Source organism: Bactrocera tryoni, chromosome 4 (genome assembly GCF_016617805.1).
Source record: "Bactrocera tryoni isolate S06 chromosome 4, CSIRO_BtryS06_freeze2, whole genome shotgun sequence".
NCBI lineage: Eukaryota > Metazoa > Arthropoda > Insecta > Diptera > Tephritidae > Bactrocera > Bactrocera tryoni.
In genome coordinates, this window is record NC_052502.1 from 15,057,734 (window position 1) to 15,177,397 (window position 119,664).

At 35.6% G+C, this 119,664-nt stretch overlaps 16 protein-coding genes and 1 pseudogene across 24 annotated transcripts in view; 9 read left to right on the forward strand and 8 right to left on the reverse strand.

Annotated features, from left to right (window-relative positions):
- LOC120774125 overlaps positions 1 to 2,378 on the forward strand; it is a 231,230-nt gene extending 228,852 nt beyond the window's left edge. Inside the window, exon 29 of the mRNA XM_040103496.1 lies at positions 1,179 to 2,378. Within this exon, the coding sequence (XP_039959430.1) occupies positions 1,179 to 1,452 (274 nt within the window). The 3' untranslated portion in view covers positions 1,453 to 2,378. The remainder of the gene's footprint in view (positions 1 to 1,178) is intronic.
- A 13,661-nt stretch (positions 2,379 to 16,039) lies between these two features.
- Positions 16,040 to 26,363, reverse strand: LOC120774253 (cytokine receptor-like). Its single transcript, XM_040103718.1, has 12 exons — positions 25,949 to 26,363; positions 24,518 to 24,600; positions 24,300 to 24,448; positions 24,123 to 24,234; positions 23,892 to 24,022; positions 22,629 to 22,803; positions 22,081 to 22,546; positions 21,710 to 22,013; positions 19,553 to 20,003; positions 19,381 to 19,492; positions 19,099 to 19,313; positions 16,040 to 19,036 (listed from the first exon to the last, which is right to left on the reverse strand). Exons 1-12 carry the CDS (start codon positions 25,951 to 25,953, stop codon positions 17,928 to 17,930), a joined length of 3,312 nt encoding a protein of 1,103 aa, XP_039959652.1. The 5' UTR covers positions 25,954 to 26,363; the 3' UTR covers positions 16,040 to 17,927.
- Positions 26,364 to 31,318: 4,955 nt separating this feature from the next.
- Positions 31,319 to 31,671, forward strand: LOC120773650 (organic cation/carnitine transporter 7-like). Its single transcript, XM_040102663.1, has one exon. It carries the CDS (start codon positions 31,369 to 31,371, stop codon positions 31,669 to 31,671), a length of 303 nt encoding a protein of 100 aa, XP_039958597.1. The 5' UTR covers positions 31,319 to 31,368.
- Positions 31,672 to 32,396: 725 nt separating this feature from the next.
- LOC120775018 lies at positions 32,397 to 34,278 on the forward strand (annotated as a pseudogene).
- Positions 34,279 to 39,305: 5,027 nt separating this feature from the next.
- LOC120776022 (synaptic vesicle glycoprotein 2B-like) lies at positions 39,306 to 46,604 on the forward strand. Its single transcript, XM_040106469.1, has 7 exons — positions 39,306 to 39,522; positions 42,031 to 42,355; positions 42,985 to 43,357; positions 43,417 to 43,737; positions 43,809 to 43,947; positions 44,005 to 44,161; positions 46,314 to 46,604. The coding sequence occupies exons 1-7, from the start codon at positions 39,465 to 39,467 to the stop codon at positions 46,519 to 46,521; spliced, it is 1,581 nt and encodes a 526-aa protein (XP_039962403.1). The 5' UTR covers positions 39,306 to 39,464; the 3' UTR covers positions 46,522 to 46,604.
- Positions 46,605 to 47,560: 956 nt separating this feature from the next.
- LOC120776080 (peptidyl-prolyl cis-trans isomerase-like) lies at positions 47,561 to 53,818 on the reverse strand. Of its 3 annotated transcripts, none has more exons than XM_040106549.1 (2): positions 53,384 to 53,818; positions 47,561 to 48,245 (listed from the first exon to the last, which is right to left on the reverse strand). In XM_040106549.1, exons 1-2 carry the CDS (start codon positions 53,648 to 53,650, stop codon positions 47,817 to 47,819), a joined length of 696 nt encoding a protein of 231 aa, XP_039962483.1. In that variant the 5' UTR covers positions 53,651 to 53,818; the 3' UTR covers positions 47,561 to 47,816. The 3 variants fall into 3 exon arrangements, with proteins under 3 accessions (XP_039962483.1, XP_039962485.1, XP_039962484.1); XM_040106551.1 differs by lacking the exon at positions 47,561 to 48,245 and adding an exon at positions 49,274 to 49,933 and having other exon boundaries at positions 53,384 to 53,766; XM_040106550.1 differs by lacking the exon at positions 47,561 to 48,245 and adding an exon at positions 50,252 to 50,756 and having other exon boundaries at positions 53,384 to 53,817.
- Positions 48,490 to 49,168, reverse strand: LOC120776081 (peptidyl-prolyl cis-trans isomerase A-like). Its single transcript, XM_040106552.1, has one exon. The coding sequence runs from the start codon at positions 48,932 to 48,934 to the stop codon at positions 48,617 to 48,619; it is 318 nt and encodes a 105-aa protein (XP_039962486.1). The 5' UTR covers positions 48,935 to 49,168; the 3' UTR covers positions 48,490 to 48,616.
- A 361-nt stretch (positions 53,819 to 54,179) lies between the features above and the next one.
- Positions 54,180 to 56,347, forward strand: LOC120775872. 2 transcript variants are annotated; one of them, XM_040106243.1, is made up of 5 exons: positions 54,180 to 54,387; positions 54,508 to 54,631; positions 55,145 to 55,352; positions 55,425 to 55,671; positions 55,771 to 56,347. In XM_040106243.1, the coding sequence occupies exons 2-5, from the start codon at positions 54,509 to 54,511 to the stop codon at positions 55,856 to 55,858; spliced, it is 666 nt and encodes a 221-aa protein (XP_039962177.1). In that variant the 5' UTR covers positions 54,180 to 54,387; position 54,508; the 3' UTR covers positions 55,859 to 56,347. The 2 variants fall into 2 exon arrangements, with proteins under 2 accessions (XP_039962177.1, XP_039962178.1); XM_040106244.1 differs by having other exon boundaries at positions 55,425 to 55,689; positions 55,771 to 55,858.
- A 736-nt stretch (positions 56,348 to 57,083) lies between these two features.
- LOC120773859 (cell division cycle and apoptosis regulator protein 1-like) lies at positions 57,084 to 65,570 on the reverse strand. 3 transcript variants are annotated; one of them, XR_005705194.1, is made up of 14 exons: positions 65,056 to 65,569; positions 64,747 to 64,987; positions 64,317 to 64,660; positions 63,744 to 64,247; positions 61,049 to 61,499; positions 60,168 to 60,270; positions 59,788 to 60,095; positions 59,114 to 59,302; positions 58,402 to 58,955; positions 58,157 to 58,338; positions 57,858 to 58,093; positions 57,699 to 57,796; positions 57,278 to 57,634; positions 57,084 to 57,233 (listed from the first exon to the last, which is right to left on the reverse strand). XR_005705194.1 is itself a non-coding variant. In XM_040103009.1 (13 exons), exons 1-13 carry the CDS (start codon positions 65,481 to 65,483, stop codon positions 57,349 to 57,351), a joined length of 3,924 nt encoding a protein of 1,307 aa, XP_039958943.1. In that variant the 5' UTR covers positions 65,484 to 65,569; the 3' UTR covers positions 57,084 to 57,348. The 3 variants fall into 3 exon arrangements, 2 of the variants coding, with proteins under 2 accessions (XP_039958943.1, XP_039958944.1); XM_040103009.1 differs by having other exon boundaries at positions 57,084 to 57,634; XM_040103010.1 differs by lacking the exon at positions 57,084 to 57,233 and having other exon boundaries at positions 57,349 to 57,634; positions 64,317 to 64,657; positions 65,056 to 65,570.
- Positions 65,571 to 66,069: 499 nt separating this feature from the next.
- Positions 66,070 to 67,189, forward strand: LOC120773465 (stomatin-like). Its single transcript, XM_040102369.1, has 5 exons — positions 66,070 to 66,149; positions 66,209 to 66,359; positions 66,430 to 66,795; positions 66,858 to 67,023; positions 67,079 to 67,189. Exons 1-5 carry the CDS (start codon positions 66,092 to 66,094, stop codon positions 67,166 to 67,168), a joined length of 831 nt encoding a protein of 276 aa, XP_039958303.1. The 5' UTR covers positions 66,070 to 66,091; the 3' UTR covers positions 67,169 to 67,189.
- Positions 67,190 to 67,216: 27 nt separating this feature from the next.
- Positions 67,217 to 70,794, forward strand: LOC120773464 (band 7 protein AGAP004871-like). 2 transcript variants are annotated; one of them, XM_040102368.1, is made up of 6 exons: positions 67,217 to 67,291; positions 69,393 to 69,543; positions 69,607 to 69,972; positions 70,031 to 70,196; positions 70,262 to 70,430; positions 70,606 to 70,794. In XM_040102368.1, the coding sequence occupies exons 1-6, from the start codon at positions 67,276 to 67,278 to the stop codon at positions 70,689 to 70,691; spliced, it is 954 nt and encodes a 317-aa protein (XP_039958302.1). In that variant the 5' UTR covers positions 67,217 to 67,275; the 3' UTR covers positions 70,692 to 70,794. The 2 variants fall into 2 exon arrangements, with proteins under 2 accessions (XP_039958302.1, XP_039958300.1); XM_040102366.1 differs by lacking the exon at positions 67,217 to 67,291 and adding an exon at positions 69,249 to 69,338.
- A 2,286-nt stretch (positions 70,795 to 73,080) lies between these two features.
- On the reverse strand, positions 73,081 to 74,894 carry LOC120773461 (aminoacylase-1-like). The gene is made up of 6 exons (XM_040102361.1): positions 74,647 to 74,894; positions 74,221 to 74,565; positions 73,931 to 74,077; positions 73,584 to 73,867; positions 73,389 to 73,522; positions 73,081 to 73,325 (listed from the first exon to the last, which is right to left on the reverse strand). Exons 1-6 carry the CDS (start codon positions 74,741 to 74,743, stop codon positions 73,121 to 73,123), a joined length of 1,212 nt encoding a protein of 403 aa, XP_039958295.1. The 5' UTR covers positions 74,744 to 74,894; the 3' UTR covers positions 73,081 to 73,120.
- Positions 74,895 to 80,114: 5,220 nt separating this feature from the next.
- On the reverse strand, positions 80,115 to 84,085 carry LOC120773462 (aminoacylase-1-like). 2 transcript variants are annotated; one of them, XM_040102363.1, is made up of 7 exons: positions 83,928 to 84,085; positions 83,636 to 83,758; positions 81,316 to 81,660; positions 81,109 to 81,255; positions 80,763 to 81,046; positions 80,538 to 80,671; positions 80,115 to 80,450 (listed from the first exon to the last, which is right to left on the reverse strand). In XM_040102363.1, the coding sequence occupies exons 2-7, from the start codon at positions 83,718 to 83,720 to the stop codon at positions 80,237 to 80,239; spliced, it is 1,209 nt and encodes a 402-aa protein (XP_039958297.1). In that variant the 5' UTR covers positions 83,721 to 83,758; positions 83,928 to 84,085; the 3' UTR covers positions 80,115 to 80,236. The 2 variants fall into 2 exon arrangements, with proteins under 2 accessions (XP_039958297.1, XP_039958296.1); XM_040102362.1 differs by having other exon boundaries at positions 83,636 to 84,084.
- A 3,381-nt stretch (positions 84,086 to 87,466) lies between these two features.
- Positions 87,467 to 94,975, reverse strand: LOC120773463 (aminoacylase-1-like). 2 transcript variants are annotated; one of them, XM_040102365.1, is made up of 7 exons: positions 94,805 to 94,975; positions 91,968 to 92,066; positions 90,728 to 91,072; positions 90,395 to 90,541; positions 90,042 to 90,325; positions 87,852 to 87,985; positions 87,467 to 87,769 (listed from the first exon to the last, which is right to left on the reverse strand). In XM_040102365.1, exons 2-7 carry the CDS (start codon positions 92,050 to 92,052, stop codon positions 87,565 to 87,567), a joined length of 1,200 nt encoding a protein of 399 aa, XP_039958299.1. In that variant the 5' UTR covers positions 92,053 to 92,066; positions 94,805 to 94,975; the 3' UTR covers positions 87,467 to 87,564. The 2 variants fall into 2 exon arrangements, with proteins under 2 accessions (XP_039958299.1, XP_039958298.1); XM_040102364.1 differs by having other exon boundaries at positions 91,968 to 92,103.
- Positions 94,976 to 101,024: 6,049 nt separating this feature from the next.
- Positions 101,025 to 104,578, forward strand: LOC120775660 (aminoacylase-1B). Its single transcript, XM_040105928.1, has 6 exons — positions 101,025 to 101,175; positions 101,239 to 101,583; positions 103,545 to 103,691; positions 103,763 to 104,046; positions 104,117 to 104,250; positions 104,315 to 104,578. The coding sequence occupies exons 1-6, from the start codon at positions 101,082 to 101,084 to the stop codon at positions 104,517 to 104,519; spliced, it is 1,209 nt and encodes a 402-aa protein (XP_039961862.1). The 5' UTR covers positions 101,025 to 101,081; the 3' UTR covers positions 104,520 to 104,578.
- A 1,007-nt stretch (positions 104,579 to 105,585) lies between these two features.
- On the forward strand, positions 105,586 to 108,215 carry LOC120775356 (DDB1- and CUL4-associated factor 7). The gene is made up of 6 exons (XM_040105514.1): positions 105,586 to 106,034; positions 106,536 to 106,728; positions 106,789 to 106,874; positions 106,941 to 107,314; positions 107,380 to 107,561; positions 107,644 to 108,215. The coding sequence occupies exons 2-6, from the start codon at positions 106,538 to 106,540 to the stop codon at positions 107,840 to 107,842; spliced, it is 1,032 nt and encodes a 343-aa protein (XP_039961448.1). The 5' UTR covers positions 105,586 to 106,034; positions 106,536 to 106,537; the 3' UTR covers positions 107,843 to 108,215.
- A 4,616-nt stretch (positions 108,216 to 112,831) lies between these two features.
- On the reverse strand, positions 112,832 to 116,498 carry LOC120774502 (protein tilB). Its single transcript, XM_040104181.1, has 5 exons — positions 116,424 to 116,498; positions 115,514 to 116,360; positions 115,242 to 115,450; positions 114,757 to 114,796; positions 112,832 to 112,975 (listed from the first exon to the last, which is right to left on the reverse strand). The coding sequence occupies exons 1-5, from the start codon at positions 116,431 to 116,433 to the stop codon at positions 112,894 to 112,896; spliced, it is 1,188 nt and encodes a 395-aa protein (XP_039960115.1). The 5' UTR covers positions 116,434 to 116,498; the 3' UTR covers positions 112,832 to 112,893.
- Positions 116,499 to 119,664: the final 3,166 nt, after the last annotated feature.

Consider the following 119,664-nt stretch of genomic DNA (forward strand, 5'->3'; position numbering starts at 1 on the left):
ACTTTGACTTCATAGAGAATCACTTCGATCATGGAGTGGCCAAACCGAACTCTGACGGCTCCTGCTCTGCCCACATACCGGCAAGGGAGTTGTGGGTGGGAAGAAGCCATTGGAAGAGAGCCGCAGTGAGCTTCTTTACGTATGGATCAAAGCTTTGGAGGTGAAGGTTGGTGGAGCGGTTTACTGTCAGAAGCTCTCTATCAACTCCAGTTTCAGACTTCTTGACTATTGCAATATTTTCCAAACCGAGGTTGTTCCGGAATACAGCCTCTTTCAGAGAAATGACCATCCACTCAGATAGCAGAAAGGTGATATTAGCCTTGAACTCATTAATAACGCTGGGCTTCGCGGAAGCTTGGCCGGCACTGTGGCACCATCGGTACATGCGCCGTCGCAAAAGCCTTTTGTCCCAACATCGATCACAAGAGATCTAGTGATCTCTTTGCCCTCGGTAAGGCTAGCCTCTCTCTATTTGTGGGGCTTTTTAGAGGCCATTGCCTCATTGGTGTCCATGCCATAAGATTGACAATCTTACCAGACGCCATCTGCAGATGCTGTATGGAAGAAGATGAAGTCGACAGAACTTAATACTTCCTTTTTGACTGTCTCGTGTTTGTGAGGACGAGACTTGGGACAGACATCCCACCGAACTGCCGGGAGTGGAAATTAAACGGGGTACTAAGCGTTTTGCTAATTTGTAAGTTCGAACACAGGAGTTCTTCTCTCACAAAAATCCAAGGGCCTTGCTCCAACGTTTACAGAATGCTGTGCAGGAGGAAAAGGTACTCCAATTCTCCTTTCTCTGATGAAAAACGCTAAATTAATATGATCAAGAGGAAGAAGAGATAGTAAAACGTAGGTGGTGGCTATTAGTTGGTACCCTAACTGCAACATGGAGATTATGTTCAGTTTCCTCAAATCTTACTGGATCATAAGATAGTATTCTCTCAGTATTCGGCAGTAATACATTAATCCGGATCTATAAAGAATTTGTTAAAGATGCCTTAAAATAAAATTAAAAATAAACATTTTTAGTGTCAGCTGATTATCGATGTCATGGAATAACTTCCATATATATATTTATATTTCTATGTCACACTAAACTCTTTCCACAATTTGTGCTCGAAAGAGATCTCTAAAATCGTTCACTAAACTCTTATTCAATTCCTTTAATACAGATTTCTGCGTCGCTTGAAAAAGTCTATAAAAACACGTGAGCGTCTAGCCTCACCATCGGATAGTTGTCCCGAAGAGAATACCGACGATATGGACTCGCCACAGGCCACATCGCCGCTGCTACAACCGGCATCGCCCAGCAAAACGCGCATAGCGTTGTGTCGGCAAAAGCGCTTGCCTAGCGGTACTTATGGCATCACAGCGGCTGCACTCAACTCCAGCAACTGGAAGGGCATGGATCGCAGTCTCATCGGCGATGATCTAAATAGTGATTAGAGCCAAGCCGCCGTAATGAAGGCGGGCACGAGTTGGTTGTGTTTGTCTCGCACACCTCTAAGGGGCGAAGCGTAAGGCTGAAATTTACGAATATTACGTAATATTTAAATGTGTATACACAGTGTTTACAACCAATATGCATTAATAGCGTCAAGTGTAGTTGTATAGGTTGTAGCTTATAAAGAATTTAGTAATACGGAATATAATAGTGCTTAGTTAAGTAAGTGTAGGTGTTTAAGTTAGTTAAATATGGAATTGATTTTTTGTGAATGTAAAGCAGTGGTAAGCACACAGTTAGATATATGTATATGTAGTATATATACATATAGGATATCTACACATGCATACATGTTTAAGTAGCAAATATGCATAAGTAATTGTGCCCCGTACTCAGCGCCACACACACATACACATGCGTACAGCTGCAGCTGTGAATTTGAGTATATGAAGTATATATTTGCTATACTCGTACTCAAATGCTGTATAGTGCGCCCTTACCGATAATAGTCACGCCTAAATCCACTTGTATGTATGTACAGTTGTATCCGAAGCAATAGCATTGCAAAAGCATTCTAAATTCCACTTGCGCCACACGAAGTTCTTCAAAGCAAAAATTAAAGTGGATATTGCATTGTATCGAGCACACGATGCATACATATGTACATTTAGTATTTATATATATATATAGTTAGTATACTCGAGTATAAGTATATAATGTAGAATAATTACTTAACTTAAACATTAAATTAGATATAATAGGTGAAATGTGCTCAACAATTTGCGCTGTGTTAATTTTGTTTGATGATAAACTAACACAAAAACAACAAATTAGATAAAAAAAAAACAAAACAACACAAAACTGTTATGCCTTGTATGGGCATAGAAAAAATTAGTCAAATAAATGGATTCGTTAATTATTGAACGAACAGAGCTGGGTGTTTAAAGACAAATTATTTGAACAGTTTAAGTTATTTAAAGACTTTCTCTTTTTTTTAATTTTTTCTAAATTTTTATTAATTTTTTCAAATTTTTTTAAAACTTTTTTTCTAAATTTTTATTAATTTTTTTCCACTCTTTTATTATTTTTTTTTTAATTTTTAATAATTTTTTTTTCCTAATTTTTTTTTTTTTTTAATTTTTTTTTAAATTTTTATTAATTTTTATTCTATTCTTTTATTAATAATATATAAATATATATAATTTTTATTAATAATATAATAATAATCAATTTTTCGGAATCGATCCTCAGTAGTCGAAGTCGATTAAGAATCGATTCTTGACATTCGAAAAATCGATTATTTTACGAGAAAACTCGATTCTCGAGTAGAATCCGAATCGAGTTTACCATCCCAATGTGCCATCGCGTGCACATATAATAACCTCCGCAGCATAACCACCACAAAAAAATGATTTTTTTTCCATGTAATTTATATGGAAAACAGAAAATTTGAAATAGGCACCTCTTAATATTAATATTAATAGCTCATCTTTTGAGTGACTTTCTTTCACATTTTCGAAAGTTTTTAGCCTGTTTTTCAGTTGAAAAAAAGGTTGCCTCAGAATGACACACCCTATTGTATACCCATTGAGTCATAAATTGGATTCATCGTTGAACAAAATTTTGGCTCAAAAACATCGGATCGTATTGGCTCTTTTCAAGAGCTCATAGAGCAAACGATCGAGCGACTTTAGTTCTTACATAAACTGTATTTTGTAGGCTTTAAATTTAAAATCTTTATATAAATAACGCCAAGTCGTTCTATACGTAAGTCCAAGTTGCTGATAACGGCGCCGAATCGACACTTCACAGTCTTCGTGTACACTCTTAGCTACAGCTGCTATATTTTCTTAACTTCCATGATATAATGACAAAACATACCGAACAAAAATAACATGACAGCTTGTCATGACTCACGCGTGATCTGTCAAAAACAGGCTATTGAAAGAAGTACCTCTACTTGGATCATGTATTTCGGCCATCTACAGTTCAAAAATTCAAGTAAATCGCCTAAATTGATTCGGATTAACAAAAACATACATTCTTCCGCATTTATTTACTATCACATTTAAGATTGGTTCCTTAACCCATATAAGCATGCCAACTAGCTTAGTCCAAATTTCCATACCGTCGTTGTAAGCATCTGTTGGGATGGCCTTCAGTGCCTTCGAATTTTGATATTTCGTTTTCGGCTCATTTCTAGAGACATTCCGACAATGTAGGACAGTTTCAACATCATATTCATAAACTCACGGCTCATCTATAATTATACATTTGATGAATGTAGAGTCCCCAGCTATGTTGTCAGACATCTCTTTTTCAACCTCTACACGACGTCGTTTTTGCTAATAATCCAGTTTTATTTGTTTTGTGTAGAGAGATGGAAAGATTTCGGGAGTCCGTTCGAATGATTTTGGTAGATATTTTGAGTATGAAACGCGTCATTGTTCGACTCGTCTCAATAAAGCTCACTTTTTTTCAAAAGAGTAGAGTAAACAGGTCTCTTTGGATACGCTTGATCGTACGAATTCCGATCTTACATTTGTGGAGAGCATTATAACTTGCGATGAGACATGTATTTATAGGTTTGGCATGCAAATGAATCAACAATCATCGGAATGAAACCCATTTTCAGTCAGTCGAAGAGGTAAATAAAATTCGCAGAAGAAGCTGAAAAGTGTTTCGAGGACTGGAAAAATCGTTGGCATAAGTGTATTTTATCTTGTGGGGATTAATTTGTAGGCGACAAAATAAATATTGATGAAAAATTAAATGCTTTTAAATACGTTTTATTTACAATTTACGGGTACTTTTTTCGAGAATTTCAGCATTTCTCCGTATTGTTCGTTGGAATACTCTTTTACTAGCTATTCAGCCTTAGTTTCTTATTTAAATTTCATTCTGTGATTTAGGGAACACTTTCCATAGATGAAATATATACAAGTAAATGTTCAAGATTTTTAACAAATTTCTTGATACGACGATATCATATACTAAAAACTATATCTTCAAATTATAAGCCGTTAGCTCTCTTCCATTGCTTCAAATTATCAATACTTACTTATTTGATTTAATATTTTCAAAATTGATAGAAATAAATCCAAACTTTTTATCAATTTCACAACGATCTGTTTTTAAGTCTAAAGCTAAGGGTATAGTGCTGTAACTGTGTCACAATGATTTGTGCTGCTCTGATAACGGCAACTGAAAAAAACATAAAGAAGGCTTTATTCGTTTATTATTTTTCCCACAAAGCTATACTTCAGCTAAATAATAATTTAGTTCTTGGAATCATGAAATGAAATCTATAGACGAGTTCTGACTTTTATTTTTATTTATACACAAATTCGCAAAAATTACTCCAAAACCCAAAGCAATATAATAAATAAGGAAGCATGCATATGCAATATAAATGAATTAAATAATAAATATATGCATAAATTAGGTATAATATAGGTCAGTTAATAATAAAGGTCGAAGAGTTTTAGTGAATACTAAAAACATAATAAATAATGAAAAACTCTAAAGAAATCTAAGTAAATTTTGAGAATAAACCGACAGATAAGCATTAGAAAAGTTGCTTATGCAAAACTGTAGTAATGCTAAATGGGTTAGGCATATTGTACATATATAAATAGAGTATACTAAAGCCTAGCACAAAGTTAAAAACAGTTTGACATTCACCTAGTTACATAATAGCTATTGTAGATATGGTAAATTACACGTAATTTGCAATGAAAAACTAGTGTAATGTAGGTTATAAAGCACTTTGCAATTATACAGGGTATATACACCCATGTAAAATTATAAGGCCCATCGAAGAAAATGCAATGACGGCGCGAATGCTACTAAGTATATTGATTTCGTTGACTTTGAAGTTATAGAACTGAGTTTTGTTGTAATAAAATAGTGCAGCTTACAAACTTACCGCCATAACGAAGCAGATTTACTATAATTACAAAATTAAGCGTTTTAGTAGCAAAAAATTCAAAAATATAATTGCTGCGTTGACTCTATATTTCCAAAGTTAATGAAATATTACAAAATAATAATTGAAATCGCAAATTACTTAAATATTTACAAATTTTTTTGAAATTTATTTATTAAAACTATTTGCCAAATTGAATTTTTAAAATAAAATTTAAGAATAATAACAAAAATATTCAGTAAATTATTTTTTCTTTGAAAGAGAAAGAATTTTTAAAATAAAATGTTTGCATAATGCCTGAAATACTCAGAAAAAAAAATTTATTTATTGATTTCTGTTAAAAAATTAATTTTATTCACAGTTTCAACATTTTTAAATTGTGCTTTAAACGCATAACAACTGCGTCAAAAAGTTATTATTTTATAATTTTTTATTGAAAAAATATTTAAACTCTGTTTTTTAAATACATATAGTATACATGCAAAAAAAATTTAATTCACCTAAATACAACAACATTTCATTAATTTCATTCACCACAGCAAGTTAGTGGTCGACTAGGCGTATACGTAACGTTATGAGAGAAGAGAATTACACATATGAAATAGTATGGTCAACTAGGCGCATGCGTAACATTAAGACAAGAAGAAAATTATGTGAAATAGTCTGGTAGTCGACTAGGCGTATACGTAACATGAAGGCACGAAGAAAATTATATGAAATGGTATGGTCGACTAGGCGTATACGTAGTATTAAGGCAAGAAGAAAATTATGTGAGATAGTTTGGTAGTCGACTAGGCGTATACGTAACATTAAAGTAAGAAGAAAATTATATGAAAGAGTCTGGTAGTCGACTAGGCGTATACGTAACATTAAGGCAAGAGAAAGTTATATGAAATATGTAGTCTGGTAGTCGACTAGGCGCATGCGTAACATTAAGACAAGAAGAAAATTATGTGAAATAGTCTGGTAGTCGACTAGGCGTATACGTAATATTAAGGCAAGAAAAAATTAAACGAAATAGTCTGGTAGTCGACTAGGCGTATGCGTAACATTAAGGCAAACAAAAAAATTATATGAAATACTACATATGAACATATGGATACATGTGTACCATACAAATATATTATATAAGCAAAAGTTTCTTATTTCGCGCTCAGATTTTAAAGTTAAGCAAATTTTTGATGATGGCTTATTGTATTGAGACTGATTTTGTAATAAAAATAAATAAATTTAAACATAATGAAATACATAATTAAGCAAATGTACAATTGGATAACTCTAACGGAAAAGTAAACCACAAACAAACAGTGTTATGATAAAACAATTGCAATACAAATCTTTAAAATAATTACTGAATTAATTAATTAAAATTAAATGTGAATAGTTGTGAAATTATTGCAATATTAGTTTTGGTTAACTAATTAAAAACAAAAAAAGAAAAATATTTGCGGTTAGTTGCAACAATTTATGAACTTTAAATTGAAATATTTAAATATAAATGTATATGTATAGTTAAACATCGTTAAGATACTAACTTTATTTGTTGTTATTTGCACAGAAAAAATAAAAATATTGCAATAAAAAGAAGCTGCAATTTCGGCTGGCAATCACATATTTCAAAAAAAGATAAAAATTGTTGTATATTTACAACAGATACTGCACACTACCTAATACTAGCTAGACAATTAACTAATATAAACATATACACATACATATGTTCGCATAAAAACATGCACGCATATACAAATATATATAAATTATTCATATACAATATGTATAGATGTTCCAAAAAGCTATTATTTCTTTAGAAGCTGCATATAAGAAATCAACATTTCGAAAACTATATTTTACAGAATTCCGCTAACCACATACGAGGGCTGTGCGATATGTACTTAGACTACAAAAGTACAAATTTTTTAAAAATGTTAATTTATTCATATCGTCTCCTTTTAGCTCGGCACATTCGACCCAGCTGAAAAATACGTTTTCTGGCGGTCTGCAAAGTAAGCCTTCGTGGCGGCGATTAAAATGTTTATTTGACAACTGACTCTTTTCGCTCGAAACCAAATGTGAAATTAGGTTTGACAAACAGTTCCTAACCTAAGCTGACCATTTTGGCGCTGATGATGTAGAAGGTGTAAGCCGTAGACTTGTCATGATAGAGGAGCTTTTTGCGTTTCTAGAGAAGTCAATGTGGCGCGCAACTTGTGAATTCCCGAAAACGTTGAACATCACTTATACGGGTGATAGAACAGTCTTCGCTTTCTGCGGACATGTTCGTCGAAATCCATTATTTCGACTGTACGTCGGTTTATTGAATATCAATAGATCCATGTTTTTTCGACAAATTTCTCATATGCAATAATTCACGTAGAGAATACCAAATATTTGAAGTAGAGTATGACGCACTTGATCGTTTTAAATAACTACTGTCTATCTTGCACCTTCCCAATTATGTTACCGGACATTCCAGGTGCATGCCCTTAAATCGTGATACTCAATGCGTTTGCTGGGGTCGTAATCAAAAGGGTAGTCTCTCTTCCGAAGCTGTTTTCTTCTTTTCATTGGTAGTCATTGGTAGTGTTTTTCACGTGGCGGAACCCAAACAGAGCGAACAATCCTGGAGAGAGATGTTCCGTATTCTCACTTTAGGTCACCTTTAAACGGATGTTCTTGGGCTACGAAGAGGATACTTGTTCTAAGACGAAGTCGTGAGCTGCAAAGATCAGTGTTCAACTAATCCGGAATTCTTCAGACCAATTTTTGATAGATGTCATAGAAGAAAAAGAGTTATCATGTTCAGCATCAACGCGTTTTTTGATCTCGCTGCACGATTTCCCTTTCAAAAACGAAGAATCACTGACAGATATTGCTCTTTTACAATTTTTCTAACATTCGCGAAAGCCACCGAAATCACACGCGATTAAAAATTAACGAAGACTTTTTATTAGGCTGAAGTTTTGTTTCCTTAAGGAGATTATTATTCAATAATCCGATAGCTATCAGCTATGGATGCTAAGTACTTATCGGGCAGCCCTCGTATATATTTGGAGTTTTGTTTTTATGTCTTTCCTATACATTGATTCATATGTTTTTCAATTAGGTAAGATTTTCTGGCATTATTTCTCACCTTTCTCATATACGAAAGGTTTAATCCAAAAGATCTCATTCAAACTTCGCCTTAATTACGAGTATAAGCTATTTAAAATTTCTGGAAGGCAGAATGAAGTAAATTCTCATCCCATAACTACAATACCCCTAAAACTACAATCGTAATTACACAAGAACTCATATAGCACCAGATATTTCAAAATGCTGAATAAAATTTGAAAAATCCCTTGATTTAAGCTGAGCTCATTTTCATTTTCGTCTAATTTCTTTTGTTTCGAAAAGTTTTTAAAAATAGACAACATTGTTGTTGTTGCTGTATAGATAAGTGCAAGGCAATTTTTTATCCGCTTTTGTGCAAAAACGCATTACACACACACACAAATTGCATGAACAAACGGTACTATATAAATGTGCGTGCGTATTATAACTATTAGATAAAAATTCTGTGATAAAAGTTTCAAAATACGATCCTTGCAGAAAATTAAACGGGTATTAAAAACAAACAAAACCAACAACAACACTTTACACCACATAAAATATGCTTCTACATAAGACATACTAAATTAGCAAGTCTAACAGAATCCTATAGTAAATGTGAATGTAACGTAAATTACAAGAATAACAAAAAAAGACAAACAACTTATAGAAACAGATCAAAACTGAAATGTCGTCGAAGTCGAAGTCTGATGCGCAGACTTTACACAGTTGCAAGAGAAAGAAATGGGACACAGCGTAAACAAATATTTACAGGAAATACTATAGATTTATAAAATATCATCTTGTATACATAAGAACCCTTGGAAAAAACTGGTAGATTCGATTTTCATAAGCTTCCCCTTGAACAATTTTTTACCAATATTAACAACTAGCGGTTAATAATCAGTTGATGCTAAATCCGCACCATAAGATGGATGCATAAGAACCTCCCGATCATGCCCCTGGAGCTTCTGGTAAATCACTATGTTGTTGTTTCTGAAGAAATTTCGGCGAACTCCTCGTGAGTCAGTATTTATGTGCTTTGAATTTTCTTGATGAACTACAATTTCACTGCTTTTGACCAAAGTTGACCGCTTCTGAGCGATTGTTTCCTTCAGACAGTTCAGTCGTTGACAATACAGGTCCAAATTAAGTGTTTGGCAGTAAGAAAGTAGTTCAAAGTAGATGATTCCCTGCCAATCTCAACGAACACATAGCAAAATCTTCCTGACCTTCTATCTTGGGCTTGATGTTGTCGCTGTCCGTTTTCGCTAGACGTTGGTGGTCCACTTTTCATCACCAGTAAAAATCCGTTTCACAAATGGATCGATTTTATTGCGGTTCAGCAGCGATTGCAGATTGAATCTCAGTACGTTAGGATTTTTTGCGTTAACCCGTGCGGCATCCACACATCGAGATCCGTTTTGTATCAATCATTGTTTAAATAGTTTCATACGGTTTTCCGTGTAATGTTTAGCTCCTTGGGAATCGCAACAGTTCTTACATGCCGTAGGGACTTGACAATTTCAGGAACGGAGCTTTATTTTATTCCGCTCAAAGATTTTCAACCCGGCACCATTTCGGGTAATGTTTAGCTCCTAGGGTCTCGAAACAGTACTTATGTACATGCCGTACGGACTCTACAATTTCCATCCGTTCCCATGACAGTCGGTTCTAAGTAACCGGAACGGAGCTGAGTTTTAGTCCAACCAAAGATTGTCAACCCGGCACCATTCCTCGAAATTACTTCAGGAACATTTGCTGCCGCTATAATAACATTTTTTATCGATAGTTTCGACTATGCTCCTTTCAGAGCATAATGCATCTCCGACATCAAATTACCGAAACGGGAAACCGAAATTGCGTTTGATTTGTTAACACAGTACCAGGTGTTTCTAGTCTTTTCATGGTCTTTCATATCTTTCGTCGCGTTCGCCTCCATCGTTGAAAAACTATAGAATATTGCATATTTTATATGATGTCCATCTTTGCCGTGAGCTCACACATTACGGAGTCAAGCAATCAAAAAGTTATCTGAAAAGCGTTTTCAGTACAAAATCTTAGCTTTCTAACGCTATATAGCGCAATCCGATGAGACTTATATATCATAAGTTACAGATTACTTAAGCCACTACTAAAATAATGGACTTTATATTAGATATTCCATTTGTTTCCACCTTTCTCTGCTGATCATCTGATCATCTTCCACCGTTTCGTTTTATAATGAACCCAGATGTCGAATTATAGTACTACTAGTTATGGCAGAAGTTATATTATTAGTATTTTTCCATAGAAATATTTAATTTTAGATTTGCTATATTTCTACAATGTGAAAGCCATAATTATATTTTCCTATATGAAAACGTATGCTGTGTCCCATTACATTTGCGAGCGACTGTAGGTCTGAAGACAGAGATCACTACATACTACTTCATACTACTAATACTTACCTGTAAACATGCATAAGAACATATGAGTGTTTGAAATAAGTTCACTGCAAATTCGAAAGTGGTATCTTAAATGGCAAAACTAACTAAACTAAAACGTATTCAATAAGACAAATGATATATTTACACACATAAAATATATATGGTATAGAGCTAAAAAAAGTACCCGTTATACTTGATATGACAAATGAAAGCGAAACTAAAGTGAAAAATATAGAGCAATATTTATTTTCAAAACCAAAAACCAAAAGAAGTGAGAATACTCACGCCAACCGTTCGTGTCTAACTGTTAATTCGAAAATATTATATATGGTATATGTATATTTGCGGTAGAGAACCTAACAAGAACAAATCGCACAGCCCATAAAACCCCAAAACATACACCACTCACCCAATAATAAGAGTCTAGTCGTAACTGCAGAGCGTTCATAGCGTAAAAGAGAGCAGAAATATTGAAGTAGACTTTAAGCGGCGAACGAATTGTATTAAAGCCTCTTTTTACTTTTAGGCATTACACACATCCACATACATACTTACATATATTATATGTTATACTTGTATTGTATGTACAAGCACAGTGTTGGCTAGAGAATATGCAATAAAAGTTAGTAAAAAAAACAACAAAAATGTAGGTAATTAATAATGCAGTTATTGCAATTCAAATTTAACTTAAGCTAAAAGTGAACAAATAGTTATATAAATATATATAAATACATACATGCAAATATGTAATAGAAAAATTAATAAAAAAAGTATAAAATAATATAAATAAATATATTTAGGCATATTTTTTCTAATGCACCTTCAACTCTCACGCCCTCACACTCACACCCACACCGAATAGTTCACTTGTCTATTGCAAAGCCACAAATATGTATTGTAAAAAATAAAAATAAAAATAAAAATAATTTAAAAATAATTTAAAAAGAAACTATCGCATGAAATATGTCACGTGATCCACGAACCCCGAATTGTCCGAAAAATAAATGCAATTGTAAGAATACTCGTATGAATAAACCAAATTACGTTGAAAATAAAAAATTATGTTGATAATGACTGCTCTGCTGTCTATATTATTCAATTATGGGATTTGAGTAAGTAACGGGCTTAAGTTTTAGGTTGCCAGCGGGTGCTTAGAAATATAAGCAATTAGAGATCAATCAGAAAATGGCTTAAAGCCAGGCCTTTTTATATCAATCAAGCCACTTTTTGATACCCTCTTCTGAAGTAAACCAACCATAGTGCAGTTCTGCATCGAGCGGTACAACTGGTAGTCAGAGGCGAAATCCGAGCTAAATGGTGGATGGTGCAAAAATTTTACAAATAGTTTTTAACTGGCCTCACAATATAAGACCTTACGTGGACAAGATGTTTCTAGGCGCAAATTCCCGACATTTTAGTCCCCTCGAATCCCACCAAATACAGAGCATTAACGACATGAATGCTACTTACTACTATCTACTTTGCTGCAGGTTTCACATACAATTTTTTTACGTTTAGAGTTGTCTTAAAGGATACGTTTTTCATCACCAATCTCAATTCCATGCAAAATGAGCATCTTTTTGTGGCGTTCAAGCAGCATTTCTGCCATACCAAATCGTCATACAACGTCTTTTGGCTTCTATTCATATGGCACCCTGGTGTTACTTGCTTTTGAAATGGCTGCTTGAGTGGCTTCCGGGCACTCCTCAACAAGTTAAAATTCCAGTTTCTCAGCTTAAAAATTGTTTGGCCACCCAAGACGTTCTTCATTTTTCAATCCAAAATCAGCACTTTTAAATCGTGCAAACCAGTTAAAAACCTTGACAAGCTGGCCGACAGGGGTAAAGCTCGAAAATTCTGCAAACAGAAGCGGCGACTAACAGAAGGTTTCAAGACACCGAAGCATATTTTTGTAAAACCCCTAGAGTTGACTGATTGCCAGAGCATACTAATATTATTGAGGAAACACTTATTCAACCAGCTGAATGACAGTGAAAGCATAACACCAAGAGATTCCCCAATCAATGACGGTGGAGCAGACCTTCCATTTCCCGACCATGACGAAGTTCGTAAAGCAATTACCCGTCCGAAAATCAACAAAACGGCGGAGGTCGATGGATTGCCGAACGAGCTATTTAAATACGTTGGCGAGAACTGATAAGAAGTATGCATCAGCTCCTTTGTAGAATATGATCGGACGATTGGAATTTTAGTGTGCTGTCCCCAATTCACAAATGAGTAGACCCCACCATCTGCGCCAACTGGCTTTAAATCAGCTAACCAGATATTCACCACCTGCCGAATCATGGAAAAGACTATGAAAAAAGGATCAAGACACACACCACCTCATCGTCGATTTATTAAGAACAACGTCAGGCTCGCAACCTACGCAGAATAACTCTTGTCAGCAGGTGCTACTTCGGACTGAGTAGGCAATTGAGAAGTAAAGTCCTCTCTCGACGAACAAAGACCAACCTTTACAAGTCACTCATCATCCCCGCCCTGCTATATGGTGCAGAGGCATGGACGATGACAACATCTGATGAGTCGACGTTACGAGCTTTCGAGAGAAAGGTTCTGTGGGAGATTTATGGTCCTTTACGTTTTGACAACGGCGAAAATCGCATTCGATGGAACGATGTGCTGTATGAAATATACGATGACATCGACATAGTTCAGCGAATTAAGAGACAGCGGCTGCGCTAGGTCATGTCGTCCGTACGAATGAACACTCTAGCTCTGAAAGTATTCGACGCAGTATCCACCGGGGGAAGCAGGGGAAGATATCCACTCCGTTGGAGAGATCAGGTGGAGAGAATCTAAAAATCAAATTTTTTATCAAATTTCTATGAGAAACGACTGGTGCGCTATTGTAAACTCAGATATAACCGCGTAAGGGGTGTCTACGCCATTAAAAAAGAAGAGGCTTGAACAGTAATGATCCGATTTTGACAATTTTTAGACTTGAGATGGCAAATCTTAACGACGCTATTTTTACAAAGTTGTAACCCGATAAATTCTTTACTGCTTGATTTTTACTCTTTTACTGAAAAGTGAAAGAATCTGATGGAATGTAAATTTGTGTTATATAGGAAGTGGGTGTGGTTGTAGTCCGATTTCGCCCATTTTCACGGAATGTTAGTATCCGGAGATATGTGGTTTCACCTAAACACCAGCTTTCAGTAGTTTAAAATAAATGGTAGAAAGTAGACATGACTATCATTCGATTTCCATGTCTCGGACTTTCGTAAAAGCTGTTAAAAAAAAGATTTGAAAAGTTTGGGGGCCTTTTGAAGATTTCCAAACCACAGATGCCCCTCCTTAATGAGATGTGTTTTGCCAAATAACAACTCACACGACGTAATCGGAACGGGAATTTAACGTAAGAAACTCGACAGAATTCTTCAAATTTATTTCTGGAATATTTTCTGTCGGTACAACAACAATAACAGCAATATAATAACGGTCTGTCTTGCATAAATTTGCAGCATATAACGCATGAGTAAACATTAAAAGCAACAACACGGGTTTCACTTAACAGAAGAGCAAAAAAAAATAATTTGTTAAACAGTTAATTAATTTTATTTCGAAAACAAATATAATAAAAATATACACAATTTTCTAATTCTTCTCTCTACTTGCTTCACACTAAATAATTTTTTATGCAAGCATAAAGGTATGTCAATATATTATTGTATTTTTTATTTATAATAGTACATTGACATTAAACTATATTAAAATTTTATTTTAATGCCAAATTTTTGAGTAACAAAATTCACCACTCTAATTGTTTTTTATGTATATATTAAAATAAAAAAAAATTTTAAATATTAAAAAAAAAAACAAGTTGCCTTAAAATATTTTTAAATATTTTCTATCTTAAATTAATTTTAAATTAAAGTTTTAAGCAAAAATAAATGTTTATTGTTTTAATAATAATATTTTTAATTTAAATATTTTATTTTTTTTGTAATTACAATAAATTTAATTTAGATAAAAGGAAAAGCTGTTAACTAATAATTTTATGCTTTTAATCCATAAATTTCATTTTCAAGCAAAAATATACATATATGTAATTTTTAATGTTTTATTATTTTGAAAAATATTAACAGTAAGTTCTGCTAAAATATTTTTTTAATTTAATATAACTTTTGCGTATTTTTAATTACAAATAACTCAATGTGTTAAAAAAAGAAAATCCGTTAATTATTTTATTTATTTTTTTTAATCCATATAATTAGTTTTTAAGCTAAGAATAAATAATTTTTAAAATTAATATTGTATATAGTAGTTATTAATTGATAAAGAATTCATTTTTTTATTCAAAAATTTAATTTTTACTCAAATAAAAATTAATTTTAAAATTAAAAATTAATTAATTATAAATAAAAAATTTTAAAAATTAAAATTAATTAATTAAAATTAAAATTTAAAAATTAAAAATTAAAATTAATAAAAAAATTAAAAATTAATTAATTTTTATTTAATTTAAAAAATTTATTTTTAAGAAATTTTTTTTATTCAAATACTTGTTCACCAAAATTCATAAAAATTAAAATGCGATTTCCGCTTTATAAATATATTCTCATTTTTGAAGCTTGTCAAGTTAAATAGTAATCTTGAGCAATACCTCTCGAATATCCTTTGTAGCTAAAATGAATTTATCTTCACCTTAGGCACCTCACGTTAACCAAAGCGTTTTGAAATACAAAGAAGTATTATTCCCCAGAATTTTTAGTTCCAAAAATATTTTTTTGTTCCCTAAAATGCAAAACAACGTATGAACAAAAATAATCAGAAGACGCTTCTCGGATTTAATAACCAAAACTCAAATTTTGTTTCAATATGGGTCTTTGACAACCAATATATAACCTTTTCATAACCAAAACTCAAATTTTGTTTTAATATGGGTCTATGATAACCAATTTATAACCATTTCATAACCAAAACTTAAATTTTGTTTCAATATGGGTCTTTGACAACCAATATATAACCTTTTCATAACCAAAACCCAAATTTTGTTTTAATATGGGTCTATGATAACCAATTTATAACCATTTTATAACCAAAACTCAAATTTTGTTTCAATATGGGTCTATGATAACCAATTTATAACTATTTTATAACCAAAACTCAAATATTTATGCAAAGTGTTGTTACGCTATTTTGCATTTTAGGTGAATTTGCCTTACGAGGCATCTCGACAGGATAAAATTTATGTTAGCAAGCGTACTGCGTGCATTAGCTGCAGGAAAATATTAAATTATCGTTTTGTTTGTTGTTTTTATAAATATATTTTAATTCTTGCAATACATTTTCTTTTAATTAAGCTAAAAATGCTGTTGAGGCTTACAAATCTAAAGATTTCTAATACAAATATTGCGTAAAAGGCCACTTTAACTTATATAATTAGCAATAAAATTATGTTTTTTCGTTGACTTTCACGTCAAGCAGAAGCTTTATATATACATATAATATATATATTTACATGCATCGAAAACTTAGAAATAATATTTATAACTTAAAAATAATATTTATACTTATATACAGCGTATTTCACTTAAACTACATAAAGCTAAATTAATGAACTAAACAATTAATAATTTGCTTAATAAAGGCACTTGACAGACTTTGTGTTTATAATACATAAATATATTTAATAATTTATATATCTCATTTATATTTTTAGCTGCACTTCGTTTTCGAACAGTGAGTTTGGCTTGTAATGCATGCACGCTAAGCGAGGTAAATATCTATTGTATATATAATGCATATGTATATCTTGCGTGTGCTTTATTTTTCAAATTGAAAGCTTTTCGCAGACGCCCGCTGAAGTTTCAGTTTTTGCTTTAAAAAGAATTTTACAACTTCCAAGAAGTTTTTTGTTTTGAATTTAATTGCCTAAATCCTCTTTCTTTTCTCAGGATTACAACATGGTATTTTTTGTTGTTTTGCATTAGGCAAGCAAACCTACAACCTTGATATTCTGAAACAAATTTTTTTGCACTACAAAACAGATTTTAATATATTTTTTTTTTCATTAAACAAATATTTTAAAAGTTATACGCAGTTCAAGTTATGCATCAAAGGTACTGGATTCATACGGTACACCATGGCGTATGAGCAACACAGCATGTATGTATTAATCACCCACAAATACTCAGTAGATTTAATGTATAACTTCGACTGCGTATAACTTTTAAAAGAATGTGCCTATGGAAAAAATGATTAAGACATTTTTTGTAGAGCATGAAATTTTGTTTTAGAAAATCACTTTCTAAAAGTTGTAGACTTGCTTGCTTAATACAATATACTATAAAATTCCATATCATATGGATATTGCATGGAAAAAGAAAAGTGATTTCGGTTAAAATTGAGAGTAAAAAAACTTATTTTCATTCAATAACTCTTTTTGGGACAAAAAGAGAAACTTTAGCGCGCGTCTGCAAAAAAAAAAATCAACTAAAAAAGTTTTTAAATTTTTTAATCAAATTGAGGTTATGAAATTCCATACGACTTTCTGCTATTTGCTATTCTTCGTTGTCTAATTACAAGCGCCAATTCACTGTTATTTAAAGCTATAATAAATATTTACTAATACCGTTGTGATGTAGTAAAATGTGATTTGTGACCAACACTTGCTTTTTTGTTGTTGTTTTGTTGTTTTTGGTGTGTTTTATACTTTCGTTAGAGTTTTATAAACAAATATTACATAACAATTAGAATATTGAATGCTGTGAAGGCAATTAAAAATGTTAACCACTCAGTTGCATAACAATTTAACCTCACTTCTTTACTTTGTTGTTAGAAAGGGACACCAGACACCATTGTGCTATAATTTATAAATAATAGACACATCTGACTTTTTTATTGCTTTCACTTGTGCTATGCGGAGGACACACGACAAAAGTCTGCGCACAGCGCACATGCGCGAACACGCTCGGCGCTGCGCAGCAGCAGAAGTCACTTGCTATTTCTTTTTGGTACGCCATTACAGTGTAGATTTAACACTTTTCTCTGATCGCTAGTTCGTCTACCTCATGGCGGTTATATAATTTGCGCTGGTTATATTCGCATTATTGAAGGACTGCCGATTATTTGGATGTACGTAACCATCGCCTGCTGCCAAAGCGATCATGAACGGCTTTTCGCTGGCATCCGTTGGCAAGGCATTCGGTAGCACATAACCATTATCCAACATATTACCGCCATTCGCGTGTTTCAGTTGCGTCGGCGCAGTGTTTAGCGGCGTGGTCATTGCCATGTAGCCCGTTTCTGGCACGGGCGTCAGCAATGCCGTGTTGGATAATGTCAAAGGATCTTGTATACAATAATCGTCGGTCGCATGGCTGTTGCCATAATCGCTCGTGTTGCTATCACAATAACTACTTTTTGTTGTAGCCGAAGAGCGTGTGCCATTGTAAGAGTAGTTGGAATCATTTGAAATGCTTGTTGTTAGTAGACTACCATTTTCGCTATTATAATAATTTTGTTTGGCAGAAGAGCTCATAAACTTTTCATGTTCACGCAGTTTGTCGCCGGAGCTATTGACCAAATCTTCCAAGTTTTGTGGTATCTTGCAGCTAATAGCAGCCATCGCATGACATCTTCTATAGATGAGCAGACCACACATGAATATGAATGAAGCGCCTATTATTATGCAAAATATAATAATCCATAATTTGCTATCAGCTTTGGCAGGTGGACTGCAAATGTTTTGGAAGCCGTAAGCTGCATCCGATCTATATTCGATGTATTTACTATTTGTGGTCGCCGGTGAGAGTGGCGCCGCCTCAGCGCAACCCAACTTATTATTGTAGGACGATACATATTGGTCATATTCGGTATAGTGTTTGGCGTGCTGCACGAGTTTTGTATCGGTCTCATTTGCATAGGCGATATTAACGCTCCGTACCCTAATTGTATACTCGTAATCCTCATTATCGCAAATAATATCGGGCATAGTGCATTGCCTGCCAGTTGTTATGCGCGAAATATAACGACCTTCGAGCACTTGCCTCAATTTGACTTCAACAATCACTTCGTAGTAGTCCACACGCCCCGACGGAACTTCGGGCTCATGCCATAGTATCGCATTCTTGTTTGTTTCGTTGACTCGGACTTGTGTGGGGCTGGTGGGCACTGCAAATGTGTAAAATTTATTAGTAAAATACAAAAAATAAGCTTGCTAATGAAAAACTTACCGCCCACGTGTGTTTTTACAACCACACAATTGCTGGGCAGCGATTCAGCAACGGTGAATGCTTTTATGCAAATTGTATAATTAGTGAAACTGCTTAGGTTTTGCAGCGTGTAAGTTAAATTCTCAATGCCGTAACGTTCACCACGCCTACTTGCAACGAAGCAATGCGGACCAATCAAGTTTTTGCAGTGCACAGTCTGGTTTTCCCGATTATAGCTGAAATGTTAAAGAAACATTAATTTTTGATTTTGTTTTATACAGTTAAATAACGGCGCACACTTACGTCACAATGTAGTAGCGTATTTTGCCGTTGGCCTCTTGCGGCGACTGCCATGACAACGCCACCGACTGGCTTGTTATGTTCTCATAGGTAAGGCTTCTTGGTGGCGTGGGCGCTGTAAACCCAAAAAACGGTTAATCTTACTCAATTTTAAGAATTTAAAATCTATACATACCGCCTTCTTGTGTTTGTATGACCAGCTTATTGCTTTTTGGCCCCTCCTTTAAGTCGGAATAAATATACATCTCCATTTGATAGTGGGAGTTTGGTATTAGGTTCGTAATCTCATATTTGTTTTCTCTTTTGTCAACATTAATGCGTTCGGATTTACCCCAGCACTTTGGTTTCTTCGCGGATTTCGTTTGGCAATAGTTAATTGTATAGCCCTTGATAAGCGAGGCGCATGTGTGCTCCAAATTCCAGCGTACGTTTATCGAGTAGGCATTTGCTTTAATTTCCGGTTCTAATTTCTCGAGGTCATTTAATACGTCCGCCGTGCACTTTGCCCAATGCATGCCCGTGTAATAATCGCGATAATTGCCAGCGACTGCTAAGATCAACGATTCACTGTGTTCTATTGTGAAATTGTTCACGTTCTTATCTAGCTGCGTAAATCCGATTATGTTCTGCAAATATAAAGGGAGTGCTTGGGTTATTTATCATTTATGTATATCATCAATAAACAATTATCAATAAAGCATCGCAATGTTATTCTCGGATTTGGTGTATATAATTTCGATTTTTGTATTTTCTTTTGCATTTACTGAGAAATTTGGATAGCAAATTATGGCTATTATTTTTTTTCGAGGAAAATGTTTTCTCGTTATATAGAAACATTGTGCAAATGTTCCATGACACCCTGCAAAAATGCTCAATTTTTTAAAAGATAAAAGAACAAAAGAAATTACACCCTATTATAAATCAGCTGATGCATTGTTTTCGTTTTCATAATTAGTACATTCAATACAATAAACTTGTCAAACTATATTTTACAAAAATAATGAAAATAAGCTTATCATTTAACACAATTATTTACCCCTGAGTCTGAATCCTTTCAGCCTGGGTAAGGATTTTCTTTCAACAACTAACATCCTCATTTCCTTCTCTGAACATGATGAGGATGAATCGATTAACTCATTTGCAATTTCCAATATTGGTTTTAATAAAACCGACCGAATCATGTCACTTTGTTCAAAAATTTTATTAAAATACTTTGCAACTTTAAGAAACCGTAAATAAAAATTCACGGGGCAACTCTCACTCTTACGTTTAAAGAGGAAAGAAAATGTTGCACCATTGCCTGGTTAGAAGGCAACTCTTTGAGAAAAGAACAATCGAGCCTGAAAACATGTTGAGGAAAGAACAGCCCGAGCATAGAGCAGCATTAATGGAAGAATTTTTGTGATAAAAGGAAAACACTTTTAGATTTCTTTTCCCATAAGAATTCGACATAAGGTGAAAAAATAAATATTTTAAATAAAAAATACAGTATGTTTGGGAAGATAAGGTAATAATTTTTTGCAAAAATAAAATTTTTTTAATTGTTATTTTAAATTTTAACCTAATTTTTAAGGTTATGTGAGAAAGATGTCAAAACAAAAGTGTTTTAATGCCTACAACATTCCTATAAGACTCGTAGTGATAAATCGAGATAAATCATTTTAGCACTTCAAAATTCAATCATCCCCTCGACACTTTCTTTCTCCACTATCATATCGTTCGGAAATTATTTATCCTTTCATTTGTGTTATTTTTACTATCTTTTCCAATGGATTTCAACATACTATTTAGGTTTTTTTCACTTTTTTCCCATTTTCAAAGGCTTTTGCATTGGACTAACAGATGTTATACTATAAAACCATATGTTTATGTTTATATACGAAAATTGTGCCTTATTATAGCCAAAGAATGTGAACTGGCACGCCTTTGAATGGCATTTTAGAGGTACATGACCACACAGTCACAACAATACCATAATATCTGTCTGATAAAAATGAATTAATAATAAAAATGCTTCGGATTTTTCAACCCCATCTACACCATCTGAGTATACCTGATCGCAAGGGAATCCGTTTTATACACTAACAAAAACTGTTGACCACAGCAGCAATCCCATAAACACTTTGTTAAATATAAACTCAAATTTATCAATTTGAATACTCAAAACCACTTCCAGTATACAACCAAATCAAATAAATTTCAAGCAATATAACGACTCCAAAATTTCAATAAAGCAAAAATACAAAAGTGTATTAAAGAAAGAATTGAACGCACAAAACCTAACCTACTCATACTTTCATAATATCTGTTAATTTCATAAATTTATACATACATGACACTCATTGGAAGCGACGCTCTTAGGTTGACACCAAAAAACCGTATAATTCTCTAAACCCTCCGCATCTTCCGGCGCATTCCACAGCAACGTATAAGTTCGATCCAAAGAGTGATACACATTTCTTATACCAAACGGTGTACGCTTGTCGTAGTTTTTCGGTAACGCAGGCACATATATGCGACTACTACGCAAGGACACGCCCATTTCATTGCTGCTCCAAATGCTGAAATCATAACTGTGTGCGCTGTTCCAGGGGAAGGCTACAGTGGGCACAGCCATATGCAGCGCTGCTTGATTTCTAAACAAAATAGTAAAGAGAAGTTAGTAAATGCATAAAGAGTTGTCTGTAGTGACAGCACACTTACACTGGGAGGCCATCCTGCTGCGTAAGCTTCACAATATAATGGAAATTCGTACCATTTCTATGATACACCGCTGTGGGATACCAAAACAAACGCAAATGCGTAGCGTTCAAGTAGAAACTGCTCACATCCACTTGGGGTGGCACTTCAGGCGCAAGCGGCAGCGTGCGAAAAACAATGCTATATGCATCGCTCCAAGTTGCCGCTGGCATTCGCATCTTTATGCGCAAACTTATATTGTATTCATAGTATGGGTAGGGCAGATCGTCGATGGACAAATCGAACATTTCACGCTTGTTACATTTCTTGCACGTGAAGTTTCTGGTGCTTTCATAGTGCGGCGATTGTAAATGCACCTCCATTTGCAGACGATTCAGCTTGTACGAGGAATAACGCTCCATTTCCCACTTTAGCACACAAGCGTTGGTTGAGATGTCCTCAATGTGGAAGTTGCTAATAGCGGGTTTAACTGCAATTAAAAGTGCGAATAATTAAATGTTTTTGAAATAAATAATAATAATATTGTTTTTTAAGATAATTTTTGCACTCACCAATTTCTTTGTGATTGATGGTGAAATTCTGTGTAAGCGCGCCCAATGTGTTGTTGCTTGTCAAGCGAAAATTGTAAAACTCAAAGTTGGGCTTATAGCTGCCATCCTCCAAGGTAAAGTTACAAGTGGCTTTGTCGCCTTCTTTTACCAACTTTACACAGTTCAGTATGTAATTCTGTGAATATATCGTGCGATTATCAGCCGTTCTTGCCTTTTATAATTTTTTTTTTTGATTTTGTGTTTTTTTGTTATTGTTTACGTTTCGATTGTGCCATATTAGTAAAGTTATATTGTATAGACAAGACACACAAGTGCATGCAAATTTTAGTTGGTGTGTTTGGGTGTGTGTGTGTGATAACGAGTAGTAGTTGCAGTAGTAGTGTTAAACGTGCCGATCATTCAATGTTAGTAATAAAATATACGTAATTAAATAGCATGCAAACCCAAAATGAAATAAAAAGTCGTAATTATTCACACAAAAAAAAAATAATAAAAATAATTAGTGTAATAGGAAATCAATAAATAATTATATAAATAATATGACTATGAATGCTTATATGTACATCATTGTACGAATTCAATATGGGGATACAATTAAACAAATCTGGCTTTTCACGTGCTTAACGTTAATTTCCGCCAAATTGAATTTCAAATAGAAAAATGTAACGTTACTTTCCGCCAAATTGAATTTCAAATAGAAAAATATTTCGTTTGTTATGCTAAAGTAGTGACAAACCTTTGTTCCAAACGTGCTATTATTGTTTATAAATTACTAACTTCTTCCACAAAGCCATTAAAGTGTTCTATAGAAATTTAATGTTAGTTCTAAAAATTTTTGTATTAGTAAGTTAAAATATATTCTTTTTTATTAGAAGCAGCAGTTAATATTAAGAAATGCAGTAAATTTTACATATACAATAGAATATAACGGATGTTGCTGTCCTACATAGCAAATTTAATTTTTACTTATAAGTTGGTAATTAATTATTAAATAAAATGTATACTCCAGATACAAACGAATAATAAATAATTAATTTCTAAGCAAAATAATATAGGTAATCAGAAAAGGTGTTAGAATGTTTGTATGCATAACAATTAGTGCAATAATCACATGCAGGACCTTTGATCAGCACAATTAATAAGACTATTACTATATTACATATACATAGTATATACATATATAAGCACAAATATCAATAAATATTATTAGGCATTTTATAAAACAATACCATATTAAAAATAAATTGTATTTTAAAAACTTACCGCATTTTGCGTTATATATTTCAAGTTATATGTGGTTGGGACCATATTTTCTGGTATTGTAAACGAGCACGTCATGTAGGTGAAGTCAAATGCCTGGCAGTTGAAATCTTTAACCTCTGTGGGCTTGGTACCTACGAAATTAAATTACATTTATGCGTTTAGAATTTTAATTTAATATCATTTTACTCAATATAAAAAGTATAAACGCATTTTTGTTACAAATTAGCTTACCGACAATGACGTCTGTGCTTGCAATTGCATATTGACCACTTTTACACGTGTAAGTCGTAAACTGCTCGCTGGCATTGCGCAGCATGTAAACAATCGTTGTGGCGTTAATGATCTATGGCGGATAAGATTAGTAAATAAATTACAAATGCCTTGCATGCTAAATTTAGTTTTATTTACCCTTATATTAGTGAGCGCAGCTTCTTGTTCTGGTTCATCGGACGTGAAATATAATGATGAACTATTTTCGCCGTCAAACATTTTCAAATTCATGCGACAAGTGATGTTGGCATTGTCACCGATTTCGATTATAATCCGAGGACTCGTTTCTGAAAAGGTAGGCCATACGATGATAAAAAATGTAAAAATATGTACTTTTATTAATTAACAGTACATACCACCTGGCGATTGCGCAAAAATGTTGGAGATTGTACATAGTGTACATATGCAATAAAGAATAGCGAGTAGAAGACATCTGAAACTATAACGAAAGAATTTTAGATATTATGTTTATTCTATTTGCTTTGCAGTAAAAAATAGATAATTATGAATATACATTATTTTAAAGCTGTAATGTTTCCACATTATTAAAAAAAAAAAGTCTAAGCCTTTATAAACTCAGTTTTTATATTTTTTATATCTTTATACATATATAAAAAGTACGTGTCACGTTGTTTGTCTGCGACTCCTTTTTGGACTCCTAAACTAGTGAACCGATTTTAGTAAAAATTTGTCCAGTTCGAACAATTTAGAGGACAGGATAGTTAAAACAAAGCTCTCTTAAAATAACGTCCTATTACGCGGACCAGAACCAGACATTGAGAAAGTTTATTATATGAATAATAGTATAAATTGTATACCACAGCAACGCGTGGACGGATACCCTATTAGATTTGTATAACATGATATGGAAAAAAAAAAAAAACAAAAAATAAAATAATAATAAAAAATAAATGTTTTTGGTAACCATAATAGAAGATAAAGCTGAAGAAATAAATATGCAAATATTTGTAGCGACAATCAGGAAAACAGGTAAGTTGCTAAAGCTTCAATAAAAAACGCTGTTATCAAAAAGTCCATATAATTTGTTTACTTTGTTTATCATATTTATCACAATTTGTACGCCATTAACATTCCCAAAGACAACAAAAATATTTGCTTACTTACATACAATTAATTTGCAAATATTTGTTCAACAAAGTCAAGAGCATGCAAATTAATTCACAAAATTCTAGAAGACAGTTCATGGACAAAAGCTTTTGCGTTTATTGAAAACAAAAAAATCTTTAAATCATATATTGTATGTTGCAAATTTCTCAGAAAATGTGCCATAATCTTAAGTGATATTCCACCACTTTAAACTTTTTAAAATATATTTCTTTCTATTTAATATGCATAAAAATAAACAATTCCCCGAACTCAAAGTCATTAAGCTCATACCTAATAATTCATCGAATTATACATATTTGTTATTGTTTTCGCTTTATCTTTTTTCTTGTGTTGCGATCTACATATTTCATTTGAAATCATAATAAAAATTTCAATTTTGGTATTGAAAAACAAGTTTACCACTGTTGCACATTATTTCATAGGAACGCTATCATAATATAGCTCTGATGCCATTAACATATGCACAAACATATTTGCGCATATCTACTTGTCGCTTCTGTTTTTGTTCCTTACTATTTACATTGGTATACCATTCATTTACACACATCTATACATATGCGTTTTATATTTGCTACCTACACTTTATCTAAATATACTTATGAAGGTATATGCATATATTTTACGGCGCCCCTCTAAATTACCAATCACACCGTACTCACCTCATAGCTTGATAGCTAGTATTTCCTGTGTTATTCTTCGAATTTTGGAATTGATAAAGCGATACTAAAGCCAGATAATTCAATGAATGAATTTGTTGAGAACACGGGCGTTTGAAATCTGAAATTTAAGGATTTGACACGCACAAGAATATCGCCTCCATTACGGCGCAACACCACTAAATTTTTTTATCGCTTTTTCTCACGCCTATAACTCAATACCACTTAATTGTTGTGTTTGAAAGGCAATCATATTATAAATCCGCTTCTTTTGTTTAAATAAAATAATTATTTAACACTAAGGCACAGTACAATATTAATTTATTTAAGTTATGAATTGTGTCCCACCGAACAAAACAACTCCGAAAACACCTATCGATGGTGTGTGAATACTTTCGATTGTTTCATGGTTTTATTTTGTGCTTGCGCGGTTTACGACCTTTTTATGTGTTTGCTGATATAACACGATACATACCAAATGACAATCGATACCGAGTTGTCTTTTGAATAATCGCTAGATATTCTACTGTGAATGGCTGTGTTTATCCGAAGCGCAGACACTTGTGTCAGAAGTCAAAACTACATTTTATGTACAAGTATTGATGAAGTTAAATATATATGTATAGCCTAATTAATATAGGAAATCGGTTTCTGTGTTGTAAATAGAAAAATAATTTAGAAACATATATATAGTGAGTTTTTTAACATAATTGTTTGCTTTATTGTGAATGCTTTAACGTATGAACGCAGAGAACGTATACGATTTTGTATATACGTTCTCTGTTTCTGCTTCTGAACTGTGAATGTTCTGCATATAAATTATCATAGACAAGAACCAATAAATGCTACAAGCATATTTTTTTTGTCGGCAGACAAAATTTAAAATTATAAATTCTAAAGCTTGAGAACTGAATTGAAAGTTTCATATTAACGAAAGGTAGTTAAATTAACAATTTGGACTCAGTATAAGATTTTAAGTATTTCACCCGAAAATCTGCAATTGAAATCAGAAGATTCGTATGAGGCGGAAATGAAACACATCAACCGCAGATACAGTAACTGCATATTAAGCAACCCTGAGGAATTAGAACAATTTTTCTCTTTTAAATGAGATAAATGTTGTTGCTGTAGAAGCAGAAAACGTTCGTGAAGTAGTTTTGAGGCATGGTACCGAGTTGACAGTCCTTGGCAGGTTAAAAATTCGAATCCGTTCCTGTTACTTAGACCCGACCGTCGTAGAAACGGAAAATGAGATTATTAGTAAACGACGCCTGGAGTCCACCTAAAATTAACATCAAATGTACAAATGAGCAAAGATTTTTTTGTTTGAAAAAGGGACCAGATTTTGCAGGAGAGGAGAAGTAAGTAAAAATTGTTTCTTGGAGTGTATGTTATGGCGGGGCTTTAAATCCAATGTTCTTTGCACATTCCTAAGCAGCAAATCAATGCATATTTTGCTCATACAAATGTGTGTGCGTTCAAATACTTTTTACTTGCTCAAAATTGATGTGTGTGCTTCCTGTTTTGAAACACATGCACAAGTTGCGCCTTAAAATTTTTGTTATAAAAACGTGTGTGTTTCAAAAATGTTTGGTTTCGTAATGTATAACTGTTTATCTACCAATTAATTTGAGTATATAATTAGATTTCTTGATGGACCTTGGACCCCCCATAAAACGCGATTTCACAAAAAAATATTGTGCATTATAACTCTAAAGCAAATTGAGCTAGAAAACTAAGTAAAAGAAAATATATGGTTTTAATCTGTTTGAGAACGAAGCGAGACCCCGCCTCTAATACACTTAATATACGAATCTCATAAACTACTTGAGTGATACACTATACATATATAACTACACTTAGTAAATATTGCGCTGCGTCGCTTCAGATAAGTTGTGACATATAAAGCTCAGTGAAAGTGCTAAATCATCATGAACCAAATATAACGATTTCCAGGCATCTTTTAAACTTTAACGAATCAAGCATGTCAAATATTGTTTAAAATTCCTCGAAAATAGATAAATTTTGTTTAATTAATTTATAGAAAATATAAAAAGCTTCATACTTTCACTATTCCTAAACCGATTCATGTTATTTATTCTGTAAATATGTATTTGCATATTTAATCTGGCGATCATCTCAGCTAAAAGTACAATTAAATGAAAGCATAATCGTGCCAAATGGTATCTTATCTCGAAGGTAGCCGGATCACTTGGCTCTACCCATCTCTAACCACTTAATGTTTACATTTTTTGATATGAGACGTGTATACATATTTAATTAATTTAGTAAACAATATCAGTCTATTTGATTTTCCACGCCTCAGTTCCTATGTCGCATCGTGATTTTGAAACAGGTTAGCAACAAAGTTAAAGTTTATTATAGATAAACATTACATTGGTTAATAAAATTTACACGTCACATTCTCTTTTTTATATCTTCGATAACTCTGTTTTCTTTCCTTTCTGCCTAACATAATTTCGGACCACTTGTTGCAGCCAAGATCTGCGCAAACTACGGCGGTATAAGCCTCCTCATCATCGCATTTAAAGTTCTATCGAGCGCATTGTGTGAAAGATTAAAGCCCACCGTCAACAAACTGATTGGACCTTATCAGTGTATCTTTAGACCTGGATAATCAGCAACCGAGCAGATATTCACCATGCGCCAAATTTTGGAAAAAACCCGTGAAAGGAGAATCGACACACACCACCTCTTCGTCGATTTCAAAGCTGCTTTCGACAGCACGAAAAGGAGCTGCCTCTATGTCGCGATGTCTGAATTTGGTATCCCCGCAAAACTAATATGGCTGTGTAAACTGACGTTGAGAAACACCAAAAGCTTCGTCAGGATCGGGAAGGACCTCTCCGAGCCGTGCGATACCAGACGAGATTTCAGACAAGGCGACTCCAACCGACTGGCTTCGCTTGAAATCGACAATTGGCGCCACGTAGCGAAAAGAAGAACCGACTGGCGCGATGTTGTTAACTCGGCTATAATCGCGTAAGCGGTGGCCAGCAAAGAAGAAGAACGGAGAAATTTTTTATTTGTGTGTACCCCAAATATAAAACGTCAGACAATACAGTCGTCGTAATGTTATAACATAACTGTACCACTTTTCTGGAATACTTTCATATAAATAGTACTACAACTTTTTTGATTTTTTATGCTGAAGGTTTGAATATCTACAACAGTAAACTTTTAATTGCTCACGTCCGTATATATGTACCGTTAATTGTATATCAGTTGTAATTACTTATTTGTCTGCTTAAGTGAGTATTTAGAAAAATTTTCCTTAAAGTAATCAGCCAAATTTTAAGCACACAATAAGATGCCCACCCACATACAAGCGAAAACATGTTAATAGTTGTTTACCTAAATGCTATCTCGGCTTCTGGCGTCATATCTCTGACCCCTTATTTTTAGATATTTAAATAAAACCGTAAGGCATTTGCTAACAGTTAACGATGGGGTTGAATAACTTAACGCAGATGACAAATTAAATCTGTGGTGGTAAGTTTTTTCCGGTTTTTTCTTAAACGCGCAGCGCTAAAAGTGACTTGAGCAACAAAATGGCGAGAGAGAATAAAGAGGATACTGTGGTTATTGATGAGGCGCTAGAAAGAACGGGTGAGGATCTATCTTTAAATAGTAAATTGGAAATTCATAAGTGTTGGAAAGTATTCAATCAACAGTGAAATACATTTTTCAATTTTGTTCGGTTTTTAAAGAAATAAAGAAAATTGTTCGGCAGAAGAGTTATAAAACGAGGTAGGATCTTTACTGCCTTAACACATTCATTACATTTAACCAGGATTTTTTTACAGAAAACGCAGTGAACCTAACTGTTATACCAACAAGAGCGATAATATTGCAATTTTAACGATCGGTCTTACGCGGTTTATGTCAGGAATCCATGCAGATAATAATTACGAGGAGTCTCGTCAAGTGAAAGAACAAAAAAACAAAATATTTAATCAACAAAATTGGCATTCCCATCAATCTAAAATTATGCAATTTGCAGTTTCTTCTGCGAGACTTCCGAAATTTGCAAATTTGTTGCTGTTAAAAGTTATCTATTATGCGATATTATTGTCTATATAAAAAGGTTATGTGAATATTTCGCTGAAAAAATACAAAGTGAACATAACCTAACTTCAAAATATAAAAAACATAGTACTTACACCTTCGCCAGATGCTTGCGACAACTGCTCCACCTATTTGTGAGCTGATAATTTCTGTTATGCGATCAGTTAAAGCACCTACAGTTTTTTAAGCCTGTAGAAATGTGCTCGGAACCTCTCGCAGTTATAAACTATTTTTCATTTTCAGTTTAGACAGACACGGAACTTGAGTTCGTATTCTAAAGGGTGATTCCTACTTTTTTAAAGAAAAAAACAGAAACTTCTAATTTAATGGGAAATGTTTATTATCATTCGAAAAAAAAAATCCTTGGCATTTATTTTTAGAAGATCATCTATATCAAATGTTGGTTGCGGCTACATTTCACATGGACCATGCGTTGAGTCCAATTTTCGGTGACTCGTTCCATCATTTCGATTGATAATTGACGAATGACACGCGTGATGTTTTGCTCCATGACCTGAATCGAAGCGGGATTGTTCGCATATACTCATAGTAAAAAGTCTAACGCTGTGATATCACACGATCTTGGCTGAGCAATCGACCGGCACAAAACGTGAAATTACTTGCTCACCGAAGTGTTCTCTTCAAAACTCCATTGATTGATCCGATCACGAGATTCAATTTCAGGCTACAATACCTCACCGGCATCATTTTTGAAGAAATATGAACCGATGATTCCGCCGACCCACAAACCACACCAAACCGTTGTTTCCTCGGGATGAAATGGCAGCTCTTGAATCTCTTCAATTTGCTCATGGTCTCAAATGCGCCAGACCGTAGTGATGTAGCTTGGGAAGATCGACTTCAGTTCTTGCACAAGCTATACGCTTTTAATTTAAGATCTCGACGTAAAATGCGCCAAGTCGTTCCATACGTCAGTCCGAGTTGCTGCGAACGCCGCTAAATTGACTATCCATGGTCTTCGTGTACACTCTCAGCTACGGCTGCTATATTTTCTTGACTGCGTGCTGGACGTGGTCCATTCGGTCAAATATTTAATGTTTCATAAACGTTGTTCAGACATAAGGGTTTCCATAATAAAATGCCAAACAATACTGAACGAAAATAACATGACAGCTTGACACGACTCTTGAGTAATTTGTCTAAAAAGTTATTGAAGAAATGACCTCTACTTGGATCACCCGTTATTATGTTTCTAAACCGATTTTATTATTCAAAAATTTATTCACTTTTTGTTGTATTTTTAATATATGGTATGCATATATTTTTTAACTTTTCATCTTCCCACAGGTTATGGCAAATTTAACATATTCGTAATGCTCTTTTCTGGCGTCGTGCTAAACAATGTGGTGCTCGAATCGGTGGGCGTTAGCTTTGCACTGCCCGTCTTAGAGTGTGATCTGAATCTATCGCATCGAGAGCAGGGCATATTAGGCGCAGTAGCCTTCGCCGGTATCATTACGAGTTCACACTTTTGGGGGTTTCTAGCCGATACCACTGGTCGCAAGCGGATAATGCAACCGGAATTACTTGTGAACTTTTTTATAACGGCACTCTCAAGTTTGTCGCCAAATTTTATAACCTTTGCTGTGCTGCGATTTTTAAATGCCATACTGTGAGTATTGAAAATAAATATATATTTTTAATGAGTGTATCTGAAATCACAGCTTATCAAGGTTAGGTTGAAGAGGTGGTAGAATTGTTCGACCTTTGCCAGATTACTCGTTGTTGTTGTAGCGAAGAAAACATTTTCGAAGAAATTTCGAGGAATGATGCCGAGTTGAGAGTCCTTGGGCGTAAAAAACCCGCGTCCGTTGCGGTTACTTAGACCCGATAAATTACTCGTCGTTGTGTGATATAGACGATTTTATTCCAAAAATTATCTGTAAAGTTGTTGAAAACATCTCTGAAGTAGATTGGAGTGATTCTACCGAGTTGAGAGTTCTTTGTCATATAAAAATCCGGATCCGTTCTGGTAAAGTAGTCTCCGACACTAACATCATTTTATCTGATAAAGTTCAGTCATACACTAATTCAATTATTCCATAATTGTTCTAAGCGAATTCTAATGGATATACTTTTATATTCTCACATTATTGTCCATACTGCCACAGCTGGGACATGTTTCCTTTTTCATTTGAAAGTAATAATTTTAATTTTTCTGATTCATTCGATGTTTTACGTCCAAGTTTTCGCTACGACGAAAAATCTTTTAGAATCCGAAAAACAAGTAATAAACAATTGTTCAAACAAATATGTTTCTACCATTCTGTCAACAGACTCTCCGCCGGTTCTGCAACGATTTTCGCTTACCTCGGAGAGTTTCATTGCCAAAAATATCGCAATCGCGCAATGTTAGGCAGTGCTTTGGTAAGTGCAGTCGTCACAATATTCTTCCCCGTCATCGCTTGGCTATTCATCAATCAAAACTGGGAATTCCACGTGCCCTTCATTAACATAGTTTTCAAACCATGGCGTTCTTACTTCTTGGCCTGCGGTGTGCCCGGATTTATTTGTGGTTTGTCAATGTTTTTCTTGCCGGAGAGCCAGGTCTGAAGAAGCTATAGAAGTTTTGAAGCGTATGCATAGGATAAATCTTAAGAGCAAGGACCGTGACAACACATACAAGGTATGCGCTTAAAAAAGATTCCCTTAGGATTTTTTTTAATTTCTGCTAATATTTGCAGGTTACCACCTTACTACCGGACGCCGACACGCCAATGGCAAAAGTGAAGGGTTTAGAAAAGGACAAATCTCTACTGACATCCATACTGAAGTCCATGTGGCAACAGACCGCACCACTTTTCATGCGCGAGCACTTGAGGAAAACTCTTCTGTGTAGCCTAATATTATATATATTATTCTTTAGCGCGCACGGCGTCTACATGTGGTTCCCGTATATTCTAAATAACACCATGCAATATACGGAAAAGTTTACCGAGCCGTTGCGCATTTGTGACATTATCAAATTCGTACGTTCGGGAAATCTTACGGGTGTGGAAGCAGTTGTAAGTACCTCTATTGGACCTCGGTTCAGGGTTGAGTTAATAATTTTGTTGTGATATTTTTACATGGACAGCATGGACAGACTGAAGAGTGCGCAACGCATTTGGAATTATCAACATACATACATACCATAATCGTGGAATTTATATATGTATCACTGCTACTGATCGTTATGTTTCTCATTAATCGAGTTGGACGAAAGCCAATGCTTTGTAAGTACTCAAATTGTGACTTCAGCGTAAATTTCATCTAAACCTTACTTTATTTTTTGTAGTTATAATCCTTTTTGTTTGTGGAACTTGTGGCATTCTGGCCTTTACCATAAAAATACCGTTGCTGGCCATTTATCTCTTCGTCATTCAGCTTTCCTGCAGTATTGGTACAACGGTGCTCAATGCCATTTCCGTCGAAATATTCCCTACAAATTTAAGGTAAATAATGGAATGTGTCTCAAATCACAATTAGTTAATGAGTTGATTAATAATTTCGGCGCGTATTTCGTGGTATTGTCTGTTTACGTAACACGAATCCTAATTTTGGGAAAATTTAATAAAACATTTTATGGGAGGAGGAGTTGGACTTTTTTATGAAACGATCAAAATATTTTTTTAAAAAGTGAAAGTATTATATGCATCCGAATATCTTCAAAGCAGACGTCTTTTCAACTACCGCGAAGCCTATCAGATCGTAACCAAGTGCACCTTATCTGAGTGCCAGGTCACAGGGGTATCGCTGGGAATAAACTGACTGACGAGCTTGTTTACTCTGCAGCTTCCTCTAGATTGGTAGAACTGAAAGTATTGGTAACAACTCCAAGGCATGCGCCAGGCCAAGTTACTAATGGGTGGTTACAACCTCTACTTCTTCTTTACCGGCATAGACACCGCTAACCTTAGTATTATGTATAGAATAAGTGATCAAAATTCGTCTCACCTAATAATATACACATATTGTCTCACCTTATAATGTAAATATATTTGAAAATGTTTATATTAAATTCTATATCTTTTAGGGGTATGGCCGTTTGCATATCTCTGATGATCGGACGTATTGGCAGCGTCTCGGGATCCAATATTTTGGGTTTACTCATTGAAACACATTGCGAGCTGGCGCTTTATAGCCCAGCCGTGGCGCTAATCATTGCCAGCGCTTTAGGATTCCTTTTGCCGAACTCCAACAACCCTGTTGCTAAGCCAAAAGATTTGGAAAATAGTTCATAACTTATAGTTTGGAATTAATTAATTTAAGCAACAGTGAAAATAATTTGATAAAACATTTACTGTATAGATATACATACATATGTATTTAAATAATCATAAATAATAAATATTTTATATTTTTCTTAGTCCAGATTTTTGTTGTGACAGGTTTTTTAAGGATGTATGTGTAGCATTGTGATTGGCAATTTCGGTATTAATGGGGTATGTACGAATAGGGGAAGGAGGGGAATCCTCCAGAGGAGGAATATGCAAAAATAATGTTGCTAACACTTTTGTATATTTTTTAAAATATTCACATGTAAAAATTCAAAAATTTGTATTAATAACACATACTTGTAGTATTTCACAATGTTTCACTAAATTTTTTCACATTTTTTACTTTGTATGTTTAAATATACCCTCTAAACATTGAAATAAGTTCATATTTCACTTTTATTTTGTTATATTTTAGCTATATTTATCATTTAAAAATCACTTAGCACACTCATCGTTGAAAAGGTTAGATTGTTTACAAACTGAACGATCGAAATCAAGTTCTTGTATGGAAAACTTTCACATTTGACAATGTATCTTCACGAAATTTGGTATGAGTTATTGTTCATAGAAATAATGTAATATCGGAAGAAATTGTTCAGATCGGCTCACTATAGCATATAGCTGCCATACAAACCGAACGATCGGATTCAAGGGCTTGTATGGAAAACTTTTGCATTTGACGTAGTATCTTCACGAAATTTGACATGGATTACTGCTTAAGATAATAATATAATCTCGGAAAAAATTGTTCAGATCGCATTATTATACTATGTTATAATGCACCTGTGAAGGGTATATTAGCTTCGGTGCAGCCGAAGTTAACGTTTTTTCTTGTTTTGCTATAATTTCAATCTAGCCGTTCCAGTCATTCCAATTGCAAAACGTCAAAACCTACCCAATCCAATCAGCTGTCAAAGTTCGGTTGGTGAGCGGATCTCACATTTCCACTGACAGGAGAGTTGGGCATCTCTTTATCTCTGATAAAAAGTAATTTTTATAATATAAATATATATTTTTTAATCAGGAGGACTTCCTCTATCCAACGGTACCTTCAGATCGCGACGCCAAAAAAATCAGAATTGCACCGAATCACGCAATAGAATGTAACATAAGTGCAACAAGATTTAAATATAGCTTAAAACCGGTTTATATCTGATAGCAGAATCAAAAAATTTTGGACATATGTTCATTCTTTTGTATGTACATGTACGTATTTATATAATAGGGGGATTCTCTTGCTCTTGCAAAACCCTTGCACGGTGCACGAATTGCAGAATTTTCCTCTTGGTGCAACGGCACAACAACAAACACACGCAGAAAATCATTTGCAATGGCTGTAAAATATGTCAGACCAAAACCCATGTTTATCTTCGTGCAATGACACGTAAGAAAATAATTGCAACCCTGTCATTTTACTTAAATACATATTTTGACGTTAAATTGTTGAGGAAGGTAAATTTTAAATAGATTTTATAATTTCTATTTAAATTATAAAGATTTGTTACAGTTTTTTTGTTAAGAATGAATGCAGAAGGTGCGCCAATTCACAATAGTCATTTACAATAAATAGAGCGAATCAGCCGTTCATATATCACTAGATTCTGCAATGGGCGCTCTCGTGCCCTTGTATATTTCGGTATAGGATTTTTGCAATCTGCAAACTTGCAAGAGCAAGAGAATCCCCCTAATATGTATGTATGTAATTTGAAGTAGCGGATCGTTATCAATGAAATGCTCAATTTCGAATTTTTTGATCATACGTTATTTTGTATTTTAAGTGACGATATGTAACTACACTTAGTAAATATTGCTCAGCATCGCTTCAGATAAGTTGTGAAATATATGTAAAACTCGGTGAAAGTGCTAAAGCCTGTGTAAAGATTTTCAGGCATCTTTCAAATTTTAACGAATCGAATCTGTCAAAAATCGTGTTAAAATCCTCGAAAATCGATAGCTTTTGTTTAATTAATTTGCAAAAAATATAAAAAGTTTTATACTTTCACTATTCCTAAGCCCATTCATGTTATTATTTTGTAAATAAGTATTTGCATATTTAATCTGGCGATCATCTAAGCTAAAAATACACTTAAATTAAAGCAAACGATTTTTCCTAATCGTGCCAAATGGTATCTTATCTCGAAGGTAGCCGGATCACTTGGCTCTACCGATCTCTAACCACTTAATGTTTACACTTTTTGATATGAGACATGTATTTGTACATATTTAATTAATTTAGCAAACTTTATTTGATTTGACCACGCCTCAGTTCCTATGTCGCTTCGTGATTTTGATACAGTGTAGCAGCAAAGCTAATTTTATATGTAATGAAGGAAACGTCGAAGACCCCCATAAAAATGTTTATTTTTTTATAACTCTGTTTTCTTCCTCAGGGTTGTGCGCTGGGCTTGGGACCCATCACGTAAAACATACTACCAATGAAAGCAAAAAGCAGCCTTGGATGAGAGACCTCCCTTTTGATGACGACCACCGCAAACGTGTTAAGAAATACGGTCCCTTAATTGGGAAAATGCTGCTGCCCAGCTGGTTGATGTTCTCTTCAGAGAAAAGACCATCCAAGAATTGTGATGGACGGGACAAGAACTGAGATGAATAGGTTCGTGTAGTATTTAATACAGTGGCTATATAAAGGAGCGTAAATTCGGTGTGGGATTCGTGGTGTGAGAGAGACTCCATCGGCCAGTACTGGAATTCACCCCGGTGGATGAACGTCTGGCCACAATCCGCATCAAAGCGAAATCCTTCCAACATATCGCTGATTTAAACCCACGCCCGACAGAAAAGAGGGACCATGTGACTAAAGATGTCTTCTATAGGCTTGGAGCGCAGCTAGAAGAGCTGATCCCGCCACGATGTTAAAATCGTGGTTGGCGACTTTAATTTCAGGGTGGGCAAAGAAGGTATGTTTGTTCAGCCCCAATGATGAAAAATCCCCAAATGGGTTGAGGCTGATCGACTTCCCCGGGGCCGGAACCTTTAGTTTATCTTTAGTACTAGATTTCAACATAATTCATCACCCTACCTGGCTGTCTCTGGATCGGAAAGCCACCACCAAGATCGAGCATGTTGCGATAGACGAAAGACACGTATTCAGTATTTTAGACGTGCGTACGCTCCGAAGTCCAAATATCGACTCGGACCACTATCTTGTTTCAGGCAAAATCTGCGCCAACTACCTTATGGCCTGGAAAATCAACTACTGACCAGATGTTTGCCATGCACCAATCTTGGAAAAGACCCGGGGAAAATAGGATCGACACACACCACCTCTTCACCGATTTCAAAGCAACTTTTGACAGCACGAAAATGATATATATATGCCTTTATGCCACTATGTCTAAATTTGGTATCCCCGCAAAAACAGTCGTCGCACTCGCGTGGCTCCCACGTCAGTGTCGACAGTCATAACTTCGAAGTCGCAGATAATTAAGTTTCAGCTCTGATAGGATTCAACGCAGTACCCGCCGAGGAAAGCAGAGAAAGAGAAAGACCTCCACTCCGTGGACCAGACCACGTGGAGAAGGACCTAGATACACTTGGAATCTCCAACAGCGAAAAGGAAGAACGACTGACGCGCTGTTGTAAACTCGGCTATAAGCGCGTAAGCGGTGTCAACGCCAATAAAGAGGAAGCTTTCTTTTTTTGGTGAAAACTAGTGGTTTAATCTTTAAAGCTGTTCTGCTACTACGCAAATCCAAGGAATATTCCGGAATACAAACAGGAAGATGATATCCGTCAACTACCTAGTAATGGTAGAAGTGCAATAAATAATAGTAACTACTGTTTAAAGCATTTAAGGTAATCTTCATCAAATTTTGATATCTACACAAACAATTCCAAAGTGGGACTTTCACATCTAAACAACCAGAGGAATTTTGCAAAAGAACAGCTATTTTTGAACAAATCCATTCTAATCCCGCGCCGCGTTTACTTCCATTCAAATGTTTCTCTTTATACCTTTATTTATAAGATATACGACTTGTCTCAGAAGCTGCAAAGAATTTAAATATACATATTTGCTACATTCACTTCGTGTGTGTGTGGCATTTTCGGCAATCCAAGCAAATATTTTGTTTGAATTTATACCAAAGCGATGGAGTGATGACTGGTTCACGCTAGAGCAGTAACGTAGACTCCCATCACAATAAACTATTTAGCGCCTAACTTAGCTGAGATCGCATCGCACTTAAGCTAATACCTAGTATGCTACTAAGTAAACTGCTCCCTGCCCCTTCAAAGGAACAAACAACAAACAGCAGCGTTGTGAAAAGCATGGAGCTGGAAAAACCAGCAGTTATACAACTCTCTTTTCCTTTGTTTACTCGAGCGATTTGGCGAGACTGCAAAGGTCTCTGGCACTATTTGAATAACGGTATAGCATGCAAAATATTTAATTGAAATACATATATGAGTGCATATTTGCAAGAAGATTTACACCGGATGTCAGATTTGGATATATTTTTACACATATTCATATTTGCATATATCAATGCCGTCATTAGAAGTATATTTCATTAGTCTAACGGCAAAATTTATTATTTGTGTGTACCGCAAATATATAACGTCAGACGACTGTATTGCTGTACTGTTTTGGCATAACTGTACCGCTTTTCTGGAATACTTTCATATGAATAGTATTACAACTGTTTTGATTTTTTATGCCGAAGCTTTGCCTATCTGCGACAGTAGACCACATTTATTTGCCCACGTCTCTATATATGTACCCTTAAATGTATATCATTTGTAATTATATTTATTTGTCTGCTTAAGTAGAGTATTTAGAAAACTTTTCCTTTAAGTAATCAGTCAAATTTTAAGCACACAATAAGATGCACACACACATACAAACGAAAACATGTTAGCAGTTATTTACCAAACGCTATCTCAGCTTCTGCTGTCTATCTCTCTAACATCTTACTTTTAGATATTTAAATGAAACCGTAAGGGGTTCTCTCATGGCATTTGCTAGCGGTTAACGATGGGGTTGAATAACTGAACGCAGATGACAAACTAAATCTGTGGCGGTCCTCGAGTGAATTCGTAGTGCAAAAATCTAGCAAGTAGGCAAAGTGTAGAATTTCCGGTTTTTGTTTCCTTAAACGCGCAGCTCTGAAAGTGACTCGAGCAGCAAAATGGCGAGAGAAAATAAAGAGGATGCTGTGGTTATTGATGAGGCGCTAGAAAGAACGGGTGAGAATCTATCTTTAAATAGTAAATGGGAAATTCATAAGTGTCGGAAAGTATTCAATCAACAGTGAAAAACATTTTTCAATTCTACGGTAGAGTTATAAAACGACATTGGATCCTTACTGCCTTGGCACATTCATCAGATTTAGTATTGCTTTCCATATAAAATGTTAACTAACCGGGATATTTTTTTCTCTAAAACGGTAACATTGCACTTTTTAACGATCTCTACACGGTTTATGTCAGGAATCCATACAGATAATAATGTGAAGGTGTTTCATCAAGTGAAAGAACAAACAAAAAGATGTTTAAGTGACTTCTAAATAATCCAGAATTAGTGTTTTGCAAAATTTGTTACTGTTAAAAGTTATCTATTATGCAATACTAGTGTTACTTTTACGCATACTTACAATGTGTATTCCAAAGTAAACAGGACTTTTTGAATCTAGCGCCCACTGGCGGCGCCATCTAAACTGGTGCGTTAAAATCTATCTTTATCGACTGTCCAGTGAAAGTTTCATGACATTTCGTCGATTGGAAGTGAAGTTATTGCGTTTTAAGTGTCTGTATGTTGGTGTTATCAGTGCGAAAATGAGCTTCGAACAAAGAGCCAACATTAAATTTTCTTTTTAAAATTGGTAAAACTTTTACCGAAACGTTTCAATTGCTGAAACAAGTTTATGGCGCTGATTGCCTATCCCGTAGCAGAGTGCACGAGTGGTTTCAACGTTTTCAAAGTGGTCGTGAGAACTTAAGTGACGATTAACATGTGGGCCAATGAAAATCCGTAATCACCGGAAATTCCATCGAAACTGTGTGTGAATTCATCAAAAATCAGCCGAAATCATCATTGAAATTAATGGAAATGGAATTGAACATCTCCATGACATCGATTTATTGCATTTCGACCGAACATTTGGGCTTGCGAAAGGTGTGTACACGGTTTGTTCCGCACAAATTGACTGACGACCAAAAATTGCTCAGAATCGAACATTCGAAGGGCGATTATTTGACCAAAAATCACATTTTAACCATTAACCACTCCCCGTATTCACCTGATATGGCATCGTGCGACTTCTTCCTTTTGGGAAAAATGCATTTGTCCATGAAAGCGTTATGCAGACGTAGAAGCCATTCAAAAGGCTTGCACCGGCATACTGGCGGCCATACCGGCCAACGGGCTAAAACACTCGTTCGACATGCTTTTGGACCGTGCAAAAAGCTGTATTGAATTAGCAGAAGGAGACTATTTTGAATAAAATAAATTGATTTTGCCGAAAAACCCATTTCTTCTGTTTTTTTTTAAAGTCCTGTTTACTTTGGAACGCAATGTATATGTATATAAAAAAGGTTATGTGAATATTTCGTTCGAAATAATACAAAGTGAACAAAACAAAAACTTCAATGTCCAATATGTCAGCATATGTATGTAAATAGCACAATCTGAAAAGAATTTTCAAAAAGGCACAAAAATTTATAAATATATAATAAATTTATAAAAATTATTAAAAATAGGATAAGAAGATAAAGTGAGCAATCATTAGTATGTATTTTGTACCATATTCACCTTTTTTAATAACCCCTTCACATCTTTGCTGCATGCTGCCCACCAGTTTTTGACATGTGGACCAAGCCTGCTCAATTCCTAACCATAACTCATCACAATTTTGCTTTTTTGCTTGCTATTTTGGTCTTGACAGCATTCCATAAATTTTCTATTGGAGTCAGATCCGGGCTTTGCGCAGGACAATCCAATATTCTAATTTTTTCATTGTCGGGCCAATGCATTACCACCTTTGCTGTGTGCTTCGGATCATTGTCTTGCATAAATGTCCAGTTTATGGGCATGGATGCAAATACAAATGGATCTATTTTATTTTTCAGTATATTCAAATACTGAAACCGGTCCATTTTACCATTTATTCGAAGGATTGTCATGCCATGAAAATTCGCCCCAGACCACGCTACTTCCAGCGCCGAGCTTAATGTTTTTTTCTTTAGTGTATCTAAGGTTAAGGACTTGATCTTGTGGACGACGTACAAATGTTGTTCCATGTGGACCCATCCTATTTATCTTGGTTTCGTCGCTCCAAAGCACGTTCCTCCAAAATTGAGCCAGTAAAATTTTGATGTGGCGTTCTAACAGGAGTGGTTTCTTCCTGCTAATTTGTTCAAAAAGTCGTCTTCCTACAGGCTTTTTGAACACGTCCACACCATATTCGTCAATAACTTTGATCTACTTAAAGTTATGCGTTCAGTTAAAGCATCTACAGTTTTTAAGCCTACTATCGAGGAAATATGCTCTGAGGCTTGACGTTACCTATCACAGTCAGAAACAATTTTTTCTTTTATGTTAGACAGACACTGAGCTTGAATCCGCATTTAAGGCCGATTTTTATGCTAATTTGTGTTAAAAGTGAAGCTTTTGTATTTAAACATTTCATTAAATTTTTGTTGTTTTTAATATTTGGCATGTTTGCATATATTTTTTAACTTTTCATCTTCCCACAGGTTATGGCAAATTTAACATACTCGTAATTTTATTTTCCGGCTTCGTGCTCAACAATGTCGTGCTCGAATCGGTGGGCGTTAGCTTTGCACTGCCCGTCTTAGAGTGTGACCTGAATCTATCGCACCGGGAGCAGGGCATATTAGGCGCTGTAGCCTTCGCCGGTGTCATTACGAGTTCACACTTTTGGGGATTTCTAGCCGATACCACAGGTCGCAAGCGGATAATGCAACCGGCATTGCTCATGGGCTTTTTTATTACGGCACTCTCAAGTTTGTCGCCAAATTTCATAACCTTCGCTGTGCTGCGATTTTTAAATGGCATACTGTGAGTATTGAAAACAAATATGTATATATTTTTTAATGAGTCTAACAGAAATCATAGCTTATCAAGGTTAGGTTGAAGAAGCTGAAATAGCTGCGGAATCCATAGATCATATTTAGCCAAAAAAAAATTGTGGTAGGATTGTTCGGCCTTAGCGAGATTACGCAACTTTTTGGGTGCTATAGATGGCCCAAATGATCTCCAAAAAATGCCTTAAGCAACTTCGGAATCCATAGCTCTTATATAACCTCCATTAAAATTGTGGTAGGTAACCAGATTACTCGTTTTTTGTGTGCTATAGATGACTTGACTCCAAAAATTATGTTGTTGAAAACATCTCTGAAGTAGATTGGAAAGATGATACCGAGTCGAAAGTCCTCCCTCGGTTAAAAATCCAGATCCGTTTCAGTTGCGTAGACCCCGACTCTGACATCATTTTATTGATGTAGTTTAGTCCTACATTAATTCAATCTTTCCATAACTGTTCTAATCGGATTCTAATGGATATATATATGACTCTAGTAAAAATGACATTCTCACATTATTGTATATACTACCAAAACTAGGACCTTAGGCTATAGGGATGTAGCAAATTTTTTTAACAAAAAATATTTCTACCTTTCTGTCAACAGACTTTCCGCCGGTTCCGCGACGATTTTCGCTTACCTCGGAGAGTTTCATTGCCAAAAATATCGCAGTGGCGCAATGTTAGGCAGTGCTTTGGTAAGTGCAGTCGTCTCAATATTCTTCCCCGTCATCGCCTGGCTATTCATCAATCAAAACTGGGAATTCCACGTGCCCTTCATTAACATAGTTTTCAAACCATGGCGTTCTTACTTCTTGGCCTGCGGTGTGCCCGGATTTATTTGTGGTTTGTCAATGTTTTTCCTGCCAGAGAGTCCGAAGTATCTGCTAACTGCCGGCAGGCCTGAAGAAGCTATAGAAGTCTTGAAGCGTATGCATAAGATAAATCTTAAGAGCAAGGACCGTGACAACACATACAAGGTATGCGCTTAAAAAAGATTCCCTTAGGATTTTTTTTTAATTTCTGCTAATATTTGCAGGTTACCACCTTACTACCGGACGCCGACACGCCAATGGCAAAAGCGAAGGGTTTAGAAAAGGACAAATCTCTACTGACATCCATACTGAAGTCCATGTGGCAACAGACCGCACCACTTTTCATGCGCGAGCACTTGAGGAAAACTCTTCTGTGTAGCCTAATATTATATATATTATTCTTTAGCGCGCACGGCGTCTACATGTGGTTCCCGTATATTCTAAATAACACCATGCAATATACGGAAAAGTTTACCGAGCCTTTGCGCATTTGTGACATTATCAAATTCGTACGTTCGGGAAATCTTACTGGTGTGGAAGCAGTTGTAAGTACCTCTATTGGACCTCGGTTCAGGGTTGAGTTAATAATTTTGTTGTGATATTTTTACATGGACAGCATGGACAGACTGAAGAGTGTGCAATGCATTTGGAATTATCAACATACATGCATACCATATTCCTGGAAATTATATATGTATCGCTGCTACTGACCATTATGTTTGTCATTAATCGAGTTGGACGAAAGCCAATGCTTTGTAAGTACTCAAATTGTGGCTTCAGCGAAATTTCATATAATACTTCATTTTTTGTAGTTATAATCCTTTTTGTTTGTGGAACTTGTGGCATTCTGGCCTTTACCATAAAAATACCGTTGCTGGCCATTTATCTCTTCGTCATTCAGCTTTCCTGCGGTCTTGGTACAACGGTGCTCAATGCCATTTCTGTCGAAATATTCCCTACAAATTTAAGGTAAGTAATGGAATGTGTCTCAAATCACAATTAGTTAATGAGTTGAGTAATAATTTCGGCGTGTATTTCGTGGTATTCGTCTGTTTACGTAACAGGAATCCTAAATTTTGAGAAAATTTAATAAAATATGTTAAGGGGGAAAAGAGTAGAGATAATTCGTGTAAAACAAAGCCAATTTTTGTGAAATAGTTACAATATTTTTTTTTAATGAAGTTACTACAAGGTGCGCTCCAACGTAAAAACAAAACAAATGTTTTTTTTCGGCAAAATCAATTTATTTTATTCAAAGTAGTCTCCTTCTGCTTCAATATAGCTTTTTGCACGGTCCAAAAGCATGTCGAACGAGTGTTTTAGCTCGTTGGCCGGTATGGCCGCCAGTATGCCGGTGCAAGCCTTTTGAATGGCCTCTACGTCTGCATAACGCTTTCCTTTCATGGGCAAATGCATTTTTCCCAAAAGGAAGAAGTCGCACGGTGCCATATCAGGTGAATACGGGGAGTGGTTAATGGTTAAAATGTGATTTTTGGTCAAATAATCGGTCACAAGCGTCGATTGATGAGAGCAATTTTTGGTCGTCAATTTGTGTGGAACAAACCGTGCACACACCTTTCGTAAGCCCAAATGTTCGGTCGAAATGTGATAAATCGATGTTTTGGAGATGTTCAATTCCATTTCCATTAATTTCAATGATGATTTCGGCTGATTTTTGATGAATTCACACGCAGTTTCGATGGAATTTCCGGTGATTACGGATTTTGATTGGCCCACATGTTAATAGTCATTTATGTCCTCACGACCACTTTGAAAACGTTGAAACCACTCGTGCACTCTGCTACGGGATAGGCAATCATCGCCATAAACTTGTTTCATCAATTGAAACGTTTCGGTAAAAGTTTTACCAGTTTTAAAAGAAAATTTAATGTTGGCTTTTTGTTCGAAGCTCATTTTCGCACCGATAACACAAACATACTGACACTTAAAACGCAATAACTTCACTTCCAATCGACGAAATGTCATGAAACTCTCACTGGACAATCGATGATAGTTGATTATAACGCACCAGTTGATGTATAGATGGGGCAATCAGGGCGGGCTAGATTCAAAAAGTCCTGTTTACTTTGGAACGCACCTTGTATATGCTTTCGAGCATATTCAAGCAGAGCTCTTTGCTATAAGTCGGTGTATAGAGATAAACCTTCAATGCAACTATCGCAACGAAAGTATTGCGATACTCAGCGATAGCTAAGCGGCTTTTAAAACGATATATTCCTCTTCTTTATTGACGTAGACATCACTTACGCGGTTATAACAGAGTTTACAACAGCGGTACTGCATCGAATACTTTCAAAGTTGGAGTGTTTTCGTCCATTCGGACAACATGATCTAGCCAGCGCAGTACCTTTCTCTTGAAAACTCGTAAAGTCCACTCATCGTCCATGCTAGGACGGGAATAATGAGTGACTTATAGAGTTTGGTTTCTGTTCGTCAAGAGAGCATTTTACTTCTCAATTGCTTACTCAGTCCGAAGTAACACCTGTTGGCAAGAGTTATTCTGCTTTGGATTTCGAGGCTGACGTTGTTGTTAGTAATAATACTGGTGCCAATATAGACGAAATTATCTCCAACTTCGAAGTTATGACTGTCAACAGTGATGTGGGAGCCTATTCGCGATTGCAACGACTGCTTGTTTGATGACAGGAGATATTTCGTCTTGCCCTCGTTCACCACTAAGACTTGTTTGCTTCGCTTCCCTATCCATTCTGGAGAAAGCAGAACCTCACCACGTTTAAAAATGTAATCAAGCTCTCGAAAAACAGATTCCGGCAAATTTTCGCATTTTACACTGGCCATTGTAAGCTCAAGGAGCATTTATTCAAAATGGGCCTAGCATCTTGTGCAAACTGTCCGTTCTACAAAATGGAGCCGGAAACTCCCGATCAGCTAATGATAAGATGCACAGCAGTCTGTAGACGCAGGATTAAGGCTCTTGGATCCTTGTATCCAAATAGGGAAATACAGTTTTTAAGCCAAAGAGTGTACGAACTCAAAAAAATGAATTTTACAAATTTTTAAAACGTATCCTTGGCTCATCTAATAATATAAATATAGCATATTTAAAAATATTTATATTAAATTCTATGATTTCTTTTAGGGGTATGGCCGTTTGCATATCTCTGATGATCGGACGTATTGGCAGCGTGTCGGGATCCAATATTTTGGGTTTACTCATTGAAACACATTGCGAGCTGGCGCTTTATAGCCCAGCGGTGGCACTAATCATTGCCGGCGCTTTAGGGTTCCTTTTGCCAAGTTCCAACAATACCGTTGCTAAACCGAAGGATCTGGAAAATTCTTCATAACATACCTGTTAAATCAAACTGAAAGTTGATTTTTTAACATATAGTAAAATGCAAATGTTGTTTGAAATAAATTAATTTAAGTAGAAGTGAAAATAATTTGATACAACATTTACTGTGTAGATATATTTAAATAATCACAAATAATAAATATTTTATATTTTTCTTAGTCCAAATTTTTGTTGTAACTGTTATTTTAACTATGTATGTGTAGTACTGAGGTTAAATTATGCCATCCAATCCATGCGTTACACCTAACCAAGTAGGAATTTGGATGTAGCGCTACGGATCCGGAATTAGAACGACAGAGATAGCGCTGTTTTTCAGTAATGCTACGGGGTGGACAAAATTTATACCCTGAACTGGATATATTGAGTTTGCCACGACATTTGTAACAGCCAGAAGGACACATCGGAGACTCTATAAAGTATAAAGTAAGTCCAAGTGTCTGTATATACACGATCTGGCCTATAGTTTTTGAGCTATCGATCTGAAATTTTACACACATCTTTCTCTCCCCAAGAATCTGATCATTTGAGGAAACCGCCGATATGGGATCACTATAGCATATAGCTGTTCTGCAAACTGACCGGTCAAAATAAAGTTTTTTATTTGACAAGATAAAATTACGAAAATTTGTACAGATTTCTGATCACGACAACGCTATAAAATGATTTTCAGATTAGTTCACTATAGCATATCTCCATATAAACTGATCCATCAAAATTGAGATAAAGATATTTTCTTCTATTTTATGTTATAAGAAATGCACCTGTGAAGGGTATAAAAGCTTCGATGGAATCGAAACTTATAAAATCGCTTGTAATTCGGTATGAAGGAATGATCGATTTTCTTATTATATATTAAATAAATTACAAACTTATATGCCTGATGATATAGATTTTTATTGACCAAATATATGTTTATCGAAAAAAATCACGGATTCAATGATTAGGCCCATTATATTCTTTAGGAAACAACACAGCCCAATTTAATTTGTGTCAAACTTTTTAAACTTAGAATCAATTATTTCACATGTGTATGCATGTATACAATATAGATTTACTTCTTTGATTCAACATTTAATTAGAAAAGTAAAAGTTTACTTACTTTCGAAATCATTTAATAATGCCATAAAATTTTAATTCAACGCTAAAACACACTTATTAAAATTAATTACTCTGCTAGTGAACACCCAAACATACATACATACATATGTACGTATGTATCTGTGTTTTCAATTCACACCTATTACAATCACAGTATAACTTTGTATGTCACATTATTGATTTTCAAATCTATTTTAATTCACCACAATCAGCAATGACAATTTTCTTCATCGGCCCGCCGCTTGCACAACCCAAAGCCTCCATGGCTTTTACGACCTCCATCCCTTGAATGACCTGCCCAAAAACTACATGTTGCCCATCCAGCCAAGGTGTCTTTACAGTGCAAATAAAGAATTGTGAGCCATTGGTATTCGGTCCGGCATTGGCCATAGACAAAACACCGGGTATGGTGTGCTTCAATTTGAAGTTTTCATCCTTGAATGTATTGCCATAAATGGATTTTCCACCAGTACCATCATGGTTCGTAAAATCACCACCTTGACACATGAAATTCGGTATGACACGATGGAATGTGCACCCCTTATAGCCAAATCCCTTCTTGCCGGTGCACAAAACGCGAAAGTTCTCAGCAGTTTTGGGTACAACATCCTTACGGAGCTGGAAATAATTGATTTTTGTTTTTTCTTTAGAAAAAACATTTTCCATAACAGCACCAAACTTATGGAATCGTTTAATATACTCTAATGAGTTCTACAAAATATGTGCTGATGCCGTTAGTTAAATGTTTACTGTACTTGAATGCTTCTAAATATGCGCACATGCGTGTAAAAGCTGTGATTTGTATGTAGTAGTGCATTCCAAAACAACAAATATTTGATATATTTCAATATTTTATTTTTAATGATTCATGGAGATAGTAAACAAATTCATTAAATAACGCAGTCGACATCGAGATCATTCCAACACAACAACCAAACCAAACTCACAAAAAACTGTTTAAAACTAAAATCAGTAAGGCAATAGTTTCATTATTCCAAAACGCCAGAATCGGCAATTACAATCTTGCGCTTAGTCTTGCCAGAATCCGAGCCGAAACCTTCAATTTTCTTCACTATATCCAAGCCCTCGACGACCTTGCCGAAAACGACATGCTTATTATCCAACCATTCAGTTTTCTCAGTGCAAATGAAAAATTGAGAGCCGTTTGTATTCGGACCAGCATTTGCCATGGATAGTGTACCAGGGCCTTCGTGTTTCAAGAAAAAATTCTCATCCTTAAATTTGGTGCCATAGATAGACTTGCCACCAGTGCCATTGTTATCGGTGAAGTCGCCACCCTGACACATGAAATTCGGTATGACACGATGAAAAGCAGAACCTTTGTAACCGTAGCCTTTTTCGCCAGTGCATAAAGCACGAAAATTTTCACAAGTCTTTGGTACAACATCTGAGCGTAGCTGTAATTTCGGAAAAATTTATTTACTTTTTGCAAGACACTTAAATTTACATTAACAAAACATATCCGGACATTTATTTCAAATGCATATAGCTGTTAGTAATATTTCATTCAACCATGTCAGGATATGTCTGCTCAAATATTAAAAGTACTCAGCAAGCACTACGGAAATTTACTCCCATAAAAAAACAATTGATTCGTCGAAAAAATTAGAAAATAAAACAAAAAATTGTGATTATTCTAATAGAGTTCCAAATTGAATTTTTATTCGCTCATGATAGAAAAAATAAACTGCAGGGGAATCATTATTAAACTCATGTTTCCAAACACTTTACTAGAAAGTCGAAGTACTGATAAATTTAAATGCGACAATGCTGCTTGAATGTTACATTATACTTAGCTATTACTTTTAGCTTTTATATATATTTATATTTTAGTGTGTTGTGTTTATTTATAACGCTGCTTAAAGCGCTCCAGACTCAGCGACGACAATCTTCTTGCTGGTCTTGCCAGATTGTGAACCCAAACCCTCAATAGCTTTAACTACATCCATGCCTTCGACAACCTTGCCGAAAACCACATGCTTGTTGTCCAACCAAGCTGTCTTCACAGTACAAATAAAGAACTGCGAGCCGTTGGTGTTGGGTCCAGCGTTAGCCATTGACAAAATACCGGGTTCGGTGTGCTTCAAGGAGAAGTTCTCATCAGCAAACTTAGCGCCATAGATCGATTTGCCTCCAGTGCCATTGTGGTTTGTGAAATCACCACCTTGACACATGAAGTTGGGGATCACACGGTGGAAACAGGAGCCTTTATAACCGAAGCCTTTTTCGCCGGTGCACAAGGCACGGAAATTCTCAGCAGTTTTGGGCACAACATCGGGGCGGAGCTGTAACATATTACAAGTTTATTTATAATAATTGGCAATTTCGATGTTAGGATTTCATTAATAATTTTAGCTTATTTACTGATTAGACGACACACCAACACACGTCAAATTTAGCACATTTCCTTTTTGCAACTAGCACTCATGAATTGGTTAACAAAATCACAACAATCACAAATAAACGCAAGCAAAAAATTGTAAACATTGTTACACATAAACACACATATTTCCAACTGTCAAATTAGCATACAAAGGGTTTCGTTAAATTTCACACCAAATGTGTTCATTACAAAATCTCATACAAATAAAATAAGCTAAATATATAGTTTAATTTAATTTAATATAAGTTCATATAATTTACACAAATTATTCGAAATGTGTAACTCTTTAAATTGTTTTATTCCAATTGTCCTGAATCTTCGATGAGAATTTTCTTAGATGTTTTGCCCGATTGGCTACCAAGTGCTTCGATACGTTTAACAATATCCATTCCTTCCACCACCTGTCCAAACACGACATGGCGATTGTCCAACCATGTAGTTTTCACGGTACAAACAAAAAACTGCGATCCATTGGTGTTTGGTCCAGCATTTGCCATGGATAGAATACCGGGTCCGGTATGTTTTAAAGTGAAATTTTCATCATCAAACTTATTGCCGAAGATTGATTTGCCGCCAGTGCCATTGTGTTGTGTGAAGTCACCGCCTTGGCACATGAAATTCGGTATGACTCGATGAAAGCACGATCCTTTATAGCCGAAACCTTTTTCACCAGTGCACAAGGCACGGAAATTCTCGGAAGTTTTGGGCACAACATCTGTGCGAAGCTACAAGAATGATGTATAAGAATTTTGTACAAACATATATAATGGAACCTCCTGCATAAGTACTAATTTTATCAAATTATAATTTTATCAAACTAATAATTTTTACATTTCTGACTCATTCATTATTTTCACAGAATACAATAAAATAAAATTTGTACAAAATACACACATACATGCTCACATGGTTTAATAATCTCAGAGTTAAACAAAGCTTATGTCGAATACTTGTTTCTAAAACATGACATCAAATCAAATTTTCGTTACGTAAGCTACTTTATAAGCGGTTTATAATAAACAACAAAGTGAAACATTCAAATACATGTATGCGGTTATGACTCAATAATCAGCCACCTACAGTAGCAAAGACTTTTGTTGAATTGTAGAAAGGTAAAAAAAAGGTTAAATGACTATTAATGACAATTGGTTCTAACATGATAGTTAAATTATTTTGTATTTCATCGTACGCGCATTTTAAGTTTTTCATACAAATGTCCACATGTATACGAGTATATATCATAGATATTGTGCTTGTTGTGGCCCAATTCTGATGGTAAATAGCATAAATAATTTAAAAATTTCGATTATAGAAAATCCTTTACTTTGGAAAGTTACCACCTTTATTGTTTTCGATCGATAAGCCGTTCCAGTTGGTATACAGATCATGTATTTGATACTTAAACCGAAACATTTTAAAATGATGCTAATATACATATGTAGGTAGAAGTGTTATAGCATGACTGAGTACAATTTTGTGCTCCTAAATTAAACCTACAAATTTACAACCATTTGGAGTATCTAATTAACCCCTCACTTCGCCCAAACATACAAATGTTTCATGCAGAATTAAGGACAGGAGGCGTAGCCTCACGACACGTCGCGACACTATTTACTGTCTGGTAAATGTTCTCTTACAACCAAACTTGCCTACATCATTCATACATATGGGGATAAAACTGCACGCATTACTATCGCAGACATAGAAATTAATATACAAATATTGTAATGGCCCAACATGAAATTGCAGCAATTATTTAGCGTAAGAATTTCAGTCAACAGATTTTTTACTATACGATTTTCCCAAGGTTAAAGGTACTAAGACTGTCAATAAATAAACCAAATGTTGGAATGAATCCAATGATTACCTGAGAAAACAAAATAAAATAACCCACAAATTCTAATATAAATAAACGACATTCCGTTACTTACATATCTTGAAAATAAAGTTTGAATAAATGTACTATTTTATAAAAAAACAAATTTACTATTTTATAAAAAACAAAAATACTATTTTATAAAAAACAAAAATACTATTTTATAAAAAAAAATTTACTATTTTATAAAAAATTTCGTGTGTAGATTTAAAATATAAACCAAAATTGATTTATTATTTAAATAAAACCGAATTCAATCGAAAATGCAGCATGTACACCACAAAAAAATCAATATTTAAAATTAAAACTTTGGACACTGCCCATTGAAATTATAGATACAAAAGGTAGGTGACATATCCCTATCCCTTTCCTATACCATTTACTAGAATTGTAGTACAATGCCATTTACAACTTGTTCACTCAAGGTCACATGGTCATTTCGACCATACACGTTTATTAAGTATACACGTGCAATATGCATATACAAATAACAAATATGTTAAATTGATATCGATGCACACCCATCAAACACACAATATAATAGTTTTTACGATTTGCTAAAAAGTGAGTTTGGTAAGGTAGGCAATGGAAAATTACTATAAGTCTCCCATTTATAAAATTACTCACACCTATACCTTTTCTCAATATAATACAAGCAGAGCTGCAAACATCGGCATTTACACGATTTCAAGCCATCAGCATGAACACTCACCGAGTATCCAACCGGCCATTAACCGACATATCATTGGAACTGATTAAATAAAAATAGAAACGATTATAATCAAAACACTTAAACCCTTTAAAATGCAATTTAAAGAATACTTTCTAGATTATTCAAATTAACACGTGTCACAGCTACCTTAAATAAGCTATTTGATTCAATTACAGCCGCTTCAAAAACTAATAGCAAATACTGATAGGTATTTAAAAAGGGCCTTTAAATAACATAAAAACATCACTCGATTTACTCCAATATATGGAATTAAAATAAATATTAAAGAATAAATTATAAACAGGCCACTTAACCAAAGTTGGCGTCATCGGCCACCGCATAACCAACACATGCAAAATCCGGCGAAAGCAAGCTCTACGTGTGTATTCTCGTATGTATACATATGCGCAACGATGTAGAGAAATTGCACTGGGGCCCCGCCATTCGCAACTACCTACATATCACATATCCACATACTTGTAAGTTGCAATTTAATCACACATTTCTCTTAAATTAATCGTACTTTTCCACATTCGGTCATGTCATCATAACCTCAAACTTGAAAATGTTACTGTTCCTGTTCCTTCGATTAAAAACCTCATACACTTTAACGTTTTCACCATCAGTTATTCACTCAAACCACATTTAATTATAGACGGCTAATTAGACATACTTAAAATTATGAAAATTCTAAGCTACATGTATGAAATGATGTATCTTCTAAATTTTCATTAACATATGGTGATTGGAAATGCAATGCTTACCTCCATAACGATGCGTCCAAGCGGCTGTCCGTCAGCAGTCATATCAAAAAATACACGGGGAAGACCCATTTTGCCCTTATTGCTTTTGCTGCTATTACTTGCGAAACGAACACCAAGAAATCCTATTTGAGACTGAAATTCAAAATGAAGCTGCCCGACTTCGATTCCGGTTTGTAGAAAATTCGATTTTTTTGCCAAGATGGCGAGCGGTCGTTGCTGGCGGCAGCAGCCTCGTAACAGTGTTGCTGTTGCACCGAAAAGCGCCATTTTCACTCGATAACAACACGTGCGAATAGATAAGACCGATTAATGTTTGAGCGCACTCAAATTCCAGAACACACCCAAAAAGAGTCTTGCAGCTGGTCTATCTACTGGACAATGGAAAAAAGATCAGCTATTTTATTTACCGTTTGCCGGTCAAAATTAGTGTTACCTAATCATTTTTCTTAGTGATGGAAAAATTCGTTATCGATTTTGAGCAAGGCATCGTTGTTTAATATACAGAGTTGCAATTCCTTTGCCTATGGAGTATTAAACACAGAAATGAATTATCGTATCACAAAAAATTTTTCGGCTTACAAGTTGAAGTAAGAGTGAATTTAGAAATTATAATAACACAATATTCATATATAATATTTTACATTCAAATATTGACATTAGCAATATATTATTAAAAAAAAAAAACCAATTATATTTTCCTGCTGCTTAATATTGAGTATATTTTATGCTCTAAGCAACTCTGAGGGTTGACAAATTCTAAATTTTTATTCAATTTTTTTCTTACCAGTGACATTCAACAGACTTGGCAGCATCGTTGCCCATACTGGACATCGAAGGATGCATTTGCTTTGTTGAAGAAAACACCAATTTGACAATCGAGTATATATTTTGTAAGAAAAATAAAATATTGAATTTTTCAAAACTAGAAAAGAAATCAAGTTTGTCAACAAACGCACATAAATATTTCTAAAGATATAAATTGCAAGTTCAAAACTAAAATTAAGGTATGATATCAGGATATGTTGACCTTCAAAAGCATTTCAGTCATATCGTAAATAACAATCGCTTTAATGATTGTCTAAATGCAACATAAGACAAATTGAAAAATTTTGATTTTTATGTAGAATGCCCATGGGAGCAGAGCCTGTTTATCAACCGACAACCGTCTCGGTCTCCTACGAACCACGACCAGGAAGAAACAATGTCCGTTTACTACCATTTAAAATACTGAGGAATTCGCGATTTCAGGTATTGATGAATTGTTTTTTTTTTTATTATTACCAAAGTGATATTAAGCTTGATGTAATTTACTTATTGGTGATTAAAGTGGAATTTTAAATGGCTTTCTATTCAAAATAATCAACAATAGTTTTGCAGCATAAAATACGTTTGTTTGTTTTTAATTAATTTATTTTTCGGATCCTCCTAAATTTATGCTTTTAATAAGCAAAATATTTTTGAACATGCAATTACTTATGTATGTATGTGCGTAAATTGTTTATAAGTTCTTGTGCAAACGCTCAAACGATAAATTGAATTGTTTACGCATTCTGCTGTACAAATGTTCATACTTACATATGTACATGTATGTATCTATATGTATATGTATGTTTATATCATGTATGTACATACATGCGAAGGAATGCACCAATGCAGTGTTTAATATGCTATGGTAAAAATGCATTTAATGATAAACTATTTTATAAATAAAGTTTTATTTTCGTTGAATTCATTCATTATTCTAATTACGACTACTTCCAGCTATTTCTGCTGATTTTCGGACTGTTGTCTATTGCAACTGGTGTAGCAATATTCTCTAGCGCTCTAGCAAGCATGCCCAGTAATTTATTTTACAATAAGCATACCGAAGATCTGCCCGACAACGATATTGTGGTGACCTGTTCAGAAATTCCAACCGGAATTGTTGTTCTGGTTGTATTTTTCATAGTAACCGGTGTAGTATGTATTGGTAAGTTGAAAAATTTTTATTCTTTTCATTTTACGGCAGTTGTTAACTTGATAAATTTTTGCATACTTTCAGGGGTCTATGCATCAGTTGCTGATTGGCGACGCAATTGTGTCTGCCGTTGCCCATTATTTGATAAAAAGAAATCATTAGCCAGACAACTGCAATGCCAAAACGGAGGTGGTTGTGGCGAAGGCATAATGGCGTTAAATCCTTCGACAGATCCGTTGGTTTCACATACACAGTACGCACCGGTATCAGAGCTGCCACATCGAGGCGACGAAGAAGAACGCAGAAATTTAATGCCCGACAACAAAGATTGGTGATTTTATCATTTATCGTACATAAGATGTTTTAGAGAATCACATATTACTAATTAGCATGTATATTCATAAATCTTATTCTGTTCTAAAATTTATAGTCTCAGTAGCGCTGAAGAGTCGGACCGCATGTTGGAACCAGATCCACGTATTGTTTTGCGGCCAATGGGTCGTTTAGATGATGCCTAAAATCGACCGAAAAGGAGAAAATTGGACAAATTGTGCAGCTGGCTGACGAAGTATGGCAGTAACTTTACTGTTGCTGTCGATTTAATTGTAGAAATTCTACTCATATTTTGTGTACCCACTAAATTATTACAATTTTAATTACGTTAAGCTAGTTAGAGCGGTGTGTTATGTAACTAACACTTGTTTTGAATATTTCAAATGCTTTAAATAATATATTAAGTGAGATTTTTTCATTTCTGTTGATCTTCTTAAGCATCCAGGATGTAATCAATTTTCACAGAACAAGAATTTTTAGCTCTCAATTATGTAATAAATTGAATTTTACATTGGCTTATTTAGCAAAAGAATTGAAATAATCCCGTAGTTGTAAGCTACTATTTATTGCTTAGACAAAGTTCAGCAATTTGTTGATCCACGCACACACATAAACACATTAATTCGTGTAAAATGAAAATGATAAAAAATTTAAATAAAAAAATAAAATTATGTAACTACAAATAAGTAACTCTAAATTATTAGTATTTTTGGAAAATGTCCGTTCACATATTTATAAGTATTTATAAATAAAGCACTTGAGCAGTACACGCAAACGAAGCTCGAAACCATGTGGAACTGTTTAACTTGTGCAAATAATATTTTACTCTAAACGTATTTGTTGTAATTCAATTGCGTACATAATTTGCTTTCATAACCAATAAAATAACGTAAATACTTATTTTTTAAATCAAATAACGGTATAGTTAATTATTTGTTTTATATAAGAAAATTATCGATCATCCTAGGTGAGCTATTGATAACCGCCACAATAGCTTTTGAAAGCTTTTAATCATGTTTGCAGTTATATAAATACCCGAAGTGTCGCTATGAGCTACAATGCTTATTCACCGATAAACTGACCCAAGAAAGTAGGTTACAAATAAACTGGATTTATATCTTGAGATAGCTGTTTACCCTAATATTATTCAACTGAAGGGTCTACGTAACCGAAACTGACTCGGATTTTTTCCGTCCAAGGACTGTCAACTCTGCCACTACAACAAAAATAACAAAAACAACGGGATTTATTTATGCTGATATAGGCACCAACAATAACGCTTCTTCTCTAAAAAAAAAAAAAACTATAACGATGTCCGAATGAAGCACACTTCACTTCGATTTCGATAAAACCGATTCATTCAAAAAACGATTATCTTCAAACTTTACACCACTATTTGAAAATAAAGTGTTGAAATATTTCCGTTAGCAAACCTTTGCAACCTTTTATTTTATTATATATATATATATTTTTGAAAATTCATTAAATATTTATTAATGTGTATATGCATCTAATCCTTAGCCAGAGGAATATTCGCATAACGGGTGGTGTTTAAAGTTATTCTCGCGAAGATGGGACAAAGTGTGTAAATGTTATATAAATATTTTTAAGTTCACATATAACCACAACACGCAAAAAACACCTATTATACCAATGCTCCACGATAAATGCATTTTTAGTCTTCCATTGGTTCCTGCTCTTCCTCTTGCTCATTCTGTTCAGTTGTACCTTTTTCTTCTTTTGCGGTTTCAGCTTTGTTAACTTCATTTTTATCCTTGACTTCATTGGCCTTCTCAGCATCTTTGCCAGAATCCTTGGATTTCTCTTTTTCTTTATTCTTCTCCTTCTCTTTTTCCTTATCTTTATCCTTCTCCTTCTCCTTATCTTTACTGGATTTGGTACTTTCTTTAGCTTTGTCCTTCTCTTTATCTTTATCCTTATCAGCATCCTTATCGCGTGCGCTAAACAAATTGAGCGTTTGAAATATTAATAGTATTAAAAGCAGCCGTTAACGGCATATTTTACCTGTCAGACTTGTGATCCTTGTCTTTCTCACGACTGAAGTACGGTGTTACACGGCTGTAAATGAGCGAAAGTGTGCTGTGCTGATCCCGATACTTACGCTGGAAACAAAAAGGCGTTAAGTGCTGTCCACTTTTATAGATGTAAAGCCAATCTACTTACATTCAGCGCGAAAAGGTCTTGATCTGCATCGGAGAGTTTACGTGTTAAGCTTTTAATTTCCGACTGCAAGTCTTTGACTTTGGTGCTTGACTTGGAATGATCGCGCTGCAAATCGGTATGTTGCTTTCTGAGATCGTTATATAACTTCTCCAAGTCGCCATAGTTCTTCTCGGTGCGCTTGATTTGCTCCAATAGCTTGCCAACGTGTATGACAATGCCATTATAGTTGACTAGACCTGTGCAGCAAGCAAAAATTTAATATTTACGAACCAATTTAATATTAACTGTTACGTAATTACCATCATTATCATTCGTGTCGTTATTGAAGGCGATGGCGCTCTCCTCACCGCTAAGCTCATTCTCTCTCGGTATGTAGATACAGTTGCCTTGCGCAATTTTCCGCAACTCCTCACTGGGTATATCATCAGCATCCTCAATTTTAGGTGGCGCCTCGGTGGATTCCTCCTTGTCGGTTAGTTTTCTAAAATTTATGGGATTCCACAATATTTAACTATAAACTAAATGTAAAAGAGCAAAAAATTACCGGTAATAAAATGCTTGACGTATAGAAAGCTTTCCAAGTACACGACGTATTTGGCCACGCGACAAATTCAAACCCAACACTGTGAATAAATCCTCCAAATCTTTTTCAAAGACATAACCGCAATGTGTGGTGTCGAAGTAGATGAAAGATAGCAAAAGCTGTGGCTTCACAACAATCATTTTTTTGTCCGAAACATGTTCACGCTCCTTTTGTTCCTTGCCGTTGACGGCCGCCGACTTGTGTTTGCGTTCGCCCTCAGCGTCATCGGCGGCAATACTACGTTTCGAAGCTCTACGTTCGGATATGGATTTACCGTTACCACCGCCTTCTTCCTTGTTGGATTTCGCATCGGCAGAGACCTTTGACTCTTCGTCTGCTTCCATGGTTTGAGCATCGTCCGTTTTATTGCCACCATTAGCGGTCTCTTCGTGTTTGTCTTTGCCGCCATCTGTGGTCTCATTGTTTTCCTCTTTGTGCAGATACATCTCTTTGTAGATGTTGAAACCGAAGTCGCGCATTAACATTTCGTTAAACAATTCAGCGAAAATAGACACCTGGATGTAGAAGAAGTAAAATATTTAGGTTATGTTAAGTCCAAGTTCTAAAAATTGGTGGTACATAGCAATAGAAGTGGATAAAAAAAGTTTATGAAAAAATAGTCTTTCAGTTCTCTTTATTAATGTTATTTCACTATTACTTGTCTCGTACTAACCTCAAAGAAGCGCTCTTTGGTATCTGCTGGGCCATAATCCAACAACACTGATAAAGACATCATTGAGCAATCGAATTTACCACCTTTAACGGTTTTATTGGGATGTACAATAATATGTTCTTTAGTCGGCAATTTATAACGGCGAATTAACTGATTTTTCTCCTTTTCATTCAATTCTTTGGGAGTTTCCTGTAAAGAGCAAGGCAAATTAGGTTTGTTTGACGAAAACAGTAAAGAAGATAATAATAATAATAACAATAATAATAATAATAAAATATAATAATAAAATATAATAATAAAATATAATAACAATAATAAATAGAAAAATGTTATAATAAAAGGTATTATATTACAAAAGCAAAAAAAAAAAAAAATAACTACAATAGCAAAAGAAAATAAATAAATAAAAATTCTAACCACAAAATTATGAAAAAAGTAAATTTCTACTGTATTGCTACCCGTGTAGAGCTTTCTTGTGTATAATATTAAACATTTTTAAAAATTAAATTATGAGAAAATAAAAATATATGATAAAAAAAATATTATAATAAAAAAAATAATAATTATAAAAAAAAAAACAAAAAAAAATATTATAATTGCGACATAAAGCAAACAAAAAATTAAAAAAATAACCACAAATTTATGAAAAAAGTAATTTTTTTTTGCATTGCTACCTCCGGGTTCTTGCTCGAGTCATATTCATCCAGTATGACTATGTCACTCATATCCACATCAATAACATCGTTCCACTCCTCTTGCTCTTCATTATCTTCATCCTTTGGCTTATCGTTTTCCTCTTCTTTCTGTTCGATTACTTCAGTTTTGGTTTCGGCTTTCTTAGCGCTAGTCTCAACCGTTTTAACGGGCGTTGGTTGGGCTTTGGTGGGCTCAGACTTCGGCGCTGTTTTCTTTCCAGCCTTGTCCTCGGACTTTTCTGTGTTTAAAGCCTTGGCCAAACGTGCCATAACTATATTACGAGCACCTGTTGCAGATAAAAGATATTTCAAAACATGAAAGTTGTCCATAAACAAACAAAAATGTCTTAGTAAAGCACCTTTTGATGATAGATTACGTGCGGCTAACTCATCGCGTATGTCCTGCACCTTCATTGACTTCAAGTCCAATTTGGAATAATGTGTAGCTTCCGGTAGGTCATTCTGAAATCAGCGACAGTTATTAAAATGAAATGCTCACGGAGCTTTTAACGGTATTTATCTGTTTGCTTTCAATTATTCATATTCAATTTTTGGCTAGTATAAGTATTGTTAACGATACACATATAAATATGCACAACTGGGCTTGGTCACGAGGTGTGTAGATTTTTACCGATTGCAGACCAACTTTGCTGCTACTTTTGATACATTTGCTTTTTAATTTAAATATATTCAAAGGGATATGAATATGAATTTCAAAATTTGAACAGAATCTGCGCATAAGCTGCGTGCGTGCTAACTAGACGGAGCGGTTCGGTTTGAAAGTCGGTCGTTAGGCTTAAATGCTATGCTGTTTTAGCAGGCGCAGTTGCGTGCGCATGCGTTACAACATGTGCCATTGCTGCGGCACGTCATTACAAGGGTTTACAAAACGACATGCATATATGTATATGTAATGTAAAACTTTGTCCTTTCTTTTGGTGTTGTTAAAACGACAAAGCGTTTGTATCTAATACTATGCGCTGCGGTTGGATAACAATTCGTTTTATGCTCGCTTTATAGGAAAGTGAGCATATGAAAGCGTAACCGAATGGTACGTGTACAGAAACGAAATCGACGAAACAGAAAAAAAAATTTGGTTCAGTACTTCTACAACGGCATACATACAAAACATACTAAAGAATCAAGAAAAAAAAACGTATTTATGTTAATAACTTATAATTAGCATTTGCATGTGTGCCTTTAGATCATCACTGTTGTCGCCAGCAACGCTTATTTCTACCTCCTCTATAGTAATAACTTCCACCGTGGTGTCCGCAGCAGCAGCAGCAGCCTCGTCGTTTCCGTTCGATGTGACGGTGGTGGCTTCAGCGTCATTTTCATTATTTGCTGTGTTGTCGGCAGCTTCCATAGACTTGTCCGCATCATCCGTTGCAGTGTCGTCTGCATTTGCAGCATCAGCGGCAGCATCGTCACCATCACCGTTTGGCGAGGCTTCTTCAGCTAAATCAGCAGTGGCATTATTGTTGGTGGCTGTCTTTGCAGCGACACTTCTACGCGCGATTACATTCTCCACGGCGTTCTTGTAGACTTGATTGAGCTCTTGCCATTGGGCGGTGTTCGGCATGCACGAATGCACATCGGGCAAATATATAACAACAGTTTCGATACGCGGTGGTGCGTCCTTCTTCTTGTGATCTTGACGATGATAGTGAAGCTCCACAAAGCGATACCTATGCAAACAATTTCAAACAAGAGAAACCCCAAGCGATTACATCGATCATGGATCATCGATTTTCAAGCGGCGTTGCGACATTTGACCACATCGCATACAGCCCCCGTCACATTGGTAGAAGTTGCAGCAGCAGCAGCGGCATCATTGACGAGTTGTGGTTGGTGTGTGGAGTGTTTTTGTTAAGTTACGGTTCACCAGCAGGCACGTCATGTCGTTTGTGGGTGTTGAGTTAGCACATCGAACAACAATGAGAAAAAGTAACAAAATATTAGAGAAGGAACGCAGTTGCAATTAGCCACCATCGGTTCCAGCCAGCCAAGCCGAATGCATTCAAATTGTTGATTTTTATTTTTCGTTGTACCAGTAGTTGATGTGTTGAAATTCGTTTCGGCCGTTCCGTTGGGTTGTTGTTGTGTGTGTCCGTCCAGAATGCAGTTTGTGAATTTGTTTTTTTGATAATTTTTATTGTTATTGTATATAATGAGTGCAATCACCAGTGAAATGGTGAAGCAAAGCAGACGCATTTACGAAACATGGAAAAGAAAGAAAAAAATCATAAGGAATGTGGAAAATTTTTATGTGCTCGATTTGATTTTTTTGTTTTGAAGTTATTTAATTTTTTTTTGTTTTTTAATGAGAGAGGGGAAACGTGGTTTACAATCACAATTGATATATATTGTCGTTAGGAAATAAATTTTGTATTCGTTGCATAAAATTTTGTGCACCTTGCTGTAAAGAATTATACTTTGTTAATAATAAATACAATGAAAATACTTTTTTAATTCAATATTCATAACATACGGTTAATAAGAGCCGTGTATGCCTTCTTAATGCACGTAAGGCATTTGAAAATTAAAGTAGGGAAAATTACATAACCTATAAGTTAGTGGGCGCATTATAATTGTAAACTTTTCAGCACAATTATTTTGTTTACCAGTATTTAATGTGTAGTAGACACCTATAAATACTATTTAACCGAATATGAGTACTCGTAGATTATTTCTATACTGAAAAGTGTGTTTTATAATATGCGCTCGCTTAAGTACTATATATGGTAATGCACTTTGGTTTCAGAAATTTTGCTATTTCATTTTATAAACAAAAAAAAAATAAAAAATACACAACTTACTAAAATATATATCATAAGAGATATTGAATATACATATGTATATATTGAATATGCTATAATACCAACTAAGCAAAATATAATATTATACCAACTGACCAAACTTGACCCGGACTGGTTCATTTAACCGAAACGAAAACAATTTTATGTTCGTATGAAATTTGATGTTGTTGTTGCAGCAACTGTCGTGGGAACGGTTTAAGTTTCATCTCCTTTGCTCATTTGCCGGAACAGCCTATATCGGACTACTTTAGCATATAGCTGCTATACAAACTGATCTTTCCAAAATCAAGTTCTTATATGGAAAACTTTAATATTTGGCAAGATATCTTCGCGAAATTTGGCATATTTTATTGTCCAAAACAACTCTACAATCTCCACAGATCGAACCACAATAGAATATAGTTGTCACATAAACTAATCGCTCAAAATCCAGTTCTTGTATGGAAAATTTTTATATTGGACAAGATATCTTCACGAAATTTGGCATTTTTGGCCAATCAAAATAAAGTTCTTATATGAAATCATTTGTAATTGTGAAGAGTATTATAACTTTGATGCAACCGAAATTAAGGTTTTTCGATTTTTCTTTGCCAGTCCGGGTCAAATTTGATCAGACAGTAATTAAGTAACTGTACCTCACTCTATTCTTCTTGAACCAACAATATTTTGCTGGAATATATACTTTGCAAATTGCTGATTTTCTCTATCAAGCCTCCATTTTCGCCCAAATTACTTGTCAAAATATTAAAACCGAGAATTAGAATATTTTAAAATAATCTATAAAGCCTATTTTCAATACGTTATATTGAACTACATATTCCTTTAACGGGATCTCTCGAATAAATTTGTATTTGAAATTTACTATTTTTCAAAACATAGGATAGTTTCATAAGTGTTGGCTATTAGAATATTATTTATTAAACTATTTAATAAATGATTATAAGAAAACACTATTCTCACCCCATAATCAAAATAATATTTACTTTTCGAAACACTCCCTTCAACTTCAATCCTATACACATATATGTACATATATATAACTCCTCTTAGAACATAGCGTACTTTCTTAATAAAATTTGTAATATCGCCCTAAAAATACCAGAAAATACATACCATTGTGTGCATTGTGACAGATCGATGCCAGTTAATGCTTTACAAGTGCGTATAGCTGTGCGTATTAATACGGCCGGATCCTTATCGGGATTTTCACCGTCAAGCGAGGGACTCCATGGACCACCAATTGCCATGGGCTCATTTCGTCCCCTAGTACCTACGAGGAAACTAATTAGACGCGAAGGATGCACCGTGTTCTGCTCGTTGTCATTATCGTCGTCTTCAAAGCATTTTTGATAAAGGTCGGCTATGGGTGGGCATGCCATAAGCATAACCTTAGCAGAATATAAATAATCTGCATCTGATGGCTCTAGTACATCGTTGTTTTGCTCGAATGGCGAATCCACAATGCGATGCATTATATGAAACTGACATGGGCGGCGTAGTGAGAAAGCATTTTCAGGTGTGAAAACTTTAGGCCACAAGATGTTGGCATGAAAGAAATCCGATGGAATGTACAATGTTGAGTAACGTTGACGTAGTTCTTGCAAATCAGCTGAATTGCTGGAAATTTTCAAATTATTATAGAGTAAAATATATTTTCTAGTAAATGTGTTATTTTTGTTAACTTACTAGGCTAATATATTTTTGGGTATTTGCACCATATAGCGTCGAATAGCACGAGTACGACGTCCCTTCGCTGGGGGACGATGTGGACTGCGTTTAACGCGATCCCCACGCTCTCTATCACGTTCGCGTTCACGTTCCCTTTCTTTTTCTCGCTCCTTTTCACGTTCACCCTCCCTTTCACGATCTCTACGTTCCAAAGCGTGATCAGGCTTGCCTTCAGGACGAGCACGGTCTCTTTCGCGCTCGTGTTCACGGTCCCTATCATGGCCTCGCCCCATACCGGACATGGTGCGTTCACGACTTCGTTCATTATCTTCACGACGACGCTTCCGATCTCTTTCCAACTGCTTTAAGAAAAATAGCATATTTTTAAATAAAATATATATAATTTTGTCAAGATATACTATACTTTTGTCAAGATATGTTTACTTACATCATCACTATCACGGGAGCGAATATTGCGCTCACGTTCGCGGCGGTCTCGTTCTCTGTCATTTCTTCGTTCACCGCGCATAGGTGACGAGTGGCGCGGCGAGCCATGTCGTTGTAGCTGCATCTGCGCCAGTTGGTATTCATTCGGTGGCGGTACGGCATTATAACCACTTCCACTTCTACCGCCGCCTCCGCTACCCATTAAAGATGGCAATTGCTGAGCTTGGTGCGACATATTGCCACTTTGAGAAAAACGGTAAGCATACATACATATTCTTGTTTTTTTATTGTAAATTACTTAATAGCTTACCCCATTAGTTGTATCAGCGTTGCATTCCACTTAAATTGTCCTGTTGTAGAATAGGAGGCTTCAAACATTACGCGATCGCCCAATTTAGGAATTGCTCCCTTACAAGCATTGCGGTAGAAAAAGACTTCATCGTTGATAAGTCCGCATTCATTATTGATTTTTGTTACGGTGCCTATAGAATTGGTCATCGTTTGTCCACCGGCATTTGGTTGCTGAAAAGCAACTGGGTTCAAAGATGTCGACCGCTGCTGTGGGTAGGCTACAGAGGGTGCACCGCCACCACCTTGCGAAAAAATGGCCGAATGTCCAAAAGCCGACTGAGAAGGAGCATGTTGTTGCTGCATAAACATTCCGCTTTGATTATTTCCGCCCTGATAAAAACCGCCTTTTCGTTGCCAAGGCTGATTTTGTTGGCCACCATAAGACATTATTATCTTTTTTAAAACAATTCTTTTAGCAGAAAATTAATTTTTCTCGTTAGAATTACACGCTTATACACTTTTCTTGCTATGCCGATAATTGCAGTTGTCAATCTTGACAGGGTTGTTTTTTACACAACTCAGTATTGCATTTCAATAGTAGTACTTAGATTAAGGATATTCACGTCAAATAAAAAAATTTTTTAGAGGGATTTAATTTTGATCGGTCTGTTGATATGGCAGCTATACAATGCAGTGATCCGATGTTGGCGGTTCTCTCATATAAGCAGTTTCTTCCGGATCGATATCCTAAAAGCTGAAGGAAGGAAAAAAAATCGCGTATTTCGAAAGATATCAAGCAATATTTTTCATTAACTACTCTCTGAACGATGTGTTATGGATACTTAGTATATTTATAATATCGTTAAAAGTGGTATTACTTGGGCAAAAATTTTTTGCACTAGTTTTTCAAAACTGAGTAACTTTTAGCAATATGGCAATCAAAAACCTGTTCGTATAGGAAGTGAATAAAATATAATAAAAATTCGTTTTGGTGACAATTGATATAAAAAATATTGTAAACTCAAAATATCAGTCGAAATACAAAATTTCTAGTTATGAGCGGGACAAACGGAAGTAATCGCGTCGATGTTATCGGACGTCCGGTTGTTACTAGTAGGTACAATTGTAATTCCTGTGTATGTACTTCAATTTTAAATTCCAATATGTTTTAGCCGAAAATCAAGCCAACAGCGCAATCGAAAAAATTGCCTCTGTGACTTCGTTCATTTTATTTTTAGTCTTCTTCCCGATTTCAATATTTGCATGTCTGGTTGTAATGTTGGAATTCCAACGTGCAGTTGTGTTTCGGTTGGGACGATTAAGGTAAACCGTTGTTAACAATTATTTCAAATATACACTTACATATTATCTTTAACTGTTTGTAAATATTTAGGAAGGGTGGTCCGCGTGGTCCAGGTATATTTTTCATTTTACCTTGCATTGATAGCATCGTCAGTGTCGATTTGCGAACGGTTTCAATTGATGTGGCGCCGCAAGAAGTACTCACAAGAGATTCAGTGACAGTTACACTCGATGCTGTCATCTACTACCGCATAGATGATCCTCTACGAGCTGTCATTCAAGTTGCTAATGTTATGTCATCGACAATGCTGTTAGCTCAGACCACGTTGCGAAATGTGGCAGGCACAAAAATGCTCATGGAGCTATTGGCCGATAAAGAGTCCATTTCCAAGACTATCGAGGATATTTTAGATGTAGCAACCGATCCTTGGGGAGTCAAGGTGGAGCTTGTCGAAATGTAACTAAACTGCGTAACTGTATGCGTAGAGATGAAATGAATATCACTTCTTTTTATTTTAGCAAAGATGTTCGCCTGCCTTTTTCGCTGCAACGCGCTATGGCCGCCGAAGCAGAAGCTACACGTGAGGCCAAAGCGAAAATTGTTGCCGCAGAAGGTGAATACAAAGCATCGACAGCACTGAAGCAGGCTTCAGATATAATCGGAATGAATCCAATTGCCTTACAGGTAGTTCTGCTTCTATTTCTTTCGAGATGAAATTGTAATATTTTTTATTTTTTAGTTGCGGTACTTGCAAACTATGAACACAATATCGGCGGAACACAATTCAACAATTATATTTCCGTTTCCGATTGAGCTGATGGATATTTAGATGTTTTATTAGAATTGTGGAGCGAAGTGTTTTTTATTTACATATATGTGTGGAATACATTAAATTGGGCGTTTGCTAAGCTAAATCAGTAATCCACCTTTAAACTCATGGGAGGAAAAGAAGGTAAGAAGCTTAAATCACATGTAAGAATTAATCGATAAAGATAATTTAAGCTAATGATAGTTGCGCCAGGTCGATCGAAGATATTTTTGCCCCAACGAGTAAATTACCATTAGAGATCAAAATGGACTGAACATCTGAGATCTTTAATCCTCTGATGTGAATAAACGGTGTCAACCGTAAGAATTATGTCGACGACTTCAAACTGTGAATAAAACGAAATAGGTATTTGATATTAATACCTACCAAAACAGATGTATTTTATACCCTAAACCTTCATTATATATGTATATATATTTTAACATCAAAAATTATTAAAATTTTTACAATACAGACAAAAAGTTAGGTTAAGCGTTGCCTATATATCACAACATAACCGCGTAAGTGAATCCGAGTTACAATAGCGCGCCAGAAGTTCTTCATTTTCGCTGTTAGGCGCCAATTGGAGATTCCAAGTGCAGCCAGGTTCTTCCCCACCTGGTGTTTCCAACGGAGTGGAGGTCTTTCTCTTCCTCTACTTCCCTCGGCGGTTGCTGCGTTAAATACTCTCTGACCTGGATTGTTTTCATCCATTCGGGCAACACGACCTAGCCAGCGTAGCCGTTGTCTCTTAATTCGCTGAACTATGTCAATGGCGTCGTATATCTCATACAGCTCATCGTTTTATCGAATGCCGTTGCCTATATGTAAAAGATCATAAATCTTCCGCAGAACTTTCTCTCAGAAACTCATAACGCCGACTCATAAGATGTTGTCATCGCCCTTACCTCTGCAGCATATAGCAGGACGGAATAATGAGTGACTTCTAGAGTTTTGTTTTTGTTTGTCGAGAGAGGACTTTATTTCTCAATTGCCTACTTAGTGTGAAATAGCAGCTGTTGGCAGGACTTATTCTGTATTGGATTTCGTGGCTGACGTTGTTATTGGTATTACTTCTGGTTCCAAGATAGACGAAATTATCTACGACTTCGAAGTTATGGCCGTCAACAGAGACGTGGGGACCTAGTACGCTATACTACTCTGTTTAGTACGGCTTCCAGTTCCAATTATATTCTGCAAGAGTTGATTGAAGAGGTCACACGTCAGATTACACAGCCTTACTCGTATTAGTTTTGCGGGGATACCAAAATCAGATATAGCGGCATAAAAACAGTTCTATTTCGTGCTATCAAAAGTAGCTCTGAAAACGACGTAGAGGTTAATCCTCTTCTTACGGATTAAGTGGTTAATTTTTCAGGCTTAAAGCCACTCACATAAGGTCCAATCAATTTGTTGACGGTGGGCTTTAATCTTTCACACAGTACGCTCGATAGAACCTTATATGTGATGTTGAGGAGGCTCAATCGTCGTGCATGCTTTGAGGCGACCATATTCTACATATAATGAAGCTGATGCATGCTTCTTATCAGTTCTTCGCCGCCGTGTTTGAATAGCTCGTCCGGCAATCCATCGGCCCACGCCGCTTTGTTGTTCTTCAGACGGGTAATTGCAATTCGAACTTCTTCATGGTCAGACAATTGATCGTCCGCTCCAACGTCATCTATTGGGAAATCGGGTTCACAATATACGCTTTCGCTGCCATTCAGAAGGTTGGAGAAGTGTTCCCTCCATAATTTCAGTAGACTCTGGGCATCAGTCACTCGATCACCTCTGGGGGTTCTACAAGAGTGTTTTCCGGTCTTGAAACTTTATTTTAGTCGCCGCATCTTTTCGTAGAATTTTCGAGCATTACCCCTATCGGGCAGTTTGTCAAGCTTTTCGTACTCTCGCATTTGGGTTTCTCTCTTTTTTGTCTGCAAATGGCGAGACCCATTCCATCTTCAACTCTTGGCATCTATCCCATCCTGCGATCTATTAGTAGTGACCATAAAATGTAAAGAGAGAACCCTATATATTCAAAAAACTGAAAGCAAAAGTGTATAAAATAAAAAGTCATTTGGAATAAAATTAAAGTCTTTCAGAATTCACATTTATTTTAATTTGTTTCGCAAAATTTTCAGTCAACAAAATATGACTCGTCAGCGAAGAGAAGTCAAATATTTTGCAACGAGTGAGATTGCACACACAAAAACATCATATAATTGAGGTTGCCAAATATTTTCAGGTGAAAACAATCCACCCAGCGGCATCGAACAGGCCGTTGTCTTCATAAGCCACATATTAATTATACTAACGTTTCCGATCTCGATCTTTCTCTCTCTGATCGTCTTATCCGAATATCAAAGGGCCGTCATATTTAGATGTGGACGTTTGAGGTTTTGCTAATTCCCTTTATTTTTACGTATATTATTATTAGAGACTTTATTACTTCGTTGCAGACGTGGTGGAGCACGTGGTCCGGGTCTAGTCTTTAGAATACCATGTGTAGACTTTTGTGTAAAAGTTGATTTGCGAACGAAGTCGTACCATGTGCCAGCACAAGAAATTCTCACGAAAGATCATGTGACAATCAGCTTGGACGCTGCGGTTTACTATCGCATATTCGACCCCTTACTGGCGGTAATACAAGTAGAGAATGTGCATTTAGCCACCAGCATGTTGGCGCAAGCGACGCTGCGGAATGTAGCCGGACAGAAGCACGTTCTGGAATTGATGTCCGAAAAGGATGCGGTCTCAATGGCCATGGCGGCGTTACTGAAAAGCGCAACAGCACCGTGGGGGGTATTTGTTGAGCGTGTTGAAATGTGAGTTTTATAGTTTCACCAAAAGTAAACCGTTAGCTACGACAATGGTAATTTTCAGCAAAGACGTACGCCTGCCACTTCAATTACAGCGTGCCATGGCCGCTGAAGCCGAAGCTATACGCGAGGCAAAAGCGAAGGTGGTTTCAGCCGAAGGTGAATTGAGCGCCTCGAAATCTTTGAAAGCCGCATCCGATGTTATAGCAGCAAATCCCGTAGCGCTGCAGGTCGGTATCTACATAACGGTATATGAGTACTTCTAACTATAGTTTTTTAATCATCTTATTTTAAGCTGCGCTATTTGCAAACCCTGAGTCTTATTTCCGGTGATCAAAATAAAAATATCATATTTCCATTCCCCGTGAATTTGATAAGACAACTAATGATGGGCAAATGTAATGAGCCTAGTCAGGAAAGCTCATCCAAGAAAAGAGCTTCAAGTAATCTAAAGGACGAGTTAGGTAGATGTCTTGGACCGTTTTTTCAGTGTCTGGTTAGCAACCATCATCAGTGAAGTTCTGACTAACTTAACCAAGACTCCATCTTTCGGTGGTTGCCGAGCAGACATTGAGAAAACGACCCTTACTATGTAAAAAACTCTTTAATGACATTAACTTATTTAACATTAAAAAACAGAAATTAATCGAGAGGTGGACGAAGCCTTAGAGGAAGCATATAGAGTTTTGGACTGCAAAATTGTAAAATTATCACAAGAAAGCTAAATGGAATATAAAAAGTCATGCGAGTATTTGCATCTACTCCATTTGAAAAACGTCGGCTTGATTTGCGAAAATCTGTCGTAATTTAAATTATGCGTCATATTATCTGGCTAAACGTATAATAAATATAATTTCTATTTTTTGAAAATGCATTAACTTTTTTTCTACAACAAAAACTTAAAGCAAAGATGATATAGATAAAGTCCATAGCGCATAGTCCATCGAACCTTCGAAAACCCCATCAGAAAATACGAAGCACGGAGCCCCAAAAGTCATCGAAGAGATAAATAAATTAATTTTTTAATATATATTTCAATACCAGTCTTTATAAAATTGCCTTTTAAAGAAGATCGGTTTATATCATGTGATCATATTTGACCCGAACTGACCCATCTTTTACAAAGACCGACTGAAAATTAAATACTGTGCCCAGAATCATCACCTGGGGAACTATGTAGAAGTTCACGCAAGTTCTCTGACCTCCATTCACTTGTAAGTGGCCAGAAAAGATTCTTTTACATATGGCTCAAGCAGTTCATAACTTTCGGTCTTAGACCAAGTATCCTCTGGTTAGCCAAAGAACATCCGTTTGAATGTAAAGTGAGAAGGCGAAACATCCCTCGCCAGTGTTGTGCGCTGTGTTTGATACCCTCCATGTAAAAAACACACCCCCAATGAAAAGAACACAACAGTCTCAGATGAGATCCCCGCAAAAATACTACGTCTATGTAGACGTAGAGCAATACCAAAAGCTCCGTCAGGATCGGGAAGGACCTCTCCCAGCCTTTCGATACCAGACGAGGTTTCAGACAAGGCGACCTCCTATCCCGCGACTTCTTCAATCTACTACTAGAGACAATTATTCGAGCCTCAATTTTCAATTATTTTTTCCAGATATTTGGGTCCTAAGTTAGCAATAATGCGCCGAGTACTATTTTTCAAAGCGTCAATTGTCACGGGCTTATCTGCGTAGACAAGCGACTTCACATAACACCGCAAAAAATAGCCCAGCGAGACGACATTTCCTTCAATAAAATGATTTTTTCGTTGGCTAAACATCGTGCAGCGCCAGCTTGTTAGATTCAAAGGTCTTCCACATCAACATCCACTAATTCAGAGACGGAGAGGACATTAATCATAGCTGTGTAGCGTTCCCCAATGACTATAACATTATGGCCGACTTTATTTTCGAAAAAATAAGGAACAAATATCCCTCTGCCCATAGATCACACCAAACAGTGAACTTTTTAAGGATGTAATATCGTCCAGCAATGGCTTGTGGATTACCATCTCTCAAAATGCCGCAGTTTTATTTATTAACGTACCCCCCATTCAACCAAATCTGAGCTTTATCGTTAAACAAAATCTTCTTGTGTAAATCTGGATGTGGAGCCATCGCGTCTTGGGATCATTTACCGAACGTGAGATGCGGTTGATGGTCGTTCGGCTTTAATTCTTACACATGCTGAATTTCGTAAGCCCGCAATCCAAGATCCTTCCGCAAAATCTTCCAATTTTTGCGCGCTATGGTGGCTGGAGTCTACTGGGCTATTACGAGGTATGACAATTAAATAATGAGACTGATTCCATAAAAACCGTATATTTGAAAATTATTCTACAACTCTACCATCCCCTTGAAAGTAGTCCCCTTGGGCAGCTACACAGCGATTCCAGCGCGTTTTCCATGCTTCGTAACATTTCTGGAACGCTTCGACTGGGATGTCTGCGAGTACCCTCGTCACGGCCGCCTGGATATCCGTAATCGACTCAAAATGGGTTCCTTTTGACCACTGATTTTGTTTTAGGAAACAAAAAAGTCACAGGGTGACATGTCGGGCGAATAAGGCGGCTGTTGCAACACGGCGATCCTTTTAGAGGCCAAATACTGGGACACGCTGAGGGCGGTGTGGTACGGCGCGTTGTCGTGATGAAGGATCCAGTTACGAGCGATATCTGGGCACACCCTGTTCATTATGAAATGGCAAAGCAAACTGAGTATAAATCATGTGATAGCTGTCCAAAATACAAACTTCGAAAAAAGTATGACCTCATTGAAAACCACTCGTTTAAAAAACCTTTATGGGGTTACTTAAATATTATTAAAGTTGGATACAAATCTTTATTTGTGCAAATAATGGGTTGAGAACAAATATGAGCGAAATAAGTCAACACCTTTTCATAGTGCCCATATGCCAAGTAATAGTCTTCGTCTCGCCTCTGAATGTCTTATAACGTATAAAACGATCGGAATGTTAGATATCGTAAAAACTCTCGATACAGTTAGAATCAAAAATATATTCTAGACTGCAATTGCTTATGATTTGTGAAAATAATTGCTATTTAGTACCACCGCCTTCTTTACAACTCTTTACATTTATTTTAAAAGGCAACATTTTGTTGAAAATATTTTTTATACCTTTATTAGATTTAGTTTAAGCATTAGCAATGGCCGGCAATACATTTTCGAATATTTCTATGCCCTTCAAAAATATGTCAGCCTGCAAATACTCATCATGAGCGTGCAGTAGAATCGGCGTATTCGCCATCGGACAGAAACACAAAGTTGGTATATTCATTTGACGCACGTATCGACCGTCTGTGACACCGGGCAGCACTGCGGTACGCACTTTCAACCCACTGAAAAAATTTTTAAATAAATTGCTAGTAAAAAATAAGAAGTTTGGGAACACCTGAACCTACAGTTTTTCCAACGCATTTTGCATAGCAACCCAATAAAGATTGGTTTCATCTATAACCGTGGGCGGAGTTTTTTTGTCTTGAGTAGGGAACTTGATCGTTATATCGCCGCCAGCTTCTTCACACCAAGCTTCGAGCTACAATTAACAAAAAAAATATTAAAAATTCATCAAAATTAAAAGCAACCATTTGGCTAACCTGCTTTTGTAGCGCTTCAAGATCTTCTTCGATACCCAAGCGTAGATCGAAAGTTGCCTCAATCACAGGTGGTATGACATTGTTCTGCAGGCCACCTTTCACTACTGTCAAATTAACAGTGCTCACATTACCCAGATCTAGCGAGGGATCGCTGTTTAACAGATTTTCCGCTTTTTTTCTTAGCTCCAACATTTTACCGAGAATATATTGGAATTTTTCAGCTGCTGTATTTTTATGCAACAAGGATCCATGTCCCGTTGTGCCACTTATAGTGAAATTAACATCTAGACATAAAGTTAATAAATGATAATATTATATTTTTTCCAGCCTTTTGTTTTTGTACCTACACCAAATAGTCTTTTGCGCATAATATACGGCATATTCATCGTTTACATTCACTACGCCTTCGTCCAAACAAAAACCGACATTCAGTTTTCGAAAATCTTCGGTGTGTACGAAACATTTCATGCCCAGAATTCCACTTATTTCCTCATCTAAAATATTTGCAAATTTAAATAGTTCAAGCACGTTGGTCCATATTTTCTTACATACAATTACTGAATATTTTCCATTCCAAATCGAATTATCATATAATTTTGATGCTAAAATAACAAGAATCCCACAACAGACCGCTTACCGGGCACAAAGGTGACATGCATAGTTCGCTTGAATGTCGCGCCTTTCCTTTTAAGCGCTCGTATAGCTGCCAAGTACTGCATGCCCAAACATTTTATATCCTGTGATCCACGCGCAAATATGCGACCTTGCTCGTCTATCTCGGCAGCAAAAGGTGGATGCGTCCAGTTTTCTGGATGAACCGGTACCACATCCATATGCGAATTGAGCATAATTGTTGGTAGTTCAGGTTGTTTGCCCAGCCATGTCATAATTACTATGGGCTTGGTAGGGCCGCCTGGGTAGCATATTTGTACAGGTAGACCCAAATGTTTGGCTTGCTTTTTCAAAAAGTCCACACAGGGTGCTATTTATTATGCAAAAAAAAAAATAAATAAATTATAAGTAACTTTACTTTTTAACAATATATATTATATATTTAACGTACTGTAATCTACATTTGGATGAACGCTGGGTATCCGCAAATATTCGCGAAACAACTGTATCTCCTTATTGTTCTCCCAGTCGCTCATATTTTCAACCATAAATATGAATTAATGAAAATTAATTTAGATCTTAAGCTGTAATCGGTTTTATGAAAACTGTTTTTTGTTAAAGTTTGCGTAATATTTTTGTTATTAACTCTTATTATGCCCACTTGCACTTCAGGGAGACCACCTGCTGAGTAAGTACCTATTGAACTGTTTGTTATCTCGCCGAACTTCTCATTATCAATGTGAACGGCAAAGGAAGTAGGTAGTATATATTTAGCAGAAATGCCTCTGATTTATCGGTTTTCGATAAATATCGATAACAATATCGTTTAATACAAAATGTACAGATTTGGTTGGAAACAAGATATGGTTATCATTGAAACATCATAAATTATTTCTCCGATAATTTCGGGGAAGATAGATCAGAGTGACGGAATTATTTTCACCAGCAGTAGATTGAAGAAGTAGCATGAATAGGAGCCGCCTTGGCTGAAACCTCGTTTGGTATCGAACGGCTCGGAGAGCTCCTTCCCGATCCTGACGGAGCTTTTGGTATCGCCCAACGTTAGTTTACACAGCCGCTTTAGTTTTGCGGGGATACCTAATTCAAACATAGTGGCTTAAAGGAAGCTCCTTTTCGTGCTATTAAAAGTAGCTTTGAAATCGACGAAAAGGTGATGTGTGCCGATCCTCTTTTCACTGGTCTTTTCCCAGATTTGGCGCATGGTGAATATCTGGTCAGTTGTTGATTTTCCTGGCCTAAAACCCCACTGATAAAATTCAATACGCTCGAAAGAACCTAATATGCGCTGTTGAGTAGGATTATCCCACGGTAGTTGGCGCAGATTATGGCATTTCTCTTTTTGTGGATTGGGCAAAGCACCTTAAATTCCAATCGTTGGGCATGCTCTCGTCCGACCATATTTTACAAAGAAGCTGATGCATGTTCCTTTCAGTTCTTCGCCGCCGTGTTTGAATAGCTCGGCCGGCAATCCATCAACTCCGTCGCTTTATTATTCTTCAGACGGTTAATCGCTATTCGAACTTCTTCATGGTCGGGCAATAGAACGTCTGCTCCCTCGTCATCGATTTTGGGAATCAGGTGCGCCATCTCCTGATGCTATTATTTTAATGAGTATGCTCCGGTCTTGAAACCTTCTGTTAGTCGCCGCATCTTTTTGTCGAATCTTCGAGTATTATTGGAGAATGAAGTCAGGAGTAGAAGTTCAGGTAAGTGAGGAAAGTTTTTTGATTCCCATTCACTTGGAAGTGGTCAAAAACGATTCTTTTACATTTGGCTCAAGCATCTCACGACTTCAGGTCTTAGACCAAGTATGCTCTGGGTAGCCAAAGAACAGCCGTTTGAAGGCGAGCTAAAGTGAAAAGGGGAAACATCCCTCGCCACGTAAAAAGCGCCCCCAATTAAAAAGGAACCAATAGCTTCGGAAGAGAAACCCCCCTTTTGATGACGACCAAGCTGATCATTTACCTTATACGTGTATGTAGATATAAGGTCTTTGACATTTCTTTCGGGGTTACAAAATTCGTGGCAAACTTAATATACTGTTCATGGTATAATTAGCTTTTCGATAATAAATATGTATCGATACATATAGTTATAACAGGTCAGCGCTATCACTTTCGAATTGCATTTCTTCAGACGTAATATAATACTTAACAATTGATAAGGAATGATTTGCATATACCTAGCTCAGTCAATATAACGGGTGTGTTATAAGCTTTCAGTATCTTTTCTATCTATGAACCTTATCACCATCATCATATTATCATAAACAGTAATTATACAATTAAACTTGAATCCAGTGATCGTTAAAAGTGTTTATTTAGACTTAATTGAATGCATTTACTGCATTTGCATATACCATATAAATAATACAGTTATAACCTATTTTTAGATAGTAAAAAATGCTTGGTAAAGTTATGTTACCAATAAAATTATATTTTTTCATTTGGAATTTAAAACTTTAAAAAAGTATTGAACATTTAGAGCGTGGAACAAGTTTTAAGGGTCTTCCCAAAGAATTTTGAGAGTTTTTTGATTCCTTTTATTACCAAAAATTTTCTCTCATTTTTTATAACTGAATGAATTTTTAATAATTTTTTTTTTTAATAAAAAATGCGAGAAGACTTTAGAAATTCCCTATATTCCCTTAATTCAGACCTCTATTGTTAACTATTGAACTGTCTCAAGTAAGCAGTAGTCCAGAAGCGACCAGCTTTGGAATTGTGTTCCAACAGAAGGATACCAGTTCTTGCCAGAAGCTTCGGGAGCCTGGTTAGAGGTTTTTATGGAGCCACTCTATTATCCGAACCCGACATCTAGTGATCATTATAAGTTCCGGTGTAGCCAATATTCTTATGACATTATGATATTACCTTCAAAATGGCATTAAGTCATCGAGTAAAGCGAAGCATATTTGATCAAAATCGGATACTTAGAACTATGTTAAATACAGCATAAATTTAAGGGGTTACATACGTCCACCACCAAAAATGCGCTGAAAGAAAAACTGTTTTCAGAAGGGATAACAATAGAAATAAATATAAAGAAATTTTATACAATGTTTATTGGTACTTAAAGTTTATAAAAAAATGTATTTTAATTTTTCTTTACAAAAATTAGTACATAAAATATCACGTGATCCAGAGTACAATGAAAAAAAAGTTGCATCGTCAGCATCATTTATCCTTGAAATGTCGATGGATTTGTAAAAATAAAAAAAAATGCTTATAAAATGAAGTTGTAGTTATAGTCTGTCGAGCAGAATTTTTTAATTTCGAAAAATTTCCCAATTTACGGAATTTAGAAAAAAAGTATGCGTTTTACCATAAATGTCACAATTTAATTATGTTTATAAAATTTTTTAATAAAAATATCGAAAATCCGGCTCGACAGACTATAGAGAAAACATTTTCGAATATTTAAAAAATAATCGCATCAAAAAATGTTAAAAACTGTATGAGTTATCATGCAGACCGTGCCGAGAAAGTAGTTTCGAGAAAAACGCGTTTAAAGACGGCGCACTTAGTCTAGCTAGCCTCAAGCGCACAAGTTATCAAGGCTGTATCTCCGAGACTATTTCTCGGATCAACTTGAAAATTTAGGACAATATTCTAGAGGTGTTGTAGAATTTAATAAGACAATAAAAAAAATCGATTTTTTGAAATCCGTAAACCTATGTAACCCTTTAAGGTAAAAATAATGGTTTTCTTTTTATTGGACTTTGTATGATTTCGCATTGTACGAAAAAAATATGTACATATACATATGTATATGTATGTTAAAGACACACATTAATATGCACCGATTATAGTGAGTAGTCGAAAAAGTCTTTTCGTATTTTGTCAATAGATGCCGTTGCAGTCATATAGCTCCAGTGCTATCAATCACATTGTGTCATACCATACGAGCGTTGGAAAGGTGCGATTTTAAGCTTCATTTAATCGAAATTAAATTCGGGTAAATTGCAAAAAAGTTACAGCTATTCAAAAATTAATGAAAATAATGAAAAAATTCGCTATATTTTGAAAGTTTTTTTTATAAAAAAGGAAAGAATGCTACACAAGCCACCAATGAAATTTGTGAAGTTTACGGAGACGATGTTGTATCAGTTTGTGTAGCGCAACTATGGTTCGCTCGCTTCCGTTCTGGAAATTACGAAATTTCGATTTACACTGATGAAAGTTTTATACTGATGGCATAATGTCTCTAGCGGAAAAATGGGCAAAAAGTGGTCGACTAAAATGGTACATATTTAGTTGATTAAAGTTCATTATAAATTGAAACAAAATTTAGTTGAAGTTTGATTAGAAATACTAAAATACTTTTTCGACAAAAAAAAGGAGAGCAATTAATGAGATAACGAGAAACTGACGATTATTTTTAACAGCTTTTCCAAGAAAACTAGTTTTCGCACGTTAGCCCCCTTTTCGTAGACCAGGTCACATATTGTTCTCTACTACTTATACAAACTCGTATACCCTTATATACCATACACTAGAATGTTCTTATTGACATATAAAGTCGTTGAAACTTTGAAATAATATTGGGATAACATTGAGAACACTTGTAATCTCTTCTCTTGCTTCTGTTCCATTAGTTTCAGTTTTATCATAAATATCATGTCAGTAATGTACGGCAGTATTATTGCATATAATAATCATATAAAATATAAATTCAAGTTAGGGGACAGCTGAAGTTTATGTGAGGCAAAGGAAAATATTGACCGATTTTAAAAATTAATCATACCATATCGTACAATGTTACAACATAATAATAGGTAAGAGTTTACTTATTATCATGGTATCGAATGTAAGTTATATACATATATAAATTTAATCCGGACTGACCAAAAAAAAACTGTCAAGTATGACGTAGGTTGCATTTCATATTTCAGGTTTCGAGAACAAAATCTAATTTTAATCACCTAAAATCGCGGTAATGTTTTTAAAAATATTCTCCATTAAGATCTATAAACTTTTGCATGCGTTTGAACCAATTTTCGAAGCATTTTCGCCACTCTGATTGAGGTATCTGCAAAGCATGCCTTTTGAACGCATCATCCAACTTTTGCTGGATTCGGCTCATCTTGAAACACCCAAACAAACGACTGCTGTTTGCTTTCGTGCTCATACGCATAAATCCACGATTTAGTTTCCAGATTGCAACACCTGTCACGATGTCATAGACGTGTTTCGAAGCATCGCTATCGTATTTCGTTAACATTTCTCACAATCAATCGACACCAGCCTTTTATTAAGCAATTCACAAATTGTGTAGGGACCAAAGTGAACAAATATTTTTTACAGTAAAATTTTCATGCAATATTGAATGTATGCTGATATTTACTGGGCCTTGATGGAGCTTCATCGTCAAAAATTGAATTAAGTTCATCTATGCTCTCTTGATGAGTTGATCTACGTTGAAAGTTGTAAAAAATAATCGCTCGAAAATGTTTGCGATTTAATACTATTTTTGGTCGAGAAGAATATTTTAAGTTACTGTAAACAACACAAATAGCGGTCGTTCGTAAAAAGATTCTGAGTATGCATACCATCAGAAATGTCAAACTTTACGATAAAATTGCGAGTTTCCACATTGCAATACTAATGTTGCCAAATCCCGAAATATAGAAGGCAGCCTGCGTATAATGCAAATCTTCATTATGGCCTTTTGAGTCAATACAAGTCACATGCAATAAGATTATGCTGAGATGGCTTTTAATACCTTCATCGGATTTCGATGCTGCGCTTTCGGCTAATTTCGAAGTCATAATCATAATCATCATAGTCTCCGTCTCGTCAACAGCAATGATACGTTTGATAAATGTAGAGTCCTCAGTCTTCAATGGAATTTTATCACCAAAGTTTTTGCACAATTCCACCCAAAAATATTAATCTGTAAGCTTTGTAAATTTTATTTATTTTAAATTTCTGATTTTCTAGTATGTTAAGCCAACCGACTTTCACACTGAATAATTCAAGAAAAATATTAAAAATGGAATATAAATTAGAATTCCAGTTTTATGATTTTTCAACATTAGCAACAGCCGATATAATGTTTTTGTAAATTTCAATGCCCTTTAAGTAGACGTCCGCTTGCAGGAATTCATCGTGATCATGCAACAACACGGGCGTATGATTTATAGGCGAAAAACCTATGGCGGGCAAGCCCAGTGCGCGTATATAATAGCTATCTGTGCCGGCAGGAAACACAAGTGGTTGGATTTTAAGGTTTCTGAAATGTGGCGAAAAAATGGAGAACATTTCGAAACTTATAACTTTCCAAAAGTCAACTACTCAAATACAAAGCCTTAAAACATACAAATCTTTCATAGTTTTCTCAAATGCCAACCAGTATGGATTGGAGTTATCAATTTTTGTAGCCGCGACCTGCGGCTCCTTCTGCTCATATACGATTTCCACACCGCCGCCAGCTTCGTCGCACCACGCTTTGAGCTTTACAACAAAAAATGCAGAAATTGCGATAAGCTCGCTTTAATCTCGAATAAAAAATATTAATTATATACTTAGAAATCTATTCTCGTACCTGTCTATCAAAAACATCGTGGTCTACGTTCAACGCTAAGCGCATATCGAAAACGGCTTCTATAACCGGTGGCACCACATTGCTTTGTACACCACCTTTTACAACGGTTAAATTGATGGTTGTGACATCGCCAAGTTGCAGAGATTTATCTTTATTCAAACGATCGACTTCGTGTTGTCTAAACTCAAACAATTTGCTCAGAATATAGTTCAACTTTTCGCCTACAGTATTTTTGTGCAACAGCGAACCGTGTCCGGCATTGCCACTAATTATAAAATGCACATCTAAAAGTAATAAAATAGTCAAAAAAAAAAATAAAAAATATTTGAGATTTTGTTTTGCTCACGCCAAAGACTTCTTTCTGCATAGAAAACTGGAAATGTTTCATCGGCTGATGCAATGCCTTCGTCGAAACAGAAGCCAACATTTAGTTTTTTAAAATCTTCAGATTGTAGAAAGGCCTTCATACCCATTGGACCAGTGATTTCTTCGTCTGCAAAGTAACCACAATTCAAACACATTTCAGTTGAATTCGTATGTATTTCTTGCAAACCTGGTAGAAATGTTACATGTACTGTGCGTTTCAGGGTCACGCCGTTTTTACGCAGCGCTCGTATGGCTGCCAGATATTGCATGCCCACACATTTCATGTCCTGTGAACCTCGTGCAAATATTCGACCTTCCTCGTCTATTTCGGCAGCAAAAGGTGGATGCGTCCACTTGTCGGGATAAACTGGCACCACGTCCATGTGTGAGTTCAACATAATGGTCGGTAGTTCCGGCTGTTGTCCCACCCATGTAATTACGACAGTTGGCTTCTCCACACTACCGGGATGAAGCACCGCAATTGGCAATCCTAGGTCATTGGCCTGTTTTTTCAGAAACTCCACAGTGGGTGCTGAAAGTTATGAAAATTGTTTTTCTATTATAATTCAATATAATAAGTAGGGTATTAATATGAATAACCAGCAATGTTATATGAGGTTTGTTCTTTATAGACGCTGGGTTCGGTTTTATTGTTGTCCCCAACACATTTATCAAGGTATACACTTGAAGTTTTAATTGTACCATTCCGAGGATTGTCCAAGTACAGGTATTTTCAATAAGAGTTATATTATTTCTTTAAAAAAAATACAGTATTTGTTGGATTAGACTATATAACCGATCAATTATGTTCTGTATAAAACAACGAATTCGATGAACCCAATTTTTTGAGTACTTTGTCCACTAAATCAAGTCGTAGTCTAATGGTGTTAAGTTACAACTTCTTGGAGACCATTCAATATCACAATTTCTTGTAATAGCTGAATCTCCAAACTTTTCTTGCAATAATTCGGTTGTTGCATGAGCTATGTGGCACGTAGCCCCGTCTTGTTGGAATCAGAAGTTGTCAAGATCAACTTATGGCTTTCTCAAAATCCGCAAGGTTGTGATTTGAGACAGTCAAAATTCTTGAGAACGACTTGAAATCGTCAAATTTCGGTCTTAAGTAACACTTGCCTGAACGGCAACAATATTTTCATTACCTCGAGCGGTTCTGGGTCTTATTTGAACTTGAACATTATGTAAAGAAAATATACGCTCTTTCACCAATTCGACGAATACCTAACCGTATTTACCAAATTTGCGGGGTACTTTTCTCTGTTCAAGAAAATATATCGTACAAAAGAAAAGCCAAATGTCGAGCTGGGCAAATTTTTGACAATTAAGTAATGAGACTGATTTTATTGCCGCGCTTGTAGTAAACCTGTGACCTTGAAATTCCCGTTCTCTTTTTCCGGCATCCCTCCCCTCTCCATTGATATATGTACCATCGCTCTAGCTTGTTTAGTTCGCCTGCTGCGTCAAGTTGAGTAGACCTGTGTTTGTAGTGCTCGTCACGAAAATGGAAAAACGAAATCAAGAGCAACGCGTCGCGATAAAATTTTGCGCCGGATTGGGCGAAACAGCTTCGGAAACGTACGCTAAAATTGTAAGAGTGTATGGCGATAGTGCTCTTAGTCGTGCCCAGGAGTTTCCAAAGCTCACAATGGTTGTCTCCGCGCGCACCCCGCCCGAAAAAAGCTCGCATAAGCAAGTCGAAGGTGAAAACGATGATTATTGCCTTTTTTGATAGCCGTGGAATCGTCCACAAAGAAATCGTTCCACCGGGGAAAACTGTGAAACAAGTCTACTATTGCCAAGTACTCGAAAGATTGTGGGTGCGCCCAAACATCGCTCGCAACTGGATCCTTCATCACGATAACGCGACGTGCCACACCGCCCTCTGCGTGTCCCAGTATTTGGCCTCTAAAGGGATCGCCGTGTTGCAACAGCTGCCTTATTCGCCCGACATGTCACCCTGTGACTTTTTTTGTTTCCTAAAACAAAATCGGTGGTCAAAGGAACCCATTTTGAGTCGATTACGGACATGCAGGCGGCCGTGACGAGGGTACTCGCGGACATCCCAGTCGAAGAGTTCCAGAAATGTTACGAAGCATGGAAAACGCGCTGGAATCGCTGTATAGCTGCCCAAGGGGACTACTTTGAAGGGGATGGCAGAGTTGTAGAATAATTTTCAAATAAACGGTTTTTATGGAATCAGTCTCATTACTTAATTGTCATACCTCGTACAAGTGACAAACCACGTAATAAGCCTTTCGGACAATAGGATATGGATATGGTGCTTGCTCGACTCATGCCGATAAAGCTGAATTAAAAAAAAAGAGTGCAAACAAGTTAACAATCATCGGAATGGAACCCGTTTTCAGTCGATAGAAGAGATTCGCTGAAGGAGCTGAAGGCCATCCCAAAAAGATGAAAGGTGAAGGAAAGATGCAGATGTATAAAGAAAAGAAACGAATTGCTTTCATTTCAACTCATTTTTTACCCACCATAGTCTATATCTGGATGTACACTTGGTATCCGCAGATATTCACGAAATATTTCGATCTCTTTATTATCTTTCCAAGAGCTCATTTCAACAACAATCTACAATAACAATTGGTCACCAGTCGCTAAAAACAAATCGCTTAGATGAAAATCGAGATGATATCAATACACTTGTTTAGAATTAGCAATTAATTGAGTAACGATTATATAATTGTTATAACATTCTGGTTATCTGTGAATATAATAATATTATTTGTTTTTGAAAACTTTGCAACTTCAAGTTCAAGTTCCCACTATTTTTCAATAAGTTTATTGCTATCTGTATTATTATCTTTATGATACAATTCGCACATCCAACACAATTAGACTTTCACACTCATAAAAATTACAAATTATTTTGCTTTGTCCCGTTGGAGAGAACATTAAATACTGAGCATTTGTGGCAGTTTGTTTAAATATTTATGAGCAGTTATAGGGTTTGGTAAAATGTTGACCACTGAAAAATCAAGCAAAGATTACGTTGTAACACAATGTATTATGTATAAATATTAGATGCCCACAAAAGATTTTACACAACCACATTGCGGTTTCTCTCTGTTTGGTTGGCACGATTTAAGTGATAAATGAAATCTTGCCAGAAGTTTGTTCGAGGGTTGACGAATATTTAGATGAAATATCCAATAATAGTGGTAAATAACGGGTGATCCAAATAGAGGTACATTTTTAAATAACGTTTTTTTGACAGATCACACTTGAGTCGTGTCAAGCTGTCATGTTATTTTCCTTCACTATTGTTTGGCATTTCATCATAGAAAGACTTACGCTTGAACAACGTTTACAAGTCGTTCAACTTTATTACGAAATTCAAACTTCTGGTCAACATAATCGGCCTACTGAGCGCATTATTCGCGATAGCATTACCATCTTGGGACCCAGCATTCATTATTGGATAACATGCGACTGAATAGACCCCATCCAGTACGCAGTGAAGAAAATATACCAGTCGTAGCTAAGAGTGTACACGAAAACCGTGGAAAGTCGATTTGGCGACGTTCGCAGCGACTCGGACTGACGTATGGAACGACTTGGCGCACCTTACGAGATCTTAAGATCCATGAAGAGATTCAAGAGCTGGCATTTCATCTAGAAAAAACAACAGTTTGGTGTGCTTTGTGGGCCGGTGGAATCATTGATCCATATTTCTTCAAAAATGATGCCGGTGAGAACGTAACCGTCAGTGGCAACCGTTATCGCGCCATGATAACCGACTATTTGATGCCTGAAATTTGTCCCTTTTGCTGCTTGAAATTCGTGGTTTCCAATGGAATCACGGTAAGGAAACGTTGAAAATGTTGTTGTTGTTTTTTGGGACTTTACTTTATCACTAATACAAGAATTTGAGTGGCACCAAAGCCTATGAAGGCCGTAAAGTTATCGAAAACTTGCCTCAAGCGAGTCTTCCGTCCCCCTCCATTAATTACGATAACTTTGAAAAAGTTAAAGAAACGTTCCTTGAAAATTGAGGCGTTGGCATCAAAAAGTTAGCAGACGATTTCAATGTCCCTTATGGATCGGCTTAACATATTTTGGTTAATGATCTGGGTATGAATGTTAAGTCTTGATTCGTACCAAGAGATCTAAGTCTTTTGCAAAAACGATGACGAGTAGAGGTCGCAAGAGCGATGATGAGGGAAGTTGTGGACCCTACTTTTATCAAACGCATCATTACTGGTGACGAGAAGTGGATTTATGAATATGACGTCGAAACGAATCATTTTATTATCTTTGGCCGAAAATACAAGTATATCTCATAATTTAATTACTTAATTAGCAGTTAATTAGGTAATAACTCAAGTTTGTATGAATTGAAGCTAAGCTTCCTTGTTAATATTACATACTAAGAATTAAAATATGGTTATCTGTAGTACTAGATTCCAGCATAAGAAAATTCATCTAGCCACCTACCTTGATGCAGCCAAGATTCGCACCCTCTGTGCAGCAAAAAACGCACGTTAACATAACACAAGAAAGGTTCGACGTCGTCAAGCTGCAATCACAACAGCCAACAGAACAATTTTCTACTCGACTTGCACTCCTGCTCTCTGAGAGCACTCGTCAACAACTCGGTATAAGGAACTGTGTGACGGCATTTCAAGCTCCTTACGTACAGCTGCAACCGAAACCATTGATTTTCGGAAAATGCAAAAGAAAAGCTGGTACGACGAGGAGTGCCGTGCCGCAGCGGAGAAAAAACAGACATTACGATCGATCACAATGCAGGATGGGATAGATACCGAGAGTTGAAAAGAAAGGCGAAACAGAAAAAGAAAGAGGCCGAAATGCGTGAATACGAAGAGCTTGAAAAGCTGGCCGACATCGGCAATGCTCGAAAATTCTACGAAAAAATTCGACGGCTAACAGAAGATTTCAAGAGCGGAACATACTCTTGTAGAGCTCCAAAGGTGATGTGACCGATGCCCAGAGCATACTAAAATTATGGAAGGAACACTTCTCCAGCTTGCTGAATGGCAGTGAAAGTATAACGCCAGGAGAAGGCGAACCCTATTCCCCAATCGATGACGATGGAGCAGACGTTCCATTGCCCGACCATGAAGAAGTTCGAATAGCAATTATGAGTCTGAAGAAAAACAAAGCGGCGGGGCTGATGGATTGCCGGCCGAGCTATTCAAACACGGCGGCGAAGAACTGAAAAGGAGCATGCATCAGCTTCTTTGTAAAATATGGTCGGACGAAAGCACGCCCGAGGATTGGAATTTAAGTGTTCTTTGCCCAATCCACAAAAAGGGAGACCTCAAAATCTGCGCCAATTACCGTAGGATAAGTTTCTTAAACATCGCGTATAAGGTTCTATCGAACATATTGTGTGAAAGATTAAAGTCCACTGCCAACAACTGATTGGACCTTATCAGTGTGGCTTTAGACCTGGCAAATCAACAACCGATCAGATATTCACCATGCGCCAAATCTTGGAAAAGACCCGTGAAAAGAGAATCGACACACACCACCTGTTCATCGATGTCAAAGCTGCTTTTGACAGCACGAAAAGGAGCTGTGTAAACTGACGTTGAGCAACACCAACATCTTCGTCAGGATCAGGAAGAACCTCTCCGAGCCGTTTGATACCAAACGAGGTTTCAGACAAGGCGACTCCCTAACGTGCGACTTCTTCAATCTGCTGCTGGAGAAAATAATTCGAGCTGTAGAACTTAATCGAGCTGGTGCAATCTTTTACAAGAGTGTAAAGCTGCTGGCGTATGCCGATGATATTGATATCATTGGCCTCAACACCCTACGAATTATATAAGAATTTATCTGGCAATCAACTGATAAAGAAATATCCAAACACATGTCTAAAAGTGGTATTCGTACAGTATGTACTTATATGGGTTCCAGTGACGTTTAATAGCTTATATCTTCGCAGGAACATGTGTTAATACGTAATTACATTTGAATACAATTTCACAGTTAATCTACACGAAGTTTATTGCACTCAATTTACAAGAGAATTGAATTATTGTTGCTCTTATCGTTGTGACACCACAATTTAACTGTATGATAACGCATATAACAATTATTGTTCTGATAATGCAATGCGAATAGATAGCTGCATGGGAAAGTACTTAATAAATGCATGCGCAATTGCTAGCAATTACACACATGCTTAAGTAAATAAGTTTATATATGTATATATACATACATATGTATAAACGACGATAGATATATATGTACAATTAATATCAAGGAAGCAGAGAGAACTCTTTTGGCACTATTCAACTGTCCAAGAACCAACCCTCCAGAAGAAAAACAGTATCTCTACAATAACCTCCATAAATCAATAATTTTTATATTTAACTTAACACCATTAAATCAACAATATTATACAATTAAACAATGAAAAAAAAAAAATAAACTAAGCATTTGTAACAGCTGGTATGATTTTTTTATAGTATTCAATTCCTTTCAAGTAAACATCCGCTTGTAAGAATTCATCGTGATCATGCAACAACACGGGTGTATTGTTCATTGGTGAGAAACCAATGGCAGGAACGCCAGCTTGACGAATATAACGGCTGTCGGTGCCACCGGGAAATACAAGAGGGGTGATTTTCATGCCACTAAACAGCAAGAGTTTGCAAAATAAAATAAATTAATTAAATTCAGAAAAATTAACAAAATTAAATTGGCGTTAGTGCTTACAGCTCCGTTGTCGTCTTTTTGAATGCCAGCCAGAAGGGATTGGAATCATCAATTTTTGTGGCTTCAACTTTTGGTTGCTTTTGTTCAAATTTGATTTCGATGCCACCGCCAGCTTCCTCACACCATTTATTTAGCTGCATATTTAGCGAGAAAAATAAAATTAGTTAGTAAAAAAGAGATTTAGATACACATGTACATACATACATATATGGTATGTACAGAGGGATATAAAAAGAATTAAAAGCAACTTAGAAGCATATAAATATCTTGCATTAATCGTGGCAGCATACAATTAAGATTAAGAATACGAGGGCAGTCTGATAACTACTCGCAAGAAAAATTCTGTTATCGAGCACTACTGTTCAGCCGAATTGAACTCATAGTTTTGTTCTGACTACGCGTGGCAGCAGGTGTATCCGCGGAATTTAGAAGAATGAAAGAAAAGCAATGTCGATCGGTGATTTAAATTTTTGGAAGTGAAACGTCGTTCAAAGTAACCGCCATCGGTTTTTATGAGAAATGGTTATATTTCTCGAAAACTGTTAAACTGGATAGCGAGATCGAAGTCTACAATCTTATATTTTGTCAGGTCGCCGATTAAAGGTTGAGACAATAAAATATTTTAGGTGGTGCGTTCGCCCTCTCCAAATAAGACGCGCAATCTAGGGACAACGCAAAGCAATATCTGCAACGCTATTCGAAAAAATGTTGTTTCGTAACCGTCAACGGAACATGAAACTATTAATATACAAGAGAGTCGAATAGACGAAGGAATAATCGAAACAGAGAACTTGCAGCGCAAACCTGATCCGAAGATGACTGTCTCGCGGACAAATAGCAACCATTTTTTAGAATTCATAAGGTGTTTTTTATATTGACTACTGGGATGATCACAAGACAGAACAAGTAAGTAAGAGCTAAGTTCGGGTATAACCGCACTTTTCATACTCTGGCAACTTGCAAGGATTAAAGAAACTGTAGCAACACGTTGCAAGTGTATAAAAAACGAACGAAGAAAAAGCACTGTTGCCATTGCTAAATGGGCCGAAAAACCCCACGAACACCCATATTTGGGTCTGAGAGATTTCTTGTGATCGTCGAGCAGAAATTTTAGTCATCTGAGAAAGTTATCACCGAGCTCCTGAAAAATTGGACAGTCGGACAGATATTATGTTACAATTCGGTTTTTGTGATCAAGCAATTGTAGTTAACATGAATCACAGGCATTCATTCGAATAAAACTTATTAATGTAAACTGAAAATATTTGAAAATTTTGTAGCTTCTGCTGAAATCGTATAGTTAGTAGACAACCATCTAAAAGAAGGTAATAAACTAAGGGAGAGCTGCTTATTAACGGACCTACGAAAATAGTAGTTTTCCCTGGAAAGCAATAAGTAGATCCGAAAATATATTTTTTGTAAGAAAAAAATTGCTATTACGAATTATTTCAGTGCTCTCAGAGAGTATTAGTACAGGGTTTGTCCGGAAAGTAATAGGACTGATTTTCTTCCACCACGACTGTATTTCGGAGCGTGCGCGCACCGACTGGTTTCGGTAGTGGGCTTTCCTAGTTCACGATATGATCAAGCAAGCTTACCCAGGTGTTGATTTAGCAAGAAGTGGTGTGTTTCGGTGCCACAAGGCCTATTTGGAGGGCCGGAGAGAGGTCACTGATGAAGACCGTGCTGGGAGACTTGCGACTTCGACAAACACCGACAATGTGACTCGTGTGCGCAAAGTTTTGTACTCAGACCATCGACTAAGTATTCGTTTAATTGCCCAGATGTTGAATTTATCAAAATATGTGGTTCAAGACATTGTCACGGAGCACTAGACATGCGCAAGGTGTGCGCGAAGATGATGCTCAGTGACGACCAGAAATTGCGGCGAGTGGAAGTGTGCCAAGAAAATATCAACATGTGTGAAAGTGATCCCCAAATTTTGAATAACGTAAACACATGTGACGAGTCATGGATATTTGAGTATGATCCCAAGACAAGAAAGGCATTCTTCCGAGTTTTGAGACGACAAAGGGGATCCAAGCAGCATGCACCTGGGCTCTCAAAACTATTGCGGAGAATAGCTTCCGTGACGTCTTCAATACTTGGAAATCGAGCTGGCAGCGCTACATCGACGCAGAAGGAGCCTATTTTGAAAGTTCAATAAATTTTAAAATATTTTCGAAATACCTGTTTCTCGTAGACATCATGATCAACGCTCAACGCCAAACGCATGTCGAAAACAGCAACCAACGTCGGTGGCACCACATTGCTCTGCACACCGCCATTCAGCCTGGTTAAGTTGATGGTTGTCACATCACCAATAGAAAGCGAACTATCGTTTTCTAAACGCTCCACTTCACCTTGTCTGAATTCCATCAGTTTATTGAGAATGAAATGCAGTTTCTCGCCAACAGTATTTTTATGCAACAAGGAACCGTGACCGGCAGTGCCGCTAAATATGAAGTGGACATCTGAAACCAAATTGATGACATAAATTACAGTTTATAATGCACAAATCAAAGAAAACATTCGATGCTTACGCCAGATGCTGCGCTCCGCATAGTAAACTGGGAAAGTTTCATCCGCCGAGGCGATGCCTTCGTCCAATGAGAAGCCCACATTTAGTTTTTCATAATCCTTCGATTGGATGAACACGCGCATGCCCTCAACGCCACCGATTTCCTCATCTGTGATATATATAATCGTTTTATAGTCAAGTTTATTGTCTGATAAAAGGTTTATCACAAATGCAAACGCGATACGAACAAATCATAAAACGCTTACGTATATACATACATATATACTGAGATTACTGAGCCTAATGCTCTTACGTGATGTTTGCGAGCACATCCATATTATTTACTATTACTTACCTGGCACAAAAATCACATGAATGGTGCGCTTTAAGATCACATCGTTTTTACGCAGCGCCCTTATCGCGGCCAGATATTGCATACCCACACATTTCATGTCCTGTGCGCCACGTGCATATATTCGACCCTCCTTATCGATGTCGGCAGCGAATGGTGGGTGAGTCCACTTCTCGGGAAATACCGGCACAACGTCCATGTGTGAATTTAAGACCACCGAAGGCAAATCTGGTTGCTTGCCTACCCATGTTATGACAACAACCGGTTTTGTCGGACCCGCGGGTGAGTAAATTTCAATAGGCAATCCCAAATCGATAGCCTGTCGTTTCAGGAACTCCACGCAGGGCGCTGAAGAGAGTGAAGTATTTTGTGAGTTTTTGAATTCGAGGTGATTTCGATAGTGTTTTGATGCAGTCGTCTTTACAATACACTTGACTAAGTATACTAAATACGGTAGGTTAGGTTAAGTTAGATGGCTGATCAAAGAACGCATGTGGACTTCTATATGTAGTTCTTTCTGATGCCATAGAAAAGAATAACTCCTGTGTTCGAACTTATACATTTGTAGCCAATACAAATTTGCATAGGCGTTTAATTTTTATACCCGTCAGCTCGGTGAGATTTTTGTCTGAAGATATGCCCTCCCAAGTATTTAAGTCTTGACCTCCCAAACGCGGAACAGTCAAGAAGAATGTGTTGAGTTGTTTCCACCTCATCTTCTTCCATACAGCTTCTGTAGATGACGCCTGGTATGATTTCCAGCCTTACTACGTGGACACCAATAGGACAATGGCCTGTAAAAAGCCCCACAACTAGGAAGGACCAGCCTTACTGAGGCTAAAGAGATCACTATATCTCTCGCGATCGATTTAGGGCCCGAGCGGTTCTAGGCTGCTTTTTCTTGCTAGCTCATCGGCTTTACAGCGATGTTAGGTACTCTTTGACCTCCCTGAACGCACTATTAATGAGTTCAAGGCTAATATCGTCGCTCTGTTATCTGTGTGAGTGACATCGAGATCTTTTGGATAAGTTAAAACTAATCCTATTTTAATTTCTGACGGCCGAGCCAAGAACTCCAGGATTAATACCGAAATATCACTAGAGAAAGACACTGTAATGATTATAGCAAACATCTATATCTAACCTAACAAACCATATGTAATCTACGTTTGACAGAGTAGTTAAAAAATCGCAGCTACGATTGCTTTCTAATTTATGGTACATGTATCCACTTTATACTTACCATAATCAACGTCCGGATGCACACTTGGTATACGCAGGTATTCACGAAATATTTCGATCTCTTGATTATTCTCCCAAGAACTCATTTTATAAGCAAACACTAAAAGTTATGAAAAACTGGAACTCTTCACTATTTTCTATAAAATTGTTATGACAAGAGGTAATGTTAATATCGATTAGATAAACATTCTATTCTTAGCTGAATATTCTATATTTATGATACAACTTTTAGAAGAGAGAATACCAAAAGTTATTAATTAAATGAGAGATAAAAAGAGTTAAAGCGGTTTTTTTGAAGTGTATACTAAGAATACTAGTATTTAAAACATACTGAAATGTGTGCGCCACATAGCGAAAAGAAGAAACGACTGGCGCGCTGTTGTTAACTCGTTTATAATCGCGTAAGCGGTGTCTACGCCAATTAAGAAGAAGAAGAAATGTGTGGTGGTTTATTGGATGTTTCAGAGTCAAATTAAAAAACTCTGAGTATGAAAAAGCTGCTCTTTGTCAACTAACAGACCTTCCTAAAAATAAATTCAAGCTTCTTCTCTCTCTATATACAGCGGTCATTGCAGGTTCGAGAGACACTTATGTAATATGCTCATATTTTCAGCTGCAATGTGTGGATTCTGTGACATGGAGCCTGAAACTCCGGAACACCTGCTTCTAGAGTGCATAGCAATTTGTAGACGCAAGAACAATGTTCTGAGATCCACGTTTTCTAACAGGAAATGCATCAACTCTCCCAGCACAATCCTTAAATTTATAGGTGTGCTGGGCCAAAGTGAGGCCTTGCGAAGGAGTGTAGCGCACAATAAACCATAAGTTGAGGTACTGACCTCAATAACTTACTATTTTAATGTGGTAGTTGGCGAAGAATGGAATGGAATGGAAATCCAACGCAGGATTGCTCTTGCCAACAGGTGCTACTTCGGGCTGAGTAGGCAATTGAAAAGTAAAGTCCTCTCTCGACGAACAAAAGCTAAACTCTATAAGTCGCTCATAATTCCCGTCCTGCTATATGGTGCAGAGGCTTGGGCGATGACAGCAACGGATGAGTCGACTTTACGCGTTTTCGAGAGAAAAATTCTGCGAAAGATTTATGGTCCTTTGCGCATTGGCCACGGTGAATATCGCATTCGATGGAACGATGAGCTGTACGAGATATACGACGACATCGACATAGTTCAGCGAATTAAAAGACAGCGTCTACGCTGGCTAGGACATGTTGTCCGGATGGATGAAAATACTCCAGCTCTGAAAGTATTCAACGCAGTACGCGCCGGGGGAAGCAGAGGAAGAGGAAGACCTGCACTCCGTTGGAAGGACCAAGTGGAGAAGGACCTGACTTCGCTTGGAATATCCAATTGGCGCCACGTAGCGAATAGAAGAAACGACTGGCGCGCTGTTCTTAACTCGGCTATAATCGCGTAAGCGGTGTCTACGCCAATTAAGAAGAAGAAGAAGTTGGCTAAGAATTCATGCTTTGAAATCTTATAAATTTCGCTGTTGGAAGTAAACGTCCAGCGACAATAATGAAATGGGATAATCCGTATAGATTAACTAGATTAAGAACGATCCAACTATTTGTAAAGTAAACTAGCAAGACTCGCTTAAATTGAGTAATTTTGAAGGACTTATTTCTGGAGCGCCAATATTTTTGCAGTAAAAAAATTGGCGTAGGGCTCTGCTTTTGAATGAGGGCGAAGAAATTTTTGATGTTTATAATATTGGAGATGTAGTCCGATACATTCGCAAAAGCAATATGAAAATATTTTGGAAAATCGCACGGTTTCGTCATCTTGAGCCACTTGGAACTGTGTATCTTCATACAAAAAATCAAAAATCAAAAATTATTAGTTTCGTTTTTGTCATTCTCATGGATTCGTTTTGAGGTCTTCGAGATGAGAATGAATAACAAAAGTTATTTAAGGGGAATTTATGACTGTTATAGACAAACAGTTGGGCGCAAAGCTCCTTTTAACCTTAAAGTCTTTCTTTACGACGCCAACTAATGATGGCGATTACAAAGTAAACACTTTGCAAATATTAAATTGAGAAGATTTTTATCGTCGATTAGATAGTCAAGTGGTTTGGAACAGCGCCTATAATATATAGAAGTTTTGAAAACCAATAACCCTTCCATACATCTTATAGAACACAGTATTCATGTTACGTATTTATGTACAATTTTCCGTTTTTCGTTTTTGTACATTTTTCCACACTTTCCACACTCTTTACAATATTTTCATAATTTGTCTTAATGGCCAACAAAATTAAGTGCCCATTGGAACCCATTTAGACCATCGCGATATTCCCACGACAATTACCGAATTGACCTAAATTTGTATCTGGTCGGGGCATGGCATTCCAGCGGCGTTTAGCAAAAGCTTCTCAGCTAATGAATTATCTAGTTACAACAACAACAAAATAAATAATGGAAAATCACATTGGATCAATGTTTCAGTGTGCAGCGGTAAATGTCATAATTGACATGCATCCAAACATCGTTTTTATGCGAAATATCGGCACACTTTGCTGCTACTTGTATATTGAATAGCGCTCATGATTGATCCAAAAACAAACATACAATATATGCGAACGTCTCTAGCAAAAACTCATACATATTGACATTAAGTTGCCCACAACTAAAAACAAAGCAATGAAATGGGTGACACTCGAAGCTTTTTAGGACAACATTGCGATCGCTGCGCCAAAAGTCAATTTTTATATGGAAAACAGCATAAACTCGGTGCTTTATCGTTTTTAGTAAGCACATATTTTTGGAAAAGTGTAGGAATTTTACATATTTTATATTTGCAATAAACGCCAAATCACCTTCTTATATCGTATTGTATTAAGTAATATCGGAATGGGCACAGTCTTTTGCGCGTTATGTATTTTTCCTCACAAATCAGCTGTGTTTGCGTAGGAAATACGTTTTGTTTTTCCTATTACTACACTTTCTTTAATATATTTGCAAACTACACACAAATCGCGACGACTCTTTTAATACTGGAGAGTTAGACCGATACGTCAGAGTATTTAAGCATTTTGCGCCGGTCGATAAGCAGCCATACGCTTTACGAGTGCTCATACGAAGCTATGAGATCTGCGAGCATAATGCCGCCAATGAGTGATGGACCCTTTAGGGAAAATCACCAGTTGCCTGTAACGTTAAGCGAACGATTTAACTTCAGATGATAATATATTCGTTGAATACGAATATAAATATTTTTAAAAATTAAGAATAAAAGCTTTATATAAAAAAAATTAATTAATTAGGTTACAAATATGTATATATGTATATTAGAGAAAAATCGCGTTTTCGGGAAATTTTCTATGGATATCTCTGAATAAGTTTGTCCAAAAGACTATGGGCCTAAAACCATTTTCGAGCGAGCAATTATAAGAAGAAATTTGTTTAGCTATCATAAAAGTGTGTACGTCAGTTCTTGTTATATTCAAATGAAATTTAATAAGTAGGTGCAGATCGGAACCTAACTATATAACCGATTATTCAGATTTTTAAACTTCGTTTTAAAAATCACTGGCTCGAAACCGGTTTTAGACCTTTAGTCTCTTTGGCAAAGTTGTACAGAATGATCCGTACAGCACTTCCTGCATACACGATTTTATAAAAAAAAAAACAAAACATTTGTCTCGATCGTATATACATATATCATAATAAACACTGCAGCGGCGACTTTTCCACGAATTTGTTATGATGCAAATCATAATAAAGTATATGGTAATCATATAAACCTTTTTGTGTTTGAAAACCACGTTTCAATTGGCTTTTTGAACCCTTTGAGCACTTAAAGCATTCACGAATCACCAATTGGATATTATATTTATAAAATTTATCACTGCAATATGGACAATGTAATTCCAAAATTCACGAATATAAATTTACCAGAAATAACTTTTATCGCCTCCCACAAAATCATTAACAATGATGTCTCGCTGTACTTTGGCAGAACCGTATAAAAAAGCCGAACAATCACGAAAATTAAAATGCAGCATAAGAGGTGTGTAGGTATGCCTCCTGGTCCACTTCAAAACATTGCCCAATGGTCTACCTGGGACTCAAATTTTTACAGGGTTATTTGTCCACAACTGACATTGGAGTTAAACTCATATTCACACGACACGAACATTAATGAGATCAGTGAGTGTTATAATGGGTGGCAATGATACTTATTCATTATATATTTAATAAAACTCACATGAGATGATAACTATATAATGAAAGGATGGACTTATCGAATATAAGAGGTTATATACAAAAAAAATCGACTTTTCCAGAATTTTTTCTGAGAAAACTTTTAAATTTATTGATCCAAAAACTTGTGCACATATTATGGTATCTTTTAACTGTTGTTTAAGACTCAGTATTAGTAAAAATATTTATTTGGAAAGGAACTACAGCTGATCTTCGGGAGCTCCTCTCAAAAAACGTTTTGCGGTCTGAACTGTATCCTCTGAAATTAAAAAAACAAACTAATTTCGTTGAAGTAATGTCAAACCTAGTAATTAATCGAAGGAATATTTTTTTTTTTTTTGACAAAACGACGGTTTCTAAAAAAAAATCGATTTTTGACCAAAATTTAGGACTTAAATTGCTTATAAAAAATCATATATAAATCGGAGAGAAAAAATCTTCGATTAATTATTAAAAGTTTTAAAAAAATTTTAGATTAATCGGTTCAGCCGTTTTTGAGTAATGTTGGTCAACGGCTTTGACCATTTTGAGAAAAACGTGTTTAAAGTTTGGCCCTGTACTTCCAAGCATTTTATTTTTTTTAATTTTCAGTACCGATTTGTTTTTGGACCATCCGTTACTCATTCATACTCCTCTGTTTTGGATTTTCTCATTTGAAAGCAATATTTTGGTTTGTCTATGTATACCCCAAAGGCAACATTTGAATTATAAGCAAATAGCTTATATATATATATATATATGTATGTAAATGTATATAAATATATATCAATGTATGTAGTATATACACTATTCCTTAATAAATCTTATCACAAGATATTTAGAGAAGGGTGAAGATGTATATGGACCCATAAAATTTATACTGTGCCCGCAAACATCTTTTATATAATTATTACTGGCAAATAATAACCGAAAACTATAAAACTTAATTCTGTACATATAATTCTTTGCTAATTATGTATGTATGTATATATGCGTATATACAAAGATATATACACAGCTGCCACCTTTCTTCTCAAATTAAAAGCAAACATTACAATGCATTTAACATATTTATTTCACCATTGTTTTTGTTTTTATCACTATTATTATTATTTTTTGTTTTTGTTTTGTTGAGAAAATGCAAACCGGCATTCAATATATTGAGCAGAAGCAAAAACAACAGCCACCTGTAAACATTTACTGCTCAGCGCACGCCAAAAGCGACGTGAAAAATAGGAGAGATGGAGAGAGCATTATCGCTTTCATAAATAAAACGAGTGTTTTACTCTCTGTTGAATAAAATTTCAAAATTTAATTTTTAAGAGCAATTCTCTTTTGTTTTGCAATCAAAGTGTAATAAATTAATAATTTATTTTTAAATTCGAAATGTTACAGTAAATTATTGATGTGAGAAAATTTAAATTACAATAAATTACAGTACTGTTGCGATTGTGATGTTAAAGGCTGTTTTTGGCTAAAACCGTAAATGATAGTAAAAGTTTCCTAACGCGTAGGATTTTTTGTGTTGTAGTTAAGAGGTGTAGTGGTCAAACCACCATCACTTTTCCTTCAAAGACGGTCGAGAGATCGTTGAAAACATCTCGACAACTCTCATAAATCCGTTCGAATGATTTTGGTGGATATTTTGGGTACAAAACACGTTCTTGCTCGACTCGTACCGATAAAGCTGATTTTTTTTTCAAAAAGAGTACCGTAAACAGGTCTCTTTACACCAGCATTCTGAAGGCTACAAAATAAATATTGATGAAGAATTACATATTTTGAGTTTTATGTACAATTTCCAGGCACTTTTTGCCACAATGAATACTGATAACAGATGATAATTTCATATTAATTTGAAGAAATGTATTTTTTTGCTAAAAATAAGCCTCAGTCTCGACGACTATTTCTTCATGATCATTCAATTTCTTTCCAGCGAGCATTTTCCTAAGTTCTGCGTATCGAAAAGAGTCGGAATCGATTTCAACCCCAATTCGTGCAATTTCGCTATTGTTTCCATTGGTTTGAGGCTCGGTGCAATATCTTGATAAAGCAGTAACTTCTTCTTTTTGGAATGTGGCTGTCGTTCTGTTATTGTACTTGGATGATTTTGAATCAGATTTCCGAATAAAATGCTGAAGCCTTTCTTTCTCCATTGCCACATATGGAATTACAAACTTGGGTTAAATAGCATTGATCAACTCTGAATAATATAATAATCATCTCGTCATTATAGGTCAACTATGAGTTCTTCGCCTCAGAATTGTTAGATTTGATTATGCTAAAATATTGTGATTTATCAGCCTGAAATTTTGCTGAAGTAATTTCGAGAAATGGTGCCGAGTTGATAGTCCTTGACCGGTTACTTGGACCCGACGGTGTTCAGATTGGTCTATGATTTGCTTGACGTGCTCCTTATTTGTCTTTTCTAAATATTACTTTAACTAACTAGGCAGGTCTTAGATGTTGTCCGTATTTCTCTAGCAAAAACTCACATTACATAAAATAAACTGTTATTATTATTTGTATTATATTATATATTATATAGTATTATATTGCAACATAGCGAACAAGTGCGAATCAACATGCCTTTAAACAGTTTCATTCGGATAAAAAGCAAGTGTTATCACTGGTCATAAATGCGCTATCAGATAATTGCTATAATCTGAAGAAACTGCTGAGTAATTTTATTTAGATATTTTATTTTATTTTGAACCAATACATGCACCAGTGGAAAATTATACGTGCCACGTTATTCAATTCGAAAACCACAAAAACTAAACCAACCAGTTGCACGAGAGGTTGTGAGGTAGTTATATAAAGTTGTAGTTGTAGTAGTAAATAAGGGGCACATAAATTTAAATAAATTAACTAAGTAAATCCGTTGATCAAACACAACTTGTTGAAATTGTTCTATTTGTATTCAGTCGTTGTGGCAGTTAGTCTCACCTACGTATGTACATATGTATAGAAGTGATAAGTGCACGGTGACAGACCCCGTAGGGAAGTGTGGACTTGTGGAACGGAAAATAAGTTTTAATCAAGTGTGTTTTTGATATAATTTATAGTAAATTTATTAGATAGAGTTTATAGTTTTAGGTATTGTTGCCATATCCGCAGGAATAGTTTTTAAACTAGACGTCAAATGAAGTAATTGACTATTTTCGATGATTATTGGACTTATAGTTATTTAAAGGGTTAAATTCACTTGTGAATTTCAAAAAATCGATTTTTTTAAGCAACTCTGAAGCGTAAATTCTTTACAAAATACAATTTCTTCTTTCAGGAAGCCGCCATATTGTAAAAATCAAAATATTGTCTAGTCCTTCGAACATTATACCAATAATATAGCGATAAATCTTGAAAAATAACTACTGGTTTGCTGGTGGATATAACGTCTAGCATATAACCCAAATATTCACACACTCCTTCTTTACATACTTCATTCAAATAAACTGACAATTCGAGGCCCGAAATAAAACGAAAATGAAATCAGTTGTTTTTCTTCTATAAAACACTAGATAAGTCTTTTCTAATTTTTTCCTGTAAAAATTTTAGCTTCATAGATCTTTCTTACAGGGTGCTTTGAATACATATACGTACAAGCTAGCTAGCAGTTGTAAAATTAGTGTGCTTAGAAATCCCAGCGATGAGAAGAATAAGAAAACTTTGCTACGACGTTTTTGAAATTCATAAATATAGATACTCTTTCAAGTTCTTAGCGAATTAAACTAGAAAAAGCAGTAAAAATTTGTAGTTTTCGTAGAGGTGTCTAAGCACCTATTTTTAAGAGCATCAAGCGAATTTTTAACCATCCTAGCATATACTTGTCGTACAACTCTTAAGGGTATTTCAGCTCCTGAGGAATTAGGTTACTTGATAATATATTGAGCTAGCGAACAGCTGATAGATTTTTGTATAGTTTTGTGGCAGAAAAAATTTTGTTATGACAGAGATACATATATTCAAGGGTGGCAGTTAGAAGGCCGAAAAAAGCGAATTTTCCAAAAATTTCTACACATATTATGGTATCTTTTCACTGTATTTTAAGACTTAGTAGTAAACATATTTACTTGGAAAGGAACTACAGCTGATCTCCGGGACCTCCTTTCAAAAACGTTTTGCGGTGACCACTATATCTCTGAACTGGAGTCTCTGAAATTAAAAAAACCAAATAGATTTCATTAAGGTAATGTTAAATTTAGTAAAGCAAATTGAAAGAATAAGCGAAATAACATTTTTTGACAATCGGCCTTAAATTGTTAATAAAAAAATATTTTTCGGTGAGAAAAAAAACTTTGTTTAATTACTTAAAAAGATATGTCGGTTTGTTTGTTCGAGTAATTTTGGTCACCGACTTTAAAAACACCATGTTCAGAAAAACTTGTTTAAAGTTTGGCCTTGTACTTCCAAGCTCTCGGAAACACCTTTCAAATTTGGGTGTAACTTCGAAAATATTTACCGAAACGATAAGAAATTTTCTGTGTGTATTCTTAAATATAGTATATGTAAGTACGTTAAAAAAATAAAATTAAAAAAAAATCTATTTTTTTTTTGAAAATTCCGACCGCCGATTTATAAGTTTATAGTTTCTGAGTGCAAAGGTTTATCGAGTTCTTTTGAAAAATATAAATTTTTGTAAATCAACTACCAATATCACTCTTCAAACTTCAACGAATTATCACTTTCGGAAAACGCACTTCAACTAGTTACCAACTAGTAACTCTTTGTACTTAAACGAAATGAGTTCACTACCAAACAAACATCAACACACCACTGGGTATAATAGAAAAAGACAAATTGATGTAAATTCTGTTTCAATAAATTAAAACGCTGGATCGTTGTTGGAAATTGTGTTCAGTACATTGTTGAGTCTCAGTGTTGAACGCTGTTCTAAAGCAAAACAAAAACATGTCGACGAAAACAGATTGGGAGGCCAATGAGGAGATACACTATTTTCAAGAATATCTACGCATTCCAAGTGTACATCCAGATCCCAATTACGGTACATTTCAAATATAATATATATTTTGTTGCTTAATATCACTATATGCTTTTGCTTTTCTAGAGCCATGCGTGGCATTTTTGAGAGCACAAGCCAAACTGCTCGATTTGCCCATCCAAGTGCATTATCCCGTTAACGAACAGAATCCTGCGGTGATATTGACATGGCAAGGCAAGGAGCCGGGCTTGCCGGCGATCTTTTTACACTCACACATGGATGTTGTGCCAGTATTTGCGGAGAATTGGACGCACCCGCCGTTCGGCGCTGAGATCGATGATGAAGGACGAATATTTGCACGCGGCACACAAGATATGAAATGTGTGGGCATGCAATATCTGGGCGCGATTCGTGCTCTCAAGCGGAGCGGAGCGAAATTCAAACGCACCATTCACATATCGTTTATCGCAGGTTGGTGTGTATGTATGTATGCGCAAGTGTGTGGGAGAGTAGAAAATATCAATTAGAAGTGATTCCATGAGAGCATAGTAAATAGACTAACTACTTAGATGACAGCTAGCCATTTGTTTTCATTGGCTAATCTGCTGGATCTAAATCTACATTTCCTCCTTAGTTAGCGCGCAATAGACGTACATATAGAGGGTGTTTCGTAAGAGTTTTTCATATGAAGAACATTTTGTAGATTACGTGGTAGATATTCTCATGAAATTTGACAACAGCAGCTGTTTTTTTTATATCACTGAATTTGGAAAAAACAAGAAAAGTTATCTTCAGCTGCAACGAAGCTATAATACCCCTCGCAGGTGCATTTTTTATACCTTGAAAGAGTATAAAAAATGTGTATGTTGATTTCGAACGGCCAGTTTGTATGGCAGCTATATGCTATAATGGTCCGATCTGCGGAATATATTTGGAGATTGAGGCGATGCTTTGAACAATAATTCATGCCTAATTTCGTGAAGATACCTTACCAAATAAAACAGTTTGTCATACAAAGACTTGAGTTTGATCGGTCAGTTTGTAGGACAGCTACATGCTATAGTGATCCGATCTGTGCAAGTTTTTGGAAGATTTTAGCGATCTCTTGGATAATCATCTCTTCCAAATTTTGAGAAGATAGCTTAACAAATAAAAAAGTTTTTCATACAAGGACTTGAGTTTGATCGGTCAGTGTGTATGACAGCTATATGCTATAGTTGTTCGATTTGAATAGTTTTTTCGAAGGTTGTAGCAATCTTTAGGATAATAATCTCTGCCTAGTTTTGTGAAGATAGCTTACCAAATAAAACAGTTTGTCATACAAAGACTTGAGTTTGATCGGTCAGTTTGTAGGACAGCTACATGCTATAGTGATCCAATCTGGGCAAGTTTTTGGAAGATTTTAGCGATCTCTTGGATAATCATCTCTTCCAAATTTTGAGAAGATAGCTTATCAAATAAAAAAGTTTTTCATACAAGGAATTGAGTTTGATCGATCAGTTTGTATGACAGCTACATTCTATAGTTGTTCGATCTGAATAATTTTTTCGAAGGTTGTAGCAATCTTTAGGATAATAATCTCTACCTAGTTTTGTGAAGATAGCTTACCAAATAAAAAAGTTTTTCATACAAGGAATTGAGTTTGATCGGTCAGTTTGTATGACAGCTATATGCTATAGTTGTCCGATATCGGTATTATCAGTTCCGACAAATAAACAAGGCTCTGAAAAAGCTTCTTAATGATAAAAAATCGGGAGTAGTTCGCATATGACTCAGCTCATTCTCCTGAGCAGGTTGTAATAAGATTAGTATATCATACAAATTTTAAACAAATTATGTATGTATAATTAAAAAAAACTGTTTTGCTCCCATTTGTGATTGTATTATTTACAGAGCAAAATACAAAACATTCGGCTATTTATTATTGTAGTATATTTCTATAGAAAAAAGCTTATTGTTTTTCGTATGGCATGCACATGCATACATATATTTATACTACCGAAGACTACATACATACATATGTATGTGTCTACTCAGTAAGAGATTTTATAGCTGGCTGACAAATATGTATTTTTCAATTTACACTGCTAAGTGTATTGTTGTTGTTGTGACTACTTACAATTTTTCTTTTTTTTTTTTGTTAAGTTAATTACGATAAACAGACATCTAATGAACATAATTAATGGATAATTTAATTTTTATATGAAAAACCAACAATATTTGGACACCCCTAATGTAATTTTTCTAAACTTTAATGTTTCAACTGTTATCTTTAATATTTTTTTCTAATTTTCCGTTTACACTTTACTCATATATTCTAAGAAAAATAGTTATATTTTATTTCCACTAGCAAGTTCTAAAAATATACTCAAAACTTTTAAATCAACTATAAAGAAGAAAAAACAAATAAATTCACTCCCTACTTTCTATAGATGAGGAAATGGGTGGGCGATATGGCATGCGCCCCTTCGTGCATACCGCAGCATTCAAAAATCTGAATATCGGATTCTCACTAGACGAAGGTCTGGCATCGCCCACCGAAGTGCTACCCGTTTTCTATGCGGAGCGCAGTGTATGGCGTAAGTAGTGAGCACTTCTTTACAGTTACCACAAGAATTAGGCAAAGTTCTAATATAATATATTCTCTTAGGTATATATTTTCAGATTTCCGGCACAGCTGGCCATGGTTCGTTGCTCTTGAAGAACACAGCGGGCGAGAAACTTAATTATATTGTCAACAAAATGATGTCTATGCGCGCACAGGAGCTACGCAAGTTGGAAAATAATCCGGAATTAACTATTGGTGATGTGACCACAATTAACTTAACGCGTGCTGGCGGTGGAGTACAAAGCAATGTTGTGCCGCCCTTGCTGATGGTCTGCTTCGATGTGCGTTTGGCGATTGATGTGGATCAAGTGGAATTTGAAAAGAAGGTAAAGTAACTAAAAGTTATTTAAAAATATTTGCAATATCATGCTCTCTACTTTTCTACGCACTACAAAGGTTCATCAATGGTGCAACGATGTAGGTGGTGGAATTGAGCTTGAGTATGAGCAAAAACGTCCACGTGTCAACCCAACAGCGACCGATAAAACTAATCCTTTTTGGGTGGCGTTTGAAAGTGCTACCAACGAGTTGTAAGTTTAAGTGAAATTAATAATAATTACTTATATTTAAAAAAACTAATGCAATTTATACCAGGGGCTTAAAAATATCTAAGCAAATTTTTGCTGGCGGCACCGATAGTCGTTATATAAGAGAAGTTGGCATTCCGGCTTTGGGTTTCTCACCGATGAACCATACTCCAGTGTTGTTGCACGATCACGATGAGTTTATAAGGGCAGATACATATTTACGTGGAATTGAGATTTATAAGAAAATTATACCAAAATTAGCTGAAGCTTAAATTTGCTAATTATAATATAAATGTATATACACTATATTTAAAAATTATATTTATATATACCAAAACATTCATGTCATATACATATTTGTAAAAAGTAGTAAAGAAATATTTAATTTGTTTATTATATTAGTATGCCATGGTATAATATATATGTACTCACTTATTTATAAAAAAAAAATCCGACCGTCTTGCATATTTACTTCCATAACCGATCGAAATGCTGTTGTCCTTGGTAGAACGAATATAGAGACTCTAAAGTATTGTTATTTTGTTCAGATATAGAATTCACACGCACAATTCACTAAAAGTCCCTCTTAACTACAAATACATATAAGCACTTAAATTACTGATTGGGAAATCGGAAACGGAATTCGCGATTTATGCCCGTGAGCAGCGTACCGAAAGTTATAAATTGTGCCACATTGCCACTAACACAAATATGTTGCGCATAAGCAACGATAAAATAACCCTTTGTTTAAACCATGTTGTGCTCTTAATAAATATTAATTTCTATTACATTTTTTATTTATTTCTAATTGTTACGGTTTTATTTTTTACAAATATTAAAAATTTCTAATTATTTTCTTGTTCTTCTGCGTTAACATGAACCATTCACAATAGATTCAAATGTTGAAAGCAAGGTTGTATGTAGTACAGTAATGAAATGAAATTGATTGAAAAGTTTAAAATAATTTTATTTCAAAATATTTATTCCTCAAAGATTTAAAAGCAGTAAAATAAAGTATCAAGTACTATATTCAAACATTTTTGATTCATAATTATATAATAAGTTCATTTCCATGATTTCAACAACCACACTTTGAAAAACAATTTCTATTTTAATATTTTCGTTAGAGAACATCATTTAGTATGTTTATAAAAATATTATTTATTTTTAAGACAACTTCTTTAAAATATGTTTATAAATTTATTAAAATGAAATTCACAACAACACTTTTGTTAACCTTTATTACAACGATTTAATATAGCACACGAGCTGGCAGCACCGCACAAACACTCGCTCAAGTTGTACATAAGTAAAGAAAGTGTCAGAATAGCGCGTTGTTATATACACTTTTTTGTCGTCTGCGAAGACGGATTAATTTTGTTACTACGAAGTTAAAACAAATTATTTAAATATTCGAGTGTTTGTCAAAAGTGAATCAATGATTCAAATATAAAGTGTTGCATATTTTGCATTAGAACAGTTTGAAAATCTTGCTCTAAGCAAGCAAAACGCATTTTTTTCCATAATCGGAACGTGAAATCAAAGCGTACGGGCGTCAGATCAGACGGCAGCCAAATTAAGGAACAAAGCTAAAATGGTGTGAAAATATTACCGGAGACCGGGTTTTTAGTGTGCATCGGTCGTTTTTAGCTGAGTGATTTCGTTAATTTTGCGTTTTCATTTTCAAGATTTGTTTTATTTAGATTGTGTTAATTTTAAGGAATCTCTTCGATTTTTCACAATTAATACGTTTCACATATATACCAGTATATAAACAAAAGGCTAAGGTAAGTCTACAAACATATGAGTACTTCCTTATTTACAACTATGCACATATGCATGTACATATGTACGGATATTGATATGTGGTATTAGGTAAATATTGCTTGCATATGTAGCAATTGAAAGTCATTTGTATTATTTTTACTTCTTTGTTGATTTATTGACGCACTAAGTGCCATTGACCGCTGAAAGTTCTTTGCCACATGCAGATGTTGCTTTGGTTTGTTTGCCAAACCATATTAAAAAGGTTTAATTTAGTAAAAAAAAATTCGATTAAAAATTATCTTGAATAATATTTCAACTAATATTAATGCTATATTAAGTTGCTAACATATTAAGTTGCCACCCCCTCGCTGTAGTAAGCTACAAACACAACATATGCAAAATTTTTTTTTAATATGTCTAGAACTATGTTAATATATTTGTAATACCTAAAAATTTTTAAAATATTAAAATTTATATTAATCACCTTTTTAAGAACTCATAAATTTTACTTTCACTTGTAGTTATGTCATCAACCGCCAGCAAAAGAAAAGAAATCTACAAGTACTTAGCGCCATGGCCGCTATATTCAATGAATTGGAGTGTTCGTCCCGACAAACGCTTCCGTTTGGCGTTAGGTAGTTTTATAGAGGAGTACAACAACAAGGTGCAAATTATCAGCCTCGATGAAGATACCAGCGAATTCAGTGCTAAGAGGTATTTGGGAAGATATTGCATTTTATTTATATATAAATACATTTCTTATTTATTCCACAGCACTTTCGACCATCCATACCCCACGACGAAAATTATGTGGATACCAGATTCCAAGGGAATCTATCCTGACTTACTAGCAACCAGCGGTAATATACTAAACTCCGACATATTTGTTATGTAACCATTATTAACATATAATTTTTGAATTGCAGGTGACTACTTGCGCGTTTGGCGTGCTGGTGAACCCGACACACGACTAGAATGTATACTTAATAACAACAAAAATAGTGATTTCTGCGCACCACTGACATCTTTTGACTGGAATGAAGTAGACCCGAATTTAGTTGGTACCTCATCCATCGATACGACGTGCACAATCTGGGGTCTAGAAACAGGGCAACCCCATGGACGAGTCTATGTATCTGGACATGTTAAAACACAGTTGATTGCGCACGACAAAGAAGTCTACGACATAGCCTTTTCGCGCGCCGGCGGTGGACGCGACATGTTCGCATCGGTGGGCGCCGACGGCTCCGTACGAATGTTTGATCTGCGACATTTAGAACATTCGACCATTATTTATGAGGTAAGAGGCAGTCCATATTTTTGTTTTTGCTTATAACTTTAATTTATTTCAATTACTGTGATTAGGATCCAACGCATACGGCTTTACTACGTTTAGCATGGAATAAACAGGACCCAAATTATTTGGCCACAGTGGCGATGGATTCATGTGAGGTTATTATTTTAGATGTTCGTGTTCCTTGTACACCAGTTGCAAGACTGAGCAATCATAGAGCGTGCGTTAACGGTATTGCGTGGGCGCCGCACAGGTAATTTTTGTTGTTGTTTTTTTTTAATTGTGACAAACAGCAATCCAATTGGAAAATGCATACTAATTGGTTTTTCCGACAGTTCCTGTCACATATGCACTGCCGGTGATGATCACCAAGCACTGATCTGGGATATTCAACAAATGCCGCGGGCGATTGAAGATCCGATATTAGCGTACACAGCCGCCGAAGGCGAAGTGAATCAAATACAATGGGGCGCGACACAGCCCGATTGGATAGCGATTTGCTATAAGAAAGCATGTGAAATACTGCGTGTCTAGAAGAGGCGTACGTTAGCTTCGAATATACGCATGCGCACATACATACGTCGACGCCTCACATTTTCAACAGCAACAAAAACAACAACAACAACAAACAAAATTTCTGTAGCGCCTCTGACGTTAATTACAAGTATAGTTACTTATAAATATTTTTGAGTTTGACAGTTGCGCAACAAATGTAAACACATCAATCCAGCGGCGTTGTTTTGCAGCTAGACTTGCTAAGTTTGTTCATTTTATTCAAATATGTAATTGCCTGTATTTATTTGCTTTAGTTTCTAATACACAGATATAACTTTTAAGTTTAACTTAAGCTTAGCAAAAGGAAAAATACACACAAATAAAAATTGGATACTGTTTTTATTTTGCAAAATTCTAATTCTCTTTTTTCACTTTTGTTTACGCACACACCCACATACATACATGCAAAAAAAAGCGTTATGCACATAATGAAAATCGTCATTTGTAAGCTGTTTATATTTTTATATTTGCAAACAAATCCGCCTGTATGTGACAGCTGTCAACTGACCTTAACGTTGTGCTGTCCGTTATTTTTGTTTACGCTGACAAACCGACAACTAACGTATGCAATACTGAATCTGAATCTGCAACTGATCAATGTATGCCTGTGCAGCAGTCAACAGTGCTGTGTGTGTGTGTGTGTGTGTGGCAGCGTGTATAACACTAAACCATTTGTAATTTAACATTTCATTGCATCTACTGCATTTCTTACCGATTACTGCAATTGACGTACACTAGATGTATGACATACAGACATCAGACATACATACATACAGATGACAGTGTCACAAAAGCGATCAAGCTATAAAAAAAGGAAAAGCGAAGCAGTGGAAAAGTGACTAAACCTAAAATTAGCCTAGCAATACGAACTATACATTTATACATACATAACATGAGCCAGAGCCACATCAATAGAACTGATTACAACTTACTAAAACTAATTATTACTTACTCGTAAATGCAATAAAAACAAAAAAGCAAAAAACAAATAGTATATATATACATACATACATATATATATAATTCTAATTTTCTTTATATATTATATCAGCAATGCGAACCGAATCGAAACGTAAAAGTAAATGAACTACACACACACGAAGAAGTAAATAATAAAAAATAAGAGCAAATAAAAATAGGTGCACAGACTAAGTAATAAATATGTAGAGTAACTGAAATTTCAAATGGTAACATTAACAGTAACAAAACAACAACAACAAAAACCATTCAAAATAAAAAGAAATACAATTTAACAATATTTTGCGAGAGAGAAAACAAGATTGTTGCCAAAACCAAATGAGTAAATAAAAATAATAAGCAAAAACACAAGAAACAAAAGACAAAAACAAAAGCAAAAACAAACAAATCAACAAAAGGATGCAAACAAATTCAAATACACATGACTAGCAACTAAAGACATAGAATAGGAGTGCTCCCTAACAACAACAACAAAATGAACAACCACCTGCTAAACAACAAATAAGAGATGTGTATGTAAATTTATAAAAATAAAATAAAAAGTTCATCGAATGTATGTACTATATTTTCGCATATACATTACTTACAAAAGGTTTCGTCAATAAATTTTGAAGTCCAAAGACTGTTATCATTTAAAATAACACAATTTTTTTCAGAAGATGTTTTTTATTTCAATTTCTATTTTTATGTTATTTAAAAAAATTTTATTATTTTTTTTTTAATTCATTTATATTATGTGTATACATTCATGCAGCTCTTATATATACATACATACATATATGTACATATGTTCATTTCCATTTAAAATTTTTAAATATACATATTTGAATTAATTTTTTGTTTAAAAATTTTGCGGAATTTAAAAAATGGCGAAATATTTTGAATCAGTTTGTATTTCGAATTTTTTTTTCAAAAATAACATTTATTCACTTCAACTATAAATTTATACACATATACATATATGTACAAATGTACATACATATACATATTTATGTATGAACAATATTTTTTTATATACTTTTTCTACTTTTGGAAAAAAATTGAAATTTTCTTGCAACTGAACTAAGTTTTTCAAAAATAAAGGAAATTGTATTATAATTATTTTCAAATTCCAAACAATTTTTTTTCAACTACTCAAAAAAAATTTATATTTACATTATGTACATAATTACATACTTTTCTGAAATTTTGAAAACAATAATAATTAGAATTTTCATTACTACTGAAAAAATACACTGAAGATTTGATAACTTCGAATTTTAAAAATGTTTTCGAATACCTAAAAATCCAACTACGTAAAAATGATAACTTTGGCTAATTTCAAATAGAAATTTATATTTATTTTATGCAATTATGTACATATACATATGTATATTTATATATTTCTCAAATTTTGAGAACAAAAATAATTAGATTTTTCTTTGCTACTGGAAAAACCACTAAATTTAATAAGAATTGAGGTTATTTTTAGCACGAAAATTAAATAACAGTTAATTTCGAATTAAAAAAAAATTTGAATAAGATGGATTCAAGCTTGATGAAATTTATTAATTAAAAAAATTAATTTTTTTCAACAAAGTTTCTTATCGTATTGATTTTTGTAACCAATTTAAAAGTATTTACATATGTATGTACATACATACATACATACATTGATATGTATTTGTACATGTTCATATATTGGCACCAGTTACATTCAAAAGCATTCAACTGTTTATTTATTAATTTCAATGATTTTTATGTTGATTCAACGCTAAGTATTTTTTTCGAAATTAACTTCGATTTTTTTTTCATTTTAAATATGCAAAATAGATAAAATTATGTGTATTAAATGTTATTTAATTTCGAGTTTTAAAAAATAAAATTTCGAATAAGATGAACCCAAGCTTGATAAAATTCATTAGTTATGGATTTTTTCAATTAAGCTATGCATGTAAATAAAGTTCCCCATTGTATTGATTTCTGTAAGCAATTTAAAAAATATATGTACATAGTATGCATATATTGGAACCAGTTACTTTTAAATGCAGCAAACCGTTTATTTATTAATTTCAATGATTTTTGTGTTGTTTCAACGTTAAATATATTTTTCGAAATTAACTTCGAATTTTGTGCAACGCCATTAAACCGTATATTTTCATCCTAAAGCTTATTATAAAAGTTATCAGGTGTCCATGGCACACAGAGTTTGAAATTATTAGAGTAATTAAAAAAAAAAAAACATTTTAAAAATTTTGTTTAAAACTTTTTTTAATATTATTTGAAATCAAATATTTAAATATTTTTTGCAACCAAAATATAACAAGATTTTCTTTTTACCGTTTTACTATGAACTAACTAAAGACAACACGTATACAGTGTCTATTACAGATGTCATAGCATACATTTTGGCGCGCAACCGAATAGACTACATTAGACGGTAGAGCTCATATGGTAATGTAGGATTTCAGTTGCTTATTACGTTTGTATTCAGTTTTCATTATTTCTGAAAGTAATTTATCAAAAAAATCGCACCATTGCAACTTTCGAACAACCCTAATGCGTCACACGCATAGTCATAACAACAATAAAATACCGAAAAAAATTCTCACGCACATTCTACAAGCATACATACATACATACATACATACATAAATGTAAATTAGTATAACCGCTGTATATATACATAACTGCAATAAGATTTATAGCATAGCCAAGCCATACATACATACATACAAACATACTCATGCATACATAAACTTCGAGTAAAATAAATCACCGAAAAAATTAAGTACATATTTATTTTGTATGAAGAAAATTAAAAACAAAAAAAAAACAGAACAAAAAATATTAAATTAAATTTAGCATTAAGAAGCAATCGAAATGTAGAAGAAGAAGAAGAACAGGACAAAATCTAAACAAGATAGGAGAAGATTAACAACTCAAATTCAAAGTTGATTTCAAACGAATATTTTACGCCTTCAGATATCAGTATGTTAAAGAGATACAGACCTACTTTACATTTTTTACAAAAGCAAACCGAAAACCAAAAACAAAAACAAAAGCAAAACAAACAAAAATGCAAGAAATAGATGAAATCTATTATTTTTATGAGTATGACTACAAGCAAGAAGCAAAAATAAAAGCAGTGCGAAAAACAAAAGACAAAAGCAAAAATGAAAATAAAACAAATTACAACAACAACAGTTGCTTAGAAAGCGGCAAGCAAAAGATGTGAAATTAATTTTTAATTGCAATTTTTAAAGCAATAATTTATTATATATAAAGGATCGGTAGCAAGAACAACATTTTTGATTACAAAAACAAAAGCAAAAAATACAATAAAAGTAAGCAGTTAAGCAAAAATAACCAAATAACAAGAACAAGTGCAGCTGAATTTATAATTTTCTAAAGGAAATCAAACAAAAAGACACAGACCAATGAAGAAGGGGGTAACAAAACACATGAAAAACGTATATTAAAAACACAAAAAAAACCAAAAAAAAAAAATTATTATTATATATAGAATTCGCAATACTTCACAGACTCACACTCACACATATGTATATATGTATGTGCATGTGCATATGTATGTATGTGCAGTCGCATAACAGGACATCAAAAGCAAAATTTGAAATTTTCATTTCACATACACCCACACCGAAAGGACACCAGGCGCCTCATAAAAGTATGTAAATACATATGTAGACTCGTAAAAGGATTTAATATGTAAAAATTAATATGAAATTGCGTATTTTTCACAATCGCAATACAAACATACAAACGAACATGCATATTTATATAAATACAATGGGTTCCAACAACGTACACAAACAATTCTCCAAGTACATACATATATATAAAATATATATATAACGGTAGTTGTACGAACACAATTACTCACTGTACTGTAAGAATCTACAAGCATAAAATCATACAAACCAACAAACATACATACATACATACATAGAAATGAGTACTACCCTTTCAAGAAATAAAAGAAATGCGATTTTTATTTAAAAAAATATATATTAAACCGTTTTTATTTACTATGTGCGAGGGTAATGTATAGTTCAATCGATGAGCTCGGGAAGGTCTGCATGTTCAGTGCTGCAAATATTTTCTATATCCACGGCTGCCTTCAATTCCATTTTGCTGCGAAAGAAAGGAGGCGAAATTAATCCAAAGTTTCACTGAACCTAAATTGTTAACTGAAACTAAACTTTAAACTACAAATTAACGGAAATCGAAAGTAGTGGCTTGAGGTCTTGAAAATTAAATTTCCTTTTACTAGTGTTCAGGAGGATGGAGTCATGTGAAAATTCTCTGATTGCCATTCACTTGGGAGTGGCCAGAAACGATTCGTTTACATATGACTCAAGCAGCTCACGACGGAAGAGAAGGATGATGTGACCAAGACGCCTTCTATGAGCGCTTGGAGCGCACCTATGAGAGCTGCCCCGACTTTAACGCTTGGGAGGACAAAGAAGGTATCATTGGCACAACGGTCGGTAAATTTAGCCTCCATGAGGAAACATACCCAAATGGGTTGAGGCTGATCGACCGGGGCCCGAAATATGGTTATATGTATTATAGTACTAGATTCCAGCATAGAAAAATTCACCAAGCTACTCGGCTAGCTCTGGATCGAAAAGCCCCCAACCAAATCGATCATGTTGTGATAGATGGAAGACACGTCTCCAGTGTTTTAGACGTGCGTACGCTCTGAGGTACTAACATCGACTCGGACCACTATCGGGATCGGGAAGGACCTCTCCGAGTTGTTCGATACCAAACGAAGTTCAAGACAAGTCGACACTCTATGGTGCGACTTCTTCAATCTACTGCTGGAGAAAATAATTCGAGCTGTAGAACTTAATCGAGCAGGTACAATCTTCTATAAGAGTACCGATGGTATTAATATCCTTGATCTCATCATGTTTTTCTGCTTTCTCCAGACTGGATAAGGAAGCGAAGCAGATGGGTCTGGTAGTGAACGAGGGCAAGACGAAATATCTCCTGTCATCAAACAAACAGTCGTCGCACTCGCGACTTGACTCCCATGACACTGTTGACACTCATAAATTCGAAGTCGTACAACGTTAGCCTCGAAATCCAACTTGCCAACAGGTGTTACTTCGGACTGAGTAGACAATTGGGAAGTAAAGTCCTCTCTCGACGAAGAAAGACAAACTACAAGTCACTCATCATCCCCGTTCTGCTATATGATGCAGAGACATGGACATCTGACAACATCTGATGAGTCGGCGTTACGAGTTTTCGGGAGAAAAGTTCTGCGGAAGATTTATTGTCCTTTGCGCATTAGCCACGGCAAAATATCGCATTCGTGGAACAATGAGCTGTTCGACATATGGTTCAGCGAATTAAGAGACAGCAGCTACGCTGGCTAGTTCAGGTCGACCGAATGATTAAAACACTCCAGCTCTCAGAATATTCGACGCAGTACCCGTGGAGGGAAGCAGAGGAAGAGGAAGACGTACAAGAAAAGTAATCAGAGACCCATAGTAACTAAGATTGATAACACTAGTTAAAACTGAATAAGAGACGTATTCATCTTAGTTAGGAAATTCTGAATACTTGAAAGTTTTAAAGGTTATAATAATTATTGGAAAGGAATAAATAGTAAACGGACTATAAAGTATGGGACAGCAGAAGCCCAAGATAAAAATTAGGGCAATTATAAACAAAGGATTAGATTAACTGTTCTGAAATAAAAAGAACGACTCCGTTGATTGCGCATAAAAACGATTGGAGAGCAACTTTACTTTACCTTAGTTCACAAAAGACTCCAAATCGGGCACAGAATAAAAAGGGTAGGACTAAACTGTTGGTATATACGAAAAAAATCGTCGAATAGTTGGACCGATTTTCTTTTCAAACACAACTAAATTAATATAATATTATATAACAATTACCCATTCTTTTCCTGAGGCTTTGGATTAACGATCTTATAATCTGTAAAGAAAAATGGGATTAATATGTGACCTGGTCTACGAAAAGGGGGCTAACGTGCAAAAACTAGTTTTCTGGGAAAAGCTGTTAAAAATAATCGTCAGTTTCTCGTTATCTCATTAATTGTTCTCCTTTTTTTTGACACCTAAGCCCCCTTTTCGTAGACCAGGTCACATATATTATTATTCAAAATTGCGCTCGAAAAAGTTTACGTCTAAACTTAAAAAGTTCTGAGCTCCAAGCATTCAAAGCCGACGATATCTATCGAATTCTTGAAGATAAGAAATTGTAGCTTGAGAATTATCTAGCTGAATAAAGAAACTATTATATTCGAAAAATGAATGCTTAAAGATCAACTTAATATCACTTCGAAAAACATGGCTTTAAAATACAAAACTTGACTGTCCCTAGAAACCATTAATACATAAGTAGGTCTAAAGAGTTTTACCTGATTTTTTTGGTCGCAGTCTGAGTATCTCTCTGGCGTGCAACTTCGGCATGGTTACTAGCAAATAGCCAGTTATCTGCGAACGCTTGACGCTTGCCTCGGTTATATTAATCTCCTCAGAGAATGACATTTGGAAAATTTTCCCTTTCACTGAAACCCGCACATAATTCGACTCGACATCCACTTGTATCTGTGATGTGTCCAAATATCTGCAAATTAAATTAGATACTTTAAGCTAGCATATAAAAGCAATTGTTAAATCAGACACTAACTTGTAAACCCCGAGCTCCAGTATGTACTCATTGCATTCGTCCTTCAAATTAAAAGGCAATTTCGGTTGATTAAGATTGTAGGGACGGCCGCAGGGCGCAAAGAGTGTTACTGTACGACGCACTGGCTTTTCCTGCTCCGCCGCCTTATTCTTCTCTCGTCCCAATTTATGATATTTGGCAATATCCATGCGTGTCTCGGGGCAATGCTCACTTTTGGTGTCCCAAAACTTTTTCAAACGACTGTCTTCATCGTCGATTTGCGCCATTTCGCTCTCCAATTGCGCTTTCTTCTCAGCAACACGCAATTTTTGCTCGTCCCGTTGTATGAAGTAATCAGCTTGCTTCTGTATAATAACAGCACGATAGACGGAGAGGGACTTTTGCGCCTGCAACTTTTCGGAGATTTTGATCTCCTCACAATCCAATCGATTCAATTGCGGCAGCGTGGCCATCACGTAATCTCTATAATGTGGGTAGTCACAACACGGATTGCCAGTGAGTATGAGCTCGCGTAGATTGTAGTTGCCCTTCAGGCACTCGATCGATGTGAGCTCACCAATGAAATTCAAAGTTAAATCTAATTTGTTGAGCGCCTCGAGTGCCTCGAGATTTTCGACACGTTCTATATTATTGATGGCCAAGTTTAGGTATTCTAGTTTCTTCAATTTGTGCAGATTCTCTATTTTGCCAATGAGGTTCGATTGTAGCAGCAAAATCTTCAGATCGCGACACCAATTCTGCAAATGCTCGATGCGCTCAATGTCTTCCTGATGCAGCGACAGTTCTTCCAGTGTGCTGATGAGGCATTCATTATGTTCGGATTTCTTGCGCACCAATTCTTCGGTGACTGCAGTGTTAGGTGTTGCATTTTTAGTACCGTTATTATGACAAATTTGCTTTTTGAACTTACTCTGAACCATTGCTGCGAAAAGGTGATGACTTCACTCAAGTTTTGATAAAATGATTGTTGCATAAACAAATTTTCACTTCAAAAAAAGCGAATATGAGTGAGTTCACGTTCCCTTGACAACAAAAAAATAATAAGTTTTAACCCTTACATAACCTTACAATATTGTTGAGTAAGGCAGTTTCTTGTGCCTCAGGAGTACTTCGGCTCCATTTTGTAACATTTTGGTTAAAATCAACATCTTGACAAAAGAGAAGGTTAGATATTTGATCGGAATATTGCTTTATCTCAAAATTCTTTCAACAAGTCATATATATGTATAGTCTGTGTAGAGAGTACTGTTTTGGAACCAGTTAAGGGTAAGGGCGCTCTTCAAATCAATTTTCAAATTGGAAGATGCCCTTCGAAGCTCAGTAAACAGTGGGCTAATACAATTATGTGTAAAATAAGATAAGATAAATATATGAGGATTGCACTGGACCTTAGTTTTATTGTGCCCTCTCCCAAGTCACAACGACCCATCTAGTCCTAGCATATTGATAAATTCTAACATATTGCTAGGTTCTAGTGAGGCGATGTGACCCCTATATGGATATTTGGACCCAAGGGCCTTTATCCTGCATCTGCAGAATGCTATGCAATCAATTTTCAGGTGTTCTGGAGTTTTAGACTCTCAGTATGGAATGCAGCAAGCAGCCTGAGTCGGTCACTTGAGAGGTTGATTACATATTAAAAAATGTTGAAGTTTACACCACCCATTAGCAAATTGGCATGGCGCATGCCTTGAAGTTGTTGCCAATACCTCCCTCCTTCTTAGTTGCGAAGCAGCTCTTTTATGGTATGAGGAACCACCACCTTGAAGGGTTCAGCTCCTACCATGTTAGTGGATGCTGCGAAGCGAGCTTGCTCATTAGCCGGTTCATTCCCAGCTACACTTTTGTGACTTGGCACCCTGATGAGGTGCACTTTGTTCCGTTCCGCTGGACTATTCGACCGTTCTTTACACTCCTGCACCAGTAGCGATTTGAGGCAGAACTTTCTTTAAGTGCACCTTGACTGTGGCTAAGTATGGTTAGACTCCTGTTGAGTATGTAACAAGTAAGGAGAGTTTGGTGCGTGAGACTCCTGCACCAATTCCTTCTGACGTTTTCGAGCCGTCGTTGTACCACTCGATTTTAGTATCCCAGTAGCTCGGGAGTGGAATCATTCGGTTCAGCCTTTCTGCTAAGGGTGACCTTGAACTTCTTGGTGAAGTTAAACCTTTTGGTAATGCTGTCCCTTGGGAGAAGAGCCTGTAGTATTGCACCAGTTAATTCCTTCATCCGCTGGGAGTGTAAGCTTGGGAAGTATCTCTTCTAACTGTTCGATAGGAAACGATCTTGAAGCTTTGTCCGCCTTGCGAATACAGACATACAACATTTAACTTTGGAAGTCATGAATCATGATGAATGGGATAATGTCGTTAGGAAGAACTTAGAGATATTTTATAAATTTATTGTTATAGAGTTGGTATTTCCTGTTTAGTATTTCATGTAGATTATTTGAACACGACAACAGGACCTAAGTAAATCCATTAAAATCAATAAAGGTCGTTGTTGTAGCGACAGGACTCATACTTTAAATTATTTTCAAGAATGCTGCCGAGTTACCAATTTTGGCTTGATAAAAGTCGGGTTCCGTTTCGTTTACGTAGAACCCACCATCGTAGAAACGGCTTGGATTAAGTGTGACTGTCTAAACAAATTTGCTCCAATGAATTCCCTTGACTTATTCTACACTTCTTAAGCACTCTAACGTAAAGGCAGTATTTACCTAAGGAAATATAACGAAGGGATATACATATGTATATCGTTGTTTTATCGGACACTAATTGTCAAAGTTGTATGGATAAGGGTGAGATGGAAACAATCAGTCACTTTCTTCTCCTTTCCAAGACTACGGTTGAAACATCTCGATAGACTTACCTTCGAAGAACCAGAAGACATAGTCGTCTCAACAAATTTTTGATGGGTTCAAACTTCATTGTAGATTTGTAAGAGTCATATGATTCATTGTATAGAAATTTTCGGTACTAACGGGTTTTTCAATAGGGACACTACAAAAGTACAGCAACGGAGTCAGTGACCGCAACTTATAATCCTCCTATCAGATCAACAATTGAGCGTCTTGTGGAAAAGTGTCGAGAATATTGTTGCCGCTAACGCATCAATTAGACCCAAATCAGTCGCTCACACGTTGTTCTCAAGCGTTGGGCATCGCTGTGTCGTTTTATCGAAAAATCATCTTCAGCAATACGACTCATTGCTGGGTGAATGGTTTCGTCAATAAGCAAAATATAAGTTGTTGGTCAGGCAGCAGTCCACACGTTCTCCATAAGTCACCATTGTATCTCCAGAAAAAAATTGGTTTGGTGCGGTTTATGGGCCGGCGGCGTCATTTTACCGTACTTCTTCTGTGATGATCAAGACCGGCACGTTACTGTGAATGGGAATTGCTACCGTTCAATGATAACCGGATTTTTTTTTTTTACCGAATTGGATGAAATGGATTTGGCCACACAGCGAATGTTACAATCGATTTATAAAGCAATTTTGGTGAACGTGTTATCGCACGAAATGGCCCTGTCAATTGGCCGCCTCGGTCGTGCGATTTGGCGCCGTTAGACTACTTTCTATGGGGCTACGTCAAGTCTATGGTCTATGCCAATAAGCCAGCAACGAGTGATGAACTTTGTAGGAGTATCGGACGTGAAATTGCAGCAGTATCGGCCGATTTTTGCTGGAAAACCGTCGAAAATTGGGTTCAGTATTTGCACTTCTGCAAGCTTACCCGTGGTGGCCATGCAAAAGAAATCGAGTTCCATACATAATGGCATCGAATATACTTTCACAGGAATAAAGATTTCATTGATTGTAGTGCTCTTATTGAAAAATCCGTTACAACGAACCGGCGTTGTAAGCTGTTCAATTAAGATCCCCTTAAGGATACACTTAACCTAAAAAGCGAATTTGTGCTTAGAATCGCCGTTTGGAAATCTATATGAAATACTCACAAAATTTCCCATATCAGTGTGTATAATGTGAGCTATATGCTACCGTATAAGTTCAGTGAATTTGAAGTAATTCTTATCTGATACACATACATATGTAGTTGTAAATTAGGTGTAGGTCGAATAATTTGTTTTTGTAGACTACAGTTCATATCCGCATACAACTGGTTTGATATGTTCAAAAACATATGTGTA

What these genes read in the sequence shown, in the direction of transcription:
- LOC120774502 (XM_040104181.1), bottom strand. An exon ending in CTGGAGCTCGGGGTTTACAA is followed by an intron (nt 115,451 to 115,513) that starts GTTAGTGTCTGA and finishes TTTAATTTGCAG; the next exon opens with ATATTTGGACACATCACAGA. An exon ending in ACTGCGACCAAAAAAATCAG is followed by an intron (nt 114,797 to 115,241) that starts GTAAAACTCTTT and finishes TTTTCTTTACAG; the next exon opens with ATTATAAGATCGTTAATCCA.
- LOC120773650 (XM_040102663.1), top strand. Translation starts at nt 31,369, where the DNA reads ATGCTCTTTTCTGGCGTCGTGCTAAACAATGTGGTGCTCGAATCGGTG.
- LOC120773859 (XM_040103009.1), bottom strand. Translation starts at nt 65,483, where the DNA reads ATGTCTTATGGTGGCCAACAAAATCAGCCTTGGCAACGAAAAGGCGGT. An exon ending in AAGACCTTTTCGCGCTGAAT is followed by an intron (nt 57,797 to 57,857) that starts GTAAGTAGATTG and finishes TTTTGTTTCCAG; the next exon opens with CGTAAGTATCGGGATCAGCA. An exon ending in AAGGATCACAAGTCTGACAG is followed by an intron (nt 57,635 to 57,698) that starts GTAAAATATGCC and finishes CAATTTGTTTAG; the next exon opens with CGCACGCGATAAGGATGCTG.
- LOC120775660 (XM_040105928.1), top strand. Translation starts at nt 101,082, where the DNA reads ATGTCGACGAAAACAGATTGGGAGGCCAATGAGGAGATACACTATTTT. An exon ending in TCACATATCGTTTATCGCAG is followed by an intron (nt 101,584 to 103,544) that starts GTTGGTGTGTAT and finishes TACTTTCTATAG; the next exon opens with ATGAGGAAATGGGTGGGCGA. An exon ending in TGCGGAGCGCAGTGTATGGC is followed by an intron (nt 103,692 to 103,762) that starts GTAAGTAGTGAG and finishes ATATTCTCTTAG; the next exon opens with GTATATATTTTCAGATTTCC.
- LOC120773465 (XM_040102369.1), top strand. Translation starts at nt 66,092, where the DNA reads ATGAGCGGGACAAACGGAAGTAATCGCGTCGATGTTATCGGACGTCCG. An exon ending in TTTCGGTTGGGACGATTAAG is followed by an intron (nt 66,360 to 66,429) that starts GTAAACCGTTGT and finishes GTAAATATTTAG; the next exon opens with GAAGGGTGGTCCGCGTGGTC. An exon ending in AAGGTGGAGCTTGTCGAAAT is followed by an intron (nt 66,796 to 66,857) that starts GTAACTAAACTG and finishes TTTTTATTTTAG; the next exon opens with CAAAGATGTTCGCCTGCCTT.
- LOC120773461 (XM_040102361.1), bottom strand. Translation starts at nt 74,743, where the DNA reads ATGGTTGAAAATATGAGCGACTGGGAGAACAATAAGGAGATACAGTTG. An exon ending in TCATCCAAATGTAGATTACA is followed by an intron (nt 74,566 to 74,646) that starts GTACGTTAAATA and finishes CATAATAAATAG; the next exon opens with CACCCTGTGTGGACTTTTTG. An exon ending in TTGAAGCGCTACAAAAGCAG is followed by an intron (nt 73,523 to 73,583) that starts GTTAGCCAAATG and finishes TGTTAATTGTAG; the next exon opens with CTCGAAGCTTGGTGTGAAGA.
- LOC120775356 (XM_040105514.1), top strand. Translation starts at nt 106,538, where the DNA reads ATGTCATCAACCGCCAGCAAAAGAAAAGAAATCTACAAGTACTTAGCG. An exon ending in AGCGAATTCAGTGCTAAGAG is followed by an intron (nt 106,729 to 106,788) that starts GTATTTGGGAAG and finishes TTTATTCCACAG; the next exon opens with CACTTTCGACCATCCATACC. An exon ending in TGACTTACTAGCAACCAGCG is followed by an intron (nt 106,875 to 106,940) that starts GTAATATACTAA and finishes TTTGAATTGCAG; the next exon opens with GTGACTACTTGCGCGTTTGG.
- LOC120775872 (XM_040106243.1), top strand. Translation starts at nt 54,509, where the DNA reads ATGCCCATGGGAGCAGAGCCTGTTTATCAACCGACAACCGTCTCGGTC. An exon ending in TGAGGAATTCGCGATTTCAG is followed by an intron (nt 54,632 to 55,144) that starts GTATTGATGAAT and finishes GACTACTTCCAG; the next exon opens with CTATTTCTGCTGATTTTCGG. An exon ending in ATGCCCGACAACAAAGATTG is followed by an intron (nt 55,672 to 55,770) that starts GTGATTTTATCA and finishes TAAAATTTATAG; the next exon opens with TCTCAGTAGCGCTGAAGAGT.
- LOC120773464 (XM_040102366.1), top strand. Translation starts at nt 69,299, where the DNA reads ATGACTCGTCAGCGAAGAGAAGTCAAATATTTTGCAACGA. An exon ending in TTTAGATGTGGACGTTTGAG is followed by an intron (nt 69,544 to 69,606) that starts GTTTTGCTAATT and finishes ACTTCGTTGCAG; the next exon opens with ACGTGGTGGAGCACGTGGTC. An exon ending in CAAATCCCGTAGCGCTGCAG is followed by an intron (nt 70,197 to 70,261) that starts GTCGGTATCTAC and finishes TCTTATTTTAAG; the next exon opens with CTGCGCTATTTGCAAACCCT.
- LOC120776080 (XM_040106549.1), bottom strand. Translation starts at nt 53,650, where the DNA reads ATGGCGCTTTTCGGTGCAACAGCAACACTGTTACGAGGCTGCTGCCGC. An exon ending in TTGGACGCATCGTTATGGAG is followed by an intron (nt 48,246 to 53,383) that starts GTAAGCATTGCA and finishes AATTATTTCCAG; the next exon opens with CTCCGTAAGGATGTTGTACC.
- LOC120776022 (XM_040106469.1), top strand. Translation starts at nt 39,465, where the DNA reads ATGGCGAGAGAAAATAAAGAGGATGCTGTGGTTATTGATGAGGCGCTA. An exon ending in TTACTGGTGTGGAAGCAGTT is followed by an intron (nt 43,738 to 43,808) that starts GTAAGTACCTCT and finishes TTACATGGACAG; the next exon opens with CATGGACAGACTGAAGAGTG. An exon ending in TGGACGAAAGCCAATGCTTT is followed by an intron (nt 43,948 to 44,004) that starts GTAAGTACTCAA and finishes CATTTTTTGTAG; the next exon opens with TTATAATCCTTTTTGTTTGT.
- LOC120776081 (XM_040106552.1), bottom strand. Translation starts at nt 48,934, where the DNA reads ATGTGTCAGGGTGGCGACTTCACCGATAACAATGGCACTGGTGGCAAG.
- LOC120773463 (XM_040102365.1), bottom strand. Translation starts at nt 92,052, where the DNA reads ATGAGTTCTTGGGAGAATAATCAAGAGATCGAAATATTTCGTGAATAC. An exon ending in GCATCCGGACGTTGATTATG is followed by an intron (nt 91,073 to 91,967) that starts GTAAGTATAAAG and finishes CACTCTCTTCAG; the next exon opens with CGCCCTGCGTGGAGTTCCTG. An exon ending in AAAAAGACGACAACGGAGCT is followed by an intron (nt 87,770 to 87,851) that starts GTAAGCACTAAC and finishes CTTGCTGTTTAG; the next exon opens with TGGCATGAAAATCACCCCTC.
- LOC120773462 (XM_040102363.1), bottom strand. Translation starts at nt 83,720, where the DNA reads ATGAGCTCTTGGAAAGATAATAAAGAGATCGAAATATTTCGTGAATAT. An exon ending in ACATCCAGATATAGACTATG is followed by an intron (nt 81,661 to 83,635) that starts GTGGGTAAAAAA and finishes CATAACTTTCAG; the next exon opens with CACCCACTGTGGAGTTTCTG. An exon ending in ACATGTAACATTTCTACCAG is followed by an intron (nt 81,256 to 81,315) that starts GTTTGCAAGAAA and finishes GTTACTTTGCAG; the next exon opens with ACGAAGAAATCACTGGTCCA.
- LOC120774253 (XM_040103718.1), bottom strand. An exon ending in TTTTGCGCAATCGCCAGGTG is followed by an intron (nt 24,449 to 24,517) that starts GTATGTACTGTT and finishes CTACCTTTTCAG; the next exon opens with AAACGAGTCCTCGGATTATA. An exon ending in TGTAAAAACACACGTGGGCG is followed by an intron (nt 19,037 to 19,098) that starts GTAAGTTTTTCA and finishes ACACATTTGCAG; the next exon opens with TGCCCACCAGCCCCACACAA.